The sequence below is a fragment of the Aristolochia californica genome, unplaced genomic scaffold (assembly GCF_029961685.1).
Source record: "Aristolochia californica isolate CCGP_79_NKW_82.1479 unplaced genomic scaffold, dmAriCali1.0.hap1 SCAF_1, whole genome shotgun sequence".
In the NCBI taxonomy this organism is placed as follows: Eukaryota; Viridiplantae; Streptophyta; class Magnoliopsida; order Piperales; family Aristolochiaceae; genus Aristolochia; species Aristolochia californica.
In genome coordinates, this window is record NW_027181770.1 from 8,059,283 (window position 1) to 8,197,410 (window position 138,128).

Sequence of the window (138,128 nt, forward strand, 5' to 3'; positions counted from 1 at the left end):
ATGCCTTAAGGTTTTGTTTGTATTTGTAGGAAAATATTTATAATAACTATAATGCCCTTAGGGTTATATGCTTCAAAAGAAAAAAAGACATAAGATGACATACACCAGTTTGTATAATTACAATTCTATGTCATTTCTATAGAACTTCTCCTTATTTACTAGTTATGCCACCCCTACATAAATGAATCTCTTTTATATGATAATTTATTTTAATATTTAAAATTTTTTACACTTTAGGAACATCGAGGTGAGGATCCACGACACCACCACCATCAATCGGGGAAAAGATTGGGTTTGAAAGATAGAAAAATGGGAGAAAGTGGGGTTGAAACTTTCTATTGGACGACTCGACTAGAAATAAAATTCAAAAAATAAATAAATAATTGGATTATAATATGTAATATTTATGTATAATTAATCAAATATTGTAATAATTGAGAGAAAAGAAGACAACTAAGAAAATCTCTTTCTCTCTTAGGCTAAATAGAAATTAGAAATTATTATTTTTATTTTAAAATAAAATAATTAAAAAGACAAAAAAGAGACGACAACACTCATCTTTCCATGGAACTTGTTGAAGCAAAGTTTTTTCTCTACCAATTCTTAGTAGTTCAAAAAAATCAACCTCGGATGATTCAACAATCAATTGACAAATTTAACTTACGAGGTGTATGGAATTTTATCTAATTTTAACTGTTATACTTAACCGGCCTTATTTCGAGTTTGAACTCAAGTGAAGTTCAATTCAAAACTAAATTAAGCTAAGCTTTTTTAGCCGAACTCAGTTTTGGCTCGGTGCCTAACTCTTTTGGGCCTTTGGGAATCCATTCAAGAGTGTCTAAAAATGCATCCAAGCGCCCAAACAATTGAATGCGTGTACTCTTAGGGGTACGGTCCAACTTCTATCAGACCTTGGATTCGCCCACCATCCCGGCCAATCATTGGTTGAGCAAGCGTAATCACGAGCCCAAGTTTTATTCACTCTAATTACGTGATTGGCTAGATATGTTTTTCTATTAGTGCACTAAGTCTGATATTTTTTTTATTTTCTCTCTTATTATCTATACGTAAATCTATGCGACAAAAATAAAAAAAATAAAAATTTGTATTTTTTTCCCTACCTCTAGTTTTTTCTCTCCGCTTTTATGTGTTCCAAACAAATTTATTTCTAATATAAACACTTAGGGGTACGGTCCAACTTCTATCAGACCTTGGATTCGCCCACCATCTACTACTTTCAAGATGACTTAATGACTTTAGCTATGGATCGTTGTTAAGTAAAGAGTTTGGTTTTTGGAATAGAAAGAGTACATTTATAATGGGGGATATTCTATATAGATGCTATAAATGAACGCAGTGGACATTTCAAAGTCATTGGCCCTTTGGTGTTTGCAAATAAATATTTGAGATAAGCCTCATCTTCAATCGCAGACTCGTCTTGCCAGCCTCCTTTGGCGGTGTTATATTCAGGGTGACTTCGACTTGAATGATCTCTTCTTTCCTGACATCATCTCCTCATTAAGGGCTAAAGGCAAAGTAAAAGTGAAAACTCCAGAATACGGTCCTACGACAAGGTAGCCCACTAAGCGTCCAGTTGCTCCTGCTTTTAAACGACTCGACTTCCATCAATCAAAATGGACGTCAAGTGCACGCCTGCTGTTTGTGCTTTTGCTCCGCTTCGGGTTTCTCACAGCTTTTCAGAATTTGGGATCATCACGCGCACGAGTTCCATCGGATTCCAACCTTTACTTCTCGGGGCTCGTGCGCCGATAAAACCAAATAACCAAAAGGCCAAACACGGTGGAGTTTCCGTCGTTCTCGTCTATACTTCAGGCCAACCTCTCGCCTCTAACAAACAAAAACCTTTTCGATGCCCACCGTTTCACGATTTCAAAAACCTTTTCCTCGCTCAAATGATTGTTGACGGCTTTTTCACATTAAAAAAAACAAAAAAAACCGATATTGGGAGTTGAAGAATAAAGACCAGCGTCTACAACGGTAATTTTTCACTGTCAGTCGCGCGGCTACCGTCGAACCAAAATGGAGAGTTGATTTTCCCGCGCAATTATTGATCGACAGTGATCGCACACGTGGGTAGGTGGTCTGTGCTTGTCTCGCTTTACGTCTACGTGGCCTCTAGTGGACTACGCACATGCACTACACCCTTCTCACGCTTCATTCCATTCCTTTGCATGACCATACATAGACACTGCATGAAGATATGAGCTGTCCAATCCCGGCGGGGCCTCCCACATGTCAAATCACCGGGAGAGGCCCCGGATGTGCACGGTGGATGACCGACCAATAACGCTCGAACGCACTGTGCACCACTCGGTTCGGCTTCTCTTCCCTCTTTGTCCTCTTCTTTCCTTTTTTCCTAATTAAACTTTGATTTATCACTAATCACGATTAAACTTTTTATTTCCTTAAAAACAAAAGTTGTTCGTACTCTCGCGAAGCGGGGCCAATCAACTTGGGTGGAGATAATGATGGCTTCTCGCGCGAAGCGGACCAACCCACACACTCCTCCTGAACCACATGTTAGTGTCACGGCTCTCCTCACGATTGATTCTAATGTGAATCTAATTTCGTGCCAGCTCTGCTTTTTCTTAATTTGGTGCATATATATAAAAAGACAAATGTAGACATGGCTCTGTCGGGGTCACGTGGTAGGGCCACCTACTGACGTCAATTCGTGATAGCTGTAAGGTTGCGAGTGGACACCCAGAAACCAATTATTCTAAGTTCCTGCCGTTTAGTCGGATTAAAATTTCTTTTTCATTAATGATTTGAATTAGACAGATATGAGAGGTGGCTAGGCTGGCGCACCGGCGAACCCCAGCTCAGAAGGGCTGCGGTGACGTGAAAAAAATGGTTTGAATTCGGTTTCATATCTGATTGACAGGCCAATAATGCGGTGAGTCTGCGACCCCCTAATAATGAAATATAATAAAAAATAAGACCAGCGAAGGAATATAGATTCGGGGATATTCCTTTTGCGCGAATGGAAAAAAGGAGATCTTTGCTTGTTCGTTTCTGGATGGATCGTGAGACATAAGAATTAAGATACGGAATCCTTTCTTGTTCTTAACCTGATTAGCACATCATTTACTTGTAAGTTAAGTAATGCTGATGTTTCTAGATTAGAAGAGGCACAGTGATTGGTCTTTGTCTTTGTTGCTTCGTGTCACCGTTTATTACAAGATTCATTAAAATGTCACGAATTAGGCATTATATTAAGTGGCAAAAGATAAATATATAATGAAAAAAGGGTGGCAACATGCAATCATTGAAGCCTTGCTTTAGTCATTAAGGCAAAATGTTTAAAAGTCCACCCGAAGTAGCCACGCAAGCCACCAAATGCTTGCTAATTGAGACTTAAGCTTGACTGAATCGAAGATGGATTGCCACCACATTGCATGCCGTGACTGCCAAGCACCATTATTCCTACGTCAACTCCTTTTTATCATATTTAATGATTTCCAAACCCGAAAAAGAAAGTTCTAATCACACTACTTCCCTACGATTAATGCCTTCCCCATCGCGGTCAACAATCTGATAATTACGTCGATTTCATGATTAATGAAGTCTGCACCTCCATTATTTAGGAAATATCTAGATTTTAATTACTCGTGTGCCCTTTTTACTGTCTCTTTTGTTAGGTCAAAACACAAATATTTCTGGTATATCCCCCCTTCGTTGCAAGAAATTCTAGGTGCCAAATATTTCAGGAGATGGGACCCACTTGTAGATGAGCTTTGACGAGGCAAAGTTGACTGGTGGACCCACTTGTCTTCCCCCCCTCCCCCTTGTTATAAGTAACATCGGTTTCAATTTCAATGTACGAAAGACGAAAGACAATATTCATTTACCTAAGATGTAGTGGCCGAGCACTGCTCTATTTTGGGACCGCACACTTTGGACCCAAGTAATGGAGGGATGCACTCTCCTACTCGCCGGCTCCACCATGTATTGGCCACTACTGACCATGGCTCCCACTCGGTTGTCCACAGTTTGACTGCGACCGCACCCCAACAAACACTGCCGTCCCGATCATCTTCACCATGATGTAATAACCAACCACATGAACCAGATAAGTGGGTTGTGGTCCAAGAGTGCAAACCCTTTTGCAGATTCCTTTGCCCAGGGTGCGTGGGCGTGAAACTTCAGCCTCAATCCATCACATTTTTATCCATGGACCACATTAGAAAACCAGGAATCGCAGTCGAATCTATTTCCCCAATGCCTGGTTCGAGCTCTCCTGCCCATTACAGATGCTTGAGGCCGCGTTTCTTTTGCCTTTTTTCTAGTTAGCTCTGACGGGTTTTTAAGAATAGAGAACCAGCTAATGACAGTTTGCAGAATCTCCACCGCAGATCCATTGGCTTTTTCATTTTTTACTTGCATATTTTAAAAGAGCTTCTTCTTCTATTCTTAGCCTAACACCATTAGGTTGGCACTGATTTGGATTTCCACCTACTGAGGGCGAGGATCTTCTCTGCCGTTTGATCAGGTTTCAGTGACGTAAATGTTACGACCAAGGGGCTGACGGTTGAGCTGATCGGCTTGGTTAGGCAAACGGCAAACCGGTTCACACCCCCAATGCCAACCTCCACTTTGACCGCACTTTGAACCTAACCTGATAAGGGGAAATGAGCTCCGTGCCTCGAGCTCATCACAACGAATAGATTTATCGGATAAAGGAATCAAATCCCGATTATCTCGGTAAAAAACGAAATAAAATAACAACTCAATTCAAAATAAAAGATAAAACGATAAAACGACACAATCCAGCATCTTCTTGAAGATTCGGACTAAACTGTTACAGCCAAAAATCAGCGTGGCCCAACCGTTGAAGATACCTCGAACCCAGATCTGAAATTGGTACCTGGCGCCGACTTCATTTTCATGCACGTGTGAACATGAGGACGTCACGTTATACACGAAACTAATTGCAATGGATGGTAAAGAAGTTAAAATGGTTCGCAGTAAAAGCGATCGGGCTACAAAATCGAGCGGCTTGGATCTTACCACGTGCCCCTCCTTTACTACCCTGAGGTCTTTTTCTAAAGTAGTCATCGTCAATGACCGCTGTAGGTGCTCTTTTCGTATACGCTAGGGCAGTACAAATCGGAAAGGATATTGGTCGATCTTATCATCGTAATAGAAAGACGTTATTACCCCTATCTGTTCACATTAATTCACTTAAGCAAGGGAAATAAGGATGGCATTTTCGTCATGACGATGAAGAAAGGCGTGCTCGGTTACGGGAATTACTCGGGTCGTCGTTATCCATATAACAGAGTCCGACGAGAAATTGGGTGCGAAAAACATATCTTAACCGCGAGTCTCACCTCACGGCAGGTAGGGCCCACCATGTACGCACTTTTTGTTACCCCATCTAATGTTGTCCCGCACTGGACACGTGGCTTTCTTTCACACAGTCCCTCTCAAGCAGGCTACGAGCTAGTACAGCTGTCAGTTATTCATGTGCAGGCATGACCATAGTCTCTGGCATACATGCCATGGATAGCATCCATGATGGCTGATGCCGCCTCCGTTTAAAAGCCCAAAGTTATACACAACTGCAGGCACAGCGCAGTACTGACGAAAGAGGAAAAGTAGGGGAAGTGAGAAACGGAAGTATGGGAAGCGTTTCTTCCGATTCAGAACCTGCCGTTTTTATGATAAATCCCGACTTTGGTCCGGATGAACGTCTAGAAAGCGTAGATTATGATCTGCGGAAGTATGAGAGAAAGAGTTTCACGAACAAAGATCCGTGGCTGAAGAAGAAGCGGAACCAGGTGTTTCTGGAGGGCTACGTCAAATCTGGCGAGGAGGATGATCAGGAGCAGGGTTTGAAGGGAGTAACGAGGACGAAAAGTTTGACGGACGATGATCTGGATGAGTTGAAGGGCTGCTTGGATCTAGGGTTTGGTTTTAGTTATGATGAGATTCCTGAACTCTGTAATACATTACCGGCGCTTGAGCTGTGCTATTCGATGAGTCAGAAGTTTCTGGACGAGCAGCAGAAGTCTCCGGAAGCTTCTGCAACTTCGTCGACTGCCAACGAGCTGAGTTCGTCGACTTCCAGCCCGATCGCCAACTGGAAGATTTCTAGCCCTGGTTTGTCCCTTTTCTCTAGTTGTTTTCGTTTTTTCTGTGTATGATTATGAATAATGTGCTTTACACCAATGCGTTGTTCTTTGATTTTCTGCGCTTCTTATCTTTTCGTTTTTCATTTTTAATTTTTAATTTTTATGGAGCCCGTGCTTTGTTTCGGGCAAGAAGTAGTTTGGGGCGTTTTTACCGATTGTAAATTGTAAAGTGACTTTGCAATATTTGAATTGTAACTATTAACAGAGTCGATGTAGTTCTTTATTCTCTTATTCTTCTTCGATTGATTGAGTTAACTATGATCTCTGATATAAAAGAAGGGTGATTAGTTCAATTTTTATTGCGGATCAGCAGAGTTCATTTCGATAGATAGTTTCCATTGTTAATAGTACCTTTGCTTACTCTTTTAACCCAACATTGCGTTAATTAGACTTATTTTTTAAAAATAATAATAAGAGATTTATGTTCAAATTTCTTTCTTTTTTAGTTTGTATGCTAGAAACCTTCGTCTTGCTTGTCAACCTTCTTTGTGGTCTTCTTTCTCAGAAGAGGATGGATCCCTTTTTCATGTGCTTTAATCTGTGGTTTATAATAACATTCTAAAGTGCTGTATTTAATTTCATGAGAAATTGGCTTTTGTGGTGATATCGTATTCGTTCTTGCAGAGTATTTGGAAATATGCCAACTTCTATAGCTCGAGGGAGAGTTCGAAGTTTGCCCTTTCCATGGGTGTAGTTGATGATTAACGAATACATGGATTGTACCCATATTATTTGATAGGGTCCTATCACTTCTTACAATGAAAAGATGGCATGGTGAAGTTTTGAGAACACCTGCCTTGTTTCATTGAGAACATCAACTCTCTATTTTCTATTGCCACTCGCAGTTATGCTGTGATTTCTTCCTCAATTATGTGTTATTTGTATTCTTCCTGTTTCGTCTTCTTACATCAGTCCATGACTATATAGTGTGTTGGGAGGAGTAGACCAATTACTGACATTTTACCGAGGATAGTTTTCTTAAAAGCTCCAATGGAACTGAAATCGTGTTACAAATATCACTATTTTTTTTATTATTTTACTTTTGTTCTGTTAGTTTACGTTTTTGTTTTTTTAATTTCTTGGTAGTAGCGTTCCTATTCTTGCTGGGAATTGCAATTCTGAACTGTCTATTGGGATTATCAGGTGACCATCCCGAAGATGTGAAAGCCAGACTGAAGTACTGGGCACAGGCGGTGGCATGCACGGTCAGATTATGCAGCTAGCATGGAGGCTAAAACCGTTGAGTTTATCCATTGAAGTGGATAATATTCTTATCTGATGATATCGATGACTCGGCGCTACTTGGATGTGATGTCCACATATTCTTTCGCTAGAACCCTGTTTTGATGGATGAAGCGGTTAATGATGATGCGAGAGCAACTGAAACGGCCAATAAGACCTGGCGAAAAGAAATTGAAGCTTAGAGGGACGAGCACAGAGAGGGGAAGAGCCCTGCTGCGCAACTTTGACGAAAGAGACCCGAAAGGGCAAATAAGTCTGACATTTGATTGCCTTATATGATGTATATGTATATGAATATTCAATGTATTCGATTGTTACATTATGCAAATAAAATATTTACAACTTTTTAAAATCAATTCGTTAACTGTGCATAATGTTTTGGTGACTCGGCGGGTCAACTTGTGACTTGGGTGTGTCAACCCAGATTTTGCCCATAGCCTTGAATGATGAGATTTGGGAGCGAGTTCCCGTTCGCTCAGTAAAATTTGCTAGGCGACTCGGTATGAGGATCGGGCAAGTGGCACATCATTGGTAGGCTCTAGGAGGAAACTGTTTTGCCAGGTTCGTCCTTTCGCGACAAAATGACAAATTCAGCAGACTGTTGTAATCCTATTGTTCCAACGGAGCCCTTCCAGTTTTGTAGTCGTGGCGAACGAGAGGATGAGGAGCCAGTCGACAGAAAGAGAGATGACGAAGAAGATTCCTCCTCATACGTGCCCTTTCCCCTGTATATTTGCATGCAAGGAAGGGCATCCCACATGCAAAAAGACCAGGTGGCTCCCTCTCTGTCTGCTCCTTCAAAGAGGGTGGGGAAAGACTGGTCCAGCTTTTTTGAGTCTTAAAATTTTAAACTCTGATACAAGCCCAACCAAGCTTTTGATGATATTTTTTTTTATCCACCACACAAAGTTCGTTCAGGTGGAATATACTTGAATATACCCGTGACCCGAACGCTTTTGAGCTAGCAAGCACCAGAATGGATTTGAAGTACTCCAAAAGCGTTCTCATCTTTAATATAAAGTTCAATATGTTGTTATGTGAACTGAAAAAGTTCCTTTTGGGGGGGGGGACGTCCTCGTGCTCGTCTCTAACAATTTTCTCACCGGGAAGCGACGAAAAACTTTTTGGGTGTCCTACAGCTCCCTTGGTTCTGGAATCTACTCGCGAGTGGAGCAGCAGCAGAGACTGTTTCTGAGTTATAAGGGTTTAGACTTGTGAGATATCCTATCTGTATTCATAGCAGTGCCGCATCAGTGAACACTCGGGACTTCCTCGCGGTCGGTATGGAGTCGAAGCAGCTGCGAGTGCTGTAAGAACACAAAATTTTTCACTCATAAATAAACGACCCAATGGAAGTCATACGCTTATTTTAGAATGTATATACTCAACTTTTATACTGTTGTATATCTTTTCTTACGTTACATGTGTTTTTTCACACACGTGACACGCACTTATGCACCTACGGGCAACACTTTATAACGTGATTCTCCAAATTATATCAATTTGGCCTTGTCAATTGTTGTGTGGTTCCCCTCCCATATGGAGGATGACCCATTTCGCTCCATTAAGCCCACTTAGAGAGAGGGTTTAGGCTTAGCTCATTTAGGTTTATTAAAACCTAAGTGTTGCTGTCATTAGGTGAAGAGAGCGTGAGAGAGAAGGAGAATACAAAGAGGTTGTCAAAATAGAGCAGGCTGTACAGTTTTCGTGAAACGTTCCAATCGATGTTATCTGTGGTCTAATTTCCGTCAAGGAATAATTAATCAGTTGGCTGGAATGGGTATCAAGTTCGATGATGAGGTACAAGGTTTGTGTTTGCTTGGTACATTGCCGGACTCTTGGGAGACATTCAGAATGTCATTATTTAACTCAACCCCAGATGGTGTAATCAATATGGATCTAGCTAAAAACAGTGTTTTGAATAAAGAGATGAGAAGAAAATCATAGGGTTCCTCTTCGTAGCCAGAGGTCTTTTTTACAGAAAAGAGGGGGAGGAGTAAAAACAGAGGTCCGAAGAACAGAGATAAAGGCAGAAGCAAGTCAAACAAGTTTGTTAATGTTGACTGCTATCATTGTGGCATGGGTACATCAAGAAATATTGTAGAAAATTGAAGAGAGAATAAAAAGAGAAAAGGAATAAGAAGAAGGATGATCAAGTTGTCACCACTACTACTGGAGACTTCTTCATTATTTGTGATGAAAATGATGTTGTAAACATTGTTTCTCATGAAACTAGCTTGGTGATTGATAGTGGTGCCTCAATTCATGCTACATCCAGAAAAAAAAATCTTCACAAATTATGTACCCGGTGATTTTGGCACAGTATAGATGGGCAAAGGTGGCTTGGCTAAAATTACTGGCATTGGAGATGTGTGTTTGGAAACTAATAACGGTACGGTGCTTGTTCGTGGAGATGTGAAGCACATTCCTGATATCCGTTTGAACTTGATTTCTAAAAATAAACTTGATGATGAAGGGTATTGTAACACCTTTTGTAATGGGCAATGGAAGCTTACAAGGGGTGCTATGGTTATAGCTAGAGGCAAGAAGTATTCAAACTTGTACATACTAAAAGCAAGACTCTCAAGTAACATTATTAATGTTATGGAGAATAAGCTCACTGTACAATTGTCGCATAATAGACTTGCCCACAAGAGTGAGAAAGGCTTGGCAATATTGGCTAAAAAGAACTTTCTTTTGGAATGAAGAGTGCATCTTTGAAAAAGTGTATTAACTGTTTAGCAGGGAAGCAAAATAGAGTCTCCTTCAAAAGTTCTCCACCTTCAAGAAAGTCAGGTATACTTAATCTAGTTCATTCAGATGTTTGTGGTCCTATGAAGACAAGAACACTTGGCGGTTCTATGTATTTTGTGACTTTCATAAATGATCGTTCAAGGAAGTCTTGAGTTTATACCTTGAAAAGAAAGGATCAATTATTGAAAATGTTTAAACAGTTTCAGGCCTTAGCTGAGAGGCAGACTGGAAAAAAGCTAAAGTGCGTCCGAGTTGTTAATGGGGGAGAGTATTCAGGCCCATTTGATGATTATTGCAGATAGCAAGGTATTCGGCATCAAAAGACACCTCCGAAGACTCCTCAGTTGATTGGCTTAGTTGAAAGGATGAATAGAACACTGATTGAGAGAATGAGATGTTTCCTTTCATAGGCACAATTGCTTGGATCTTTTTTGGGGTGAGACTTTAAATACAGTTGTACATGTTCTTAATATGACACCATGTGTTCCACTTCAGTTTGATGTACCAGACAGAATTTGGATTGGTAAGGATGTTACCTATGATCACTTACGTGTCTTTGGTTGTAAAGAATTTGTACATATTCCAAAGGATGAGAGGTCTAAGCTTGATGTGAAAACCCGACAGTGTATCTTTCTAGGTTATGCCCTGGATGAGTTTGGGTAAAAATTATATGATCCAATTGATAAGAAACTAGTAAAAAGTCGTGACGTTGTGTTTATTGAAGATCAAACCATACAAGATATTGAGAAGACAAATAAAGTAGTGATACAATGCAATGATAGTTTGATTGACTTGGAGCCGGTGCCATTGACCGATTTGCCAGCGTAGGTTGAACATGCTACTCAAGATGACCAACAGAGTCCAAGTGATGCAGATGCTCCCTTACAAAATGAAACCCCTTGATCAGTTGCCAGAATCAGAGATGCTACCAAATGTTCCACTCAGGAGGTCTATCAGAGACCGACATCCTTCCACTCGGTATTCTACAGACGAGTATGTGTTAATAACATATGGGGGTGAGCTTGAGTGTTATGCAGAAGCCATGGAAGGTGAACATAAGGCAGAATGAGTTGATGTCATGTAAGATGAGATGCAATCATTGCATGACAATCACACTTTTGAACTGGTAAAGTTGCCTAAAGGCAAAAAAGCTTTGAAGAACAAGTGGGTTTATAGATTAAAGTAAGATGAACACACTTTTTGACCACGATACAAAGCTAGACTGGTTGTTAAGGGATTTAGTCAATGAAAAGGTATCGACTTTGATGAGATCTTCTCTCTAGTTGTGAAGATGTCCTCCATCCGTGTGGTTCTTGGTTTAGCAGCTAACCTAGACTTAGAAATTGAACAGATGGATGTGAAAACTGCATTCCTACATGTGGTTTTCAGGAAGAGATTTTATATGGAGCAACCAGAGGGTTTAAGGGTGAAAGGAAAAGAAAATTGTGTGTGTCGTCTAAAAAAATTTTTATATGGTCTAAAGCAAGTGCTCAAACGATGGTATATGAAATTTGAGTCAGCTATGGAAGAGCAAGGTTACAAGAAGACCACCTCTTACCATTGTGTATTTGTACAGAAATTTTGTGATGATGACTTCATATATTACTGATTTATGTTGATAACATATTGATTGTTAGTAGAAATTCTTCAAGAATTGAAAATCTGAAGAAGCAGTTAAAACAGTCCTTCACTATGAAGGACTTGGGGCACAAGGCAAATTCTTGGTATCCGAATTTACCGAGATATGAAAAACAAGAAGTTGTGTGTGTCATAGGTGTGATATATTGAAAAAGTACTCAGCAGATTCAATATGAATAAAGCTAAGGCAATTAACTCTCCTCTTACTACTCATTTGAAGTTAAACACTAAGTAAAGTCCTTCTACAATTAGATAGAAGGAAGATATGGCAAGAGTTCCATATGCCTCAGCAGTGGGTAGTCTATTGTACGCAATGGTATGCAAGAGGCCAAATATAGCTCATGCAGTTGGTTTAATTAGTCGCTTCTTCTCAAATCCAGCAAAAGAGCATTGGAATGTTGTTCAGTGGATTTTGAGATACCTCAGAGGTATTTCCAATGTATGTTTGTGCTTTGGAAATGGTAAACCTATACTTGAAGGGTTTACAGATGCAAATATGGCTGGTGACATTGATTCTAGAAAGTCCACTTTAGAGTCCTTGATTACTTATTCAAGGGGAGCTGTTTCCTGGCAATCCAAACTATATAAATGTGTTGGTTTGTCTACTACGAAAGCTGAGTATATTGTCATAACTGAAGCAAGCAAAAAGTTGATATAGATGAAGAACCTCTTAGAAGAACTGGGTAAAAAACAAGAGAAGTATATTCTCTATTGAGACAGTCAAGAGTGTCATCCATCTTAGTAAGAACTTAACCTTTCATTCAAGATCCAAGCATATTGATGTGAGGTATCATTGGATTCGTAATGTATTGGATATAAAGTTGTTATAGATTGAAAAAATCCATACTGATGAGAATGGGTAAGATATGATGACAAAACCACTACCTATGCAAAAAAACTTGAAGTATGCAGAGCAAAAACAAGTATGGTGATTCCCCCCACTTAGTCGGGAAGGGGGAACTTTGTTGTGTGGGTTCCCTCTTATATGGAGGATGGCCCATGTGGGTCCATTAAGCCCACATGGAGAGAGGGTATAGGCCCAACTATTTAGGTTTACTAAAACCTAAGTGTTGTTGTCATTAGGTAAAGAGAGCGTGTGAGAGAAGGATAAGACAAAGAGGCTGTCAAAACAGAGTAGACCATACACTTTTCATCAAATGTTCCAATCGGCGTTGTCTGTGGTCTGATCCAGCTGAAATTTTGCAGACATGTTCATTACTCAAGACTCTACAATCTTTAGAGCAATTTTTTTGGTGTTTTTAGCCGTGAACAGGACCGAGTCTTCTTAGGTGAAGTCTCTTCTATCACATTGTTTGGTTGACAAGAAAGTGTTTTTCTTGAGATTATTATTGATTGTATGCCTCTAGTGTTATCTAGAGAGAAATTTTGTGTACACATCATTGTTGATAGTGGAAATTTTAGCTAGAATAGGTCCCTTGGTTTTTCCCTTTTCTTTGAAGGGTTTTCCATGTAAAATATTCTTGGCTCTTTGTGTGTGTTAGGTTTTTTTATTAAATTACTTCCCAACATATTCACACAAAGTGGGAGAGTATTATTTCCGTTGTTTGATAATTGATTTGGTTATTCCAATTCATTGTTAACATTTCTCCCAACATCAATATGCATCAATCATTTGAATCATTTGACTAGGAGACTCGATCTATATATTTGTTGACATACAACGTGATTTGGTCCTTTAATTCGATCTCCAAACACAAACTTGATTTGAACCTTACTTAATATGATAGATGTATTGGAACTCCCTTGGTTGACTAGCTAAAACTTGTTAGGAGAAGTTCTCCAAGTGAACAAGTTGTTGGCACGTTCCACTAGTAGAACTATTTGTTTGTCGAAATTGATTTTCTTGCATTACTCAACTAGGTGCTTGATGAAGGAATTTGGCCTTGTATTGCAACAACGAGTCAAAATGGTGGTAAAGTAGAGGCATAGGTGATTGTTTGACTTACAGTACAAATCCAACAAGGCTTCTGGTTAACTTCAGGTTTGAGGCATTGAGAGTGATGGCAGAATAGTAGCAAAAAGAAAAAAAGAAAGGAAACTTGGTAAAATCTATGCTTCTTCACATTAGAGAATGACACTTCAAGTTATCTATTTGAAATAGAGTTGATTTTTTCCCTTCACGGAGAACTTTCATACAACTCCATGTGTAATCCAGGTGGTGCCTCTATTATAATCCACCTCACCTTAATAGTTAATTACAATATAAATCTAAATAATTAATTTAGAGTTTGACCAAACCTCTGGGTTTCATAATTATTAACTAATTGCTTAACTAAACTACCATACTTTGATTGTCAAGAATTTTGACTTTGACCACCAGTCAATTGGTGATCAAGCTCCTTCAATCTTGGTCTTTAATTAATGTTGATGTTTTGAACCGTTGATTGGTGGGGTTCTAATTTTGATGATTAAATTTTATGTCTACAAATACCCTATTCAAGGCTTCATTCTTTGAGCAGTTAACCAATTAACCAATGCTTGAAACATCGTTTTTCTTATTTATTTATTTTAATTTACTTTGATGTCCTTTTATGGGACTAATTTGTATGCACTTCATCGTATTGATTGGGGGAAGTATGTGATTCTCTTCATTGACCAAATTCCATGCAAAATTGATACATCTAATTACTGAAAGCCATGCACCATGCAACAAGAAACTTTCAAATGTCTGTTTCAAATTCTTGGTTTTACCAAGTGTATTATCCTCTTTTGCCTCAAACTCTATCCTGTATCTAATTTTCAGAACACAAATATCATTCAAACTTGACCTTGACTTGTCATAATAAGTTAAATAAAATCAGATTAAGCAATACACGACGAAGATCATTCTGTTGCAATAGGGCTCTTTGTAAGCAAAATTTTTAAACATGTCATGAATTTTAGAAAAAATGAAAGTGGAAGTCCAGGAATACATACCTCCAGCCATAGCAGTCAGATTCTAAGAATTTCTAGAACATTTATATAGTCTATCCATAGTGCAATTGATGGAGAATTAGGGGTGGCATCGAACGAAGCCGGTTTGCCAGCGGCTCGAGCTTGACTCGGTTCCATTTGGTTTATTTGGATCTCGAACCGATTTCGAGATCCAGATCAGGCTCGTTTAAGTTAATGAGCCGATCTCGACTGAACCATGGTTCGGGTCGAAAGCTTGTGAGTTGGCTCATTAACTTAACTAGGATCGAGTGCGGAGGTGGGAGGTGTGTCTTTAACTCTTCGAGTTCGAGACTTCTTTGTCTTTTGTTCTTGACTTTTCGGGAATCAGGAGCGAAAATGGGGACTTGAGGGGGGGGGGGGGGGGGGGGGGGGGGTTTGGAGATTGATTTCGCCTATCTTATTTTTCATTCTTCCTCTCAGTCTCTTATTTCTTCCCCCTCCTCCCCCCCCCCCCCCCCCCCCCCCCCCCCCCCCCCCAAGTCCCCATTTTCGCTCCTGCCGATCCATATCATTGCCAAACCACAAACTTTCTGAAAAAAAATTTAAGTAGCAGAAGAAAGCCACAAACTTTCTGAATGATTTGTTACCAACATGACTGAGTATTGATGTAGAGAATTATATCTCAAAAGAAAGTTATATGAGTCTATTTCCTATCCCAATCAACTGTTTCCCAATCTGATTTTTCTAGAGAGAGATATCCACATTGGAAGAATCGAAGGTCATGTTGGTTTTTTTTAATGCAAAAATCCGAATCTAAACCAATTTTTTTGCTTCATTTTTTGAGTTGCTAATGTTGATTAAGTTTCCTATTTGTTTTCAAGGTCTAGTCAAGATTTTACCAACTTGAGTAATTTTCCTATTGAAAAGTTTTTTTCTTCTTTGATCTCACATTACATTAGTTTCCTTAAGTGAAGTCTTTCCCTATATGACATTAGGTCCCTTTTTTACAAAGTCTAAAAATTTTAAATTACAAAATCTTATTTTTCTTGTTTTAAATTCCATATATTAGTGAACTAAATCTCCCTTATTCTAGAATTTATTTATTGAATATTTTCTTTCCAAATTGGTCAAGTTATGTTAAAAGCAATTATTTTATGTGAGAAGTATATTTTAAAAAAGTTTCTATTATTATGTTCTATCTCGAAACTTTCTTATTGCATATTTTTTTTAGGTTTCTTCGATTATCATGTTTAGAGAGGATTTTTTTTACGTCCCTCTTGAGTCAAACTTGATCACTTTTTATCCATCTATTGGTCTAAAAACGCCTCCTTACTTGAAAGTGTAAAGAACTGCATTTTGCGCCTTCTTCCATTTGAAGTAAGAGAGTTGCTATTTTTTTATTCACACCCTTAATTTTTCAAAGTACTTTCTTCAATTTGTGTTTGTTAAATTCATTTCAGAGCAATGCCTATGGACCCACTACCTAAAAGTATAGGAGTGTGCCCAACATCCAACTTGAGTCAAATTTTTTTATTCTTCACCCCAAGATGTGTTTTTTGTTTGAGCTACCCTTAAAAGTGAGTAATCTCTTTGTTGTGCTCTAAAGTTGCGATGTTTTCCCACCATTAAAATTGAGTCAAGTATGTTTCAGACTATGACTATTTTGAATGGTTTATGGAGCTTTGTCGTATGGCTAGAAATGCTTTTTCTTCTCTCACCATTTTTTTTACAAGCTGGGTTTCCTGTTAAAGAACAAAGAGATCCCTAGCTTGAGGGGGAGAAGTAGAAAAAAAAGTACAAGAAAGAGATAACTAACTATGAAGAATTCTAGGTATTGTGGTAATCAAATTTTATGTGACTAGAATATCCAAAGGGGAGAATATGATGAAAGAAGATGAAATCTATAAGCAAAATATGAACAAAAGCATGATGAATCAAGGCAAGACAATCAAAATTTCTGTTTCAAGCCACACAATATTAGAATTTCTTTTTAAACACCCACGTTTCTTGAGCATTATTATTTGTAGAGTGAAGTTACAAATATCATCTTGAGAGGGAGTGTTAAAACACACCAACGTGTGTAGGAGTGGCATGAGTAGTAAATAAGGAGAACTTCCATAAAGGTAGCATAGAGTTGTAATTATGCAAACAAGTGTATGTCCTTTTTTTTTTTTTTTTCCTTTTGAAGAATGTAACCCTAAGGGCATTGTAGTTGTTATAAACACCTTCTCACAACTATAAATACAACCTCAAGGCATGGGGTAGAGCATTCAAGCCTCTTCCTCTTGGTTCAAATTCTCTTTACACTTCCCTCTCTCTTTTTCTTTTATTTCTCTCCCATGGTTTTTTTCTCTCCTCTCTCCCAAGAGATAGAATTTCTCTCTTCTCTCCTTCCCTTGTGATCCTTTGTGTTTCAAGTGTTCATGTGGAAGTAGGGCTATTTGTCGTGAATTTAAAACCATGGTCTTGTTGAATGAAGATGACAGGAAGGAGATCATGGAAAAGAAAGTACACACAGGAACTGTCATGTTGTGATGTTGTGCCAGATACAGGTGTAATAGGTTGTGATCTTGCTATACTTTCAGATTTCTTGACAATTAATCTGGCTATCCTTGGAGATAGTTGTTGTTGTTGTTGTTGTTGTTACATCAAGATATGTTGTTGTTGATGCAACTATTGCTATTGGCCTGCCTACTACTGATTTGCTTAGTGGGAGGGAGGTTGTTGAGCCAATACTTATTTGACTAGAGTTCCAAGTGTGCTCGTTGTCATCACTTCTGAGGTTGTTTGAAGTTCTTGAAGATGTTGGGTTTGTGTCTTACGAAGAACCACTAACTGCTATTGATAGTTCATTGTTGAGAGTTTAGTGCCCAAGCTTAGTTCGTTCCTATGGTTGCTTAAAGTTATTGTTCACCAAATGTGTTTGTGAGAAATTTTTGTACATTGATGCTGCTATGACTAGCCCCCTTGAAGTTGAGCAGAGTTGGGGAGGATTTTTATGACAGAAAGCTTCTCCAAGATTTGTCACAATAATTCTATTTTGCGCATGAGGTTTGCAATTTGTGTGTCTCTTGTCTTGATTTATTCGTCTTTTTCCTTGATTGCGTCTTATAGCTCTATTTCATACACCTCCAATGTTTTTGCTTGTACTATGATGATGGATACGCTGATTCTTGGATATGTTGGTTGTGGTAAGTTTGTTTCATTATGACTAGATTTTTTTTGCCTTTTTTATAAGAACTACTGCAATGTTCCTTATATTGCATATAAAAACTAAGCAATGTTGCTTTCCTGATAAATTAGCTCGACCTTTTTTTCTTTTTGGAAGAGCTATTGCAATATTTCTTTATTGTTAAAGAACTATGATGTATAAATTATGATTTTTTTATTTATTTTTTAAAATGATGATTCTTCTATCTTTTGATGGAAATGCCCTTATAGTCAAATACATAAAAGGTTACAATGGTTGGTTCTGATAGGTTCTCAATGTTGAAGCAGTTGACTTTAGGGACATTTTCCTTCCAAAATCAAAGAATCATCAAGTAGAAAAAGAAAATCAAGGAACCATAAAAAATTTGTATGGTTTTCTAACTTTCAATTTCATTTCATCTTAGGGAGGATGATGACTGAGAATGGCAAATACAGTGACAAAAAAACTTAAGAGATTAGTTCCACCTTAAGTGACTACAAGCTTAAGAGAAGTTCATTTAAATCGTCAATAGTTATTTGAAGCTTGGATTTGAAGGACAATAATTTCTACCACCAGATTTGCTAAAAGCTTGAAACTTTTTAGAGGAGACATGATCCTAACTTGAAGTTTGGGTTTTGGATTTTAAAGACAACTTTGTCCCCTGATTTCCTTGAAATGTGGAATTGGAGGACAACTTTTTGCTTCTAATTTGCTTGAAGCTTGACATTATGAAAGAGTCCCTCCCCAAGGTGTTCGAAGTTTGGGTTTCAAAAATGATTTTCTCCCATTAAGTATACTTTATTTTACACACCCAAGTTTATTGGTAGCTTGAAGTTTGAAGAATCGACTGAAGTTAAGAGTTTCATCTCTTTTTTTTTTCTACTTGGAGTTTTGAAGCAAACTTTTGTCCCTAACTTTGTTTGGGCCAGGAAGATGTGAATGAATGCTTCCTCCAAATAACTTGCACGAAAAGACTTCTTCTTTAGTGATTTTGGGTCATTTTTTCTTTTGTGTAATGCATTAATTAAATGTTTTAAACTCTTTTGGCATAAATTCTTCAAGAATTACCGATCATCACAAATACTTATTTCACACTTGCTTTTGTGGAAGCTTTTTATTCGGCTTTTGGTAGGGAAAATATTTATTTTATTGTTTACTTTCTATTTTGGATGAACTTAGTATACTTTGAAGTAAGTTGGAAAATTCCACAACTTTTTACTCAAATGTATCAAAGAGGATTTATAAGAGGCCATGTTTGGATTGTCTAAACTTGTTTTAGGGAAGTTCTTTGGCTATTGTTGGTATGCTTTGGGTAAGGACCAACTTCTTGGCATTTAAGTTTATGTTTTAGCTACTATTGTTTTGAACACTTGATTGTGGATATCGCAATTCGTTTATTCTTTGAATCAAGAACTATTTTCCATGTTCAACAGGTTTGAAGAATTTATCTTTCAAGGTGAAACATTTTTTTGTTGAATGTCAAATTATTTGATGATATTTACAATATTGTGGATCATTTGTCTTGTCTATTTTTTCTTGCCACTTTGGAGATGGAAAATTTATTAATTTTTGTTCAAAAAATTCTTTTAACATTTCTAGAACATGCTCATTTGGAAATGGGTATTTTTTTTCTTGTTTTTCCTTTACAGTGATATTGAATCCACCACAAACTTGCTTTATTATAAAAGAGTTTGCCTCTGACTTAGTTGTGATGCTAACCATATGTGAATCATAGATCTAAGTCTTCTGATGAGGTTTTGATTCTTTCTTTATTTTTTGAGGTTTAGATATTGGGGTGTTGTTGTTTTCTTTTGAAGCAATCAACATCTATATATTGTGGACTTATGTGGCAAACTTGTGGAAATCTTTTGGTTTATTACTTTAAAGAAAGTAGAACAAACCCCACTTAATTCCTTGGGTGCATATTTGGATTTCTGCTTGTGTCAAGAGGTTTATGCTATCTTTGTAGTTCAAACTCAAGTTCCTCTAGTGGTTGATGTAATCGATAATTTTTTCATCCATTTGCTAACTCCACTAGTATGACACTATGGTGAGTGCTATAAAACCGGCTTAGGAATTCATTTTTGAGTTACTACCAACTGTCAATGGACTTTGGAACTAGTTCAACAAAAAAAATTAAATTATTTCATCGTCAAGTCACTATCTGTTTTTGACATTATAGTAAGTTTTGATAAAGTGGGCAATATGTGATTTTGAGTTGTCATTTTCATCAAATAGTTGGAACTTGGCAGCTTGTGCTATAGTGATATTCTTTGAGCTTGGTTTGTTCTATGTCCATTAGTTGAAGGTCTTGAAGAACAATTTCAATGATCGACTCGAGAGCTTAAATTGACAAGGTGTCTTCTTCTGTATGTTGGAAAACTTGTTGACTTATTGTTAGAGCAAAAGATGTACCCTCTGTAATTGAGCAAGGAATGGGATGATTTTTGGGATTTGAAAGATTCTCTAAGATTTGCTACAATGACTCTATTTTGCACATAAGTTATGCAATTCGAGCATCTCTTGTCTTGAATTGTTTGCCGTTTACTTCATCATTTGTTGTAGCTCTACTACGTTCTCTTCCAATGTTTTTGCTTGTACTATCATGATGGATACACCGACTCTTAGATAAGTTGGTTGTAGCAAGTTTTTTTTTTTTTTTTTTATGACTAGAAACTTTTCACATTTTTTTTATATTAACTATTGTAACGTTCCTTGTATTGCTTATGAAAATCTATGCAACTTTTTTTTACGGTTAATCAACTCGACCTTGTTTCTTTTTTAGAAGAACTATCACAATGTTGTTTTCTTGATAAAGAACTATAATGCATAAATTATGATTCTTTGATTTTCTTTTTAAATTGATGATTCTTCTATCATTCCATGAAAATACCCCTATCGACTACATAAAAGATTGCCCATGATGGCTTCTTATACTATCTTATGTTAAAGTAATTGATAGTAGAGACATATTCATTTAAAAATCAAAGAATCATCGTTTCAAAAAGGAAAATCAAGAAATTGTAAATCTCATTTCCTCTTAGTGAGGATGCTGACTGAGAAAAGGCAAATACCAAGCTTCAGAGACTAGTTTCCTTGACCTATGTGGTTAGAAAATCAACCATTGCCATTTATTCGCTGCATTCACATCTCACATTTCGGAATAAATTTCAAGTTCCTTTAAAAAACTTTCACCTTCCCCTCCATCGGAGCACCTGAAATGATCGCTAGGAGAAACGCCTTTGGGGGATTCCTTCCCCTCGCTGGACAATTGTTCCATCACTGTAACGAGTATCTGTTCTCTCCGTTTTCCTCAAACTCTGGTTTTCAGAAGTCTAATTTTCAACGACGGAGAAATCCCAGAACTAATAACAAAACCTCTGGTCCTACGAATTTCAGGTACAATTCTGGTCTTTTATCGGCTGATGGCCCACCCTTTCCAGAAATTATATTGCCTGACGTAGAAAAGATCTTCTCCTTGTTCTCTTCTCCGGCTGATGGGACCAGAAATCTTGATGATTTATTAAAAGACTTCAAAAACAAGCTGAGCTCGGACCTTGTTTTACAAGTTCTGATGAACTACAGGCATTTAGGAAGACGCAACACCCTAGAATTCTTCTCTTGGGCTGGGATTCAGATAGATTTTAAGTTTGATGATATCATTGTGGAATACATGGCTGATTTTTTGGGTAGAAGAAAGCTGTTTGATGACATGAAATGGTTATTAAAGACTGTTTCTTCGCGAAAAGGTCGGATTTCGTGTCGAACTATTTCGATTTGCATCAGATTTTTGGGTCGGCAGGGACGAATCAAAGAAGCGCTCTGCCTCTTCCAAGAGATGGAATCTGGGTTCAATTGTGTGCCCAATAATCTTGTATTCAATAATATGCTTTATGTGCTTTGTAAGAAGGAAACGTCCTTTGAGTCGATTGACATAGCTTTGATGATCTTTCGGAAAATTGATTCTCCTGATTCTTACTCCTATAGTAATCTAGTAGTTGGTCTCTGCAAATGTCGACGGTTTGAGAACGCCCTCCATGTTTTCAATGAAATGTTTCGGAGAGATATGACCCCTACGAGGACTGCTGTCAATAACTTGATTGGGGGATTATGTGAATTAAGCAAGAAAGAGGGATGTGTTGAGGGAGTCAGAGTCAAAGAACATGGCAGAGCAGTTAACATCTTAGTCCCGAATGTGGCTCCGAAATATAGCATACAGCCTGCAATTGAGATTTTATGGGCCATACTGCATAGGGAAGTGTTGCCTAGTACTTTTGTTGTTACTCAACTTATCACAGAACTTTGCCGGTTGAGAAGAATAGAAGATGCGCTTGCGCTTTTGAAGGTTGTTGAGGGGAGAAAGCAGGGATCTCTTGATGAGTGCTACACATCTGTCATAAAGGTATTATGTGAAGTTCAACAAATAAGTGAAGCATGCAAGTGGTTTTCGAAGATGATTTCACTGGGCATGAAACCTAAGCTTGATGTTTATAATTCAATCATTGGCACCCTTTGTGAGGTGGGGAATGTATTGGAAGCTGAGAGGCACTTTAAAATAATGGGCAGAAAAAGATGCGCTCCTGATAATGTTACATATACAACTCTTATTCATGCTTACTGCGGGAATCAGAATTATGAGGCAGCCTATGAGATGTTGATGGAGATGATGGGATTGGGGTGGATTCCTCCTGTCCAGACATACAATTTGGTGGATGACCTCGTAAAGAAACAAGGCCGAGCTGAATTATCAGAAAAGTTGGAGAAGAATATGGAGACTCAACTGTTGCACAAATACTGCAAAACGGGAGATCTAGATGCTGCTTATGAAAAGCTTTGCTCAATGCTAGCCAAAGGATTTCACCCACCTATATACACTAGAGATGTTTTTGAACGTGCATTCAGAAAAGCAGGCAAGTGGAACTCAGTTAGGGATTTACTCGAAAACAATGAACGGTGATGTGATCAGGAATAGCTTGAGCAATTAAAGTGGTAAGACATCTGGAGTACATCAAATCTTCTTCTCCTTGTTCTTTTTCTTTCTTTTTGGAGTTTTACACTGGCTTGAAGGATAAATCTATGCAGAACATAGGCAACAGTTAGACATGAATTAATGTACATGTTGGAGCTCTTGGTTCATGCCTTACCACAAAAGAGTCTCCACTGTTCAGTTTCCTAATAACACTATTAAAGTAGAATATAGATCAATGATTCTAAACTTTGAAGCAAATATTATATTTTAGACAAATGGTGGTTTTGTATAATTGCGAATTAGTATTTTGTGTTTGACCTTCTCTTAATTATATTGACTTATTCTACCATAAATGGTACTTAGCAGTTTCATCTTTTGTCATGGTGTATCAAGGTGGTGTTTTTGGTCCCATGGTTGAGATGCAGAGAGTGTCGTTCAATGATCAAGAAGACAGAATAATTGAGCCTGCCCCCGCTTACATAGCTACTGAGCATACTTTTGAATGTATTTTCAGCCTAAGCTTCGTTTTTTCAGAAACAAAGGTTTGTTAAGTGTCTTTAGCAACTAACCAATCATCTCATTTGTATTCAGTTTTCTATTCTATGTTGTTATGACTCTTATTCTTTAGTTGCTAGTTGCTTGATCACATCATCCACAGTCTTGTGTTAACCACCATGAAGGGGAGCAACTGAGCTTCTGTCATCTGGAGTTATTGGAGGTAACCAAACTACAGCTGTGGAGCGACACTGCATTGTTCAATCTTTGTGTGATTATGAAAGGTAGTGACAATTTTTTATTTAAAAGTTTTATAGTAGTTCTTTAGTTGTTCAACTCTTTTAGTTACATAATCCAAAAATGTGGACAGGATCTGTGAACCATTTTAAGGCATGATACTGAGAACTGCAAAGCAATTGGTTTAAGGTGAAAATTGATGTGTTCGTCTTCTTGGTATGATCTTGTGGTAGTTCATGTACAACAAAGCCGTTGACACCATTTTTATGTACCTGTGATCTAGAAAAGAAAATATCTGCAAAAACCTGATTCTGAAGAGGATTGGAGTAGTCGATCGTTTCAAGTATCATTAGAATTCTACTAGTCTTATTTTTGTTGTTGATGTATACATCTACATGTATCCAAAGATATTCCTATTCTATTCTTGGATACTTTTCAGTGCTCTGCTACTGATGCTAAGGTTTAATACTAAATGGCCTAGAGAAACTAAAAAACTCTCGACTAAGCATCTGATCCATGTTTCCGTATATTTTGTTAGCCAATTCTAATGTTCTTTGTTCTGTTATCAAAATTACTGCTAAAGATGATGATGCTTAATGGTTCTTAGTCCCTCAAGTGTGAGAAACAGAAATGGCTGCGGGGAATTGATTCTCCTCCACCTTGTCCTTCATGTTAGACAGCAGGGAGTGGGGGAACATGTTCCATGTGCCGTCTCTCTCGAAAGATAAATGGCCAAAGACGCTACCATCGGCAGGGACACAAAGAAATCCGAAGCTCTCTCTAACAACACGTCCATTGATCTCTTTCACCCTATTCCCTAGTACCCTGCGCGAGTGTCATCAATGGAACGCGGACAAAGGGGAAGAGGAAAAGGTCAAGAGGACGGAGCTGTACGAGGACAAAGAGTCTCCACCTTTTTCTTTGTCCTCAAGCTAAATTAGGCATCTCTCATTCAATTCAAAGTCTCCACAGTCTTAAGCGCGTTTAGATTTAGAAGACGCCGCAGTGACGGAAAATTTCACGATTCCCAGCAGCACTTCATGACATCACTTCAACCTCTGGCCACAAAATTTCTATATATGGATTTGCTGGGGGGCAAAGATGGCTTATCTACTTTAAGTGGATGCCTTAGAACGTGCAAGGAAACCTGCTTTCTGTTACCTTGATTATTATTAATTGATGCTGCCCTTTGTCCCTCACTTTGAACAATCCATGGAGCATACGATGCTCTAATGGTTTTTTCAGCGGAGTCAACAGTCGAGAGCTGAATTCTGTCACATTAATCATTTGTTAGGACCGTCTTTCTGTAAAGAAAGCTGGATAAGAGAGGAGATTCTTCGTCCCAAGCAGCACACTCTCAAAACCTCCACAGCCTCATCCCTGGTATCTCGTGCTTCCATGGATTGGAAGGGGAACCCCATCAACAAGGAGAAACATGGCGGAAGCAAAGCTGCATGGTTCATCTACAGTGAGTCTCCTTCGCTTTCTTTTGCTTGAATCCGTAGTAGTAGTTCATTTGACCTTTATTTTACTTTCCTGTTTATCTTCGTTGCAGTCATGGTGGCGATGACGAGCGCGATATTTATGCCCAATGTGCTGGACTTGGTGTTATACCTGCGCAACAGCATGCACATGGGAATAGCGGCTTCCTCCACCGCTGTCACGAATCTGGTGAGCGGCACCTGCGCCTTCTCTCTCTTGGGCGGATTTCTCTCCGATTCCTACATCACCCGATTCAAAGCCATTCTCATCTTCGGCCCCTTCGAGTTCCTCGTAAGTACTAATCCTTACACATATACTTTCATCTTTCACTCTATAATTTCCTCTCCGCAATCGGCACGCGATTGTTCCGTCTCGTCATGAGTACTGGTGGGCACCTCCGCCGGAGAACGGATCCCCTGGCTGTGCAGCGTCCAGCCAGCAAGAGAAACGCCCACCTGGGTATCCACACAAGTGGATGGACACGAGTCTAAGACGTTCATAACAAAGCAAATGGATTAATACGAAACCAGAAAGAGACGTTACTTTTTTTCTTATTGCGCGGCTGCCCATCTTTAATCGGTTGAATATCTGAAAAAGTTGTTTTTAGTTTTTGCCACCCTTTCTGCAAGTTGGCGGGGCGGTTTAAATCCGTCTTTCAGTTTCATCTAGTCGCCATTTATCTTCTGCCGAGCCCTTCATTTTCATGTCGGCAGTGGACTGTCTTACGGTTTTTGTCGTTGCACTTGTCTCATCATTTTCAGCGCCGCTTTCATGGCGGACCCATTTCATCTGGGACTACTTGGACCCTTTTAGCTTACGTTCTAGATCAGGTTGTCGGATCTTTCTCCACTTTCAGCCGAAAGTTGGTCAGGTCAAGAATCAGATCGATTCAATAAGCAAAACTCTGCGTTGGTGTTACGTATTGGTCAAAGCAAGATAAATATAATATGATCCTAGTGATCTTATCCTGATTATGCTTATCTTTTATCAATGTCCTCGTCCCGTCCAACGACTCATCCGTAATCGTATTGGAATTGTACATAAATAAGAAAATTTGCTTTTAAAATAAATAAATAAACTACTTATAAAAAAAATTAAGCAGAAGCAGCTAAGGCGTTCTGTGTCACTGCAGGGATTTGGTTTGCTGGCCTTGCAAGCGCACTTCCCATCTCTTCACCCGCCTGAATGCAAGATAAGCGCTCAAGACAGTAACTGTCGTCAGATTCACGGCAACAATGCCGCTCTACTGTACATAGCCATGTACACTGTTGCCTTCGGGGAGGGATGTCTTCGTGCCAATCTCGCTTCCTTCGGCGGCGACCAGTTTGACGACGAGGACCCCATCGAGTCTCGCAAAAAATCGAGCTTCTTCAACTGGTTTGGAGTCAGCACCGCCGTTGGGAACGTTTCGGGGCTTATCTTGATTGTCTGGATTGAGAACAACAAGGGGTGGCCCTATGGCTTCTTACTCTCCGCCGTTCTGCTCCTTCTAGGTCTAACTGTTCTGGCATCTGGTTTCGCTTTCTACCGCAATCAGCGACCCAGAGGCAGCCCTATTACTCGGATGTTGCAGGTGTGCTCACAAAACTTTCCCTTGGACTTACGAGCCTCAATGTATCAAGACTCAATCGATTCCATAAGAAAGAGAGATCATATTATCGTCTGTAATGCACTTATGAGCCATTGCTGCTCAGATAATAGCTCTATAAGTCTCCTATATATGTATTGATTGCTGGAACGGTATCGAATCCATTTACTCAAACCTACGTGGTTGTTAATGGTTTTTCATCGTTTCCCACTCCTTCCAGGTATTTGTTGCTGCATTTAAAAAGGGAAAGCTTACCCTCCCTCCTACTGAAGAACTACTGCATCAAGAACTAGTGAAGGAAGAGATGGTAGCTGGAGAAGTTCTCCCACACACGGAAGGCCTCAAGTAAGTTCTATAATTGATCAAAGTCAAGGTTTTTACACCTGAATGCCACTTCATTCTGATAGTATTCAAGTCTGTGAGCCAGCTCGAACTTTCTGCCATAGCTGATTACTGAAATCAGGTTTCAATGCAACCATGCATCAGTTTCGTGTTCGCGGAATCTGACTTGCACTGGAATTTCGTCTGAGCTCAATTGAATCTTAGTTTCTATGGTAAAAAAGAAAATAGAAAAGATATACTTGTTTTCTTAAAATCAATCTAGTGGGCACCGGATCTCCATCTCAGACTGGGTTCAGTGTGAATTTACTTGAGTTTCACTGGATTCCCATAGTAATAATGCAGAACTCATTCTAGTAAATTTCGTTTTCTTTCAACAAACATTTTGTGAAGATCACCTTGAGATACAACCGCAGGCAAGCTGATCCGTCCTGGGGTTATAGAAGGATCCATTCTCCCCATTCTTCAAATTATCAGTTTCTAACGAAATTTCTAACACTCTGTTCGCAGGTGTCTGGATAAAGCTTCGATTGTTCGTGGCAATGCCGGTAAATGGTCCCTGTGCCCTGTGACGCAGGTGGAGGAGACAAAGGTCGTCGTCCGTATGCTGCCCATCTTCATATCAGCCGTGCTTGGCTACATACCCATACCTCTCCTCTTCACACTCACTGTCCAACAAGGCAGCACCATGGACACTAAACTAGGTGGCATCCAAATCGCCACACCAACTCTTCTTATAATCCCTTTGATTGTCCAGATGATTCTGCTTGTGCTATACGATCGATATCTCGTGCCATTTGCTCGGAAATTAACAGGATATAAAAGTGGAATCACCCAGTTACAGCGCATAGGTGTGGGCTTCTTATTCACTGCCCTGGCCACGTCTGTCGCAGCCCTGATAGAGATGAAGAGGAAGAAAATTGCAGAAGAACATGGACTGTTGAATACGACCCACGTACCCATGACCATCATGTGGGTGATACTCCAATTCCTAGCAGTGGGGATCACGGAGGTTTGTCAATTTGTTGGGTTGCTGGAGTTCTTCAATAGCGAAGTTTCCAGAGGTATGAAATCGTTAGGGACGGCCATCTTCTGGTGCATGGTTGGTTTGGCTTCCTTGATGGGATCTGTTCTGATTAATGTAGTCAACAGTGCCACCACGAATCTGCATAGTAGAATTGGATGGTTGGAAGGTAACAATTTGAACAAAAATTATCTGGATCGGTTCTACTGGTTGCTCTCTGTTCTTGAACTGCTAAGTTTCTTGAACTATCTTTTCTGGGCAAAGAGATATGTGTATCGGCGAGACCCTCGCGGTTGATCATTGATCAACACAAAATAATCTAAACAGCGCTTGCAACTCTCTTCCTTCTTCTTCGACTGTTGGGGATGTAACTCAGGTAACTTCCATCTTGCAAATCAATGCAATTTTCATACTCAATAGAAAGCTGAAAATGGTGTGTATACAGGGGATAATATGACTAATCACAATCATCGTCCTGATGCTCTAACGGGCACATCCGTTTTCGAAAGTAGTTTGGACTAAATTAAGAGTTAAACCGAAGAAATCACCAAGAATCTGATAACAAGGCTTCCAAAGACTACATATATTTTCTCGTGGAGACCGTTCTCCAAAGTAAATATGTTAATACAAAAAATGAAAAAATGGAAAAAAAAAATTGAACTTGGTTACGTTCTCTCCTCCGAGTCGGAGCGACCCAGATTGGCTGGTCGATCGCAATCGCCATTCAGGAGCAGTATTTTTCCGATCCTAAAATTAGTCGATGCCGTTCAATAGTCACCACGGTCTCCGGAAAAAGCTGCTGGGTACTGCTGCAAGACAAAACTTTTGTCTTGGAAAGACGGAAAACAAGAATCCGGAGGCAGTGAGGATGTCCCGGGGCTCCACAGAGCTTCCAAACCGACAAGAAGAAGATAAAGAAATGCCAGTACAGAGATGGCAAGAGCTAGATAGATCTCCTGGTCTGCAAGAAACGATGCCATTGAGATTGGAGAGGAGGAAGTTGGAGGATAAGAGAGTGGAAGGAGCGAATGCATTAAGAAGGGAGAGAAGACGGGTTGCGTTCACTGAATTTTGTAACGGGCTTTTTTGCGTTCAGCATCAGAAGTCTGCAGTGGGTGCGGCAACTGGCGGAGAATACATTGAACCGCTGCGGAAAGTTGGTAGGGATCGGACTGGTCTTCGTTGAAACGTTAATTGACGGGATTGAAAATTTCAAAGTTTCAGTAAAAAATCAATATCGAAATCCGAAATCCGAAATCCGAAATTGCAAAGCAATTTCGCGGTGGTGAATCATGAATCTTTACTAAAGCATTGGTTTTTGAGTGTCGGCGAGTTGGGGGAAGGGGAAAGACTCACGAAACCTCTTTCCTTTTCCTTTTCTCCCCACTGTTTTTGTTTGTTCCAAACACAACATTAATGATCTCACCTTTTCTCGTATATTTTTTATTTGCATAAAATATATTTAATTAGAGTATACTTGTAGAGGATAATAGAATACCTTATCCTGGAATTTGTTTCAGGTATAAAAGAACTCTATGTGCTGGCTCAATGTGTGGTGTACGTGGTTTTTCTATAAATTGGCTTAAAATATGGACGACATAAAACATATCTAGTTCAGTGATAGTCAAGTAGATCAATCTTCCCACACGACGCCTGTATGATGAAGGATCATTTAGGAGTTCACCATCAGATTGTATAAGAGTCAAGTTTTACTCTATTGGGAATTTCGTAGATTTTGCTCCTAGAAATCCAGTGTCTTCTAATATCTCCACAGCATATTTCCTTTGGAAAAGGGAAATCCCTTGTGAAGACCTTGCTACTTCTATGCCCAATAAGTATTTGAGTTGACCAAGATCCTTAAGTTTGAACTACTTGGATAATAGCTGTTTCACATCTTCAATATATTGCAGATTGTTACCTGCCAAAATCACGTCATCAACGTACACAAGTATTGCTGTAAAACTGCCTTTGTGAGATTGGACGAATAAAGAATAACCTATCTTTGATTGATGAAACCCAACAATCTTGAGGGTTGGGGAAAACTTCAAAAACCACTGTCTAGAAGCTTGTTTCAAGCCGTATAGGGACTTGTTTAGTTTGCACACTCGAGTCTCCCCCTTTCGTCCAAAACCAGGGGGTAGTGACATATAGACATCTTCATCAAGATCATCATGTAAGAACGCATTGTTGACATCAAGTTGGTGAAGATGTCATCCTTGAGTAGCAGAAACACTCAGTAGGACACATATAGTAACCAGCTTGCCATCTAAACGTGAACCACTTCACGGTCTTTATAAAACAGAGTTATGAATCATCAATCATGGTTCGGTGTTTGTAAACCAAGATAATAATGTTATTTGTAGGGATAGATTCATTGGCTCTTTGTCAATCTTGTAGTCTACTCAGTTCATCGACACCATCAAAGAACTGTAGTCATATATTAGACTAAACTTAGATGGGACCATTAGATTAACATATATTTTTAAAATGAAATTAAGAAAAATATAAGGAAATTTCCATTTTTTATCTAGTAGTATCCTACTAGAGAAATAGAAAAGACTAACCAATGAGAAATTTAACCTACAATTCAAAATAAAATGAAACTCATAATACATCCTTGCCAAAATAATATGAATATTGATTGAAACATAACATAGAAAAAAAAATCGAAATAAAATGATTATTTATGTCTTTTAGGAGACTTGTTTATGTTTCTATCTCTTCTCTTATTTCTGAAACAAAATTTGATTGTATCTCTAAACTCAGATATCATCGTGTTTTTGTTTGCTTATCACAAAAAGACATATATATGCCTTGGACTTTTCAAAGAGATTTCAAAAGAATCAAAGAAATACATCGAAGATTTTCTAACAAGTAAGTTAGTAGTTCTCTAATGAAATGAACATATCTTCCCTTACACATTCAAAGTTAACATCAACTACTTGAGAAACTTAGTTATTGTCATCAAGTACACCTAGGGGTGGCACCAAGCCAAACCGGCTATTGTGCGAGTGTGGCTAAAAAAAAACTCGACTCAGTTCAATTTCTACTTAAACTCAGCTTTGAACTTAAACTTAAAATAAGGATCATTAAGTATAACAAGCTAAACTCGAGATTTTCCAAGTTCGGCTTGTTAGTTCATGAGCTGACTCGTTAGCATAATTTTTTTTTAGAGAATACCTTTTCCTCTAATTGCTCTTGTCAATTCCCTTTTTAGTTGGTTGATAGTTACTCTTATTTACGTCAAACCTCAAAGACAATCGATTATTCAACCCTTTTAGGTCCCTCAACATTTAATGTTGTTGTTTGCCAATAGAATAAATACTATTGATAAAGGTGTTTACTCTTTCTTTTAGGTCTATTAAGCTGGTTATTATACATTAGTATGCTTTATTGCAAAGTCTTCGACTCCTTTGTGATAATTTGCAATTCAATGATACTAAGTTCATCACAATATTCTCTTTATTTATTTTTATAATTTTTTTTTAGTTTTAAATGAAGGTTAGAGTTTGAATCCGATTGGAACTCGACTTCAAACTCGGTTAAAATATTTGGATTTAAGCTCGATTCTAATTTTAGGCTTGAACTCGATTCAGATCAAGCTAAGCTAAAAAATATACAAATTTAAACTTGGTTCAAACATATACAAGTTTGAACTTGGCTCGACTGAATGCCACCCCAAAGTACTCCCTCATAGAACTAAGTGCCTCTTGAAGACTTGAAAGTGATACCTTAAGCATGTCTAAAGTAATAACTTATTGACAACATGACCATGTTCACCTTACCGGCTAACATTCAAAGCTCATCTTCTACACATCCAACAAGTTAATGGTTCTTAGTAGGATTAGAAATATCCAGATTTGGATTATTTTATCCAATTAATAAATGCCATAGTCGCTATTCTCCATTCTCTCCGGAGGTTTCTAGAAGCTATAATTAGGTGAAGAAATATAAACCGGCCTACCCTAAATTCCTATCCCTCCAACAACCCACCACCGCAGCTTTAATTTAATTTCCCACTTTCGTCACTTACGTGGAAATGGTCACACGTGTACAGTCATCAAAGTTGACTATGGTTTATTTTAGTTTGGACGGTTAAAGAGAAGAAGCCCAAATAAAAGCGTTTTCGTGGATTAATTAAACATGTTTTGTCGCACATTTGGTGGACTAATCACGTGTTTTCGCCTTTGTGTATCCAGTGTCAAGGGTCTAAGCTGCTAAGCCGTTCCACACGTCGGAGGTCGCTCCCTCGGCACCCCCCACCGCGGTAGAGGGTTCGCTCGTGCCAGTCGATGGGCCCGGGGGAAGAAAGCTCGGTTTTTTTTTTACCGCGAGTTTGACATGTCACGGCTTTTTAGTGGGACCCACATGGGGGGAGTTGTGCTCACGCGAATCCGATTTTCTGCCTGCCTCTGAAGAAAATGCGTGGGGGTTTAGTTGAGAGCCCATGCAGTTGGGGGAATTTGCGAAACGGCCATCGTGCGTGGACGTGCGTTGTCAAGACTGGAAGCGGTGCCACGAGAAATGTTTTGGGGGCATTATGGGAATAATGTGCCTTTTAAAAAAATGTCCGGCGTCGGGGCATCGACAGCGTAGATGGTTCCTTTCGCCTCCTATTCTTTCCCGTTCTTCACTCTTGTGGAGCAATTGTTTTTTGACTGCTTTAACGCAGATTGCATTCATGGCGGACTTAGGGCTTCTTCTATGAAGTTGCATTCCATTTTCGGCGCTCTGTTTTCTCATTTTATTGACGTCCTCTCCCCTTCGCCCTTCACTTTCGCCCCTGAGCTCGTTCCAGTTGGGTAGGTTTATGGATCCTTTCCTTGTTGCCTCTTTTGGATTCTTACCTTCCGTTTTTGTTTTGTATTTTTGCGATTTTTCCTGTGCTTTGTCTTCTTTTGGTTTCTAAAATGCGAGTTTTTTTTTTTTTTTTGTTATTTATCTTCTTGAGAATAAGGTTTGGTTTTTCTTTTTTATCTTTTTTTTTTGCTTTCTGCTTTTGGACTTTTCTGGTTTTTAGTCCTGATGTTCATACGCTTTCTCGATTTGTTGGTTTGAGGACTTTATGCTGGAAGTAGAATTGAATTAAAGAATTTAAGGATTTTCTGTTTTCGCTTGTAGGGGAAGGGGATTTAATGGCCTTTTTTTTGGGTTATTGCGGAGGATCTAGCTCTGTTTTTTTTTTTTTTTTGTGCACCCATTGTTTTGGTTTGTAGGTAGTGCATATAGATCATACGCAACTATATGAATATTTAACTAGTGTATTGATTTTCGAAAATGCGTGGTTGTTCGTCTTCATCTACGAGCTTTGGACCTTGATTGGTCGATTAATGATAGTTCCTAGTTCCAATTGCTCTAAGAGAGTTTGACATGTGGGGATGCCCTGATTTTGCATAAATTTTCAATATTACTTATGTGGGACTTTCTTTTGGGAGTCCAGCTGTTTGGAATTTAATTTCTTTTGGAATCGTCAATTTAATCAGTAATATAGGATATAAGGTGTCTCCTCCACTGACTACTTCATGGTGATTTTCTTTGTTTCGTGTGGATTTTGTTTTTTTAAATAATCATCTGCACTTTCTTTGGAGAAAATATGTCTTTGCGATCAAGTTACCTTCATACCATTAGCATGTTCAAAAGAAGTATTGGAGCTTTTTAGTATTTCCTTTGACAGATGTTGATCTCGAATTTGATAATTATGCAGTTGTCTGCTTTCATTGACGAGTAGAGAGGGCTAGCTTCCCTGTGCCAGAGATACAGGCAAAGATGCGGGCACCGTCTCTCCTAGCTCAATGCTTACCCGGGCTGCTACCCCATGACAGGGCAAATCAGGCCATTTCCACCATTTCTGAAAGGGATTTGCATCTTCCTTCCCCTGCTGTTGAGATACTACCTTCAAAGGTACTTTTGGTTTTTCTAATTATTGAGTTAGATGTTCTTGTTTAGCTGCATGATGATTTCCTCTATGGTGCAATGTTTATTAACATCTGTCAAGTGAGAGTAGGAGAATAGTGTCAATCTAACCTTGATGCCTAATTCAAGTTGTCCCTACTCCAACAACAGAATGCACATCTGTACAAATACGTTGGCGAAAATGTAGATTTGCAAGGAATCAACATCTTTAAGGTATATCATATCTCAGCTTTCTGCCCAATCAATCCAGGGGATTTATGTTATTTACTGATCCCACGTTTACCATGATCTACTATTTTCAAAACTGAAGCATTCTTTTTAATTTTCTTCGAGTCATTAAACAATGTTCTAGAGCCTAGGATTTATCGTGACTATGATAATGTTGAGTGCTCCCTTAACGGAACACAATTTTTTTTTTTTGTTCTGTTAAGGGTATTTTGCATAGGAGTCTGAACTTTTTCTTCTTTTCTAAGCTTGAAAGTAATGACACTTTATTCATGTTACAGGGAAGGGTTAGTGTGGCTGATATCATTGGGTTCACCAGTTCAGAGATTATATCGTCAAAATCTGAAGGTACGTGCATCATTCAAGATGTTTAGATATCAGATAAGTCTGACTATTGATACTGCTTAGTGTTAATCCAGAAAAAAACTATTTTGCTGCTGCAGGATCTCTGAAATCTTGGGAGAGTTCAATTGATCTTGTCAATGTTCTTAAGCTTGAGATACGTGATGGGCAACTAAGCTTTAGAGGCAAGAAAATTCTGGAGGTAATGAAATTAAATGAGAGTCAAAATATTTGTTACTCAAATGGTTCCAAAGCTTTATATTCTCGTGAATTCAGGAGCTTTGACTTCATAAGACTGATGATTCACAATCATGGTTCTACGGCAATTATTTTGATTTTCATTGGCATCTCTTACTCTGCTCTGGTTGTGATGATCCATAAATGATTCCATGTTCTTTTTGGCCTATTCAGCTTGGTTGCAATTATGGACTTCCTGGAATCTTTGCTTGCCTGAAGGTACTCATCTACCAACACCTGCTAACATTCTCTGTTTACTTCCAGATGTACCATTAGCATCAAAGGTAGATTAAAATTATAAATTAAAAGAGTTTCAAAAAAAAAAAAAAGAGTACAGCCTCTCTGCCTGCTGGTAATGGCTCAACGATTTGTCAAGAGTTTATAACAATATTTTGTTTTTGGTATTTTTCATTTTTATCTTATGCAAAAAACAATAAAAAATGGTTTTTTAACCATTCTTCCGACTTCTTAGAGGATTTTGACATAGTTTCATTAGATTACATTAACTCTTCTGTTCAAAAACAAAATGTTTGATTTGTTTTATGAAGCATTACCAGTTCTCTCGAATTTACTTCTGTAGCAGCGCCTATATCTGACAGTCTTGGTGAATCACAGGGTGCTTCAACAGTCCACTTTCAAGACATAAATGCAGAGACTCTGCGGTGCACAACAATACCCAATGTGCTAGCCAATCTCGAACAGGCCCGTGATAGGCAAAGCAGGCAAATTGAGAGCCCTCTGACCCCATCCAGGAACTCGTTGGCCCCAGAGGTCCACTTCTATGCTGGGGACTGGGAAGAGCTTCACACCGTCTTATCAGTTGTGAGAGATGGAAATGAGGTACTCCCTGGGGCAATGCGTCTCAGTTTCTCGGAAGAGGATTTCAATGATGGGTGTAGCAGCCAAGATGGAAGTGCCATTGGTCGTGAATCTGCTAGGCGGTCTAGGAAGCTTTCTGGGAGCCGTGCATGGGAGAGGGGAAGTGAAACGGACAGCGGGGAAGGTGGCTATGATGTGATTTTGATGACAGAGATTCCGTACTCAGTTAGCTCTCTGAAGAAACTTTATGCACTCATAAAAAAGGTTTGATTCTCTTTATGGATTACAACAAGGTTCCGCACTCATAATTATTGTTCTTCCTCAATGTTTTGTGGATTACAACAAGGTTCCTAACTATTAAGCTTACCTTTTTCTTTTCTTTAGTGCCTGCGACCCCCATATGGGGTAATGTACCTGGCCATGAAAAAGAATCTAGTTGGCCTTAACGGTGGAGCCAAGCAGCTAAGAGCAATGGTGGATGAGGAGGGGGTATTTGGTGCTCATGTAGTAACAGAGATGACTGACAGAGAAATTTGGAAGTTCTTCCTCAAGTGAAGAGAGAAATCAAGATCAGCGAAGGACTCATTGCCTCTGCAATCAAAGTTTCTATTATTTACCACTGCAATCTGTAAAGATATAGTGAATTTATGTTGATTAATTTTTTCATTTTGAGAACAAGTATGGAATCAGCAGAGTTCCGTAGAGCTTGTGCTTAGTTGACAAGCTACGTGTATAAAATTCTCTTTGTTTTCTTTGTTCCTTCCATAGATAAGTGTACAATCGGAAAGTTATTCCAATACTCAATTTATCGAATGAAATTTGATAGTAGACAAGCTTGACTTTTTTTATTCTGTGAATGAATGTAAACAGGTATGCGGGGTAAGAACCTGGTGTACTGTATCTGATCATGTTCGTCAATAGAATGCAGGGAAAGGAAACTTTGCACTTCTATCAAATTTGTGTCTCCATTAACCAAATTCATGCAAAAGATCTTCCGAATTCTGATTCCATAGTGGAACCTAAGGAGATGATGGGAGAAATCATAACAAACATACAGGAATTTTTTTATTTTTTATTTTTACAAATTAACCTATTTGCCTATTTACTTGTCTGTTCGCAGCTACTGTGATTCTTCTCGTTACCACTCTTCCACAATGCAGCAAAGTCAAAATAGTGATGATGTATAGGACTGGAACTCCAACGATGCAACCACCGGTTACAAGGTTGACCAGGGTCTGCAAAATGAAAATTATTTCGATCAGATTATTTTTTAGAAAGAGGTCTATGCTGACATGAAGCCATCCTAAAAAATGAGAAATGGTTATTGGATAAGGTTTTGTAACTCAAGAACACGAGATAAAATCGCCGAAAGTGAAGGATGATTAGAGGATGAAGGGTTTGTAACTATAGAACATGACACGGATCCATCCAAAGAAAAACTGACTTGTAAATTCTGTCTGATTAAAAACAGGAAAATGGAAAGAGTATCAGTGGACAAAAGTGACACTATGTTGCAGTAAGAAACTCACCACCAGAGAAGCAATGAGATGAACAACAGAAACGAATATTTGGTCTGTTGTCTTTCCCTCAGCATATCCATTGAAAGCAATGACCATTGAGGCAGTATGGATTGTCACAAATCCAAGAGCAATAATGGCTACCAGATAAAGGTGAAACATTTAAATAAACAGAAATATACAGAAATCAGAAGCATTAGTCAAGGAAAAATAATAAAAAATAATCAGAAGCTGTTCAATATCAACAACAAGAAAATTGTCAAATAACCAAAAAAAAGAACTATTGCTAATCGAGCTGTATATATTCTCACCATCATTAAGTTTTTAAGTTCTACAACTAATTATTTAGAATAAACACATTGAACAATTTGTTTGATTTTGGACCAACTGATGTGTTAAATTGGGTCAAAGGCTTATCCCAAAATGACTAGCCACTTAGGAAACCTCTTCTGCCAACTAATAAACTCAAGATCTTTGATCTCACTAATCCATGTGGGACTATTCCTTAACATTCCCCCTCACGTGTAGGCACGTGGATAATTTGGGTGGAATGTTCACATACGAATACTTGCTTTGATACCATGATAAATTGGGTCCAAAGCCTACCCCAAAATGACTAGCCACTTAGGAAACCTCTTCTGCCAACTAATAAATTCAAGATTTCTTATCTCACTAATCCATGTGGGACTATTCCTTAACATGATGAATACTAACAATAGGCAAAGAAATTAGCAGGTGATAAATTCCCTTTTGTTTCTGCTAGTCAGTTAATGATCCCATAATGACAAGTTCCAACAATTATACATATTAAGTTGGCATGGAGGGAGCTAGTCCTATCTGCATTTCTTTTTCCAGTTGAACCAATTAACTGTATGAACCAGAAAAGATAAGAATGACATACTGAAGAACAACGATGAAGCTTTGCTTCAATCGATTTTAAATTCTGACCATCCAACTAGAAGACAAGAGCAACACAGATAAAGATATATGAGAAAGCATGAAAGAGGTACCACAAATGAGGAAAAATGGAATCCGCGAGCATCTATCAACATAAAACGTTGCTGGACCAAATGCAGGTGTTAGGAGGCTAAGACAAAAAAAGACTGCATGAGCCACACCATGACCTAAACCAGCAGCTGCATAACCACATTAAGAGACGAAAATATCAGAAACATGAAAGATGCAATGGCTGCCAAAAGTTTACAAATGATTCATAAGCACTTCAAAATCTGCTCCTTTACCAATAAGCAATTTTGTGCTGTAACATGTTACTTCCTAACATATAGTAAAAGCAAATGGGGGAACAAGTTTTTGGTTGCTTGTATAATGTCTTTACCGAGTGCAATTAGCAACTTATCCGTAACAAAGAGACGAGGTTTTGAAACTCTATCAGCAAAAGCATCCAACATGTCTTCTAACCTCCTAAACAAAGTTAATCAAGGACATTAATTAAAAACAGAGAAAGTACACAAAATATCATAAAAAATTTCTAATGAACAGTAGAAAGTAAAGCTTTTCCCTTTCCAATGTAACAACAATCTGCTAAAATATGAAAGAATCCTTGATTACTATGGTCCACCAAACACAGTGGCACCAACATAATTCAATAGCTTAACTGCTTCATTCAAAAGCTGAGTGGTTGGTTCAATAACCAGTGCTAGCAATCATGAAACACTTATTAGCATCCACAAACAAGTAGGGTGGATAAGTTTCTTAATTTGAGAACTTGCTCAAAAGTTTCAAGAGTGTCTGGGGATCAAATGTTTCTGGTAACAATATCAAGAAAAAAAAATCAAGATAACGTAAATTTGAAGCTTTTCTTATGATAATTACAAGTGTGACTATTGGACTTACATATATGCCTTCCAGAACATGACCCTCAACCCTTCTTGGAGACCAACAGATGTGATAAGAAGAACTGCGTAGGGCCACCATACCATAGATTTTAGAGGAAGAAATCCCCTCCACAGTCCTGACAGCACAATCAAGCTCACCAGCCATAACAAAGTGCTGTACTCATCAAACAACTCGCACATATAAGCGTCTAAACACAAAAATATAAAGAAACAGAAGCCACTGATTTCATGTTCTCATCATCATAATGAGCTAAGGAATCATCCAGCTTCTTCAAGGGAAAACCAGCAGTGAAACAAAATAAGAAATTAACCCAGCTTGGTTTAAAATAATAATATGAGAGGAAGTCAATAAAATTCTTATTGCAAAATGTTTTACTCTTCTTAGAAATTTAGGACGACAACTAGACCATCATAACTGAAATTTCCGATAAGCCACATATAAGACATCTTAACCTGAAAAAGTGAAACAAAAATTAAGGAAGAAGAGATAAGAGCGAATGAAGTGATGGAACTACAAATTCACAAACAAAGCTAAAAACTTTATAAAATACAACGATCATCAGAGATGAAGGGTTAAAGGAAAATCCATAGGTGCTGCATTGTCGAATTAGTGAAAGAACACCAACATTGCCAAAGTGCGAAACCGGTTAACATCTAACAACGGTCACTGATCAGCCAGTACGTTCAAACGTTTTACTCGTAAATGAGAAAATTAGGAAAGGAAGACAAACAAGTTCGATTGAATCAGGTCTGACGCACCAGGAAGGCAACACAGTCAAAAGGGGAATTAAAAAGGAAATGACATTGCAGTTCAAACTTCACCTTGAGAGAGCGGTGAGGATAAAAAAGGGCTTCTTGGCGATTACCGAAACGAACAGAGAGAGGGAAGGACCCAGAGCTATCAAGGCGTACCCAATCCCGGCCGCTATCGTCATCGCTACCAAAAGAGACGCTGCAGTTGTTTCTGTCTTCCACTACCCTGCGAAAGGTATAATCAAAGCTACACGCAAAGAAAAGGGTATGTAGGTAATTTCCTACTTGGGCTTTTCCACTACAGTCCGCTTTTGATTTGTTCGCTGTAAATTCATTCCTCTAAAAAAACGCCGATAGCTATCCCAAAAGAAAAATCAAGAGTTCACTTCTGCGCAATCACTCAGTCGGAAACTCGCACATCAGCTCGCAGTCATGGATTCCGACGAAGATGAGAGAATACCTTTCAGCCGGAGGCCCGAGTGGTCAGACGTGACGCCGGTGCCGCAAGACGATGGCCCCAACCCGGTCGTCTCCATCGCCTACAAAGACGACTTCCGGGAAACCATGGATTATTTCCGTGCCGTTTATCTCTCCGACGAGAGAAGCCCTCGCGCACTTCAACTCACCACTGAAACCATCGAAATGAATCCGGGGAACTACACTGTGAGTCTTCTAAGTTCTTGTAACTTTTTGAGTTATGTCAGATTCTTAATTTCAATATCGGTCCAGCTTCTGCTTCAAAATCATTTGCTTTTCCTTATTGTTGGGTATTCTCTTGGATTTCTGTTAGATGGATCGTAGTGTAATAGCGATCAAATTGAAGCTTCGATATTTAAGTGGTCCAAGAAATAGTTGCTGCTGAATGCTGTGTTTTGTTTGGAGATCGCATCTAAGAAAAAAGACGATTTTGACTATTTAAGTATCAAATATGAAAGATGATAAGGATCTACTGCTAGATGAAAGACTAGGGTAAATTGTACTTGGTCCGTGTGACTAAGCTAGGATTGAACCGTAGAAACTGAATTGCGAAACATCTGTCCCGGAGTATATATCTTGTTTAATTTATCTGTATAAAGAAAAACCATTTTGTTCAGAAGTTTTGCACCACTATTTAGCAGGCATAAAGTGCAAGGTACACGGTGAAAGTTTCACCTTTATTTGACATCAGCATTGTAGGCCACACTTTTTTTTTTCTTTTTTTTTAAATGGCGGTATGATTTTATTAAGGGATGCGAATTAGCACGCAAAATAACAAGGAATGCTTATACAAGATATAGAATAAGCATCTCTTCAATTACAATGGCAGGGAGTTCCCAATTTGAAAGGACTGCCTAGATACTCCTTTTGCAAACTGCTCAGGCAGATAATTGGCTGATCTTGGGATATGGAACCAGCTGATTTGTCCATGAGGAGACAATTTCTGAGACCTCATCAAGAATGTATCAGACCCTCCATGGGAGCTCGAGGTACTTGGAGATTCAGGCACTGGGACTTGCTGAATCTCCCTCAATGTCTTGGGATTTGATAAACGGTGTAGAGCTTGACCTCAGTGAGGAGGACCCTTGTTTTTACTTCAGCTGCATCTGAGATGCCAATGGAACCAGAAAAGCAGAGGATGATAGAAGCATTGCGGTCTTTAATGGAGCCCCGATCCTCATCTGGCCCTGAGTTTCCAAGTGAAGATCAAAATTTAACTTTAAATGTCCACAAGGAGGAGGCTGCTATGGGGAGCAGTGGGAAGCTTCTCATTTTTGAAGAGGATAACTTGCTGCCAGAACTTTCTCATCTGAGATGAGAAAGGGAAGCATCTCATGAAGGGAGGAGGACCATTGAAAAATGACATGAGCTGTTCCCTTTATGACCGAGCAAAGTGAACCTGTTAAACACTTAAATGTTCTACTGTTTCTTCCCAGCCATAGATTCCATGGATTGCAGCCATTGAGGCTCTCACAATGACTTTCCATGCTTGGGGAGGGGGCAAGAATGGTGCATTGATATGAATTAAGAAAAGGAACTGGGGAACAGATAGAAATACCAAATATCATGAGAATTGCTCCCCACAGAGCATTGATGAATGTGCAGTGCAGTAAGATGTGATTTTTTTATTCTAATTTATATCCACAGAGTTTGCAAATACTGTTAGCATCTGCTTGGCCCCTTTTGATCAGCTGTGCTTTTTTTATTTTTTTTGAAATAGTGCTGATTTTATTAATAGAGAATGCTACAGCAGAGCTGAGTTACAGAGTTGGGGGACCATCCAAAACAATGAGAGATTGTAGGGAGGTCCCAAGTTTAGCTAATCTATCGGCCGAAGAGTTAACCTATCTAGGAACATGATGCCACAATCATGAAATGATAGATAAAATGTCTGAGATAGAGGATAGAATGAGCCAATGTCTCTATGAGGGGAGCTGGATCTCGAGCACCAGCTGATGACAACTCTGGAATCACCTTCAATAAAAAAAATTTCTTGAAGACGGTCCTTGAAAGCTTTAACACCATAATGGAGGGCAGACACCTCAGCGGTGGTCGAATCCACAACACCAACCGGACTAGCATAGGATAGGATAACTTCGCCTCGGTAATTTCTGAAGACGCCCCTGGCTCCTGCTGGACCTGGGCACCCCCAAGGCACTATTGTTGAAATTCATTTTGATGCAATCATTGGGTGGAGGGGTCCACTCGACCATGGCAGGAGGTTTATGAGGACCTGACATATGCGCCAGGAGACACCAATTCCATTGAAGAGATATTCCCACCTGGGGCCACAGTTCTAACCAGAGTTTACTTGTGATCTCCCTCTTGCATGGAGGTAGGCCACACTAATAACCCATAGACATCAGAGCAAGTTGTAAATGGCCCAGAGGTGACTTTAATTTAATTATGTGAATGCTCTCAGATCAGGTATCTGTTCATTTGGTTGAGCATATTGGTGCAAGCATTGTCATTCATTTTTCCTCCTTTATTCTCCCCAAGATGCATAAAGGAGAATTTTCACTTTTCTCAAAGATGTTGTGGCAGAGGAAACACATATCTTTTATGTGTTTAAGAAGCTTTAGGAAAAGAAATCAGTGACTATGAGAGAAGAAAAGGATTTGCAAGTCTATGGGACTAGTCCCTTCCAAATTCCAATCATATGGTGCGGGTGAATAGAACACATCATGTGATTGGAAGGGACTAGCATGAGAAATGTTCCCACTGACCACGTGGTGACTATGTGCTACATATTTAATAGAATGTTTCCATGGAAAAAAGCAAAGTGATTAGAAAAAGGTCTGATTTGTCACTAGGTAATACATATTTTGTATGGCACTGAACTCATCTCACTTGAAGAACAAGAATTGGAAAAGTGGTAACAGTATCATATGCCTAAACGAAGTATGTTATTTGGTTTTGATTTTTGTTTGGCATGTGATGTTGCTAGCCATCATCGCAAGCATTATGTTCATTTGAATATATAATAGCCTATCTTGTTACTGCATTCTGTTCATTTCAGTCAACAGCAGCATTATTTGGTTGTAATTGATGATTTTGATTTAAATTTTGCATTTTTCTTGTGTTTTTCTGTAATATGCTGCTTTGTGTCTAATCTGTCTTGCTCTCTACCTCTGAAAATACCAGCTGATTCGTGCAATATTTTCTTTACATTATGTATAGGTTTGGCATTTCAGACGTCTTGTATTGGAAGCACTTAATACTGATCTGCATGATGAAATGGATTTTGTTGCACATGTTGCTGAGAGAAACCCCAAAAACTATCAGATCTGGTGAGAGGAATAGGATATCATGGTCAGTCTGCAGTTAATGTTAGCCACATCTTTCATAGTCTTTTTTAGGCAATTCTGGGGATCAAACCTAGCCCTCTATTGTGCCGCATCATGCAAGAAACTTCAATGAGAAAAGTCCCTTGACCTTCTTCATTAGCAAATGCCTACAATTTTTTCTTCTTTACGATACTATTTGTATTGTTTTAAATTCAATGGTAGTGTAAAATAATATTCGGCTTCCATTTTAATGTCTTTAGCAAGGTATATTATCCTAAGAATGGATCTCTACAGGCATCACAGACGTTGGGTTGCAGAGAAACTAGGAACTGAAGCAGCCAGTCTGGAACTTCAATTCACAAAGAAGATTCTGGCCCTTGATTCTAAAAACTACCACGTTTGGTCGCATAGGCTGGTGAGTTTAGTTCAAGCATTAATAGCTGTGTTATCCTGAACCAGGTCATATTTTAGGTGGATTTTTAGACTGAAAGGTTTCTATCTACAGTGGGTTCTTGAGACATTGGGAGGCTGGGAGGATGAGCTCGAGTACTGTGAAAAATTGCTTGAGGATGACATTTTCAATAATTCTGTTTGGAATCAGGTCTGTAGTCCTGGAGGTATTTTTTTTTTTTCATTTTCTCCTTATTATCTTTTTTTTCTTTAAATCTAATCATCTAGTTGGTATTGAACAGAGGTATTTCATCATGACCCACTCTCCCCTCCTGGGTGGTCTGCAAGCTGTGAGAGAATCTGAAGTCAGCTTCACAGTGAAGGCCATTATGTCTAATCCAGCAAATGAAAGTCCTTGGAGGTACCTTAGAGGGTTGTACAAAGGTGACCATAAATTGTTAGTGAGAGATTCTCAGGTGTCTTCCTTATGTTTGGAGGTACTTAAGACGAATCCCAACTGTGTTTTTGCTTTGGGCCTGCTATTGGATCTTCTGTGCTATGGTTTCAAACCCAGTGGTGAATTCACTAGTGTCATTGAAAGCGTCAGGCATTCTGCAAGTGACACAAGTGACACATCTGATGTCAAGTTTGCTAACACCATTTGCTCTGTCTTGGAAAGAGTGGACCCAATTCGAGCAAACTACTGGGCTTGGCGAAAGAGTAAACTTCATCCTGAGGTTTACTAAATTTATCAAAAAAATTGTCTGTAATGGCAGAATTTGGGGTCCCATAAAGGATCTGGAAAACCTAGGGACCTTCGTAAGCTCACTTTCAAGGCAGGTCACTTAACAAATGATGTTGTAAGTTCCAGTTTGTTTATCCAAAATGGTTTGAGAACTGATTCATTAGAGTTTCACTTCCAGTTTTCTAACTTAAAAGGAGATTGTTATATGAAATTCTTTAGTTAGTCTTGATTGCGCTTCTTGTGTATGAACCAAGTCAGATTAGCCCTGCTCTGTGAGGACAGATATGATATAACTTGCAAAAGTTCAACATCTGATACAAGCAGACTTTCAGAATCATGATATCCATTCATATTAAGGGCAGATCATTAATGTAAAAAAATAAAACTCATGATCATCAATCAACTCTAATAACGGTGCCTCCAAATGTTAAGAGAAAATTAGGCTTTAATACTTATAGTCAATATCTAGACCCGTCAACGGTGTGGCGGCGAACACGTCACCGTCTTCTCTTGCGGTCCACTTCATCTGATGACCTCAAAAGTGCCTCTTCTTCCTCATTCGAATCCAGCATTTTCTTAGAGAAAGGGATTTAAAGTTTTTACATTGATTGAGAGTCAACTTTCAATTACTTGCATTCTCTTTTTGCAATAACCCTAGGGTTTGATGTTTCCTACTGCCTATTGAGCAGTTCTATGTCTAATTAGTGATCCAAGAGGGTCTTTTAACTTGGGATTGTTTCATCCACAGTGTGCGTAGACTTGATCGCCTATATCACCTCAAAGAAGGCTACATCAGCCTAGTTTTTGCCAAATTTTTGTAGATTTTTTTTATAAATTAAAATCATTCCAGGCTTCTTGTATGTCCTTGGCATATATTCGAATATTTGATCAAACCCTAATTATGTGAAGTGGGGCCTACATAGTCTACGCATGTATCTAAGTGTGGTAAAGCTATTAGTTGATTGTATTAGTAGTTATTTGTGCTTATGGTTGATTCTAGTGAAATAATCTCCTACAAGAGAATTTGGAGGCTCTGAAGGGAAATATATTATTTTGATCACTATAGAGAGGCTGAATGGGTAGAATTATGTTACTTGGTCTAAGTCAATTAGTAGGTCCAAGTCAACTAGTATCTACCATATAGAAGTCCAAATTTGTTAGAGATGATCCACTAATTCCTCTTACAAATGATTGGGAGATAGAGGATGACTAACTGATGACCCGGTTACTCAATAGTATGGATTGAAAAGTTGAGAAATCATATTATGAATCGTGATACAGCCAACAAAATGTGGGCGTTCTTGGAAAGGAAATGTAGGTGTCCTTGGAAGTGTTATATGCATAGGAAAACAATTTGAATATATGACTTATATATTAAACTTTTCAGCCTTAAGCGAAATGAAAGAGCAGTTACTAATTACTATAGTGAATTACAAGGTATCTTGCAAGAAATCATTTTGTTTCATCCTTCCATCACTGATGAAATGGAGCGAGCTTCGAAAATATCAGAGGCAAACACATGATTCTAAATTTTTGGATAGATTGGGACCAAACTTTGATGCACTCAAGGCTCGGTGGCTTGCCTCATATGATATTCCACCACTTTCTACTACCTTTAACAAAGTTATATGTAGAAACAACAATTATATCCATGGGAAGTAAATAAGTTAGAGGTCATGATCGAAGTGTCAGAGGCAGAGGTAGGTATAGCTCAAGTAGAGTTGAGGCTGAAGTGATGGTATAAGTGATAGAAAATGTGTCCACTATAGACTCATTTTTCCGATAAGTGCAAGAGTAATTTGGTAAACCCCATATAGGGGGGATTAGTCCAACATGAAGTGAGATGAATTACTCCCGCATTATATAGTCCATTAGATTAAAAGCTTAGTGTAGAATAAATTACACTTCAAGTGAATCATGTCAATTCATTCTCTCAGGCAAAAATCAGAGAATTTAGATTCAAACCTTTTTTCCAAATCATTCACATGAATCCGACGATTCTACATACGACCGAAAAGAGAGAGCTGTGTGATTGGGCTCTATAATTGAAATAACAGAAATGATCTGTCGTAGTGTAGAGCTTCGCTAGCAGTGTAAAGCGAAGCTCGCGATTCGACTGGAACGACAGACCATAATTGAATTTCAGAGCTCTCAATAGGGGTTAACCTCAATTTTAGGAACGGATAGAAAAAGGAACAAATAGCATCATTTTTATTTTCAATGTTGAATCCCATCCACATGACCAAGTAGTATATTTATGTGAAAAAATAAATGATAGTTATTTTAAATGATGTGGAAATAATCAATTAGAAAGATTTTATCAATGAAAGTAGATAGACCAAAAGAAAGAGAGAACCCCTAAAATGGGAAAAGTGGAACCAGTGAGAAATATTTGATGAAGGAAAAACCAGTGACTGAATTAGAAAATGATAAATTAAATTAGAGTTGGAGAATTCATGCACCCATCCCAAAGACTATGAAGATACTGATAAGATCATCTTTGTGTCTCTAATATAATAGCAACCCTTAGGAAGAATGAGACCAAAGTATCCTCCCATTGAAGCCGCTTGCCTAGCAGATGGCCGCGCAGGGTTGTGCTTCGTTGAAGAGAATCTTGATCCAAACAACCCTTACGGCGATCGGAAAAAGGGCAGTTGAGTACCCCTGTAACTCTAACAAGCAATACTACGGATGTGGGCTGCTGCAACTGAGATGGAACTACCACTACGGGGCTGCGGGAAGGAGCATTGGATTCGACGGCCTTGGAAATTCGGAGATTGTAGCATCTGATCCCGTTGTGTCATTCGAAGCAGCCCTCTGGTTCTGGACGAATAATGTCCACACCGCCATAACGTCCGGCCAAGGATTCAGAGCAACGATCAGAGCCATTAACAGTATCGAATGCGGCAGCTCCTCCAGTCATGCTGCTAGCCGCATTCAGTTGTTCCAGAAGTACTGTGGCCAACTGGGCGTCATCAGTCCAGGTGCTAACCTCCACGGTTAGAGCTAGTGCAATTACTTGTATAATAACATTCCTGGGGATTCCAGAAGAAACTTCTCCAACTATTGTCATTTTCCTATTTCATGTTGGTGATGTTCATGGTTTAAAGGAGGAACATGTGTCATATGCGAGGAAATTAATAGAACTTTTGTACTTCCCCTGTAGTACCTACACCATGCTTCCATTTGATTAAATGTTATTTGGACTCTTATACCTTTTCCATTTAATATCCCAAACCTTACTTCTTGTATTGATCAACACAATAATATCCATGAGAAATGATGTTGCATCATAGTGAATTAGTAATCAAGTAGGATTTGTCACTATGTTTGCCACTATCAAAACCCTAGTGAGAATCTTGTAGTAGGAAAAACCAACACTTACATGTCATGAAGCTCTGTTTTATAGTGGTCTTTGTTTATGTTATTGCTACTCTTGTGTTTCATCCTATTTCCTATTAGTGCAGATGGGATGAAATTGAAGGTTCATATGTGGGTTTTGCACTATCCACTCTATTAACATGCAATTGTAAATATAAAATCCTTGGTGACAAAGATAAATAACTTTTTTTACCACATAGAGATTATTTGTAAAGGTACTTAAACATGCAACTTGTTGAGAAGGCATTACAAGTAGTTCTTACATTAGATGTATTTGGTCTTGTCTTAGCATTGAGAGAATATTAATCTTAAAATTAAAAAATACCTTTCATAACTTTTCTTCCACTATTGTATGCCTAAAACAAAAACTAGACATCAAATTTTATGAACAAATTGAGTAAATTGGGTAGATGGAAGTCTGTGCACGATATGAATGCTCATAGGAAATGCTTTTACTCAACAAATTTTTAAAAAAGGATTTTACTATGAAATAGAAGATCTATCTCAGTAATGTGTATACTAGGTCCTATTAGTGCACGTTGAGGGAAAGTGAAAGTGAAATTTGAGGGTTCACCATCTGAATTCACTTTCACTGGCTCTCTCGATGCTCTCTGCATCCCTCTCTCTCGACGATCTCTACATCCCTCTCTCTCGACGTTGTCTACATCCCTCTTTCTTGATGCTCTCCGCTCTCTCCTTCCGAACCCCCGTCTCTCTTGATGCTCTTCTCTTTGCTTCCCTCTCAACTCTCATCTCTCTAGACGATCCTCTTGCCGACGACTGGTTGCTTCCTCTCACCGTGTTGTCATGTCACTTCCATCTCGCTCATTCGCTACCCCCCTGTCATCTCTACTTGGCCTCACCCAAGCCCACGACGCCTTCCTCTCCGCCGTCCTCTCTTCCTCTCAACCCTAAGCCTTCATCCTTCTTATCCGTTCCCCTCTATTTATCCTCTCGCTGCCCACTCTCTCAAAACCGAACCCTATCCTCTAGCAGTCTCTCTTTTCTCCAAACACCTTTTCTCAGGTCCTCTCTTTCTACGATTTCCCTTTTTTTATTGGCTTCTTTGTCTCTCACCACCCACTCTTTGACCCTAAACCCAAAAATTTCTCTCATTCTGATCCTCTCGCCGCCCCTCTCTCATACCTCAAACCCTAAAATTTTTATTTTGAACCGCAATCAGTCAAATTTTTGTCTAACCCCTATTCTATAAATGTTTTTAGGGGTTTTGTGATTGAATGGTATTGAATGTTTGATTTTTGTGTTTGATTGAAATTGAAGTGAGGATTGAATGTCTATATTGATACAATTTAAGTGAACTTTAATTTATTATTGAATATCTTTGATGATTTAATATAAATAAAAATTCACTTAATGATTTATTAAAGTTATTTTTTGTGTTTAATTGAAATCTAATTGAATTATAATGTTTGTGTTTATTTGAAATTGCAATTTCTATGTGTTGGCTTTTCAATTGTTAGGGTTTAGGGTTAATAAAGTTACAATTTCATTGTGTTTATGGTTTATGCTTTTAAATTGTTAGGGTTTAAGGTTTAATTTATGTATTTAGGGTTTAGGGTTAATAAAGTTACAATTTCAGTGTGTTTAGGGTTTATGCTTTTCAATTGTTATGGTTTAGGGTTTAGGGTTAATTGAAATTAAAATTCCTGTGTTTAATTTTTATTGCTTATGATTTAATTTCATACCATGTGAAGTAGGTCCTGGTAGATAGTTAATTTTCTTGAAAGTTATTTTATGTTTGAATCTTTCTCATCAAAGCCTATCGGTATGTTCATTTGCTAATTTCATGCTTAGGGTTTAGTTAGTTATTTTTTTACATAGATCTCCATTGTTATTAAATGGTCCCCTTAGCACATTGCTTTTTATGGAGAAAGTAGTTTCTTTCTCCCCGCTTAGCCTCCCCGATCCCCTTCCTTCCCCCTTTCTCTTTGTTTTTAAACAACCCAAATAAGTATTTATAATCATTTTAGATGGCTGGAGGAAGAAAAGGAAAGGGTGTCATGGACAAATCTTATAGGAGGTCATACAACACGTAGACCTTTTCTTGAAGACAACAAGATGTTTGATCTCTTGATTTAGCAGGTCACAATTGTTTTTGGAAACAAGAGGTTTTTGCCGATTGCGTCAATAAATTCAACTAAGACATAGCGAACAAAAAAATGCGAGCAGTTGAAAAACAATACAAGGACATGGAAAAAAACTTACCAAACAGTGATGAGTTGTCTCAATACTAGTGGTTTTGGTTAGGATCTGACAACACACAGAGTTACTGCAATTAATTCACTCTGGCAAGAGTATATCGAGGTAAGTAAATCTTATATAAGAATTTTTTTTTTTTTTTTGCATTACTAAGCACCGTTCCAAGATTTCTAAAAGATTTTTTTTTTTCATGTAGGAACACAAGGACGTTGATAAATATAGACGGGAAGAGTGGCCACTGTACAACAAATTGGCTTTGGTTGCGAGAAAGTCCATAGCCATGGGGACAACTAGTCAAACGTATGTGGAATTGAGTGATGACCTCCCTCATGGGCTAGAAGGGACATTGAACAATGAGATAGATGAGTTTGATGCAATTAGGGAGATCCCTTCGCCATTCTCTAGCAATAATGAATCTGCACATGAGCAGCAACGAAGAGGCTAGCCATCATCGCAATCCAAGTCTATATCATCTTCTACTCATAGTAGGAAGAGGTACCAAATGTCCCCTAATGACATTGGAAGACTCTTTGATGTGATGACCAATATTGCAGAATCATGAATGGATGTCTTCCAAACTAAATATGTCAATACAAGATTTCTATGGTGCAAAACCCTCTTAGAAATCCCTGACCTACCGAGAGAATTTAAATATCGAGTTCCTCAGTGGTTGGACACTGTAGATAATAAGGACATGTTCGTTAGGATGACGGTGGAAGAATAACAAGATTGACTTTATTTTAACTAGCATGAATTGCAATCATCGATGTTGTACTATTTTTTTATGGTTGTATTGACTTTGGGATATCTGATCTTCATTAATTATGTTTTTGTTAGTTATGACATTGTAAGACTTGGATGAAATTATTATCAATCTCATTATGTTTTTAAATTATTATATGTTTTTAATTACTATGTTAGTAGATGAATATGTGTTCTGATTGAGGTTGTGTATGAATACATATGGATGTGGTTGTAGATATGGATATGGTTGTGGTTAAGATAGAGATGTGTTTGTGGTGAAGATAGGGATGTGTTTGTGTTTAGGTTTCTACATTGAAAGAAGTTGTGTTTCAAATAACGATATGAATGTGTTGGTACATGGTCTGTTTATTTTTTTGACACAAGTTGTGTTTCAAATAACGATATGAGTGTGTCGGTACATAGTTTGTTTTTGTCTTGATACAGGTGTTTTTGCATTGATACATGCTGTATTTCAGTTAATGATATGAATGTTTTGATATATGTTGTGTTTTTTCATTGATACATATTTTGTTTTTGTGGCTTAAACATTAATGGTGAAGATAGTGATTTGTTTTTGCACCTTTCTTTCAATTATTAAATGTGTACCTCTACAGGTATTCATGGATAAGGACAAATAAAATATTAGCATTATGTTTGACTTCACCACTATTATGTTATCTATGTCAATATATTATCAAAACTCACACCCCGTTTGATCAACAAGCAAGATTTTGTAAGATGAAGGGTTTTTATCTCATAGAATGTAATGGCAACATGTACATTTGACACGATATTCAGTTACGCACTTGCTGGATGGGAGGGATCAACAACTGATTCACGTGTATTGAAGTCAACATTGACGAGATGAGATAAAATCCGAGTACCTGAAGGTAAATAACATTTCTTTACATAGTATTTTTTACGCATTATTAATTTTCAATTAATTCAAGTGGAAAATATCTTCTATTGTAGATAAATATTATTCAGTGGATGATGGTTATGAAATTTTTTCAGGATTCTTGGCACCCTATCGAGGTACTCGTTATCATTTGTAAGAATTTGGAGATAATCCTCCTAAAAATGAGAAAGAATTGTTCAACTGAAGACGCTCATCCTCTCATCCTAGAGGATTACTATTGAGAGTACCTTTGGTGACTAAAAAGCTCGATTTGTGAATATTGGAAGACGCTCCTCCATTACTTTTGATATCTAGATAAAATTTGCAATTGATCGTTGTGTATTACATAATAATATATGCACAAAGGACTACATAGATATTTTGAAAATAAAGAGGATGATTTAAGTGATGAGTCTGATTTTTTTTTGTAATATGTTGCATTGTGTCTAATCTTTCTTGCTCTCTTTCTCTGAAAGTATCACCTAATTCGTGCAATATTTTCTTTTCTTTACATTATGTATAGGTTTGGCATTTCAGACGTCTTGTATTGGAAGGACTTAATGCTGATCTGCATGATGAAATGGATTTTGTTGCACATGTTGCTGAGAGAAACCCCAAAAAACTATCAGATCTGGTGAGAGGAATAGGATATCATGATCAGTCTGCAGTTAATTTTAGGCACATCTTTCATGGTACTTGCTATAGGTTTAGGCAATTATGGGGATCAAACCTAGCCCTCTATTGTGCCGCATCATGCACGAAACTTCAATCATTAGCAAATGCCTTCAATTTTCTTCATCTTTACGATACTATTTTTGTATTTTTTTAAATTCAATGGTAGTGTAAAATAATATTTGGCTTCCATTTTAATGTCTTTAGCAGGGTATACTATCCTAAGAATGGATCTCTACAGGCATCACAGACGTTGGGTTTGCAGAGAAACTAGGAACTGAAGCAGCCAGTCTGGAACTTCAATTCACAAAGAAAATTCTAGCCCTTTGATGCTAAAAACTACCACGTTTGGTCGCATAGGCTGGTGAGCTTAGTTTTAAGCATTAATAGCTGTGGGTTTTTAGGTCATATTTTAGGTGGATTTTTAGACTGAAAGGTTTCTATCTGCAGTGGGTTCTTGAGACATTGGGAGGCTGGGAGGAAAGAATTGTTCAATCGAAGACACTCATCCTTGAGAACTACTATTGAGTGTATTTTTGGGGCCTTAAAAGCTCGATTTGTGAATACTGATAGATTTTCCTCCCTCCATTACTTTTGATATCCAGATAAAATTTGTAATTGCTTGATGTGTATTACATAATTATATATATATATATATATATGTGCACAAAGGATTACATAGATATTTTGAAAATGAAGAGGATGATTTAAGTGATGAGGTTGGTGGAGAAGTTGATGAGGGTGATGGTATAGATGACGATGAAAATAGCGATGAGAGTGATGATTTTGTGGATGATAACAACCAACAAATGAACATTCGAAGGGACCATGCAATACCATCAACAAGAGCATCATATTTCTGAAATGTGTTAGCAACTCAGATGTGACATAGTTATCGATTATTGTATTTTAATGAATATGAACATTTAGGTTATATTTCATAGGTACTAACTTGATGTTTTTAATATTAGACATTTAAACTTGTTGTATTTGTGTTGTACTTGTGTTACTTGATCATGAATTGATTTTTTTGTATTAAATATTTGAACATGTTATTATTTAAACGTTTACTTTTACACTAGAAATTGTGCACTTTTAAAAATCTATCAATTCATGATTAAGTATTTTTACAAATAAATTATTTTTTCATGGCTTTAAAATTATTAAAATAAATTACCCTCTATCAAAGTTTTTATAATAAAGTATCCTATTTATTTATTTATATAAATTCATGATTTTTAATAATATATTTAATTACTAATTTAAGAGTGATAATGTAAAAGTAAGGATTTGATCAAGCGTCTGAAAATTATAAATTAACCAAATGTTTGTAGGTATTTTAATTTTTATTTGTTATAATTAATTAAATTAATAATTTTATTTTACTTTATAATTATTTTATTAATTTATACCACACAAAAATCTATCTTATTTTATTAATAAAATACTATATTTATTTATTTATTATATCCATGAGTTTTAATGTTATAATAAAATACTAATTTAAGAGTCATAATTAAGATATTGTAAAGGTAAGAATTTGATCAAGTATGTAGAGATTAATAAAAGTAAACATTTTTGTTAAAGCATTCAATTTTTTAAAAATAATTAAATTAATAATTTTTTTAACTTGTGATTATTGTATTAATTTAGAGTAAACTAAAATATATCTTAAGTTATTAATAATATACACTATTTAATTATTTATTATATTAATGACTTTAATACTATGTCAAATTACTAATTTAAGAGTGATAATTATGATATTGTAAAAGTCAAAATTTGATTAAATACCCTATTTGATTAAGCATCTATACGTTATAAAAGGTATATTATTTATTATATTTATTTAAACTAAAATTAAATTTTATTCTGAAAGTTTAATTTTATTTTGTTAATTAAAAAGTAAAATACAATTACCTTCAAAATTAAAATTATGAAAGTATTCTTTTAATAAACTCATTGTCGTGTTTCCTGTACATTTTTTTATTGTACACACTAACACAAGAAAATACTTTTTACATCACTTTCTATTGAGCACGCTAACACGAAAAAGTAATTCATTTTCACTTTCACCGATAAAAGCTCTCTGAAGCCCCGATTGAGATTCCAAAGCCAAATGAAGTGTTATAAAAAATCAACTTAAGCAAACAGAGTCGAAAGAAAGACATTCACCGAAAATATCAATGTTATAAGCTCTCCATCTGCTTTTAGTAACCAGGCAACTAAGTAGTTACATTAATTTGCATTGAAGGTAAAAAGTTAAGGAATGATACATTATTTTCTTTCTTTTTTCTCTTTTATTTTTGTTTTTCTGTTTTTCCATATTTTTCTGTTAGCCTTTCTATTTTAATTTTAATTTTTATTATTTATTTCCTCTATATTTCTCCTCGATTTTCTCTTCCTTATCTACATTATATTTTTTTTCTCTTTTTAACTACTAAAATATGCACATATAAAAAAAATTTAATGTAACTGTAATAATTTTTTAATAGGATTAATTATTTAATAATTATAATTAATTAACCGTTTAGAATAACGTGCGTTGAGTCCACTCCAATGGCTCAGTTAGAAAACCATTCTTATCTTAAAAGAGAAAAGAGTCTTTGTTAACACGGACTAAGTAGTGCATTGAGTCAACTCCAATGGCTCAGTCGAGTCTCTTGACACCAGGTTAACACCGATTAGGTAACACGGTTTTTTCCCCCTTGTTATATAGCTGTAAAGCTTAGCATATCCCAACGGAAATCTCATTTTCTTTCTTATGCGCCAAGTTTTGGCGCCAGAGGAGAGCGGAGCAGAGCAGCGCGAGAGCAACAGAAGCGAGCGAAAGAAAGGCAATGGGGAAGAGGAAGGTGGAGATGAAGAAGATCGAGGATCGACAAGCTCTGCAAGTCACCTTCTCCAAGCGGAAGAAGGGACTGTTCAAGAAAGCTCATGAACTCTCCATTCTTACCGGCGTTAACCTCGTCGTCGTTGCCTTCTCTCCCGCCGGCAGGCCCTTTTGCTTCGGAGACGAGGGTTTGATCCACCTCTACCACCAATGCGAGACGAACATGATTCCGAAGACGGTGGAAGACGAACATTTCTGCCTCGACAAGATCCACTTGGAGCAATGCAGCGTCGTCGCCAATCGGGAGGAACAAGAAGCCAATGCGGCAAAGGCGGCCTCTGAGGAGCAGTTGACGGAGTGTCACCAGACACAACAATTGCTTCATGATATTGAGACTCTGATGGCCAACGATCAAGAAGGAATTTCGCCAGAATCGGAAGTCGACGGAGTTGCACTTACACAAAGAGTTCATGAGCTTGAGAGGTCTCTGATAGCGCCCGATCAAGAAGGGGTTTCGCCAGCATCCGAATTTGACGGAATGTCCTCGTCCGAACCTTCGGCTTCATCGGAAGATTTCTTTGATGACCTGCCGCCGTTGGATGTCCCCGACTACTGCCTTGGCTTCCAGACCTGATCTTGGAATCATCCCGCGTTGAGGTTCAGTTCTTTAATTCTTTACACTGTTTGAGTTCGGAAACAGTGTTTCTGTATTTATTGTCTTCACAGGGTGTGTTTCTGTAATTTGACGGAGTGTTTCATATTGTCTTCAGGGTGTGGTAGTTATTAAACACAATGCACACATCATATTGTCTTCACTTCAACAGTTTCAACAGTGTCATTTGTTTCTGTAATTTGACGGAGTGTTTCATATTCTCTTCCGGGTGTGCTAGTTACTAAACACAATGCACACATCATATTGTCTTCACTTCAACAGTGTCATTTATCAATGAACTTGCTATCTGCTCTCTGTTCTTCTAAATTGTCAATGATGATATTATTGGGCAGAGCATTATGCCTCAAGATTGCAAGTCCTATGTAGTCTGATTGAATGTTCCTTGGGTTTTTCGCGACTGTCATTTTTACTGACTTTCCTAATTCCTTAGCACCAGGGGAACAAAATTGTAGAGCTGAGTTTCCATCTTTCATCTCAGTCAAGTCATGGGCAATACAACTTGTTTAATTTATCTGTAGAAAGAAAAAACCATGTTGTTCAGAAGTTTTGCGCCTTTATTTGACATCAGCATTGTAGGCCACACTTTTTTTTCTTCTTTTTTTAAATGGCGGTATGATTTTATTAAGGGATGCAAATTAGCACCCAAAATAACAAGGAATGCTTATACAAGATATAGAATAAGCATCTCATGAATTAAAGTGGGAGGGAGTTCCCAATCTGCCTAGATACTCCTTTTGCAAACTGCTCAGGCAGATAATTGGCTGATCTTAGGATATGGAACCAGTTGATTTGTCCATGAGGAGACAATTTCTGAGACCTCATCCAGAATGTATCTGACCCTCCATGGGACTTGCTGAATCTCCCTCAATGTGTTTTCACATTGACTTTCCATGATTGGGGAGGGGGCAGGAATGGTGCATTGATATGAATTAAGAAAAAGGAACGGGAGAAACAGATGGAAATACCAAATATCTTGATAATTGCTACCCACAGAGCATTGATGAATGTGCAGTGCAATAGGATGTGATTTTTTTATTCTAATTTATATCCACATAGTTTGCAAATACTTTTAGCATCTGCTTGGCCCTTTTTGATCAGCTGTGCTTATTTCTGGGTCCCTTGCAACGATCAAAAGGGCCAGAAAAGCTTGTGACAGTGCCTTCTTTCCAAACCACACTTCTAACCAGAGTTTAATTGCGATCTCCCTCTTGCATGGAGTTAGGCCACACTAATAACCCATAGACATCAGAGCAAGGACTTTAATTTAATTTATGTGATTACTCTAAGACAAAGTATCTGTTCATTTGGTTGAGCATATTGGTACAAGCATTGTCATTCATCTTTCCTCCTTTATTCTCCCCAAGATGCATAAAGGTGAATTTTCACTTTTCTCAAAGATGTTGTGGCAGAGGAAACACATATCTTTTATGGGGTTTAAGAAGCTTTAAGAAAAGAAATCAGTGATTTTGAGAGAAGAGAAGGGATTTGCAAGTCTATGGACTAGCATCAATACTAGTCCATTTCAAATTCCAATCATACGGTGCGGGTGAGTAGAACACAACTATGTGATTGGAAGGGACTAGCATGAGAAATGTTCCCACTGACCGTGTAGTAACTATGTGCTACATATTTAATAGAATGCTTCCATGGAAAAAAACCAAAGTGATTAGAAAGGGTCTGATTTGTCACCAGGTAATACATATTTCATATGGCACCAAACTCATCTCACTTGAACATGAACTGGAAAAGTGGTAACACTATCATATGCCTAAACAAAGTATGCTATTTGGTTTTGATTTTTTTTTTTTGGTTGCTCGACATCATCGCAGGCACTATCTTTATTCGATTATATAATAGCCTATCGTATTACTACATTCTATTTATTTCAGTCAACAGCAGCATTATTTGGTTATAAGTGGTGATTTTGATTTATTTTTTGCATTTTTCTTGTGTTTTTCTGTAATATGCTGCATTGTGTCTAATCTTTCTTGCTCTCTTTCTCTTAAAGTATCACCTAATTCGTGCAATATTTTCTTTTCTTTACATTATGTATAGGTTTGGCATTTCAGACGTCTTGTAGTGGAAGGACTTAATGCTGATCTGCATGATTAAATGGATTTCGTTGCACATGTTGCTGAAAGATGTAAATCTCCCTAATTTCAGAGAGGTTTTTCTGTATATTCAAAACTCTCACTACCGATTTACAGTTTCCGTCGGGTTTTAGAAACCCTATTCGAAAAGGAAGAGGAAGACTGAAATTACAAGTATGCCCTTGGGCCAGAATTTACAAGTATGCCCTTGGACCAAAGAAAAAGACAAATATGCCCATTTACATATACATATTTACATTAACACCCCCCCTCAAACTTATGAAGGGGCAAGTAACATAAGTTTGCCTATGAGACGATGAAAACGAGCAGTTGGATGCGATTTTGTGAAGACGTCCGCAAGTTGAGAAGTGGAGGAAACATGGGGCAAGGTGAGAGAGCCTTGTAAGTAGTGATGCCGCATAAAGTGACAATCAATCTCAATATATTTCGTACGCTCATGAAAAACCGGATTCTTGGCAATTTGAATGGCACTTTGATTATCACAAAACATAGGGGTAGCAGACAGTTGAGGAAAGCCAAGTTCTTCAAGTAAGCGGCGAAACCAAATTAACTCAGCAGCAGTGGTGGCCATAGCCCGATATTCTGCCTCGGCAGAAGAGAAAGAGACTACAGATTGTTTCTTACTTTTCCAAGACACTAAAGAATTCCCAAGAAAGATACAATACCCAGTAGTAGATTTGTGATCTATCGCATCACTAGCCCAATCAGTATCAGAATAACCAGGGAGAACCAAATCAAAGGTGGAAGACAAAAGTAAGCCATGATGCACAGTGCCACATAAGTAGCGTAAGATACGGAGAACTGCTGTCTAATGAGTGGTACGGGGGGCAGAAGTAAACTGACTAACCACATGAACAACATAGGTAATATCAGGACGGGTTACCGTCAAGTAAACTAGGGACCCAACTACCTCTCTGTATCGGGTAACATCTGACAACAAGTCACCATCTGTAGGGCTAAGGCGATGATTGAGTTCAATGGGAGAATCCACAATCCGATCATCTGTCAATCCTGCTCGACTGATCACTTCAGAGATGTATTTGGATTGAGACCAAATATAACCTTCAGGAGAATAGGCAACCTCAATACCCAAAAAATACCGTAAATACCCAAGATCCTTCATTTCAAAGAGAGAGTGAAGGTGTCATTTAAGGTCAGCAATGCCAGCTTCATCATCACCAGTCACAATCATATCATCAACATATAGAAGGACCACAATATGCCCCACAACAGTTTTACGAATGAACATGGCGGAATCATAGTTGGAAGCAGCAAAGCCAAGGCGGATCAAAGAGGAACTGAATTTCGCAAACCAAGCACGGGGAGCTTGTTTGAGACCATATAAAGCCCGTCGAAGGCGGCAAACATAACCAGCAGGATGAGGAAGACCTGGTGGTGGCCGCATATATACCTCCTCGGTCAAATCACCATTTAAAAAAGTATTTTTAACATCCATTTGATGAAGATGCCATTTGTGAACCGCTGCAATAGAAATCAAGGTGTGAATCGTCTTCATTTGAGCAACTGGAGCAAAAGTCTCATCATAATCAAGTCCTTCTGTTTGGGAGAATCCTTTTGCAACTAACCGAGCTTTGTAGCGCTCAAGTGCACCATCAGATTGAGTTTTGATTTTGAAAATCCATTTACAACCAATAACATGCTTACCGGGAGGAAGTTGAACCAACTCCCAGGTACCTGTTTGGTGCAGGGCGGTGAGCTCATCATTAATAGCTTGTCGCCAATTTGCATCGGATACAGCTTCCTTGTATGACTTAGGCTCAATAAAAGAATGAATCTTAGACAAAAAGGTTAGATAGGGGGAAGAGAGCACATAGGAAGATGGACTATACCTCTGAGGGGGACGGCGAACACAAGTGGAAACGTGAGGGGTGGCAAGATGCGGATCACCAGAGTCCAGAGAGTCGAGAGGGAGAGGCGCCATAGGAGAAGGTAAGTCAGTACCTGCATGTGACTGTTGTGAAGGCATAGTAGAGGAGACCTCCGGATGGAGGGGTGAGTCAATGGACGGATGGTGAATGAGTAACTGGTCATCATGGGGCTCATCAGGCACAAATGGATCAATGTGTAACAATTATGTGTCATGCAAACCAAGAGTAGACAATGGAATCCGAAAGTAACAGAACTGTTCCAAAAACTTAACATTGCGAGAAACAAAAAGTCTACCAGACTCAGGATGATAACATCGGTATCCTTTTTTACCAAAACCATAACCTAGAAACACACACAATGCAGATTTGGCAGACAATTTAGTGCGACAGGAAGGGGGTAATAAAACAAAGCAGGCACAACCAAAGACTCGCAAGTAATCATAGGTAGGACGAACACCATACAACCATTTAAAAGGAGAGATACTGCCAGAAACAAATGACGGAATTCGATTTATCAAATAAGTGGCAATATGAAGGGCTTCCCCCCAAAATTCAGAAGGGACAGAGGCATGGAGTAGTAAAGAGCGAGCAGTTTCAATAAGATGACGATGTTTACGTTCTGCAACACCATTCTGTTGAGGTGTATAAGGACAAGACAACTGATGAATAGTGCCCTCGGACTTCAGAAAACCATTCAATAAAGATGACATATATTCACCACCCGAATCAGAGCGAAATTTTTTTATGTGAGTGGAAAAATGGGTTCGCACCATAGCACAAAATTGAACATAAATAGAATAGAAGTCTGATTTCAGATGCATAAGAAATATCCAAGAGAAATGAGTAAAATCATTGACAAGCAATGCATAATAGCGAACCCCACCTTTTGTGGATACAGGTGCGGGTCCCCAAACATCAGAGTGAACAAGATCAAAGGGAGAGGAGGTAACTGAGTGACTCAATGTAAAGGGTAAATGACATTGTTTGCCAAGATTACAACCAACATAATCACGAAGAGGGGAAGATTTAATAGTAGAGTCTAACATATTGTGTTTGATCATAAACTGTAAACGAGAAGCAGAGACATGTCCTAAACGAGTATGCCATAAGTAAAAAGAGTTATCTACAAAAATTAAATCTTGCAACATGGATTGAACAGAAAAACTAGACACCTGCAGAGATACTGGCAATTTCAAATCATCAAGCAAGTAAAGACCACCTTCTCTATGGCCTATCCCAATCTGCCTCCCGGACTGGCGATCCTGTATAAGACAATGATCAGAAGCAAAGGTAATGGTGAGACCCAAATCTGTAAGTTTTCCAATTGAAAGAAGGTTAACAGCTAGATAGGGAACATAGAAAACATTAGATAAAGACCAAGTAGGGTGAGTGACGGTTCCAACCGAGGCTAGTGGCATGGGAGAGCCATTAGCCGCTTGGATGTTAACAGGGTGAGAAGGCTTAACACAATCATGTAAAAGAGACAAGTGGGGTGTCATATGGTGTGTGGCTCCAGAATCTAAGATCCATTTATGAGTGTCACTGGAGCCAGCCAAACAAGACATACCTGTATGAGATGCAAATTGAGTACTGAGAGCAGACAACTTGCCAAGAATGCGAGTGAGCTCGACAGCTAATGATGAGAGATCAGACGTAGAATCACTGCTGGTGGGAGCTGGGGCAGAAGAGGCATCTGAACTATCCAAAGATCCAATGGCAGCAGATGGACGAAAACCTTTATGCGGAGGTGGACGACTGAAGGCATGATGTGGTGCAGATTTGAAATGGCCTTGATTGTGATGACTAGAGGCATGATGTTGTGAAGGTTTGACATTGCCTTGAATTTTATTGTTGCTTTGCAGTGAGGGACACTGGTGTTTCCAATGACCTTTACCATGACAGTAGGAACATTCATCTTGTGGAACTGGCACTTTTGTCTTTCCTGATGACTGATGAGTATGAAAGTGTGTTCCAGAACCAAGTATGCCCCCTGATGACTGAGTATGAGAGTGCGTTCCAGAGACCAGTACATGTGACATCTGGTGATGATGTCTTACTGGAAGAAATCCTACCTAAAGACCTTAATCGTGTTTCTTCAGCCAACAATTCAGATACAGCTGCAGACAAGGTGGGTAGCGGAGCTCTATGGATCATAGATCCTCGTATCAGTTCAAAATCATTGCGAAGAGCTATAAGAAAGTCGATAAGTTTGCGATCATCACATGCTCGGGTATATTCAGGGAGCTTCCGAAAGGAGGGTGGATCCATCATATATAGTTGATCCCACAGAGGTGTCATAAACGAGTAGAATTCTTGAATTGTACGATCACCTTGCTTAGCAAACCGAAGTTCTGTCTCAATTTGATACCTTTTGGCAAAGTTTGTCTGTTCATACAGAGTTTCCAAATAGTCCCATATTTCTTTTGCAGTCTCATACTTCAACAATTGCAAACTGATAGACTGATCCACTGAGTTGTCGATCCAAGTGATGATCTTTGCATTATCAGTCAACCACTTCTTATTTTCTTTGATGAAGTCAATGGATGTAGGTTCTGGAGCAGTAATACTTCCATCAATGTAATCCCATAGGTCTTTTCCAACTAGAAAATCTCGCATCACAAACTTCCAGAGTGAGTAATTACTCCCATTTAACCGGACATAAATGACCTTCATATCCTGACTAATTGAATCCATATATAGGTAATTCCAAATTGAAACCAGCTCTCAGCCCAGCCACTATATGCAACTTCCCTCACAAACACAAATCTATATCACAGTTTCTCAAAAATTAATATTACTAGGACTTCAAGCAACCACCAATAGAGGTATGTCCGAAACCCACTCTAAGACCCCAAAATCAACCAATTTCAATGTTAACCCTACTGCAGGAATTTTTTAAAATTCCATGAGTCCGTAATGCCTTCCACGGACAGAAATCGCACAGGTGAATACTAGAAGTCGACGAGACAGAGCAAACAAGCTGCAAATATCCGAGAAATGGAGAGGAACCAACCTTTGAGGGCGCCGAAACGAGGATTCAACCCAGACAGAGCTTGTTTGGGGCGGCGAGACGTCTTTAAGCACCAGGGATCACCGGGTGAGGAGCAGACGACTGGCGCGAAAGCATCAAACGAACAGAACGAGCACAAACTGAGCAAAATAAAAAAAATTCGAGTGCGAGAGCAACCAAACCACCTTAGACTGGAAAATCGAAGCAAAATCGTGCGATTTCCTGCTCTGATACCATGTAAATCTCCCTGATTTCAGAGAGGTTTTTCTGTATATTCAAAACTCTCACTACCGATTTATAGTTTCCGTCAGGTTTTAGAAACCCTATTCAAAAAGGAAGAGGAAGACAAAAATTACAAGTATGCCCTTGGACCAAAGAAAAAGACAAATATACCCCTTTACATATACATATTTACATTACCAAGAGAAACCCCAAAAAACTATCAGATCTGGTGAGAGGAATAGGATATCATGATCAGTCTGCAGTTAATTTTAGGCACATCTTTCATGGTACTTGCTATAGGTATAGGCAATTATGGGGATCAAACCTAGCCCTCTATTGTGCTGCATCATGCACAAAACTTCAATCATTAGCAAATGCCTTCAATTTTCTTCTTCTTTACGATACTATTTTTGTATTGTTTTAAATTCAATGGTAGTGTAAAATAATATTTGGCTTCCATTTTGTATTACATAATTTTATATATATATGCACAAAGGATTACATAGATATTTTGAAAATGAAGAGGATGATTTAAGTGATGAGGTTGGTGGAGAAGTTGATGAGGGTGATGGTATAGATGAAGATGAAAATAGCGATGAGAGTGATGATTTTGTGGATGATGACAACCAACAAATAAACATTCGAAGGGACCATGCAATACCATCAACAAGAGCATCATATTTCTGAAATGTGTTAGCAACTCAGATGTGACATAGTTATCGATTATTGTATTTTAATGAATATGAACATTTAGGTTATATTTCATAGGTACTAACTTGATGTTTTTAATATTAGACATTTAAACTTGTTGTATTTGTGTTGTACTTGTGTTACTTGATCATGAATTGATTTTTTTGTATTAAATATTTGAACATGTTATTATTTAAACGTTTACTTTTACACTAGAAATTGTGCACTTTTAAAAATCTATCAATTCATGATTAAGTATTTTTACAAATAAATTATTTTTTCATGGCTTTAAAATTATTAAAATAAATTACCCTCTATCAAAGTTTTTATAATAAAGTATCCTATTTATTTATTTATATAAATTCATGATTTTTAATAATATATTTAATTACTAATTTAAGAGTGATAATTAAGATATTGTAAAGGTAAGAATTTGATCAAGTATGTAGAGATTAATAAAAGTAAACATTTTTGTTTAAGCATTCAATTTTTTAAAAATAATTAAATTAATAATTTTTTTAACTTGTGATTATTGTATTAATTTAGAGTAAACTAAAATATATCTTAAGTTATTAATAATATACACTATTTAATTATTTATTATATTAATGACTTTAATACTATGTCAAATTACTAATTTAAGAGTGATAATTATGATATTGTAAAAGTCAAAATTTGATTAAATACCCTATTTGATTAAGCATCTATACGTTATAAAAGGTATATTATTTTTTATATTTATTTAAACTAAAATTAAATTTTATTCTGAAAGTTTAATTTTATTTTGTTAATTAAAAAGTAAAATACAATTACCTTCAAAATTAAAATTATGAAAGTATTCTTTTAATAAACTCATTGTCGTGTTTCCTGTACATTTTTTTATTGTACACACTAACACAAGAAAATACTTTTTACATCACTTTCTATTGAGCACGCTAACACGAAAAAGTAATTCATTTTCACTTTCACCGATAAAAGCTCTCTGAAGCCCCGATTGAGATTCCAAAGCCAAATGAAGTGTTATAAAAAATCAACTTAAGCAAACAGAGTCGAAAGAAAGACATTCACCGAAAATATCAATGTTATAAGCTCTCCATCTGCTTTTAGTAACCAGGCAACTAAGTAGTTACATTAATTTGCATTGAAGGTAAAAAGTTAAGGAATGATACATTATTTTCTTTCTTTTTTGTCTTTTATTTTTGTTTTTTGTTTTTCCATATTTTTCTGTTAGCCTTTCTATTTTAATTATAATTTTTATTATTTATTTCCTCTATATTTCTCCTCGATTTTCTCTTCCTTATCTACATTATATTTTTTTTTCTCTTTTTAACTACTAAAATATGCACATATAAAAAACATTTAATGTAACTGTAATAATTTTTTAATAGGATTAATTATTTAATAATTATAATTAATTAACCGTTTAGAATAACGTGCGTTGAGTCCCCTCCAATGGCTCAGTCGAGTCTGTGTTAACACGGACTAAGTAGTGCATTGAGTCAACTCCAATGGCTCAGTCGAGTCTCTTGACACCAGGTTAACACCGATTAGGTAACACGGTTTTTTCCCCCTTGTTATATAGCTGTAAAGCTTAGCATATCCCAACGGAAATCTCATTTTCTTTCTTATGCGCCAAGTTTTGGCGCCAGAGCAGAGCAGCGCGAGAGCAACAGAAGCGAGCGAAAGAAAGGCAATGGGGAAGAGGAAGGTGGAGATGAAGAAGATCGAGGATCGACAAGCTCTGCAAGTCACCTTCTCCAAGCGGAAGAAGGGACTGTTCAAGAAAGCTCATGAACTCTCCATTCTTACCGGCGTTAACCTCGTCGTCGTTGCCTTCTCTCCCGCCGGCAGGCCCTTTTGCTTCGGAGACGAGGGTTTGATCCACCTCTACCACCAATGCGAGACGAACATGATTCCGAAGACGGTGGAAGACGAACATTTCTGCCTCGACAAGATCCACTTGGAGCAATGCAGCGTCGTCGCCAATCGGGAGGAACAAGAAGCCAATGCGGCAAAGGCGGCCTCTGAGGAGCAGTTGACGGAGTGTCACCAGACACAACAATTACTTCATGATATTGAGACTCTGATGGCCAACGATCAAGAAGGAATTTCGCCAGAATCGGAAGTCGACGGAGTTGCACTTACACAAAGAGTTCATGAGCTTGAGAGGTCTCTGATAGCGACCGATCAAGAAGGGGTTTCGCCAGCATCCGAATTTGACGGAATGTCCTCGTCCGAACCTTCGGCTTCATCGGAAGATTTCTTTGATGACCTGCCGCCGTTGGATGTCCCCGACTACTGCCTTGGCTTCCAGACCTGATCTTGGAATCATCCCGCGTTGAGGTTCAGTTCTTTAATTCTTTACACTGTTTGAGTTCGGAAACAGTGTTTCTGTATTTATTGTCTTCACAGGGTGTGTTTCTGTAATTTGACGGAGTGTTTCATATTGTCTTCAGGGTGTGGTAGTTATTAAACACAATGCACACATCATATTGTCTTCACTTCAACAGTGTCATTTGTTTCTGTAATTTGACGGAGTGTTTCATATTCTCTTCCGGGTGTGCTAGTTACTAAACACAATGCACACATCATATTGTCTTCACTTCAACAGTGTCATTTATCAATGAACTTGCTATCTGCTCTCTGTTCTTCTAAATTGTCAGTGATGATATTATTGGGCAGAGCATTATGCCTCAAGATTGCAAGTCCTATGTAGTCTGATTGAATGTTCCTTGGGTTTTTCACGACTGTCATTTTTACTGACTTTCCTAATTCCTTAGCATCAGGGGAACAAAATTGTAGAGCTGAGTTTCCATCTTTCATCTCAGTCAAGTCATGGGCAATACAACTTGTTTAATTTATCTGTAGAAAGAAAAAACCATGTTGTTCAGAAGTTTTGCGCCTTTATTTGACATCAGCATTGTAGGCCACACTTTTTTTTCTTCTTTTTTTAAATGGCGGTATGATTTTATTAAGGGATGCAAATTAGCACCCAAAATAACAAGGAATGCTTATACAAGATATAGAATAAGCATCTCATGAATTAAAGTGGGAGGGAGTTCCCAATCTGCCTAGATACTCCTTTTGCAAACTGCTCAGGCAGATAATTGGCTGATCTTTGGATATGGAACCAGTTGATTTGTCCATGAGGAGACAATTTCTGAGACCTCATCCAGAATGTATCTGACCCTCCATGGGAACAGCTCGAGGTGCTTGGACATCCAGGCACGGGGACTTGCTGAATCTCCCTCAATGTGTTTTCACATTGACTTTCCATGATTGGGGAGGGGGCAGGAATGGTGCATTGATATGAATTAAGAAAAAGGAACGGGAGAAACAGATGGAAATACCAAATATCTTGATAATTGCTACCCACAGAGCATTGATGAATGTGCAGTGCAATAGGATGTGATTTTTTTATTCTAATTTATATCCACATAGTTTGCAAATACTTTTAGCATCTGCTTGGCCCTTTTTGATCAGCTGTGCTTATTTCTGGGTCCCTTGCAACGATCAAAAGGGCCAGAAAAGCTTGTGACAGTGCCTTCTTTCCAAACCACAGTTCAAACCAGAGTTTAATTGCAATCTCCCTCTTGCATGGAGGTAGGCCACACTAATAACCCATAGACATCAAAGCAAGGACTTTAATTTAATTTGAGTGATTGCTCTCAGACAAGGTATCTGTTCATTTGGTTGAGCATATTGGTACAAGCATTGTCATTCATTTTTCCTCCTTTATTCTCTCCAAGATGCATAAAGATGAATTTTCACTTTTCTCAAAGATGTTGTGGCAGAAGAAACACATATGTTTTATGGGTTTAAGAAGCTTTAAGAAAAGAAATCAGTGATTATGAGAGAAGAAAAGGGATTTGCAAGTCTATGGACTAGCATCAAGACTAGTCCCTTCCAAATTCCAATCATATGGTGCGGGTGAATAGAGCACATCTATGTGATTGGAATGGACTAGCATCAGAAATGTTCCCACTGATCGTGTGGTAACTATGTGCTACATATTTAATAGAATGCTTCCATGGAAAAAACAGCAAGAGATTAGAAATGGTCTGATTTGTCACCAGGTCATACATATTTCATATGACACCAAACTCATCTCACTTGAACATGAACTGGAAAGTGGCAATAGGATCATATGCCTAAACGAAGTATGCTATTTGGTTTTGATTTTTGTTTGGCATGTCATGTTGCTGGAGATCATCGCAGGCATTATCTTCATTCGATTATATAATAGCCTACCTTATGACTACATTCTTTTTATTCTAGTTAACAACAACATTATTTGGTTGTAATTGATGACTTTGATTTAAATTTTTCATTTTTCTTGTGTTTTTCTGTAATATGTTGCATTGTGTCTAATCTTTCTTGCTCTCTATCTCTGAAAGTATCACTTAATTAGTGCAATATTTTCTTTTCTTTACATTATGTATAGGTTTGGCATTTCAGATGTCTTGTATTGGAAGGACTGAATGCTGATCTGCATGAAGAAATGGATTTTGTTGCACATGTTGCTGAGAGAAACCCCAAAAACTATTAGATCTGGTGAGAGGAATAGGATATCATGATCAGTCTGCAGTTAATTTTAGGCACATCTTTCATGGTCCTTGCAATAGGTTTAGGCAATTCTGGGGATCAAACCTAGGCCCTCTATTGTGCCGCATCATGCACGAAACTTCAATGATAAAAAGTCCCTTGACTTTCTTCATTAGCAAATGCCTTCAATTTTCTTCTTCTTTACGATACTATTTTTGTATTGTTTTAAATTCAATGGTAGTGTAAAATAATATTTGGCTTCCATTTTAATGTCTTTAGCAAGGTATACTATCCAAAGAATGGATCTCTACAGGCATCACAGACGTTGGGTTTGCAGCGAAACTAGAAACTGAAGCAACCAATCCGGAACTTCAATTCACAAAGAAAATTCTGGCCCTTTGATGCTAAAAACTACCACGTTTGGTGGCGTAGGCTGGTGAGCTTAGTTTTAAGCATTAATAGCTATGGGTTTTTAGGTCATATTTTAGGTGGATTTTTAGACTGAAAGGTTTCTATCTACAGTTCAGTCCTTGAGATAAATTGAGGCAAGCAACATCAATGCCTGAATCTTCCAATTCATAATTTAGTTGCAAAATAATTTTCTACTTAATGTCTAATATTTGAATGTGGGTTCTCTTACATCTATTTTGTATGAAAAAGAGAATATGTAGTAGTATTGGAACTGAATTGTTTCTAACTTGTATTTCGTATAATGGTCAGTTACCGGTACAACTTTGATTCCAACTACAGGAACATATTCCAACTTTGATTCCAGTTACTGGTACAACTTAATGTCTAATAATTTAGATGTAACGATATGTATTTCTACTATTTTGAGGGTAGTGCAATTTGTTAGTTTTCTTTTCTCCATGTAAAATTTTCCTTCTCTTTCCCTAGAGAAAGTTCGTAACTTACAATAATATAGAATGCAAGATAAGCATCTCTAATAGGAAACTGAGATGACATTTGAACAACAGTCATATTTGACACATTTATAAATAATCTTTGTAGGTTAATTTACATAATATTGTTCCTTGTATCATTGTCGTGTAGAATTTCGAGCACGCTTGGCCACTAAATCACTAGTTGAATGGACACCAAAAAGAAACTTTTGAGGCTCTTTAAGAACCCAATGCAGTAGTGGCACATTCATATGGGGCTTATGAATTAGGACATGAACAAAAGAAACTTATCATGGAGAAGTTTTCATCTACCTTGAGGCAGCAAGCAACCCATCAAAATCTTGGGTAGTTGCAATGAACGTCTTTCTTGATTGTTTGAGTTTTTTATCACTTGTAATGGCCGTCTATTAAATTTGAGATTTGTGCATGCTTAGGAGGAGTTGGTGCACATTGAAAGTGAAAGTGAGAGTGAAAGTGAAAAGGAAAGTAAAAATGAATTACATTTTTTGTATTAGTGTGCTCAGTAGAAAGTGGTGTAAATAACTTTTTTGTGTTAGTGTGTACAATGAAAAATTTAGTGGAAAGTGCAGAATGAGTCTATTAATAAAATACTCTGATAGATTTAACTTTATTAAGATATTTTTATTTAACCTTTTAATTAACAAAACAATATAAATAATATATTTTTTAAATAAATATATTAAATAAAATAAAAATAATAATATACCTAAATAAGCATGCTTACTTTTATTTTGCCTACATACTTGATTGAATTCTTACTATTACATTATCTAAATTATCACTCCTAAATTAGTAATTTAATATATTATTAAAAGTCATGAATATAAAAAATAAATAAAATAGGATATTTTATTAATAAAATAACATAATTTTTTAGTCTAAATTAATAAAATAATTACAATGAAAAATTAAAAAAATTAATTAATTATAAAAATTGAATATTCAAACAAAAATGTTTACTCTTAAATTTAGAGGAATGTAATAACTATTCTTACATTCTTAAATTCTTACTTTTACGATCTTAATTATCATTCTTAAATAAGTAATTTAATTTAGTATTAAAAGTAATGAAAATAATAAATAAATAAGGTATTTTATTAATAAAATAATACAAGTATTTCCATTAAAATCCAACTGAATTAGTTTAGTCTCAGTGTAAAGCTACGAGTGAAATGATAAGTGTAAGTAAATTCATTGGTCTCATGGAGTGAATTCACTGGTTTTTTCACTTAAACGAGTGAAAGTGAATTACCTGTGTGCACACACACTTTTGGAGCCAGTTTTCCTAGTAAAAGTAAATTTTCTTTTTACTTACACAATGAACTAACAAGCCCTTCACTAGTTCATTCACTTCACTTGTACTTTCACTTTAAAGGTGCAACACATTTTCTTTTAGCTATGGCATTCAGAAAATATTAAAATGATTTGAAATCATCACTATCGCTTTGTAAAACTTTATTTTGGTGTTACATTGTAATTCAGCCATTGACATAAAACGAGTAAAAAAAAATCCCATAAAAGAATGTTTAATGATCTGTAAAGACAATTAATGAGAGTTTGGAGGAGGTAGTTCTTATGAAACGCACTTGGAAGCTTTGATTGCTTCCCCATTTTACAATTAACAATGAACTATGCATATGAGTCTTATGGCATGACAAAAATTTATTGGCATTTAAATAAGAATAACGTAGAACAAGAGGAATATGAGCCTAGAGAGTTTTTGGTGGAAGCCTGAGTTTAAGAGGAGGACATTGGGTGGGAGGAGAGAGTGAGGAAGATTGTTTGGACAAAAATGAGTTTGCCCTGCTTTTTGGCCTTTTGATGCTAACTGAAAAAAGATGCATTAACAAAAGAAGTAGTTGTTGGTAGCCCCAGTTCGTGGTTGAAACTAGCTATTGTGTCAAAGAAGTACATAAAATGGGAAATATAATAAAAAATGGAGAGATCACCAATCTCCTATAAAGTTCACGAAACTTTGATTGATGCAGCACAAAATCCTAGGCACAATTTATTTCAAAATCCCTATGAAAGAATCTTGATCTCAGCTTGTAGATGCATCAGGCCTAACCTTTCTAGGAGGAACTACCTTATATGTTCAAACTTCCAATTGTCAATTCTAATGGACCAATAACAAAATACATCAGTAAGCAAATTTATGAACACAAAAAATAACAATTGAACACTTCTTGTTGTGCAGTTCATGTGAGAGAAGATAAACATTAAGCTCTTCTCACCCCTCAACAAACCACTGAATAGCCCCATCTTATGAGGATTATCAAGTTGCTAAATTCTTAAATAATTGAATCGGATAAAGAGTCTAGTCATTCATTTTCTTTACCACAATTTTACAACATCTTTTCTTTCATTTTTTTTTCTCTGGTAGATTTATATGAGCTCCATACTCCACAGCCAAGGGAATTTCCCGAAAACAAAGACATGCCTCTCACATAATCATCAAACATTGGAAACAAATGCTGCACATCACTGGGTAAATAGGGTTCGGAAAAATCAGTCTCGTCCAATCAACAACAAACTATTAAAATTTTGTCACCAAAATAAGTCACTTACATGTATCCACCCAACAAGATTCATGCAGGGAAAGCACTCATAGCATTACTAAATAAAAGTTATCACCATTCTCAAAGAAAAAATGAATCATACAAGAAAAGTTAACAAAAACATACCTTATGCTCTCTTTTTGCTCTCCATGATCATCAAGCAAAACTAATTGATATTCAACCATGCTAAATGGGAATTGGTCCTTCTATTCCTCAATGAAGCCAACAAGTTTAGGATAGAACACAAGTTTCCTCATGCATACCATATAATTGCACTAACATAACTAATTGCAGTGTCATGTACAATTGACCGTGTTCATCAACCCTTACGATACCATATGAAGTGCATTCAATTTATCAGAGTGTACATCTAAAAAGATTAGATACAATGTTTAACCCCCACCCCTTCGGCCTCCCTCTCCTTTCCCTCTTGACCTCCGTCGCAGAGCACGGGAGGCCGAGCCTCTGTCATAGAGCCTCTCGGCCTCCCTCTTTTCTCCCTCTCGGCGTACCGTCGGAGCTTCACCGTTGCCCACTAGCACACCGTTGAGGAAGACGACGCACACTAAGGAAGACTATGTTTAAGCACCCCCCCCCCCCCCCCCCCCCCCCCCTCTGTCGGCCTCCCTCTCGACCTCTATCGTAGAGCACGGGAGGCCGAGCCTCTCGGTCTCCCGGCTACTCTTCTCTCTAGGCCTCCCTCTTTTCTCCCTCTCGGCATACCGTTGGAGAGTCGCCTCCATCGCTGTTGCCCACTGGCCCGCCGCTAAGGAAGATGACGCGTGCTAAGGAAGACTATGTTTACATAATTGGTTTAATTATCCAATTAATTAAACTATTAGTTTTTCATTTTTTTAATATATTATTAATTTATAATATGTAAAATATATATTATGTTATTGATAAATTAATATATTTATTTATTTTTTAATAAAATAGTGAGTTTTAATGTTAAACTATCTCTTATGTTATTACAAAATAATTTATTTATTTATTATATTCACTTGTGTTATTTTTAAATTTTTTATTTATTTTAAATAATTTATTCTTGTCACATGTAATTATTGTTTTAATTTATAATAAACTATAATCATTAAGTAATATAATATAGTTTTTCATCAATTAGGATATTAATATATTCTAATACTACACGTTAAATCACTTATAAGTGTAGTAACCATGTTTATTTTGGTTAATTATTTGTTTAGGTATATATTCTATTTAAGTATATTATAAAAGATTACTCATTCTCTTCTTTATATCATACTTTTCATTTGGGGGTACTAACACTAGAATCTGTTTTCTAGTGCACTTGAACTCGTCTACACTAACACCCAAAGATGAGTTGAAGTTGAATCAATTCATTTAAGTTCAATTTAATTTTTCCCTTCAATTCAAGTTCTTTGTGGACTAACCCCCCATGATGTGATTGAAGATAAGTTATAATTGAAAATAAGGGCGTGATTGAAAATAGGTTATGATTGAAGATAGGGGTGTGTTTGTATTTATGACATTTAGGAAGATACATGAATTATTATTGTAGTTGTGATTGTGTTTGTGGCGATTATGTTTGCATGTATCTATGGAAAATATTACAAACAAACAAAAGATTACATATATGTTTGCCTTCACAAGTATTATGTTCACCATAGGAACATACTATCTATTCCATTGCTATAAACATGTATCACGTTTTTTTGGGATTGGTGGTCCATTGTATTTGCAAAAGGCACTAGAAAAATCACCTGTTAAATTTTGAAAAGTTTACAAGATGAATCAAACTGTATTTCACTAATTGACTGAAGTGTTATATTCCAAACCTGATAATATTCCATTGTTTAAAATTTTTCTTTTGGTTGTTGATGTGTTGTCACGTAAGCAAGCTGATATGTAATCTAGGACTATACACACCGTTAAAGTTTGGTATTTTTAATATTAAGTTTGGAAGTTGATTATTTTTGTTAATATTGTTTAAAAAATGGGTAATTTAGTAAAATTCCCTTCACTATATAAGACTATATTTTAATTTTAACAGCTTGACATTAATAGGAGCTTGACTTTACGAATGAAAACAGGGAAGGGAGACTCTAGACTCTGCTTCAATTTTGATCTTACTGAGTATGTGCACTCTTGACTCGTTCAATTTATTCGGCTGCCGCCCAAGTCAAAGTCTTGGTCTTCCACTGTTCTCGTCTTTCTCTGTTTCAGCTGCTATAAGTAGAGGTGATCTCTTTGTGTACAACTCGCCCATCCTTCCTTTTCTCTTCATGTTACTGTTAGCACCCAGAATGAGAGCCATCTTTCTCGCCGTCGCTTTGGTCGGATTTCTCGGCGGGTTCTTGCCGGAGTCAGTCCTGAGCCAGAACTGTGGCTGCGCTGCGAACCTCTGTTGCAGCAAGTACGGTTACTGTGGAACGGGCGACGCCTACTGTGGTGAAGGATGCCAGCAGGGCCCGTGCACCCGTCCAGGCGGCGGCGGCGTCTCTGTCTCTTCTGTAGTCACTGAAGGGTTCTTCAATGGGATAAAAAATGAAGCATCTGGTAACTGTCCCGGCCGCAGCTTCTACACCCGGGCAGCCTTTCTCAATGCACTCAATTCGTATCTCGACTTCGGTCGTACGGGTTCGGTCGACGTCGCCAAGCGCGAGATTGCCGCGTTCTTCGCTCACGTTTCCCATGAAACTGGAAGTAAGCGTTCCATCTTGTCGCCGCATCTTTAGATAGAAGAGGTATATAGTTGAAAGTAGCTCAAACAAGCAATCTTACTTACTCTTCTTTCTGTATCTACAGGGATGTGCTACATCGAAGAAAATGGAGGCCCCTCCAGGGATTACTGCGACGAGAGCAACAGAGAGTACCCATGCGTACCGGGAAAGGGCTATTACGGCCGTGGGCCGCTTCAGTTGTCGTGGAACTACAACTACGGGCCTGCGGGAAGGAGCAACGGGTTCAACGGACTAAGTGCTCCCGAGACTGTGGCCAGAGACCCCGTTATTTCGTTCAAGACCGCGCTCTGGTTCTGGATGAATAGAGTCCATTCCCGAATAGGCGAGGGTTTCGGAGCTACCATCAGAGCCATCAATGGCGGGGAGTGCGGAGGTGGGAACACGGGCGCTGTGAATAGTCGAGTTCAGTTGTTCACTCGCTACTGTAACCAGTTGGGTGTGAGCACTGGTCCGAACCTGCGGTGCTAGAGGATGTCCCAATCCCACCCATCCTTTTTCATTCCACTGCTTACCTGTAAGCTAAATAAAGCAGATGAAATAAACTGAGCTGCTTCTATGGTAGCTTCAAGAGATTAATCACTCTCGGTCACAGTGGAACTTCTCTCACATAAAATTTTCCACGAAATTGAAGAATCACCAAGGAAAATAGAAAACCTATAGTATAGTGTCGATCAATGATATTGCCGGACCAATCAGCATCAGAGTATGTACGAAGAACAAGTTTAACAGAGCTAACGTCTAGTGGTTCAATCTCAAATAAACAAGACTACCAATCACCAACCAATGTAAAATGTAATTAGAAAGGGGTTCACCATATGTAAACAGAGTTTAACATTGAGTTCAATAGGAGTTTCCGGGATATAATTATCAGAGAGCTCTATCTTTTTATTTTAAATGAAAGGTATCTTTCTCTTATGACACAAATAACCCTAGTGACAAAGAGTGAACTTTCGGGCCCCAAAAAATAGGTCAACAAGTCCAAATTCTTCATTTAGAAAAAGGATGTAACATGAACTTTTTAACTCTTGAATAATAATTGTATCAACAATAGTAATAACAATATCATCAACATCAAACGACATCATGACAATTTATTCTACATAGTCAAAATAACACATATGTGTTGAGAGCGAGTGAAGCATTAGTTGAATCCCTCATTTACATGATGTTGCATAGATTCATATTTTGTCTAGATGTATATTTTTGTAAGTTTCAATTTGTTAACAAGCATATTTTATAATAGTTTTTTAACTACACTGAGTATATGTAATTTCATTAATTTATTTGACGTGTTCTTTATTTATTATTTTTTATTAGTATATTTTTCATTATCTATTAATATAAATTTTTTAAGGGAAAAAATAATTATTTTTTAAAATTAAAATTCTCCTCACTAAATTTCAAATTTCATGGACAAAGAGGTAAGTCTTTTTTTTCACAAATGAAATTTCTACATGTGAAAATAAATATTTGCAAGTAGAACTGCAATCTTTACCTGCAAAAATTAGACTTCATGGGCAAAGACTTTGAATCACTTCCCAAAGATTTTGAATCTCCGCCCTCAATAAATTCATTTAGCAACTAAATATGTTATATTTGACTCAAAATACTTTTTTTTGCAAGTATAACATGTAGCAACGCAAATCCGACAATGAAATCATTGGTGGAAGAAGGCTCAAAATTTCTATAATTGTTCTAATTTTGATGATAACAAACTTAGACATTTAATCATGCTATATGAGGAAAATTTGTAGAAAACAAGGGCAAATAAGTCACTCTAGAGAAGTTGAGTCACTACAGAGGAGTTCAGTCCAACAACATCGAAAGAAGGAAAGAAGCGATGAGCCCATGAAATAGAAGGTTTGAAAAATAAAAAAGGAGTTGACTCCATCATGCAAGCATGAAAAAAATGGTGTCAATCCTTTGAAAGAAAAAGAGTTGACCCCTATACTGAAGAGCATACAACAGGAATTGACTACGTGAGAGCAGTTGAACCCATCTAAGTAAGAAGTAGTAAAAAGGAGTTGACCCCTCAAAACAATGAGTTTTGAGAAGGAAGAAGGGGTCAACCCTAGTTTTCAAAGGAGTAGAAGGAGTCAATCCCTGTAGTGGAGTCGAATACAAACTCAAGGCATTTGTACAAAAAGGAGTCGTAAGAGTCGACCCCTTGCAACAAAAATTCAATTGTTTGGAATACCAAACCAGATCTAAGAGTTGTAGATCCCCAAAACTTGTTAAGTGACATGTTCAACAAAAAAAAAAAAATTATTTTTTCACAATTTTTGGTCCTAGTTTTGTCTATTTTTACAAAATACAAAAATAACATTATCCACTTGTAACAAGTAGTTTTTGAATGTTGATATTCATGCTATATAAACCAAACGCACCCCAAATATTTTGATACCCATGCCTCGATGAATTTCAAAACCCCCAAATGCCTCCATTGAGATTTTTCAAGTTATAGCCCTCTCAAAAGCTAAAAAAGTTATTTTTCAAAAAAAATTAGTCAAAGCTAAGTGTTTCAGTGTTTGGATTTTGAAATTGGTTTTCGGTAAATGGTTTATTGATTATTAAGTATTTGTCATTTGATTTTCATATCAAATTAGGCTCAACATCTTCTTATTGATTGATTAATTAGTAGACTTCCTTATATTACCACCTTTCCAGTGTTTTGAGTGCCTTTTATTTTAAACATAATCCATTAAAGTGGTGAATTGCAAGTAGATTCACCTTAGGATTGGGTATAATCTTGTCTTTTGAGTTTGAATGTAACATTTGCTTATCAAGAGGCGTAATTGTGTTTTGACTAGATAAACTAATAACCCTTGCATTTGCAAACCAATCTAGACTGGATCAAGCTAATTGATAGTTGCTCAAAATCCCTTAAGTCTTAAGTGTTGACCAGGTGCAATAATTGAACCCATAGTGGGTTTTTGCTGTAGATGTTGTTGATTTTTTGGACTCCATAATTACATCTTGGGTAAAGAAGAAAAAGAAGAAGAAGATAGAAGAATAGACAAGTTGGGGAGAAAAGAGGAGCAAGAATAGGGTTATGACTTAGTCTAAACCCTCTCCTGTAAGCTCTATTTATAGATGCTAAAAGTACCAATATTATAATTATACCCTTCACCCTAGTAAGAGTGAAGAAGAGATAAAAAAACATAAACTAATTACATTAATGATACTCCAACTTATTCATATCTTCCAACACTCCCCCTCAAGCTGGGAGGTAATAATAATGATCCCAACTTAAAACAAATAACATAGATGTAGTAGTAATCTCCTCCATCACAGTGTCCCAAGGATAAGTACGAAATCAGGCACAAATAACATAGATGTAGTAGTAATCTCCTCCATCCTAAAAAATCATAGCTCCGAGTCCTAAAAATCAATCACTGCTCCAATACCATGTTGATTTTCAGGACTCCATATATTACATCTTGGGTAAATAAGAGAAGGAAGAAGAAGAGAGACGTCCACGCATTGGGAAGAAAAGAGGAGAAAGAATTGGGTTATGGACTTAGTACAAAATCTTCCCTTTAAGCTCTATTTATAGATGCTAAAAGTGCTAATATTACAATTATAATCTTCACCTTAGTAAGAGTGAAGAAGAGACCAAAAACATAAACTAATTATATCAATGATACTCCAACTTATTCATATATTCCAACATATGTCATTTAGCTAATCTTAGTACATGGATGCTTTAATTCTAGGGCAAGGGCTCCCTAAGAGTGGATTAGCAATATGAAATATTTGATGTGAACAATTGTAAAAAATTGAGGTGAGTGGTTAATTAATTATTTCTTGTTTAAATTGCTCATTGGTATTGCTTTAGTTTTGAAACTGTCGTCCAGATCCCCTCTAGGTTCATCTTTGTGAGACCTTACAAGTAGTATTAGAATAAGTATATTCTTGAAGTTTGGTTAAAACTATAGGTTGAATATCAAAGATAACTCTTCCCCTATATTTGTCACTAGCATATCTGTAATGAAACCATCTTTTTTTATAGAAACAATTATTCTTATTGGAAATATAGAATAAGATATGACTTAATGGAAACAAATATTCTCATTGGCATTTGCCACTTTCTTTTAGAATGATATACTACTCAAGGAAGCTGATAAATCCCCAAGGAGAGTATACTAATGTGGATTAAAAGAAAGTGTCCATAAATCACAAAGCATTCAACTAGTTCTTATGTTCTCTATATTCTATGTAGAACTCAAGACTTATTGGCTCATCTAGTGCCAAAGAACTATGGCCAAACTTCTTAAGTGAAAGAAGCAAGAATGAATATATTTATAAATGTATATGAAAAACTTTAAAATGGAGCCCTAGGAAGCAATTGAGAGGATGAGTGAAAGATTGAATGGAATCTCAAGCAAACTAGCACTATTAGACACTACCTTCACTAACAAACAAAAGGTGAAAGTGAATAAAATCTTTAGGCGTCTACCCAAGCAGTGGATGCTTAAGGTTACAACCATGAAAGAAACTAGACTTATAAACCCAGTGACAATTGATGAGTTAATGGGAGAATCTTCTAACATATTAAATGAGCCTTAAAGAATTTGAGAACAAATGCTTTGTTGGTAAATGCTAGTGATGACTTTAATGTGAATCTGAATCTGATATGGATGATGATGGCATAGCCTTGTTTGGTAGAAAATTCAAAAGGTTTTCTACCCAATAAGAAGATGATAAACGAGCCAAAAGTTCAAAAAAGTGAACAACAAGTGCTTCAAATGTGGAAGCAAATATAACTTTATTGCCAATGGGCCACTCAAGAAGAAAGAAGAGACAAAGCTAAAGAAGAAATAAGCTAAGAAACCCAAAAAGAAGTCATTGAAAGCTAAGATATGACACAAAAAAATTTCTTGTTCAAAAAATGAAAGTGAAGCCTCTGAAGAAGAAACGGTGAACTAAGCTCTTATGGTCTTGGAAAATGAGGTATGGTTTGAAATTGAAAACGATGAATTTGATGTGGATAAGCTAATTGTCAAATGTTAATCCCTAGTAAAAAAACTAGAAGTTGATTAAGCTATTCATTGGTGAAAATATTTAGAAAGATAAATTAAATGCAATTGGCAATGAGAATCTCTCTAAACTAGACACATTAAGTGATGAGCATGAGATATCGATTAAATTGCACAATTGTTGTGTTAAGGGTGTTGAATTTAGGACCCCATGCTTGAATCCTCGAGCAAGATGAGAGAGGGAGAAGAGAAGAAAAGAGTAAAGAGAGAGAGCTCGGGTAGAGATGAGAGAAGAGAAAAGGGATAAGAGAGACTTTAAGCTAGGAGAGATATTCTTCCACGAATTTGAGAAGAGGAGAGCTTGATTGAAGACTTCAACCAAGACTCATATTTATACCATTTCCATTACATATTTAAGGAAACAATTCATGAAGATTTAGGATCCATAATTACATCAATCATGATTAACTAAATTAAATCAATCAAAGGAAGATTAATCAATTACATTAATCAATGAAGATTACCAAATCTTCCACTCTCCATCTCGTGTGATGACTCATCATGCCACCTCGTGTGAGCATGGTGGGGTTGGTCCCATCTTCAAACAAAAGGAAAAGGTGCACATAGATGTAGAACAGTTGCAAGATGTATGTATTAACTATTGAAGAACAAATATGGAATATTAAGGTTTGGGTTTTTGAGTTTTTTCGGGAGGGGGTTTTGGATTCAAGTTTTGGATTCAGATTTTAAAAAACCTAAACTCTGGTCTGAATCCATGCTCACCCCTATTCTCAATACACATGTATCATAAATGGGGTTGAACCCACTACTACTAACCGATAGCACACAAGAGTCGCTTAGTTCCAATTGAGGGTTAAATGGAGTAGGAGATGAGTTCTAATTGAGGGTTTAATGAAAGTAAGAGATGACTGTTCCCCACCAATTACAGAGATAACACGAATGAAGCGAGTCCAGAATGAAAATAGACATGAACTGAATTACCGAAGAAAAGTACCTCCAGGATAAAGTTAGGTAATAAGCATTATGAACAAAAAGGAGGACAATTCCTGGTTTTCGATGTCAATGTCCAAGGACCTTTCCTGTGACTAAAAAAGTTAGTTCCCTGACCTAACATGTTTTCACTTCCAATTTCGTACATCTGTTGCCAAATTCATGCAAGATGAACGAAAACTCTGAAAAGATTGATCATTCAGCAAAGAACAAAAGGTCCCAAATTTTTTTGAAAAATATTTACTTTTCTTTTTGGACAACACAGTGCCGACTCACCCGGGAGATTTGACTGGAAATTAATGAATTCGGCTTCTTGCTACATCAGAGGGAAACACTGTTCATCCAGTTCATCAAGTTGCCTGTGTACCCGCCGTTGGTATTTTCTCTGTTCACGGCTGCTTCTTACTTAGTCAAGGTCAAAGTCTGTACTGTTCATCAAGTTCATCAAGTTGTCTGCGTACCTGCCGTTGGTATTTCCTCTGTTCATGGCTGCTTCTTACTTAGTCAAGGTCAAGTCTGTGATCCTATCGCCTGCGTCCATGGCCCCGGAGTCTAGACCGATCGGACTACGAGGGCTCCACAATGTGCTGGCATCTTCTCCATTTCGTTTCGTACCTGAACTTGCCTTCTGCGAGTCAAGATTCAAGCCTGTGAACCGTTTCTCTCACCGCAATCTCGTTCTGTCTATAAATACCTCAACGCAACGGAATCTCAAATGACAGGAAACTTCAAACTTGGCTTAGTTTCATTTTGCTATTCCCTTGCTCTAACCATGGCCTCCGTGAAGCTCAGTGGCACCTTTTTGGTTATAGTTCTCACCGGAATTCTAATAGGATTCCTATCGGACTCCGTGTTGGGACAGAATTGCGGGTGTGCGCCGGACTTATGCTGCAGCGAGCACGGGTATTGTGGGAAGGGCACGGCGTACTGCGGGCTAGGATGTAGAGAAGGCCCATGCGATGCGCCATCCGGTGGCAATGGGGTGTCAGTCCCTGACCTTGTTACTCAGGCGTTCTTCGACGGAATTAAAAACGAAGCCACCGGTGACTGTCCTGCTCGGGGCTTCTACACCCGGGCCGCGTTTCTAGAGGCCCTCAAGTCTTACACCGGCTTCGGAACTGCGGGGTCGGCCGACGACTCCAAGCGCGAGATTGCCGCTTTCTTCGCTCACGTCTCACACGAGAGTGGACGTTGGTTTCTTCTCTACCATACATTTCTTTCCATGATGTCGTCTGTCCTTGAAAAGAAGACAGCTTTACAATTAATTTGTTCTCGTCTTGTTGCGTAGGATTGTGCTTCGTTGAAGAGAATCTTGATCCAAACAACCCTTACTGCGACCGGGAAAGAGCAGCTGAGTACCCGTGTAACCCCAACAAGAGATACTACGGACGTGGGCCTCTGCAACTGACATGGAACTATAACTACGGGGCTGCCGGAAGGAGCATTGGATTCGACGGCCTAGGAAATCCGGAGATTGTGGCATCTGATCCGGTCGTGTCATTCAAATCGGCCCTCTGGTTCTGGATGAACAATGTCCACGCCGCCATAACGTCCGGCCGGGGTTTCGGAGCAACGATCAGAGCCATCAACAGTATCGAATGCGGCGGCTCCTCCGGTCAAGCTGCTAGCCGCATTCAGTTGTTCCAGAAGTACTGTGGCCAACTGGGAGTCAGTCCAGGTGGTAACCTCAACTGTTAGAGCTAGAGCAATTACTTGTATAATAACATTCCAGGGGATTCCACCGTATATGGTACCTCTTTCTTCTTTCTGCCACTGTATGAGATTATAGTGAATCAAAGAGAAGAAATAAAGGGACGTAGTTTCCCAAATTCCACTTTTCACTATCGTCTCCATCCCAAACTCAAATCCAAGTCCAATGGCACCAAATTAATAGAAATAGGGTGCATTCAGAGGTAGGAGAAGTGAATAAAGAGGAGTTGCCATTGCTTTGGCGAGACTCAAATTTGAGTAAAAACATAGAACCGATTTGGGGCCTATCTTTAGAGCATGTGCTCCTAGTAGGGGGATGATGGAGTAAGAGTATGTAGAACAATTTCAATATGAGGGCTGGGGATGTCCTAGAATGGAGGGTTGTGGACTAGGGTTAGTAAGTTCAATAAGTGATGGGGGGAAGATAATGGAGTGATAGGGAAATAATGATTTTTTTAGGGATAGTAACAATGATAATCTTTGTAGATATCATTGTAGACTCAAAAAATCCTATGAAAGGGCTAGATTCAAGTATATTTGTACTAAGGTAGGAGTAAGAGAGACAAGCACAAATACGAAGCTCGGTAGTTTACTCAAATGTTATGAAAAAGTTTAGTAAATTGGGTAGATGGAAGTTTGTGCATGATATGAATGCTCTTAGGAAATGCTTTTAATCGACAAGATTAAAACAAAAGGATTTTTCTATGAAACAAAAGGTCCATCTCAGTAATGTGACTACGGTCCTATTAGTGCATGCTGAGGGAAAGTGAAAGTGAAACTCGAGGGTTCACCCTTTCAATTCACTTTCACTCGCTCTCTCGTAGCTCTATGCTTCCCTCTCTCTTGACTCTCTCTCAGCATCCCTCTCTCTCAACGCTCTCTACATCCCTCTCTCTCGACGCTCTCTGTATCCTTTCTCTTGATGCTCTTTGCATCCCTCTCTCTCGACGCTCTCTGCATCCTTTCTCTTGATGCTCTTTGCATCCCTCTCTCGACACTCTCTACGCTCTCTGCATCCATCTCTCTTGACTCTTTGCTATCTTTGTTAGGAATTAAATACCCTAATTCAAAACTAACGAGAAAAATAATAATAATCACAAAGAACACATGATTTATACATGTTCACCTCAAGGTGAGACTACATCCTGTCTTCCACCGTTGTTGTAGTTTACCAAGAAGATAAAATAGTTTACAATAAAAATCGGACACACTTAAAGAGTTTTTCCCTAACCTCTCTCAGCCACAACTGATGATCCTCCTCCAGGTGATAACCCTAACAACGATGCCCCAAAATTTAAAGAGAAAACTACGATAACCATAATACAACTGTAAAATCTCCAAACTACCCTTAATAAAATAGTAGTCAATATATCGTGTACCAACTCAGTGTAAGGCATTAATTAAACTCCACAACTTAACAATCTCCCACTAGGAGACTAATCCATCATCAATGTCTCCTTTGCTACGGAAACAACTTCTCAACCTTTAGATAGAAGTCCAACTGAAGTTGCACAAAACTTCAGTTTCTCAATCATAAGAGTCTTTGTCAACATATCAGTCGGATTCTGACTCTCTTGAATCTTCTCAAGTGCTAATACTCCATCTTCAATGGCCAATCTGATGAAATGATAATGCACCTGTATGTGCTTTATTTTGGAATGATAAACAAAGTTCTTTGCCAAATGAATAGAACTCTGACTTTCAAAATACAACACATTATTTGCATGCTTGAGACCTAATTCTTCCAAGAAATACTAAAACCATACCATCTCTTTGCTAGCTTTGGTCATGGTGACATATTCTGCTCAATAGCTGAAAGACCAACTATCTTATGCAACATAAAGATCCAACTAACTTCTTTACCTTCCAATGTGTATAAATATCCAGTGGTACTCTTCCTGCCATCAATGTTTCCAGCCATGTCAGCATCTGCATAACCTTGTAATCCCAAGTTTGACTTTCTCAAATGTAAGGCCGAGTCCAGATTGCCTCTCAAATACCTAAGAATCCACTTTGCTGCTTCCAAATATTATTTACCTGGATTACTCAGTTATCTACTCACAACTCCCACTGCAAGAGCTATTTCTGGTCTAGTGTACACCATGGCATACATGAGACTGCCAATAGCAGAAACATAATGCACATTGGCCATGTAGGCTCTCTCCTGCTATGTAGAAGGTGATTGCTCCTTATATAGCATACAGTGACTAGTCAAAGGAGTACTCATTGGTTTTGCATCATTCATGTTGAATCTGCTCGGCACCTTCTTCACATATTCTTTTTGTAACAGTTTCAAGACATCAGTATCCCTAGTAATCCCCATCCTAAGGAATTGTTTTGCAGCACCCAAATTCTTCATAGCAAACTTCTTGGACAACTCCCTTTTTAACTTATCTATTTCTTGTTTGCAAGCACCTGCTACCAACATGTCATCAACATATAGCAGTAGAATAATGTAGGAGTCATCAAGTTTCTTCACATAACATCAATGATCTGCCTGACACCTCAATAAACCAATACTACTCATGAAGATGTCAAACTTCTTATACCACTGTCTTGGAACCTATTTACACACCATTTTCTCCTTTCTTTGTGTTTTGAAGCCATGTGGCGACCTCATGTAAATTTCTTCCTCCAAATCACCATGAATAAAAGTTGTTTTTACATCCAACTGTTCTAAGTTCAAATCTTCATATGCCACTAGTTCAAACACTATTTTAATAGTAGTCAATTTCACTACTAGAGAGAAAATCTCAGTGTAGTCAATGCCTTCTTTTTATTCAAAGCCCTTTATAACCAGTCTTGCCTTATACTGCTTGTTGCCATCATGTTTATCTTTTATTCGATAAACCCATTTACTCTAGAAAGCCTTCTTCCCTTTTGGTAAATTAGACAACTGCCATGTCTGATTAGATAATAGTGAATCCAAATCATCCTTCGTGGCCAACTCCAACTTGGTTGATTCATCAACTTGCATGACTTCCTCATGTCTCACTGGCTCACCTTTATCTATCAACAAAATATAATTCAATGCAAGGGGGTATCTTTATGGTGGTCTGCTAATTCTGGCAGATCTCTTGAGTTCATTCACAGGAATGTTCTGATTTACTTATGGGGGTATGTTTTCCTTATCAATATTCTCATTTACTTTTGGGGGTTTGTTTTCCTTGTCTTCTTGAGAAATATTCTTCATCTCAATACCTAGAAGATCTCTCAACTAAATCGCTTCAAACTTCTTTGCTTCATTACTTGTGCTCTCAGAATCTGTTCCCAACCTATCTTTATAAAGGGCACCTTCATTGAAGATCGCATCTTGTCTCCTGATAACCTTTCGACTTTGGTCATCCCGTAAGTGATAGCCAAACTTGGTACCACTATAGCCAACAAATAAACATATCTTGGATTTAGCATAAAGTTTACTTGTAAATAGCATAATCAATGTGAATATAAGAAACACAACCAAACACTTTCAAGAAAGAAAGGTTTACCTCTTTTTCACTCCAAACATCTTTTGGTATTTTGCAATCCAATGGTATTGAAAGACCTCTTTTGATCAAATAGGCAGCGGTGATAATAGCCTCAGACCAGAACATCTTTGGAAATCCCGCATGTAATCTTATGCTCCCAACACTCTCATTAAAAGTCTTGTTCATCCTCTCAACCATACCATTTTGTTAAGGTTTTCCAGGAATTATCTTCTTCATCTTGATTCCATTATTAGCACAATACTGTTTGAAATCATCATCTATGTATTCTATTATCTGATTGCAGGCACTTCACCTTCAAATATATCTCTTTCTCAACCATTGTTCTCCATCTCTTGAATGTATCAAAAACATCATATTTCTTTTTTAGAAAATAAACCCATACCTTTCTACTTGCATCATCAATAAATATCACATAGTAATTAGAACCACCAAAGGAGGTAATAGTTGAAGGTCCCCACACATCTATATGAACCAACTCCAATTTTGCTTTCTTTTACTCCTTTCTAGCCTTAGAAAAGCTAACCCTTTTCTGTATGCCACAAATACAACCTTCACACAAACAGTTGTTTACAGATTTCAACCTTGGTAGCTTCCCTTTGGACTATAGTACTTTCATTTCTTTCTCACTCATGTGACCGACCCTATAGTGCCACAAATTAGAATCAGTATCAAGAGCAGCAATTGCAACCGTGTCTCTGCAATTGGAAATGATGTAAAAAGTTCTAGTTTTAACTCCACGTGCAACAACCATGGCTCCCTTAGTGACTTTGCAGGCAACATTATTAAAAGTCACATTATGATCTTCATCATCAAGTTGCCCTACTGAGATCAGATTACGCATTAGTTTTGGCACATTTCTCACCATGTGAAGTTTCCACATTGACTCCTTTGACATCCTCAAACTGACATCACCAATACAAACAATATCCAAAGGTTCTCCATCAGCACGATACACCTTCCCATGATATCCAGCAACATAATTCTCCATGATCTTGTGGTGCGTAATAGTGTGAAAAGAAGCTCTTGAATCTAACATCCAAGAGCCAATAGGGCTATCAACCAACTAGAGTAAATCATCATGTACTTCTTCAATCACCGCATTTGTAGCATCACTTTTGTTTTCATCCTTCTTCGGTGCTCCACACTTCTTCTTTATATGACAAGACTTGCCACAATTCTAACAGTCCACATTCCTTCCGAATTTGGACTTGCTCCTTCCGTTCCTTGACTTTCATCTATTGTTGCCCTTGGTGGAATTCCTCTCAAAATTCCTGCCCCTAGTATCAATATTTAGGGCAGAATTAGATGTCGACGATTCTCCGGAGTTTTTTCTAAAAACTTCCTCATGAAGAATAGTATCCCGAACATCATTAAAGATCAACTTCTCGTTGCCTATAGAATTGTTGACTGCATCCCTCATAGGCACCCAACAATTTTGCAGAAATGCCAAAAGAATTAAAGGACAAGCCTCATTGTCAAATTTGATTTGAACGGAGGTCAATTGATTGACAATCATGCTAAACTCATTCGAATGCATTGTCACTGATGTATTTTCTGTCATCTTTAAATTAAATATTTTTTTCATGAGATGTATCTTATTATTTGTGGAAGGCTGCTCATACATATTAAACATAATCTTCATCATTCTCGTTTTGGTTTTCTCCAATGCCACATTATGAGCGATGTTCTTCGATAGTGTCAACCGGACCACTCCCAACACTTGTCTATCAAGGAGATTTCACTCATCATCTTTCATACATTCTAGTTTCATACCCAAAAGTTGTGAGTGCATCTTTTTATTATACAGATAATCTTCAATTTGCATCCTCTAGAATGCAAAATCCATACCATTAAACTTGTTGATTCCAAGTGTAGATCCTTCTCTGCCAGCCATTGCTCTCAATCACAAACCAAGCTCTAATACCACTTGTTAGGAATTAGATGCCCTTATTCAAAACTAATAAGAGCAATAATAATAATCACAGAAAAAGAAGAAAAAACAAGCACAAAGAACACAAAATTTTTGCAGGTTCGCCTCAAGGTGAGACTACGTCCTGTCTTTCGCCACTGCAGTAATTAACTATGAAGATGAAATAGTTTACAAGGGAAATCATACACACTCAAATATTTGTTTGTAACCTCTCTTAGCCACAACTGATGATCCTCCTCTGGGTGATAACCCTAACAACGATGCCCCCAAATATAAAGAGAAAAATAGGGCAACCGTAATACAAGTGTGAAATCCCCAAACTAACCTTAATGAAACAACAGTAAATATATCGTAGACCTGACAGGGACTCCACCCCTGAACCCCCTAGGGAGGGTGGCTCCCCACCCCCACGGTGACCATACCTCGAAGTTTGATCCGCATACCGGCTCTGCTTGAGGAGTTAATTAGACTCCATAACTTAATATTTTCCTTCCCAACCCTCATCTCGCTCAATGTTCCTCTCTCTACTTCCCTCTCAACTCTCATCTCTCTCTACGCTCCTCTCACCGCCGACTGGTTGCTTCCTCTCATCGTGTTGTCGTGTTGCTTCCCTCTCGGTTGGCCGCTACCCCCCTATCGCCTTTGCTTGGCCTTGCCCTAGCCCGTAATGCCTTCCTCTCAATCCTAAAAGCCTCATCCTTCTTATTCATTCCCCTCTGTTCATCCTCTCGCCACCCACTCTCTCAAAACCGTACCCTTTCCTCTCACAATCTTTCTATTCCCCAAACTCCTCTCAGCTCCTCTCTTTCTTTGATTTCCCTCTTTTTTCCTCGACTTCCCTGTCTCTCACCACCTCCTCTCTCGGACCCTAAACCCAAAAATTTTTGTCATTCTCATCCTCTCGTCACCCCTCTCTCATAGCCCAAGCCCTAAAACATTTCTCTCAACCACACTTAGTCGAATTTTAATCTAACCCCCATTCTATAAATGTTCGATATTCTTTTTTTTTATTTATGAGTGATTAGATGGTATTGAATGCTTGATTTTTGTGTTTAATTGAAATTAAAGTGATGAATGAATATCTATATTTATACAATTTAAGTGAAATTTAATTGGTTATTGAAAATCTTTGATGATTTAATATAAATAAAATTCAATTAATGATTTATTAAAATTATTTTTTGTGTTTAATTGAAATCTAATTGAATCTTAATGTCTGTGTTTAATTGAAATTGCAATTTCTATATGTTGGCTTTTCAATTGTTAGGGTTTAGGGTTTAGGGTTTAGGCTTTTCAATTGTTAGGGTTTAGGGTTAATTGAATTTAAAATTCTTGTGTTTAATTTTAATTGGTTATGGTTTTAATTTCAGACCGTGTGAAATAGGTCTTGGTAGATAGTTAATTTTCATAAAAGTTATTTTATCTTTGAATCTTTCTCATCAAAGCCTATCGGTATGTTCATTTGCTAACTTCTTGTTTAGGGTTTAGTTAGTTATTTTTTACATATATCTCCATTGTTATTAAATGGTCCACTTAGCACATTGCTTTTTAAGGTGAAAGTAATTTCTTTCTCCTTGTTCGACGAGATAGACGAGTTTGATGCAATTAGGGAGATCCCTTCACCATTCTCTAGCGGTAATGAATATGCACATGAGCAGCAACAAAGAGGCTAGCCATCATAACAATCCAAGTCTGCATCATCTTCTACTCGTTATAGGAAGAGGTACTAAATATCCCCTAATGACACTGGCAGATTCATTGATGCGATGACCAGTGTTGCAAAATCATGTATGGATGTCTTCCAAACTAAATATGACAATACAAGACTTCCATGGTACGAAACCCTTTTAGAAATCCCTGGCCTATAGAGAGAAGTGAAAGATTGAGTTCCTCAGTGGTTGAACACTGTAGATAAGAAGGACATGTTCATTAGAATGACAGTGGAGAACATCGTGATTGGCTTTATTTTAACTACCGTGAATGGTAATCATCAATGTTGTACTGAGATTTTTATGGTTGTATTGACTTTGGGACGTCTGATATTCATTAATTATTTTTTTGTTAGGTATGACATTGTAAGACTTGGATGAAATTGTTATCAATCTCATTATATTTTTGAATTATTATGTTTTTGTTAATTACTATGTTTGTGGATGAATATGTGTTGTGATTGTGGATGTGTATGAATACATATGGATGTGATTGTAGTTATGGATGTGGTTGTAGATATATATGGTTGTGGTTAAGATAGATATGTGTTTGTAGTGAAGATAGGGATGTGTTTGTGTTTAGGTTTCTGCATTAATATAAGTTGCGTTTCAAATAACGATATGAATGTGTTGGTACATGGTTTATTTTTTTTGTGTTTATAGGTTGTGTTTCAAATAACAATATGAGTGAGTTGGTACATAGTTTTTTTGTGTGTTGATACAAGGTTTTTTTTGCGTTGATACATGTTGTATTTCAATTAACGATATGAATGTTTTGGTATATGTTGTGCTTTTTCATTGATACAGATTCTGTGTTTTTGGTTCTAACATTAGTATGCGTCTTTCTTTCTATTAATAAATGTGTAACTTTGCAGGTATTCATGGATAATTTGTCGGACAAACAAAAGATTGGCATTATGTTTGTCGTCACCACAATTATGTTATCTATGGCAAAATATTATCTATTTCATTGTAATACGCATGTACAACGTTCTTATGGGTTTGGGCTTCCATTGTATTTGAAAAAGGCATAAGAAAAATCACTTGTTAAATTTTAAAAAATTTACAGGATGAATCAAAATGTGTTTCTCAAATTGGCTGGGATATTAAAGAGTGCAAAATTCTTATTAGATATAAAGACTATCTTAGTGGAAGAATAACTTGCATATTTTTTCCTCACTGTTGGTCAACAACAATCGTACAGTGTCACATCATAGATGATAGATAAATTGGACCATAAGCAAATATTTTAATAAGGTGTTGGATGCTATTATCAAATTACACTCTTATTATATCAAATGACCTTACTTTAAGGTAACAACAAAGCCATTTGATGAATAATTTTAGGTTAATATCAAATGTATGTTTGTATTAATTGAAATTATGTCATTAGGATTGTATTGGGTTATTGATGGAACTCATATCAAAGCTCACACCCCGTTTGATCAACAACCAAGATTATGGAACAGGAAGGGTTTTTCTCTCACAGAATGTAATGGCAACATTATATTTGACATACAATTCACTTACGTACTTGCAGGATAGGAGGGATTAGCAACTGATTTACGTTTGACGAGATGAAATAAACTGTGGCTACCTAAAGGTAAATAACATTTCTTTACATATTATTTTTTATCTATTATTATTTTCAATTAATTCATGTGGAATATATCTTTTATTGTAGATAAATATTATTTAGTGGATGATGGTGATGCAAATCTTCCATGATTTTTGGCTCCCTATTGAGGCACTCGTTATCATTTACAAGAATTTGGAGATAATCCTCCTAAAAACAGAAAGAATTATTCAACCAAAGACACTCATCCTTGAGGACTACTATTAAGTGTACTTTATGGGCGTTAAAAGCTCGGTTTGTGAATACCGAAAGATGCTCCTCCATTGGTTTTGATATCCAGAAAAAAAATTGTAATTGCTTGTTGTGAATTACATAATTATATACATACAAACGATTACATAGATATTTTGAAAATGAAGAACATGATTTAAGTGATGAGTCTGGTGGAGAAGATGAACAGGGCGATGGTGTAAATGATGATGAAAATAGCAATGATAGTAATGATTTTTTGGATGATGACAACTAACAAATAAATATTCGAAGTGACCATGATGTACCATTTGCAAGAGTATCATATTTCTTAGATGTGTTAGCTACTCATATGTGACGTAGTTATTGATTATTGTATTTTAATGAATATGAACATTTAGGTTATATTTCATAGGTACTAACTTGATGTTTTTAATATTAAATATTTAAACGTGTTATATTAGTGTTGTACTTGTGTTACTTGATCATGAATTGATTTTTTATATTAAATATTTAAACATGTTGTTATTTAAACGTTTACTTTTATACTAAAGATTGTGCACTTTTACAAATCTATCAATTCATGATTAAGTATTTTTAGAAAGAAATTATTTTATCATAGCATTAACATAAATTATACTCTATCAAAGTTTTTATAATAAAGTATCCTATTTATTTATTTATATAATGCATGATTTTTAATCATATATTTAATTATAATTTTAGAGTGATAATGTAGATATTGTAAAAGTAATTATTTGATCAAACATCCGAAAATTATAAAAGAAACCATTTTTTTAGGTTTTTTTGTTATAATTAATTAAAAAATATTTTACTTTCTAAGTAGTTTATTAATTTATACTACTCTAAAATCTATTTCATTTTTTAATAAAATACAATATTTATTTATTTATTTATTTATTTATTATATTCATGACTTTTAAAACTATATTAAATTACTAATTTAAGATTGATAATTAGGATATTGTAAAAGTAAGACTTTGATCAAGTATCTAGACATTAATAAAAGTAAATATTTTTGTTTAAGCATTCTATATTTTAAAATTGATTAAATTAATAATTTTATTTTAACTTGTAATTATTTTATTAATTTTGACTAAACTAAAATCTATCTTAATTTATTAATAAAATACCCAATTTAAATATTTATTATATTAATGATTTTTTATATTATGTTAAATTACTAATTTAAGAGTGATAAATAAGATATTTAAAGGTCAAAATTTGATTAAAATGTCCTAGTTGATTAATTATCTATACATGATAAAAGTAACTATGTTTATTTGTTATATTTAATTAAACTAATATTTATTTTTAATTTTGAAAATTTTTAGCTTATTTTGTTAATTAAAAAGTTAAATACTTCAAAATTAAAACTATCAAATAAATTTATTCTCTTGTTTCCACTATATTTTTTATTGTGCACATTAACACAAGAAAATACTTGCTACTGCACTTTCCATTGAGCACACTAACATGAAAAAATAATTCATTTTCACTTTCACCAATAAAAGCTCTCTTATGCCCCTACTGAGATTCCAAAGCCAAAGGAAGTGTTATCAAATATCAATTTAAGAAAAAGAGTTGCAGGAAGGACATTCACCGAAAACATCAATGTTATAAGCTCTCCATCTGGTTTTAGTAATCAGGCAACTAAGAAGTGACATTAATTTGCATTGAAGGGAAAAGTTTAGGAATGCTACATTAATATTTTTATTATTTTCCTTTTTCCATATTTTTTCTGATTCTGTTAGCCTTTCAATTTAAATTTAAATTTTTTATTATTTATTTCCACTATATTTGTCCTCAATTTTCACTTCCATATCTTCATAATATATATTTTTTTCTCTTTTTAACTACCAAGATTGAACAATATTAGCTAAAAAAAAATTTGATTCTCCTAGATAACTTTTTTCCTATTAACAAAAGCAGGAAAACCCTCCGAGGGAAAAAAACTCTCTTTTAAAAAGAATAATAGTAAAAAATATAATATCTAATAATTTTAAATATATACTAAAATTAAATTATGATTAAGCATTTCATAAGTCTAAAATATTGTATACTTTAAATATTATAAAAATATTTAATGTAACTAATAATTATTTAATAGAATATTTAATTAACCAATTCACATGTTGAAGTCTAATTAAATAGTTAATTAAATAACACTTGGATTAATCAACCAATTAACCCATTTAATGTAATAAATAATTATTTAATTAATCATTGTAATCAATATAGAATACATAAAGGAAAATATCAAGTGCAAAACAATCAATTATTTACTAATTTTCAATATAACTATTTTAAACTTGTGTTTTTGTGTTGATACAGGTGTTGTTTCAAATAATGATATGAGTGTGTTAGTACAAAGTTTGTTTTTGTGTTGATACAAGTGTTTTTGCATTGATACATGTTGTATTTCAATTAATGATATGGATGTTTTGGTATATGTTGTGTTTTTTTGTCAATACAAATTTTATTTTTGTGGTTCAAACATTAGTGGTGAAGTGAGTGATTTGTTTTTATGCCTTTCTTTCAATTATTAAATGTGTACCTTTGCAGGTATTCATAGATAATTTATTGGACAAACAAAAGATTGGCATTATGTTTGCCTTCACCACAATTATGTTATCTATGACAAGATATTATCTTGGTACTTGAAAGTAAATAATATATTTTTATACAGTAGTTTTTTATCTATTATTATCTTCAATTATTTTATGTGGAATATATCTTCTATTTTAGGTAAATATTATTTAGTAAATGCTAGTTATGCAAATCTTCCAGGATTTTTGGCTCCATATCGAGGAACTCTTTATCTTTTGCAAGAATTTTGAAACAATCATCCTAGAAATGATAAAGAATTATTTAACCGAAGTTACTCATCTTTGAGGAATACTATTGAGGGAACTTTTGGTGCTTCCATCTTCTTTTGAGATCCAAATAAAAAAATTGTAATTACTCTTTGCATATTACATAATTATATACGTAGAGAGGATTACAACAATATGTTTGAAACGAAAGAGGATGATTTGGGTGGTGAGCCTAGTGGAGGAGATGATGAGGTCGAATTAGGTGTAAATAGTGTTGAAGATAGTGATGATAGATATGGTCTTGTGGATGAAGACAACATTTATTATTATATTAAATTAGAGATTTAAGAGTGCTAATTAAAATATTATTAAAGTAATCATTTGATCAATTATTTTTATTTAATTATTAATTTTTTATTAAAATATATCTTTTGTTATTAATAAAATAATATATTTATTTATTATATTCATTTATTTATTTTTTAATTTTTATTTATCTATTTTTTATAATTAAGTTGTGCATAGTTAATTGTCACTCATAAATATTGTATTAAATTAAAATAAAGCAGGTGTATATGGGCAAGAAATTTGATGATGAATTCCACAGGTACGAAGATGAGTCTGGAAGCAAGTACTAGAAAATTCTCCTCCACCATCAATTAGAAAATTTTTAATATGTGTTGAATATTGATTTACCACAAGTTTTTGAAATTGGGTAAAATATCATAAAAAATTGATTTGAATTTAAAAGGATAAAGCCAAGTGAATCAAGAAAAATCATCAATGAAGATAATATAATATGCATATCCTAAATGGGATTTGACAGGTGAAGGTCCCTATATGTCACAATGAATAAGATCTAACACATAAGATGATTTAAGTTCATGACGTGGATAAGGTATAGGATGATTTTTTGCAAGTTGATATGAACTACGTGAGTATGGGGAAGGCAATAAAGAGGTAAGATAGAGATGTCCTTGTTTTTGTAAAGAAGAAATAACATAATGATGTATATTAGGTGAGCATGCCATAAATCATAGGAAGCATGAATTTTTTTTTTTAAGGATATAAAGAAGGGCAGGGTTGCCACGCTCCAGCACATATAAGCCTTCATCTCTTTTACCAGTTGCCACTACCTTTCCTGTGAGACGATTCTAAATTGTGAAAAGATTGTTAGTAAATGTAACAATTAAAGGAAAATCATACGTTAATTTATTGATGGAGAGAAGATTTTTAGTGAGATGTCGAACAACTGAATATTTGGGGTAGGAGAGAGAATACCAGTATGTGACACAGGTAAGGAGGCATCATTTCCCACAATTACAAAGTCCTTACCCGTGTACGGAGCGAACTGATCCAGGATGGATGTGTTATTGGACATATGAGTGGATGCCCCAGTGTCCAAGAACTAGTCGGAGGGTGCTGATCCAGTGAGAGTACACGATCATGTGAACGCCTCGGTAAGATGGGCAGGAGACTCGTTGGACTCACTGCGGGCGTAACGTTGGTTGCATCAATCAGCATAGTGACCATCAAGACGACATATCTGACAGCGAGGAGGGCGACACCCTTATGTTAAATGAGGTCGGCCTCGATTGACACAATGGTGGCCATAACCATTTGTTCGGCCATGGGTTTGACCAGAGCCGCAACGGATCAACCGATCTATCCTCAGGGTGCGGCAATGAAAGCAACAACGTGAGACACAGAGCTTTCTAATGATTTTTGAAAGACCTTAAAGCTCTCTACTCTGGAGATGAGGTCAGAGAAGCAAGGGAGAGGCGTGAGGACCATTTGTGTGACAGAGAAGGTGGAAATTCGAAGCCAAGTCCACAAAGAAACCAATGGAGTTTGTTGGTGTTGTCGATAGGTTTGTCGGTCGCGTGAAGTTGACCGCAGAGACCCTTGAAAGTGCGGGTATAAGCGACAATGAATTGATTTCCGCGCTTTAAATACTGGAGATTGTCTTTAAATTGGGTTTTTCGAGCCTTTGACCGATGATTGAAGGCATTTTCCAATGCGAGCCAAACCTCGCATGCAGTGGAAGGGCCAATGACTTTGGCCATTGCCTCCTTGGTGAGGGAGGAAATGAGGAGGCTGAGAAGGAGTTGATCCATTGCTCTCCATTGCAAATATTCAGCAGTAGGGATGATAGAATCTATAACAGTAAACTGAGGTGGTGGCGTGAGGGTTCCATCCCTATAGGTACGAAAATTATTACTTTCCAAAAGAGGAAGAAGTTGGCATTTCCACAAGAGATATGTTGTAGAAGAAAGTTTAAAGGTAATCATATGGATGAGGGTATGAAAAGGGAGAATATGGGAAAAGGAGGTGGTATATGATAGAGATAAAGATAAGAGTTAGTTCGAGATAACTCCAACTATAAATATTGTATCTAGTTACAACACGTATCATTTATTAATGTAATATCTTATTTAATTAATTACTATATTAATATATTTTAATTCTAAATAAAATTACTTATTAGTGTAGTAACCATATTTGTTTTGGTTAATTATCTGTTTAGGTATATTATAAAAAATTGCTTATTCTCTTGTTTACATCATATTTTTTATTTTGGGCTATAATACTGGAAACTGTTTTCCAGTGCACTTGAACTCATCTACACTTACACCAACAAGTAATTCACTTTCACTTGAACTTGAGCCCAAAGTGCACTAACCCCTCCTAATCTAATCAATAGCTTGCTAGTTTTCTACTTTTCTGATGGAAAGCTACTTGTTCATATAGATAGGTAAAAGTTCATACAGTTCAATAGCATGCTACTACTTTTTATTCAATAGACAAAAGGGATTTGGGGAGTTTTCCCCTAATACGCAGGAAGGACTGAGAAAAAGGGCAAAATGAATAACATGAAGGAACAAAAATATATTTATGTGAATATTGAAATTTGCTACTACTTTTTATTCAATAGACAAAAGGGATTTGGGGAGTTCTCCCCTAATATGCAGGAAGGACTGAGAAAAAGGGCAGAGTGAATAACATGAAGGAACAAAAATATATTTATGTGAATAATGAAATGAGACTAAGATGAAAGCAGAGGCAAAAAGTCTTGCCCTCCCACCCGGGGGCTCCACCATCTATGCATGAAGGGTGCTTGGTTGCAGATGATGTCTGGCATCATCTTAGACTGAATGGAGGTGACTGATCTCTGTTTCAGCTGCTATGAGTAGAGGTGACTGATCTCTCTGCTTACAACTCACCCATCCTTCCTATTCTCTTCATGTTACTGTTTGCACCCAGAATGAGAGTCATCTTTCGCGCTGTCGCTTTGGTTGGATTCCTCGGCGGGTTCTTGCCGGAGTCAGTCGTGGGCCAGAACTGCAGTTGCGTTGGAAAATAAACAAGACTACCGATCACCAACCAATATAAATTGTAATTAGAGAGGGGTTCACCATATGTAAATAGAGTTTAACATTGAGTTCAATAGGAGTTTCAGGGATATAATTATCGGAGAGCCCTATATTTTTATATTTGTTGGAAGATATACCCAAGCCCACACTTCCAAGGAAGACCCACATATCCAAGAGTATTATAAGAGGGGCCACACAACCAAGGAAGGTATTTTTATATTAAATGAAAGGTATATTTCTCTTATGACACAAATAACCCTAGTGACAAAGAGTGATCTTCCAGGCCCCAAAAAATAGGTTAACAAGTCCAAATTCTTCATTTAGAAAAAAGATGTAACATGAACTTTTTAACTCTTGAATAATAATTGTATAAACACTAGTAATAACAATATCATCAACATCAAGCACCATCATGACAAGTTATTCTACATAGTCAAAATAACACATATGCGTTGAGAGTGAGTGAAGCATTTGTTGAATCCCTCATTTACATGATGTAGCATAGATTCATATTTTGTCGAGATGTATATTTTTGTATGTTTCAATTTGTTAACAAGCATATTTTATAATAGCTTTTTAACTACATTGAGTATATGTAATTTCGTTAATTTATTTGATGCGTTCTTTATTTATTATTATTTATTATATTAATGACTTTAATATTATGTCAAATTACTAATTTAAAAGTGATAATTATGATGTTGTAAAAGTCAAAATTTGATTAAATACCCTATTTGATTAAGCATCTATACATATAAAAGGTATATTATTTTTTATATTTAATTAAACTAAAATTAAATTTTATTCTGAAAATTTTAGCTTATTTTGTTAATTAAAAAGTAAAATACAATTACCTTCAAAATTAAAATTATGAAAGTATTTTTTTAATAAACTCATTGTTGTGTTTCCAGTACATTTTTTTATTGTACACACTAACACAAGAAAATACTTTTTACATCACTTTCTATTGAGCACACTAACACGAAAAAGTAATTCATTTTCACTTTCACCGATAAAAGCTCCCTCAAGCCCCAATAGAGATTCCAAAGCAAAATGAAGTGTTATAAAAAATCAACTTAAGCAAACAGAGTCGGAAGAAAGACATTCACCGAAAATATCAATGTTATAAGCTCTCCATCTAGTTTTAGTAACCAGGCAACTAAGTAGTTATATTAATTTGCATTGAAGGTAAAAAGTTAAGGAATGATACATTATTTTTTTTCTTTTTTCTCTTTTATTTTTTTTTTTGTTTTTCCATATTTTTCTGTTAGCCTTTCTATTTTAATTTTAATTTTTATTATTTATTTCCTCTATATTTCTCCTCGATTTTCTCTTCCTTATCTACATTATATATATTTTTTCTCTTTTTAACTACTAGGATTGAAAAATATTAGCTATGAAATTTTTTTATTATCCTAGATAACTTTTTCCTATTAACAAAAGCGGGAAAACCCTCCAATGGAAAAAAAAACTGTCCCTTTTAAAAAGAATAATAGTAGAAAATATAAATATCTAATAATATTAAAAATTAAAATATATTTACTAAAATTAAATGATGATTAAAAAAATTGTATAATTTAAATATTATAAATAAATATGCCCATATAAAAAACATTTAATGTAACTGTAATAATTTTTTAATAGGATTAATTATTTAATAATTATAATTAATTAACCGTTTAGAATAACGTGCGTTGAGTCCACTCCAATGGCTCAGTCAAGTCTGTGTTAACACGGACTAAGTAGTGCATTGAGTCAACTCCAATGGCTCAGTCGAGTCTCTTGACACCAGGTTAACACCGATTAGGTAACACGGTTTTTTCCCCCTTGTTATATAGCTGTAAAGCTTAGCATATCCCAACGGAAATCTCATTTTCTTTCTTATGCGCCAAGTTTTGGCGCCAGAGCAGAGCAGCGCGAGAGCAACAGAAGCGAGCGAAAGAAAGGCAATGGGGAAGAGGAAGGTGGAGATGAAGAAGATCGAGGATCGACAAGCTCTGCAAGTCACCTTCTCCAAGCGGAAGAAGGGACTGTTCAAGAAAGCTCATGAACTCTCCATTCTTACCGGCGTTAACCTCGTCGTCGTTGCCTTCTCTCCCGCCGGCAGGCCCTTTTGCTTCGGAGACGAGGGTTTGATCCACCTCTACCACCAATGCTAGACGAACATGATTCCGAAGACGGTGGAAGACGAACATTTCTGCCTCGACAAGATCCACTTGAAGCAATGCAGCGTCGTCGCCAATCGGGAGGAACAAGAAGCCAATGCGGCAAAGGCGGCCTCTGAGGAGCAGTTGACGGAGTGTCACCAGACACAACAATTGCTTCATGATATTGAGACTCTGATGGCCAACGATCAAGAAGGAATTTCGCCAGAATCGGAAGTCGACGGAGTTGCACTTACACAAAGAGTTCATGAGCTTGAGAGGTCTCTGATAGCGACCGATCAAGAAGGGGTTTCGCCAGCATCCGAATTTGACGGAATGTCCTCGTCCGAACCTTCGGCTTCATCGGAAGATTTCTTTGATGACCTGCCGCCGTTGGATGTCCCCGACTACTGCCTTGGCTTCCAGACCTGATCTTGGAATCATCCCGCGTTGAGGTTCAGTTCTTTAATTCTTTACACTGTTTGAGTTCGGAAACAGTGTTTCTGTATTTATTGTCTTCACAGGGTGTGTTTCTGTAATTTGACGGAGTGTTTCATATTGTCTTCAGGGTGTGGTAGTTATTAAACACAATGCACACATCATATTGTCTTCACTTCAACAGTGTCATTTGTTTCTGTAATTTGACGGAGTGTTTCATATTCTCTTCCGGGTGTGCTAGTTACTAAACACAATGCACACATCATATTGTCTTCACTTCAACGGTGTCATTTATCAATGAACTTGCTATCTGCTCTCTGTTCTTCTCAATTCTCAGTGATGAAATTATTGGGCAGAGCATTATGCCTCAAGATTGCAAGTCCTATGTAGTCTGATTGAATGTTCCTTGGGTTTTTCACGACTGTCATTTTTACTGACTTTCCTAATTCCTTAGCATCAGGGGAACAAAATTGTAGAGCTGAGTTTCCATCTTTCATCTCAGTCAAGTCATGGGCAATACAACTTGTTTAATTTATCTGTAGAAAGAAAAAACCATGTTGTTCAGAAGTTTTGCGCCTTTATTTGACATCAGCATTGTAGGCCACACTTTTTTTTCTTCTTTTTTTAAATGGCGGTATGATTTTATTAAGGGATGCAAATTACCACCCAAAATAACAAGGAATGCTTATACAAGATATAGAATAAGCATCTCATGAATTACAGTGGGAGGGAGTTCCCAATCTGCCTAGATACTCCTTTTGCAAATTGCTCAGGCAGTAAATTGGCTGATCTTAGGATATGGAACCAGTTGATTTGTCCATGAGGAGACAATTTCTGAGACCTCATCAAGAATGTATCTGACCCTCCATGGGAACAGCTTGAGGTGCTTGGACATCCAGGCACTGGGACTTGCTCAATCTTCCTCAATGTGTTTTCACATTGACTTTCCATGATTGGGGAGGGGGCAGGAATGGTGCATTGATATGAATTAAGAAAAAGGAACGAGAGAAACAGATGGAAATACCAAATATCCTGAGAATTGCTCCCCACAGAGTAGGAAGTGATTTTTTTATTCTAATTTATATCCACACAGTTTGCAAATACTTTCAGCATCTGCTTGGCCCTTTTTTATCAGCTGTGCCTATTTTTGGGTCCCTTGCTACGATCAAAAGGGCCATAAAAGCTTGTGACAATGTCTTCTTTCCAAACCACACTTCTAACCAGAGTTTAATTGCGATCTCCCTCTTGCATGGAGGTAGGCCACACTAATAACCCATAGACATCAGAGCAAGGACTTTAATTTAATTTATGTGATTACTCTAAGACAAAGTATCTGTTCATTTGGTTGAGCATATTGGTACAAGCATTGTCATTCATCTTTCCTCCTTTATTCTCCCCAAGATGCATAAAGGTGAATTTTCACTTTTCTCAAAGATGTTGTGGCAGAGGAAACACATATCTTTTATGGGTTTAAGAAGCTTTAAGAAAAGAAATCAGTGATTATGTGAGAAGAGAAGGGATTTGCAAGTCTATGGACTAGCATCAATACTAGTCCATTTCAAATTCAAATCATACGGTGCGGGTGAGTAGAACACAACTATGTGATTGGAAGGGAGTAGCATGAGAAATGTTTCCACTGACCGTGTAGTAACTATGTGCTACATATTTAATAGAATGCTTCCATGGAAAAAAACCAAAGTGATTAGAAAGGGTCTGATTTGTCACCAGGTAATACATATTTATTTAATATAAATAAAAATTCACTTAATGATTTATTAAAGTTATTTTTTGTGTTTAATTGAAATCTAATTGAATTATAATGTTTGTGTTTATTTGAAATTGCAATTTCTATGTGTTGGCTTTTCAATTGTTAGGGTTTAGGGTTAATAAAGTTACAATTTCACTGTGTTTATGGTTTATGCTTTTAAATTGTTAGGGTTTAAGGTTTAATTTATGTATTTAGGGTTTAGGGTTAATAAAGTTACAATTTCAATGTGTTCAGGGTTTATGCTTTTCAATTGTTAGGGTTTAGGGTTTAGGGTTAATTGAAATTAAAATTCCTGTGTTTAATTTTAATTGCTTATGATTTAATTTCATACCATGTGAAGTAGGTCCTGGTAGATAGTTAATTTTTTGAAAGTTATTTTATGTTTGAATCTTTCTCATCAAAGCTTATCGGTATGTTCATTTGCTAATTTCATGCTTAGGGTTTAGTTAGTTATTTTTTTACATAGATCTCCATTGTTATTAAATGGTCCCCTTATCACATTGGTTTTTATGGAGAAAGTAGTTTCTTTCTCCCCGCTTAGCCTCCCCACTCCCCTTCCTTCCCCCTTTCTCTTTGTTTTTAAACAACCCAAATAAGTATTTATAATCATTTTAGATGGCTGGAGGAAGAAAAGGGAACGGGGTCGTGGACAAATCTTATAGGAGGTCATACAACACGTAGACCTTTTCTTGAAGACAGCAAGATGTTTGATCTCTTGATTTTGCAGGTCACAATTGTTTTTGGAAACAAGAGGTTTTTGCCGATTGCGTCAATAAATTCAACTAAGACATAGCGAACAAAAAAATGCGAGCAGTTGAAAAACAATACAAGGACATGGAAAAAAACTTACCAAACAGTGATGAGTTGTCCCAATAGTAGTGGTTTTGGTTAGGATCTAACAACACACAGAGTTAGTGCAATTAATTTAGTCTGGCAAGAGTATATCGAGGTAAGTAAATCTTATATAAGAATTTTTATTTTTTTTTACATTACTAAGCACCGTTCAAAGATTTCTAAAAGATTTTTTTTTTCATGTAGGAACACAAGGACGTTGATAAATATAGACGGGAAGAGTGGCCACTATACAACGGATTGGCTTTGGTTGCGAGAAAGTCCATAGCCATGGGGACAACTAGTCAAACGTATGTGGAATTGAGTGATGACCTCCCTCATGGGCTAGAAGGGACATTGAACAATGAGATAGATGAGTTTGATGCAATTAGGGAGATCCCTTCGCCATTCTCTAGCAATAATGAATCTGCACATGAGCAGCAACGAAGAGGCTAGCCATCATCGCAATCCAAGTCTACATCATCTTCTACTCATAGTAGGAAGAGGTACCAAATGTCCCCTAATGACATTGGAAGACTCTTTGATGTGATGACCAATATTGCAAAATCATGAATGGATGTCTTCCAAACTAAATATGTCAATACAAGACTTCCATGGTGCAAAGCCCTCTTAGAAATCCCTGACCTACCGAGAGAATTTAAATATCGAGTTCCTCAGTGGTTGGACACTGTAGATAATAAGGACATGTTCGTTAGGATGATAGTGGAAGAATAACATGATTGACTTTATTTTAACTAGCATGAATTGCAATCATCGATGTTGTACTATTTTTTTATGGTTGTATTGACTTTGGGATATCTGATCTTCATTAATTATGTTTTTGTTAGTTATGACATTGTAAGACTTGGATGAAATTATTATCAATCTCATTATGTTTTTAAATTATTATATGTTTTTAATTACTATGTTAGTAGATGAATATGTGTTCTGATTAAGGTTGTGTATGAATACATATGGATGTGGTTGTAGATATGGATATGGTTGTGGTTAAGATAGAGATGTGTTTGTGGTGAAGATAGGGATGTGTTTGTGTTTAGGTTTCTACATTGAAAGAAGTTGTGTTTCAAATAACGATATGAATGTGTTGGTACATGGTCTGTTTATTTTTTTGACACAAGTTGTGTTTCAAATAACGATATGAGTGTGTCGGTACATAGTTTATTTTTGTCTTGATACAGGTGTTTTTGCATTGATACATGCTATATTTCAGTTAATGATATGAATGTTTTGATATATGTTGTGTTTTTTCTTTGATACATATTTTGTTTTTGTGGCTTAAACATTAATGGTGAAGATAGTGATTTGTTTTTGCACCTTTCTTTCAATTATTAAATGTGTACCTCTACAGGTATTCATGGATAAGGACAAATAAAATATTAGCATTATGTTTGACTTCACCACTATTATGTTATCTATGTCAATATATTATCAAAACTCACACCCCGTTTGATCAACAAGCAAGATTTTGTAAGATGAAGGGTTTTTATCTCATAGAATGTAATGGTTATGAAAATTTTTCAGGATTCTTGGCACCCTATCGAGGTACTCGTTATCATTTGTAAGAATTTGGAGATAATCCTCCTAAAAATGAGAAAGAATTGTTCAACTGAAGACGCTCATCCTCTCATCCTAGAGGATTACTATTGAGAGTACCTTTGGTGACTAAAAAGCTCGATTTGTGAATATTGGAAGACGCTCCTCCATTACTTTTGATATCTAGATAAAATTTGCAATTGATCGTTGTGTATTACATAATAATATATGCACAAAGGACTACATAGATATTTTGAAAATAAAGAGGATGATTTAAGTGATGAGTCTGATGTTTTTTTGTAATATGTTGCATTGTGTCTAATCTTTCTTGCTCTCTTTCTCTGAAAGTATCACCTAATTCGTGCAATATTTTCTTTTCTTTACATTATGTATAGGTTTGGCATTTCAGACGTCTTGTATTGGAAGGACTTAATGCTGATCTGCATGATGAAATGGATTTTGTTGCACATGTTGCTGAGAGAAACCCCAAAAAACTATCAGATCTGGTGAGAGGAATAGGATATCATGATCAGTCTGCAGTTAATTTTAGGCACATCTTTCATGGTACTTGCTATAGGTTTAGGCAATTATGGGGATCAAACCTAGCCCTCTATTGTGCCGCATCATGCACGAAACTTCAATCATTAGCAAATGCCTTCAATTTTCTTCATCTTTACGATACTATTTTTGTATTTTTTAAAATTCAATGGTAGTGTAAAATAATATTTGGCTTCCATTTTAATGTCTTTAGTAGGGTATACTATCCTAAGAATGGATCTCTACAGGCATCACAGACGTTGGGTTTGCAGAGAAACTAGGAACTGAAGCAGCCAGTCTGGAACTTCAATTCACAAAGAAAATTCTAGCCCTTTGATGCTAAAAACTACCACGTTTGGTCGCATAGGCTGGTGAGCTTAGTTTTAAGCATTAATAGCTGTGGGTTTTTAGGTCATATTTTAGGTGGATTTTTAGACTGAAAGGTTTCTATCTGCAGTGCGTTCTAGAGACATTGGGAGGCTGGGAGGAAAGAATTGTTCAATCGAAGACACTCATCCTTGAGAACTACTATTGAGTGTATTTTTGGGGCCTTAAAAGCTCGATTTGTGAATACTGATAGATTTTCCTCCCTCCATTACTTTTGATATCCAGATAAAATTTGTAATTGCTTGATGTGTATTACATAATTATATATATATATATATATATATATATATATATATATATATATATATATATATATATATATATGCACAAAGGATTACATAGATATTTTGAAAATGAAGAGGATGATTTAAGTGATGAGGTTGGTGGAGAAGTTGATGAGGGTGATGGTATAGATGACAATGAAAATAGCGATGAGAGTGATGATTTTGTGGATGATGACAACCAACAAATGAACATTCGAAGGGACCATGCAATACCATCAACAAGAGCATCATATTTCTGAAATGTGTTAGCAACTCAGATGTGACATAGTTATCGATTATTGTATTTTAATGAATATGAACATTTAGGTTATATTTCATAGGTACTAACTTGATGTTTTTAATATTAAACATTTAAACTACTTGTATTTGTGTTGTACTTGTGTTACTTGATCATGAATTGATTTTTTTGTATTAAATATTTGAACATGTTATTATTTAAACGTTTACTTTTACACTAGAAATTGTGCACTTTTAAAAATCTATCAATTCATGATTAAGTATTTTTACAAATAAATTATTTTTTCATGGCTTTAAAATTATTAAAATAAATTACCCTCTATCAAAGTTTTTATAATAAAGTATCCTATTTATTTATTTATTTATATAAATTCATGATTTTAATAATATATTTAATTACTAATTTAAGAGTGATAATGTAAAAGTAAGGATTTGATCAAGCGTCTGAAAATTATAAATTAACCAAATGTTTTTAGGTATTTTAATTTTTATTTTTTATAATTAATTAAATTAATAATTTTATTTTACTTTATAATTATTTTATTAATTTATACCACACAAAAATCTATCTTATTTTATTAATAAAATACTATATTTATTTATTTATTATATTCATGACTTTTAATGCTATAATAAAATACTAATTTAAGAGTGATAATTAAGATATTGTAAAGGTAAGAATTTGATCAAGTATGTAGAGATTAATAAAAGTAAACATTTTTGTTTAAGCATTCAATTTTTTAAAAATAATTAAATTAATAATTTTTTTAACTTGTGATTATTGTATTAATTTAGAGTAAACTAAAATATATCTTAATTTATTAATAATATACCCTATTTAATTATTTATTATATTAATGACTTTAATATTATGTCAAATTACTAATTTAAGAGTGATAATTATGATATTGTAAAAGTCAAAATTTGATTAAATACCCTATTTGATTAAGCATCTATACGTTATAAAAGGTATATTATTTTTTATATTTAATTAAACTAAAATTAAATTTTATTCTGAAAATTTTAGCTTATTTTGTTAATTAAAAAGTAAAATACAATTACCTTCAAAATTAAAATTATGAAAGTATTTTTTTAATAAACTCATTGTCGTGTTTCTTGTACATTTTTTATTGTACACACTAATACAAGAAAATACTTTTTACATCACTTTCTATTGAGCACACTAACACGAAAAAGTAATTCATGTTCACATTCACCGATAAAAGCTCCCTTAAGCCCCGATTGAGATTCCAAAGCCAAATGAAGAGTTATAAAAAATCAACTTAAGCAAACAGAGTCGGAAGAAAGACATTCACCGAAAATATCAATGTTATAAGCTCTCCATCTGGTTTTAGTAACCAGGCAACTAAGTAGTTACATTAATTTGCATTGAAGGTAAAAAGTTAAGGAATGATACATTATTTTTTTTCTTTTTTCCCTTTTATTTTTGTTTTTTTGTTTTTCCATATTTTTCTGTTAGCCTTTCTATTTTAATTTTAATTTTTATTATTTATTTCCTCTATATTTCTCCTCGATTTTCTCTTCCTTATCTACATTATATATATTTTTTCTCTTTTTAACTACTAAGATTGAAAAATATTAGCTATGAAATTTTTTTATTATCCTAGATAACTTTTTCCTATTAACAAAAGCGGGAAAACCCTCCAATGGAAAAAAAACTGTCCCTTTTAAAAAGAATAATAGTAGAAAATATAAATATCTAATAATATTAAAAATTAAAATATATTTACTAAAATTAAATGATGATTAAAAAAATTGTATAATTTAAATATTATAAATAAATATGCACATATAAAAAACATTTAATGTAACTGTAATAATTTTTTAAAAGGATTAATTATTTAATAATTATAATTAATTAACCGTTTAGAATAACGTGCGTTGAGTCCACTCCAATGGCTCAGTCGAGTCTGTGTTAACACGGACTAAGTAGTGCATTGAGTCAACTCCAATGGCTCAGTCGAGTCTCTTGACACCAGGTTAACACCGATTAGGTAACACGGTTTTTTCCCCCTTGTTATATATAGCTGTAAAGCTTAGCATATCCCAACGGAAATCTCATTTTCTTTCTTATGCGCCAACTTTTGGCGCCAGAGGAGAGCGGAGCAGAGCAGCGCGAGAGCAACAGAAGCGAGCGAAAGAAAGGCAATGGGGAAGAGGAAGGTGGAGATGAAGAAGATCGAGGATCGACAAGCTCTGCAAGTCACCTTCTCCAAGCGGAAGAAGGGACTGTTCAAGAAAGCTCATGAACTCTCCATTCTTACCGGCGTTAACCTCGTCGTCGTTGCCTTCTCTCCCGCCGGCAGGCCCTTTTGCTTCGGAGACGAGGGTTTGATCCACCTCTACCACCAATGCTAGACGAACATGATTCCGAAGACGGTGGAAGACGAACATTTCTGCCTCGACAAGATCCACTTGAAGCAATGCAGCGTCGTCGCCAATCGGGAGGAACAAGAAGCCAATGCGGCAAAGGCGGCCTCTGAGGAGCAGTTGACGGAGTGTCACCAGACACAACAATTGCTTCATGATATTGAGACTCTGATGGCCAACGATCAAGAAGGAATTTCGCCAGAATCGGAAGTCGACGGAGTTGCACTTACACAAAGAGTTCATGAGCTTGAGAGGTCTCTGATAGCGACCGATCAAGAAGGGGTTTCGCCAGCATCCGAATTTGACGGAATGTCCTCGTCCGAACCTTCGGCTTCATCGGAAGATTTCTTTGATGACCTGCCGCCGTTGGATGTCCCCGACTACTGCCTTGGCTTCCAGACCTGATCTTGGAATCATCCCGCGTTGAGGTTCAGTTCTTTAATTCTTTACACTGTTTGAGTTCGGAAACAGTGTTTCTGTATTTATTGTCTTCACAGGGTGTGTTTCTGTAATTTGACGGAGTGTTTCATATTGTCTTCAGGGTGTGGTAGTTATTAAACACAATGCACACATCATATTGTCTTCACTTCAACAGTGTCATTTGTTTCTGTAATTTGACGGAGTGTTTCATATTCTCTTCCGGGTGTGCTAGTTACTAAACACAATGCACACATCATATTGTCTTCACTTCAACGGTGTCATTTATCAATGAACTTGCTATCTGCTCTCTGTTCTTCTCAATTCTCAGTGATGAAATTATTGGGCAGAGCATTATGCCTCAAGATTGCAAGTCCTATGTAGTCTGATTGAATGTTCCTTGGGTTTTTCACGACTGTCATTTTTACTGACTTTCCTAATTCCTTAGCATCAGGGGAACAAAATTGTAGAGCTGAGTTTCCATCTTTCATCTCAGTCAAGTCATGGGCAATACAACTTGTTTAATTTATCTGTAGAAAGAAAAAACCATGTTGTTCAGAAGTTTTGCGCCTTTATTTGACATCAGCATTGTAGGCCACACTTTTTTTTCTTCTTTTTTTAAATGGCGGTATGATTTTATTAAGGGATGCAAATTACCACCCAAAATAACAAGGAATGCTTATACAAGATATAGAATAAGCATCTCATGAATTACAGTGGGAGGGAGTTCCCAATCTGCCTAGATACTCCTTTTGCAAATTGCTCAGGCAGTAAATTGGCTGATCTTAGGATATGGAACCAGTTGATTTGTCCATGAGGAGACAATTTCTGAGACCTCATCAAGAATGTATCTGACCCTCCGTGGGAACAGCTCGAGGTGCTTGGACATCCAGGTACTGGGACTTGCTCAATCTTCCTCAATGTGTTTTCACATTGACTTTCCATGATTGGGGAGGGGGCAGGAATGGTGCATTGATATGAATTAAGAAAAAGGAACGGGAGAAACAGATGGAAATACCAAATATCCTGAGAATTGCTCCCCACAGAGTAGGAAGTGATTTTTTTATTCTAATAGAATCCGGACTGGATCACCGGTGATAGTTTAACACCACAGTAACAATCTTGGGTATGGCAATTAGGTCAGACTAGATTTTTTTTCCCAACTCTCTATAACTAAATTGAATTTTTAAGCCACTCAAAAAAATATTCTTATAGACATCGGTAGTACCCTTGGTTTGAAATTTAATCCCAAGGAAAAGCTAAAAATATTTTTTCTAGGATATATATATCCAAAAAACCTTTAAATAAAATCTTATTAGTACCTTATTAAGAAATTACAGAGAAATTTTTATTTTTAATAAAATTTAAATGAACCTATTAGTGCCTTTTTCAAGGAAATAAATATAAATTAATAATCAGTCTCATATATTACCATACTTATTTAATAAAATTTTAATAAAATAAAATATTAAATATAAAATTTAAAACTTTTTATCTAAAAACAAATTGGCCATGTTAAATCAACTATTGTACTCTAAACATAAAACTATTGATCTTGTTCAAATTTTACATCATCCTCAATAACTTTTATTGGTTCCTCTCTTTCAATCCCTTTATCATTGCAATCTAATATCTGTATAAAATTGTGAATAATACAAAATGCAATGACAATTTTCAATTGAGTTTTATACAAGTATGGAAATGTTCGATCCAAAATTATAAACCGTTGCTTCCATATACCAAAAGTACTCTCCATTGTGCTTTTAATTATGAATGTAGATGGTTGAATAACTCATTATATTAATTTAAATAATATCTAGTTAAACTAGAAGCCAAAAATCAGGCAAGTTAGCATACCCAATATTACCAAGTAGTATTTTCCTACGATATGAAACAACAATAATGACTAATATGACTAAAACTGACATGTACAAAAATAAATAAATAAATAAATAAATAAAACAAGCATATTACCCCTTGGGATGACAGGCTTGATTGGTACATCAAAATGCGAGCATCAACTTTTGATCCTTCCCACCTAGCTACTATAAAAGTAAACTTCATATTAAAATTATACGTTGATATCACATTTTTTATGAGTATTATTTCCGATTCCACAACCTTGTAGTGTCCTTGCTAATAATATGAGTCATTATGTAAGTCACATCATTTGCTCCAATGCAATTATGTATTTTGGACAGTAGAAGTCAATATAATTTTTTTTAAATAAATAAATACATAAATAATAGTTGCAACAATTGTTTACCTTGAGATAGAGATAATACTTATCATTACCCACTATTTTTGGATGAACATTTTTAGTCGGAGGAGGACGTATGTAGTTATTTTTCAATTTGAGTATTGCCCTTAATACTCTATTAAAATTTGTAGTAATAGTACAAACTGAGCATATGAAGCATTCTATGGACACAGGAAAACTTTGGCCCTCACTTATGGTAACTATGAATATAACAATTTATTCTTCAAATTTAATACTTTTGGTGTCCACAAGAAGTTTCCTACTTCTTAGCAAATTACAGAGATAGGTAAAAATATGGTGTCCCATCTTATAAACATGTCTATACAGATGTTCATAATGCTCCAGCATCAAGCTTATAAAAGTTCCTCCACCCAATCCAATTTTTTGAGGCTCAAATACATTTTCAAACTAAAATGATACAATAACTAGGGAAGTTGCTATTGTTCCTAAAGCAACAACAACACTCTCATTGATAACAATCATGGTAATCTTAATACCTATGTAATAATAAAATATCAATACCAAACTATATAACAAACACATAAAAATTAAGAAATCATCTATACCACCATGAAAAGTCACATATATATCTAAAAATTTATATATAGCACTATTATTCTCATTGTCAAATGAGAAATTAAAACATAAATGATAATTACTCAAATTCATAATATAATTATTATAATACGAACACATTAACATGGTTTCTTCCTATTACATCCTCCTATCCTCCTATTAAATCATCCCATTACATCTTCCTATTGTTAAGTTGAGGAGCTTAATCAACACCCTACATTGAGTCGGTACACGGATCATTAAGGGTAGTTTTGGAAATTTCACTCTTGTATCACAGTTGCCCTAATTTTCTATTTATATTTGGGGAGCCGTTACGAGGGTTTAACTATTATCATCCGAGGAGCATCAGTTGCGGCTGAGAAAGGTTAAAGAAAAAGAACACTTGTAAGTGTGTGAGATCTCTCTTGTAAACTATTTCATCTTCATAGTTGATTACTGCAGCAACGGTCTTACCTTTAGGCAAACCTATATAAATATTGTTGTATTTTGGGTGTTTGTTTTTTCTTTCTTCCACAATTATTATTATTGTTCTCGTTAGTTTGGAATTAGGCCGTCTAATTCCTAACACCTATTTCTACGTTCTTCATAGAGGAACTTCAAAAACTTCTTCCTTTTTCCAATAATATAACAAACAAATAAAACTTTTTTTTTTCATTTGTTTCCAACAAAGAATGAGCATGATGGCAAAGATTTGCATCCAAAATAAGAATTTCTTGAATAACATCAATCCATCTTTTTTGCTTCAAAACTATTTCCAACCTCTGCTAATTTTGAGTAGCAAATGAAAGTTGTTCAATGCAAGTCACCATTGTTTTGTCTTCTCCCCCATTACTCAGAGTTCAATGTTTACATTTACTCAACAAAGGAGTTCAACAACCTCAGCTATGGCTACTAGTTTAGCCAACTCCATCACTTGATCCAAGCTTTTGTTCAATCCCTGAATCCATTACACCGTCATATCCTATTTACTCTTCATGTTGCTCATTATGACTAACTTTTGTTGCTTTATTTGTTTCACTTTCACTACCTACCATAACAACAAAACTTCCACTTGCTAAATTTTCTCCAACCATGGCATAGAGGAGTTCATAGTTGTGACAACTTTGATACCTAAAGTGCTCAACATTTTTGTTTTTCTATGGAAATAGAAAGTATAAATATAAAATTTGTGGAATTTAGGATCATTCAAAAGTTACTAAAAAATATTCAAAAGTTGGAAATATACTGAATTTGATTTGAAATGATATGACAATTGGGTTATTGCTGTGGTTGCCTTAGTTATTAGTATTTGAAATTTCTGAGCTATAAACTGTTTGTAGGGGGAGAAAAAGTGAAGTTGAGGTTGAAGCATGTAACCACACTTGCTTGAAAGACTCTTCACAATGTCAAGCTGCCACACATGAAGGTACCCGACAGCAGCACTCAACTCAGCAGTCCAAGAGGAAGAAATTATCTGAGCTTTCCTTACCTTAAGAATCCTTGTCAGACAAGTTTAGTGTTTCTGCTCTTTTTTGCTGTTACCAACTGGAATGTTTGTCCTTCTTAGCATACACTTTACTAGTGAGTTCTTGATGTGGAAGTGTCATGTTGTTCAATTAACTTCACTTGGCTATTAAAGTACTTCCATCAAGGAGGATTTAAATAATCTGCTTCAATCCTCACGAGACTGATCCATTGAGTTTAGATGACAATTTTTATGGTTCAAGATTTGTGTTCCTGCACTTCATAGAAGAGCATCATAGCCGCTGCAGAGACTACAGATTAGATGCAGATTTGTCAAACACGGCACAAGTAAATTTCTGCTGGCAGCTGGAATTTTAACTTTCAGAGACTCGAGCATGAAGAAAAAGAATAATAGGAGCTACTTAATTAGATGACAACCAGTTGAAAGAAATCATAATGAAAAAAAAGGGTGAAAAGGGGATTACAAATATCCCATTTCCTCGATAAATTTTAACAAAAACTTCAAAACCCATGACTTCCAATCTCCTTCGTTCTCTATTTCAAAAACTCCTCGCATAATCCTTGTGTACAGCCTCTCCAATTGTGGCACACCAAACCCTTCAGTTCGTTCTAGCAACTGCTGCTTCACAGATTTGACCTCGGCAGCAATCTCTTCATCCCCCACCACCTCCTCTTGTGACCTGTCATCTACAATTCCCTGGGATGTTTCGTTTGACTCATCATCAATATTAACACTTTCTGGCTCTTTTGTTGTAGCATTTGTGTTGCTGTCATGGTGTGGTGATGACTGGGATGTAGATTTTGGCTCTGAATCAGCTGGTCGTGGTCTGTCCTCTGGATTGACTGAAGCAGTACTCATCCCTATAGTACAAGGAACCAAAACCATAAATCATCTTTGGCAATCATTTCTTTCTCACAGGTGAAGCAAATTGTTAAGACTGATGAAACTTAATCACCTGCTTGGTCTGTCTCAGTGTTCCTCTTTTGTCGTTTCAATGCTTCATAACTTTGAGACATATTCACCTCTGGCTGCACATTACAAAGCCAGGCACTTGCTCTAGTAACCGTTGCCAGTTGAACAACTGGGATTGCTGGGAGACACAAGTCCCCCATGTCAGGTCCTCCTTGTGCTGCAATCTTCTCACAAAATGTTACTACAGCTGGATCCATCTGTGAAAGCATTCCCTGCACCTGGAAAGGAGAGAAGCTTCCAAAGAATGAGAAAAAGTGAATGCTGAAATAAATGATGACCAGCCAGGCAAGAACAGAAAATGGAGGAGCATACAGCATCTTGAAGCTCATGAGCTCTACTGACAATCCTAGCACCATTATAGTCATCACCATTATAAGCCTGTGGACAAGAGAAGCACTTGTGAGGATGGATCCTCTCTGATCCAGCTTTAACATTAAAAAGAATGAAAGAGGTGGAGAGAAGAAAAGTAATGTTACCTTAGCATTGGCAACAATGAGATCAATGTCCTGCAGAAAAGCAGAAATGGTAAGGTAATGTCCAGAATCTACTTGCTGCAACACAGTAGCCATGTCCATGGGATTTTGGACAATGGAATGATAATTAGGCACATCTTCATCTGAAACTGGATAGTGAAACACAGTGAAACGTTTATCATACAGGATCCTGCAGAAAAAAAAAAACAACTTAGTCTTTCGCGTAACTAGATCTAGCCTTTTTAGATCGACAAAATAACTTTCCCCAAGACAGATAAGATTTGAGGCTTTGTGCCATTTCGTGCCACTCTGCCTCCTAACTCCATGCTGATGCAAGTAAACAGAGAGCCACTTAATGCACTGTTTATTTATCAAAATGGACTGCAGAGTTATTGAAGACTTCTTCCTGCTCCTGATCTTCTGGCTTCCACTAAAAGAAAAGGCTGCTAAGCACAACTTTGCACAAGAAGGCTGACTAACCGATTGCAAACATCCCGAAGACACATCCTAAGTCTGCGAAGAGTGTGCTGCTCAGCTTCTGCCTTGGCCTTCAACTCTGATGCTTTTAGACCACTTGTGGCCTTAGGTGCCTTGGGAAGTTCAGGAAGAGCTTGTTTTGCTTTAGGTTTAACAGTTGTTCCTTCAGATGGAACAGAAAAAACAGCTTCAATCAACCTCTCAACAAACAGTGACCTGTACTCGCTAATTGGTTTCTCCACTTGATACCTGATGGATATGATATAATATAAAATATTAAACCGTATAAACTCTCAAGTCTGTAGCTCAAGTCACAGATACAAATAACTGTTTATGAGGAATGAGTGGTTTTGCTGAGAAGTTATTTGTTTTTTTTTCTGGAATAATTACAAGCTCTAAACATTTTTTAATTCCCAAAATACTCACTACTTTTGTAGTAGCTATTGGAAACTCCTATTTATTCATTATCTATGTTAATCCAGAAGTTCTATGGATCCAAGCTTTTCAATGTACAAACTCTTATTTTTTGGACTCTGGACCAGAAACTTTTCTATGATTACTATGTCAAGAAATAAGTGAACTCTTCAAACGATGGACATATTTGAGAAAAATCTCTTGAGAATGAGGCATATAAGAGCACTTTGCTTGAAGTGGCAGTGCAACTGGAAACAAATAAAAACAGAACTGGGTGGTACAATAGCAAGCCGAGGGACATCTAGATTTTCTCAACTTGTTTCTTCCATTTTAGTTCCTTACATGTGGCACTAGAACTACAGTTCTGGTTCTTTCTAACTTCTGTATGCTCATGCAGGTTCAGCCAAATTTCTGCCATTTCCCCAGAAATCGTACTTTTATATTGAACAAAACAACCAGGAGGCAGGTTCTACATCAGTTAGTCGTGTCCAGTAACACACAGGCTATGAAAATGAGTTCCACATGGAGACTCAGTGCTCAAGATCAATTAGCAAGATATCCCAAGATGGGAGCTCAAATCAGTGGCTAGAAAAAAGGATTGGCATATGAACATGAAACACCAATTTACATCACTTAGTAATGGTCTTCTGGTTCCTTAGAGTTAAGATGGAATCATTCCTCACAGAATCAGTTAATGTCTCATTGATAGTCCCATGGTTGCAAAGGGTGGGTTTTTTTTTGCAAAACTGACCTACCAAATTAATCTTAAGATGTTTTTTTGTGAAAGTCATGAGAATTCAGATAAGAAAGGAAAAAAGGGAGAAAAATCCAAATTTTAGCCTTTGTTCAGGGCAACTATTTCACTTGAAACAGACTTATGAGTAGGAGAACAAGCAACATTGTCAGAACATGTCAGACAGAGAACTGCTTAGCAAGAGCTGCCAGTGTTTTAGCAAGTCCTCCCTCATACAATGGGATCTTAGCACAAGAAGCTAATGATATTATGAAGTAAAAGATTTGGGAACTGGAGATATGCACTGGATACTTGACTAGCAGCACAAAGCAACAGGAAATGAAAAGAATATCAATAAGAATACTTGGGATATCAGGGCATACAAAAGTGTCATACCCAAAAAAACAGAACAAGCTACTCCTGCTAAATAAAACCAGGTGACACAAATATAAATTAAAATGGTAAAGCATACACATTACGGTGGGCAAATATTGAAGAGGCCTCTTCTTCTAGTTCGGAAAATGGCACCGTGGATGTTCCAAGAAGTAGTATGGGAAACTCTGATGGCAGCTCCTCCAAAAGAATCAGAAGCACTGCCTTGAGCTGCTCATGAGCCTGTTTTTATAACAAAGTACACAAAAAACTAATAATCATTTGTTGAATTAACCTCGTACACATGAATTGCTACACAAAATCCAAGTGCAACTCACAGTTTCCCACCAAAGCTGAAATTGAGGTAAATAAAGTACTGAAGGAGTGGTTCTCTTAGCTTCACCAAATATATGCAGCAATGCCTCCTCTGGAGTTTTAGCACTTGGATCAGAAAGTAGTGATGGAAGCCCAAGAGAATGCACAGGAAATTTCTCCAGTTCATGCAAAACTGCAGGTCCCAAATGATCCTGTTATCCTAAAGTGGTAAGTAAAATCTTAGATGGCGGTTCCCATTAGTAATATGAGTTTCTCAGAACAAAATGTTTTAGGGCAATTACCAAGCCAGTGCCTTCAGCACCACATATCAATAGCTGAGGCCTATATACAAGAGGAGCTACAGTACCATAAGAAAACATCTGCAACTTGGCATAATCTGATGCTGCAAGGGAAGTGAAAATTTCAGATATGTGGTCCATGATCTTCTTTAGGTGTGCCCCTAAACATGGAGCAACCACTGAAGATAGTGGTCTTGAATGCACTAACGAACCCCTATGAGCAGCAGGAGTAATTGTAGACATAGCTTCAAGGAAGTGATACTTTTCAATCTTAACTGAATCAACATCTATAACAAACTTGTCATCACTAGTGTACACTTGAGGGTATTTTTCACGAAAAGCTCGTATGGCAGCTTCTGTGCAAAGGGCTTTTAGATCAGCCCCACAATATCCAACACATCTGGCTGCAAGTTCCATTTTTAGCTCCTCTGAGGGGGGTTCCTTCCATTTCCGTGTATGAATATCTAATATTTCAGCACGTGCATCACAACCAGGTAAAGCAAAAACAAATTCACGATCAAAACGACCTGGACGCCGCAGGGCTCCATCTATGGCATCAATCCTATTAGTTGCCCCAATTAGTACAACTTGTCCACGGGAATCAAGACCATCCATTAAAGCTAATAAAGTCGATACAATTGAATTGTGAATCTGTTCTTGTTTGCTCGATCTAACAGGAGCAAGGCCATCTATTTCATCAAAGAAAATAATGGATGGTTGGTTTCTTTGAGCTTCTTCAAACAGAAGTTTCAGTTGTCTTTCTGCTTCACCAACCCATTTGCTGAGCACATCAGCTCCCTTGCACATGTAAAAACTGACCTTCTGACCAGCTTTTGATGCAGCACAGGCCAGTGCTCTGGCAATGAGCGTTTTTCCTGTACCAGGGGGGCCACAGAGCAACACACCCCTTGGAGGAGTTATATGATAGTTTGTGAAGAAATCTGGGTAAAGTAAAGGGAAGAACACCATTTCCTTTAAGGCATCAATGTATTCTGAAAGTCCTCCAATGTCCTCAAAACTGACACTCTCATCTACCTGTACAGGTTGAATATCTGCCCCACCCTTGGAACTGGGTCCAGCAGTCTGAACGCCAGTAGTAGGAGAAGCAAATGAATCACCTTGGTGACCCCATCCAGATGCAGCAACATTCAATCCCCATGCTGTGCTTCCATGTATGTCCAACTCACCAAAAAGCCATGGTGCCCCAGTTCTACTCCCACCACGTCCCCAAGGAATACTAGGAGCTTGATCAAACTCATCCACAAGAAGTGAATCATCGGAATCATCGGCTCTTGTCAAGTGATGGCGCTTATGAACACGAGAGCTACCCTTCCGTACATCTCTACCACCCTTTGCACCCATTCCTTGCTGTAGTATCGTGTGTGGAGATAGTTGGATCTGCTTTCCCTCTTTCTCTGGATAAAATCTACGGACTTCTGAGCGATTACGCAGGTCATATCGCCTCCTTCCTTCCTGTTCTTCCTCCTCACCATCTTCATCATCCCCATGTTCCTCTCCCTCATCCTCACCTTCAGCCTCTGCTTCACCCTCATCTCCACCATCACCATCTTCGACCTCATTACCAGTTCCTTCTTCATCTTGACCAACTTGCTCCTCAGATGTGTCCTGGTCGTCATCAGATTCTTGAAATGATTGTGCTCTTACCAGAGTAGTTGATTGCCTTGGCCGAAGTCCTACACGTCGAGGAAGAGATTTGTTCTTCTGAGAGATCTTTCTACCCCTAGGACGGGTCACAAATGAATCATCCTGACTAGCACTATTGTCAAATTTGGCTTTCGCAGAACGGTGATATCTAGGTCTCTGAAACAAAAAAATAAAAAATCTACGCTTATTTGAATCAAACACCATATGGTAATAGTTAAGCTTCAAACTATTTAACAAACCAAATTACATCCAGTCACCATTCCATTATGAAAAAAAAGAAGGAAATCTCACCATTAGGTCATCGTCAGTCCCTGGAGTGTCTGTATCATAATCTTCCAGATTGAAAGAAATCTTCCTCTTCCTTGTAGAGCGGCGAAGACTTGCCACTGACTGCACAAATAGATCACATGTATAACAAGGAGCTAATATATTCTTTTCATATATAGATAACTAAACCTTCCTTCAGCCCAATGTTGTAAGACTGAGAAGACATTAAACCAGAAAGACTGTGACTAATCAACCTGGTCCAGCCATGGTTTGTTCCTTTTACTTTTTTTTGAAAATGCTTTTACTTATTTATTTACTTTTACTATTTTGAGAAGACAACGTTTATGAATATTAGATGCAAAAAGAACAAATGGAAACAATAGTAAGCAAAGAGAATTAAATAAATAAGCTAAATATTACAGAATAAGAGTTTCAAAACAGATGTTGAAAGATTTTCACCAATGAAATGATAGCCAATCAATGAACATGCAGTCATCAATTCATCTACCAAAATCTACATCAGTTCAAAATTTTCTGTTTGCAAGTCTCTCATTATCATTTATTAAAACTATGTACTCCTCAAACATAGGGAACTTACCAACAATACCCTGAAAGTTCAAAAAATACCAACATACCCTTGTAATGTAACAAAAAAGGCCTAAAAATCCTGATATTAATCCATTATTAGAAAGTGAAATTTCGCCACATGTTTGTTTGTCAGAAGATAGACATTAAGAGAAGTAGTTATATGTTCTCAAGTGGCAATCTTACACCTTAATTTGCCTATATCATCACAATGTTTAAAATTTCATCAAATTAGATTCCCTAATCAGTCACAATTCTGTTCTTTTTTTTATTTTTTGAAGAGTTTTATTATGACACCAAAAGCCAAGACAAAAAAATTTAAGAGGGAGGTCCCCTTAACAACAAGAAAATAGAGGGACACTCCTTGCTAAGCTAATGAGTCAGCCACGTGATTGGCTGATCTTGGAAAATTACTCCAAAAATACGTAAAATCTGAAGACAAATTCATGATTTCATGGAAAAGCTTGCCTGTGCCTCCAAGGAGCCTCAGTCACCTAGGAGCACCAGCTAATGACCGCACTTGAATCCCTTCAATCCAAATCTAACCACCCATCAAACTCATGAAAATAAACAATCCTTGCCGAAGCCTATGGAGCTCCATAGTGGTGGAGATTGGAGATTCCAATTGGATCTGAGTAGGAGGCAATGGAGACTCTCTCACAAGTTCGAAAGACTCTGCCAGTCCCTGCCGGCCCCAGATTACCAAGAGCATTCCATTCAGCAATCTGAATTATCCAAGGTTTAAACATTTGACTGATTAGCCCCTAGTTCCTTCTAATTACTCCTGTAATACTCTAAAACTTTTTCAGGGTACTGATCTATGCAGGCATTTTTTCAAAAACGAAAACAATCTTCTTGCCTTTTTTTTGTTGTTGTGAGAAAACATTTAGATACAGGCTGAGTTGTTTGTTTTGTTTTAAGGGCTGCTTGATGCCCTCCTCTTGTATCTTTACAATTCTTTCTCAAATGGAGTTTCTCACTTTACTTAAAAAAATTCTTGCCTTTTCTCCTTTTATTTAACAAAAGGATAACAGGTTAGGTAGAGAAGAATATGTTATGTAGGTCTTCTTTTGTAGCATTACAGAGGTTAGTAGGTACTTTCCATGTCTTTGGAGTATGTAGGTAGCTCTGCAATATTGACCAGACTGATTAAATAAATTGCATGGCTTCAACTTGCATAAAAGTTCAACCTTACAGCTCTAGATTTGAAGTTCTAGGAAGCTGCTACACAAACAAGCTAGTGAAATTAGGGAGAATTTTTTTTTTTTTTGAAATGGTGAATAATGCTAGGAAAGAAAATATAAGACAATAGTACAACGAAGAAGCAATGTGAAAGGAGTTCCCAACCAAGAGAGGGGTGGGAAACTCCTTCCTTTCCTGGAACAATGGAAACATTATTAGCAGTCCTCAAAAAAAATGCTGCCAGGATACAACTGGAGCCAAATTATTACCAAGTAAACTACAGTCAAATTAGTAAGACAGCTTTAAAAGAATAAGGCAAAAGTCCTTTTTTTTTTCCCTTGAAGAGAACTTAATGGTACTTCTAAATCACAAGCACTAAATAATTCTTAAAACACTTCCAGACAAATATATATGTAGTGCTTCTAGTAAAAATGTTAAATGCCAGATTCATCAAAAAACGTCTTCACATGTGATTCTTGTATAGAACTCTCTTGCAAATTAACTCCTCTAGTGCAGCAGTATGGATCGCTTCTCTCCCCTTTCCAAATACAATTATAAGACCTCACCTTATTCTCCTCAAATGTTCATCTCCATGCTGGTTCCTGCTCCACCATACATTTTTGGTCTGACCACTGGCTTTTAGACTCTCCTCTTAACCCCAAATATCCTAAACTATTCTGCCATGACAGATATCAGAATGCAAAAGTCAGAGAATTCCTTGTGAAGAGATCTTTTAAGAAGGTTGTGAAGAGATCTTTTAAGAAGGTTGATTGGAGGCAGCATTTCTGGTGTGACTTGAATGATGTTGAAGCATTGGAAATCAGGTATCTTATTCACAAGCTGGACAGCATTATATCAAAGACTCTCATCCTGATAAAATCATTTGGTGCCCTGATTCAGACGGTGTGTTCTGTGTCTCCTCTTCTTACGACTTGCCTGTTTCCAGTACACCTTCCCAACGTCCAGCAGCTGCTGCCTGGTCTCCATTGGGGCCTCCAAAATCTCAATTCTTCTTATGGAGTGCCATGCATGGAAGATACTCACTCGTGATAATCTGATTCGCTGTGGTTCCTATATTTCAAGCACCTTATGCCTTCTAAGTGAGATTGAGGAGTCCATTGATCATTTGCTTTTGCACTACAGATACTCAAGGTGCATCTGGAACAACTTCTTTAATTTGTTCGATATGCCTTTTTGCCTTCTGGCTTCCATTTCAGATATTATTTCCATTTGCATTGGGACCCACCTGCCTATGCTTGGGAAAGTAATGCTCCAAGCCTGACTTTATTCCTTGGCATATCTGGAATGAGATGAACCTTAGGCATTTCCAGCAAGTGTCATCTCCCAAGAGATATTTGGCAAAAAAGGTTATTTCCAAGATTGTTTCTTGGCTAAAGTGGTTGGAATTGTTTAGTGAGATTTCTTGCAATATGTTGAGGAGTAGCTGGGCTCAGGTGGCCATGCTACACTCAGTTAACCCTCCCAAGTTGGTCAAATGATTGCCCCTGAAACTGTCTATCATCAAGCTTAGCTTTGATGCCTCCTCCTTGGGGAACCTTGGGCCCTCAGCTATTCGTGGCATTTTCAGGAACTATTCAGGCATGATTCTGGCCTTTTTTTCCGGGTCCTCTTGGTACTCCGGATTATACTTTAGATGAGCTATATGCGCTTAGACAAGGCCTTAAAATATTTCATGATAAATTTCAGGGTTGACTCGATGTTGAAGGATTCAAAGAGTGTGATTAGCTGGTTTGAAAGCAAGAAAGCTCCTCCTTGGTGGCATTGGCACTGTTTTATGAGATCCAGGACCTGTCTTGTCCTTTGATTTGTAAACGGTATCTTGTTCCTAGATCAGCTAATAGCTTAGCTGGCTCTCTTGCTAAAGAGGGGTCTCCCTTCAATCTCTCATTATTAGGGATTCCCCTCTTGACGTATTGTTTTGTTGCTTGCCTTAGGGCTTTATAAAATTGTGCTCTTTCTCAACAAAAAAAAAAAAAAAACTCTAGTAACTTCTTACATATGTTGAAGGTTTTCACCTTTCAAGTTCAAGTTCACCTCTAGTTACTAGGAAATCATAGAACAGTGTATGTGCTTCTTCCAAATTTGAGTATGAATGTTTCTCCTTTTTAACACCAAGATGAACAAAATTTGAACATGGCATTAGCAGAAGTTAGAACTTTAACATAATTTTAGTTTTCTAGCAGTCATTTCCTCATGTTCATTTTTCTTCAGTTTATGTATAAGATTTTGCTTGAGATGAATCTCGGTCTTCAATTAACAACTTTACATGTGCCACATTGTGATGGTTTAAACTAAGCATACATACAATTACCCCATAAAAATGATAGTACAAAAATCCAGTACAATATCACAAACATTTCAAAGCTTTCCACAAATAGAAAATAATTAGCACCAAAAAGAAAGCAACCATATCAATAACAAACAATGAGGAAGATTAACAAGGGCATACCTCTGAAGCCTTTGCTCTAACAGGGAGGCGTCCAGGACGCAACATTTTGGCAATTTGAGAGGCTGCAGTACGTTTTTTAGATTTTGGCTTTTTCCGGATAGTTGGATAATAAAGATATGGACGGCCAAAGATGGTTGGGCGACGCCGGAGCCTATCACTTGTCCGCACAGGCCTGGTTCCAGGCCCATCTCCTTGGACTGATGGCTTTGAATCCATTATAGCCGTTATCTTTTCCTACTGAATCCCATCATTAGAAACTTGAAAAGTACTCCGCTGCCAAAAGAATCATGAAATCATTTAAAAAACAGTGACCACCCTAACAAAAAAAATTTAAAGGCCAAAGCAAAAATAACAATTATCAGGTGTATAATCTTGGTGATAAATCAACCTGTTCAAATTCAGCTTAACTAAAGAATTCATATCATCGTAACGAGCTAGTTTAGTGTAATGTTCACTTTCTAATGCGCACGAGTGCTACATATGTATGTATAATATCTATGATACAATTTTGCTAATTACATTTTTCTTATGAATGTTGATTACACACGTACACAATCCCCTTATCCCCTGGTGAGACTTGAACTCAAGACCTCCAAGTTCAAAGCCCCCATTTGACTATTGAGTCAAAGGCCCAAGTCACTAGTTGCTACATCATTAACTTGGAGACATCATCACCCAGAAATTTTTATTGATTTCATTCTAATCATTTATAAAAATCTATCTCAGCCAAAATGGTGTACTTCGTGCAAAATCCACCCTTCAGACAAAGCCTCATTGTTACTCCCCCATGTACCCAAAGATAAACATCCGGGATAATAAGGCCACAATAAGAGCCCCTTTGAGACACATGGGAAAACAGAAGAACTGAATGTACAATGCAACTTAAAAAACCAGAGAAAAAATCAGAAGCGTGTGAAAGTTTGTACTCCAATTTTAAAGAAAGTGTATTTGTTTAGATGTTCTCATTTTAGGGAGTGATGGTTTCAGCCTCTTTATATTAATCTAAAATTTCTACTTTTATTGCACAGCATAAAAAACTTTTGTTCGAAGTCCCAAATGAAATACAAAGTACACTTTCAGACCCTAAACATAGCGATAAATTTGTTTCTTAAACAGGCTGAAAACCAAAACAAAACTCAAAAAATGCAATTTTCTTAAAAATTAAGCGGAACACCATCAATCAGTGAAAGTTTCACTTACCAGAGCGAGGTGAGCATTTGATGAAACCAAAATATTCGCATGCAAAGCTCACATAACTATTAGATAACTACCAGCCCGCATGAATGGCGTATATACTGAGTCCGGAACAACATTTCCAGGAGTTTGCGAAAAATCGAAAAGCAGACAAAGTTTTGTCACAAGTGATCGGGCATCATAAGGAAACGAGGCGAGTTCGCCCGGCTTCCCGCGTTAAGAAACTCAAACAGAGTGAAACTTTAAACGACATATAAATTATTTGATTGAAGAAACAGTTACTTAGTGGACTTTCACCTGCACAGAAAAAAAACCAAACAAAAGGAGAGAAACAACAGTTGGCATACGCCACAAGGGGTGGATATTGAGAGTCGAGAGAATAACCTGACCTCAACAGGCATGAAAGACTGCGATTTGCTGCTTCTGTGAGGCGTGGGGAAGAGAGAGAAGGAGCTTGTCTGGGAACAAAGGCAAAATGGCGTTTTACAGGGGATTTCTTTGCTCCGGGGAAGAGAACCAAAAACCAGTATCCACGACACAAGTGTCAAGAAGATGGCACGTGAGCCGCAACGCGAGTTTACTCAGGCTGATCCAGCAGTTTCTTGTTCCTGCTCGACCAAACGGGCCCACAGGATTGCTCATCTGCTACAAATCGGAAAGGCTGGTCTTAAAATCAAATTTCCTACTCTCCTCTCTTTGGGCTCTTTCAGTGGGTTCCACAAAGCTACAAGACGCGGGAAATTCTGTTGGTTGGTAGGTATTAAAGGAGTGGAATAGTAACAGAAGCAGCCTCTAACCAGGCACAAAGAGCGCAGTTAATAAATAAGATGATCAAGCTGGAATTGTGCAGGACAAAATTAAAAGAAATCAGTCTTCGTCTAGAATGCAATGTTAGGACGAGTGAACCTGTGGACTGTAAAAAAATTAACATGGAGAAGGCAAATGACATGAAAGATAGGAACCCTACGATAGAGGAGGAAAAGAAAAAATGGTATTAAAAGATATCAATGCCATTATAGCATTAATATTAAGCATAAAACATGAAATCATTTCATTTTAAGGATTATGTTATTTTTCCCCTTTTTTTTATGCTTAACCCTTTCAACCAAACAACCCCAAGAAAAGATAATCTTAAATCAAGCAGATATTTTACTGGCTGTAATAAAACTTTCACGACTTCTAACATGAAGCACTTTCATGTGAATAAGAAGACTAAAAGTGTACTATAATTGTTGGTCATTTGATATTTGGAACTTATTGTTAGCGATTTTCCTCTTTCTAGGTCCGGCCCATTATTTCCTTAGATGTAGTAATAGTGATTTGATATTTGGAACTTATTGTTAGCCATTTCCCTCTTTTTAGGTCTGACCCATTATTCCCTTAGATATAGTCATAATGGGCAGTTGTAACAACTCCATCTTTTCATGGAAAATAGACGAACGACGGATCTGGTCTAGCAGATGTAGTTTGTGACCTCTCCATCGAGGAGCTTCTGAATAGATGAGACAATCCTCTGTAATTGGAATTTGATAGTCATGGTTGGAGGTAAGCGTTCGTTCACGCTTCCGTTAAATTCTATTTATGAATTTCATAATGATGTAGAAATTCTTTTTATGTTTACATTTGGTATCAGAGTGATACCTCTATCCTACTTTCAATTCCATTGGAGAAGTGAGCGAGCTCTCTATGTGCGAGGCTCAAGCTCATAAAACAAAACAAAAAAATGATGTATCCCGTCATGATGCCTCGGCACTGCATGAGGCTGGTTTGCATAACTAGCCACCTGACAATGAAATGCCAAGGGAGCCTCCTAGTGCCGATGTCGAATTTTTTACAAATACAGACCGACGTTTGTTGTGTGAACCAAATTTGCGTATCAGAAGATGTGCGTCGGCATCGACCTCTCGACAGAATCAGCTTACCAGCATAGCCGATTCGTCAATTTCCCCTACCCAAACCAGCGCCAAAGGGAAAACAAAGTGCCCTGTAAGAAATTATGGGCATGCTTAAGGCTGGTTTGCATAGCAAGTCGACCCTCGACAGTGAGATGTTGAGGGAGACGCTGAGAGCGCTAGCAGTGGTTGCTCACCAGACGCATCGTCGGTACACGCCATGCGCAAATGTCAATTTTTTTATGAATGCACGCACATATTTCTTACTCTCGTAAAAATAGAAATGTTGAGCAGCATTGAGTATGTCACCAATGAGTGCCTTTACGTCATACATCGAAGGAAACCGTTGCATCGGTGTCGATTATGACGGTGGTTGGTGCAGGGGCGTAGCTGCGGGATAGCTGAGACCGGCGCTAATTGCAACAACATTCGTTGTGCTCTCGACGGAGTGCTGCCAATGCGGGGTGCACCGGTGATGATTACAACATTGGCCGATGCATGGGCTCTCTCCCTTTTGCGCTTGACTGGAAGTTGAAGATGACCTCCAATGCACAGAAACAAAAAAAAAATAAAGGATCATATAGTTAAACCCGACATTTAAATACCGAGTTGGTTCAAACAGGTTGAATTGCGACTCACGCGTTCCAACCCGTTCAACCTAGTCATCTGAGTGAAGATCAAGCCGACTCGGTGCACATAATTTTTTTTTTGTTGGGGACGTGATTTGAACCCACGACCTCAACTTTAAAGTTTAAGCGACCATTTCACCTATATGTGTTATCATTACATACAATTAATAGATATTTAAATCACGAAAAATCAATATTTTTATGTCATTTCTCATTTAATTCATATGAATTAAATTATTTACATGCATATTTATGGTAATTTTCTCTTGTGAAAATTTGTGTTTAAGTTTTATGCATACTTAATTTTCTATGCATATTATAGTTTAACCTAAATATAAGAAATTAATAATTGGCATCAATTTTAGTCAATTATTTTGATGTCATATTTTTTGTTTACATTTGAATAATTGAGTAATTGTCATTGCATTCTTAATTATGAATAACTGTTTAGTGGCATTAAGCTTAGTCACATAAAGTTAATTACGTAAAAAATTGTGATTAATCATGAAGATATAATAATTTAACCCCACATGATAAATGTTATATTTAAGTGATTAATAAGGATGAGATAGAAATATTTAAAAAAATTATAATTGCCCACAAACCTAGAATATTTACAAACAAATTTTAAACCCATAATAGTGACATAAATCGCTTGTGTTATAATCTAAGCTCACATGAGAGATTATAATGACACGTTGATTTATTTGTTTGAATTTATTGACATGAGTAAATATTCAATATTTGGCTTCATTGCATGTTTTAGTAAGCTTAATGTTTATTTTGCAGTCATTCAATTTTTATCTGTCCCAAATTTTAATTCCTCTATTATTCCTCTTAATGAAGAAAATTATATTGAGTGGAAGGAGAAAATTCTTCTATCATTGGGGTGCATGGACCTTGACTTGGCACTTCAAGTGGATTAACCTCCAAGGCCTACGAAATCCAATACCCAAATTGAAAAAACATCATTTGATCTTTGAGGGCGATCTAATTGCTTAAGTTTATTAAGTCTCAAATTGGAAAGAGTATCTATGCATCCATTCCTGATTATGCCAAAACATAGGAATATCTTCAAGCTATTTAGGATTAGTTTAAGATTTCTGACACGACATTAGTGAGCACCTTGATGACCAAAATGTGTTCCATGAAATTTACTGGCACCAAGGGTGTGCATGAGTACATCATGCAAATGTGGGATATAGCCACAAGACTGAAATCGAAGGAGATTGAGATGTCCAAGTCATTTTCGGTTCACTTCATCCTTAGCTCGCTTCCGTTTGAATACAAACCCTTCAAGATCTATTGTAATACATGTAAGGAAAATGGTCGATTAATGAACTTTTGACTATGTGTGTACAAGAGGAAGGAAGGTTGAATCAGGAAAGGATTGAAAGTACAAAGTTGACGACTCGCGACAAGAAACCACTTAAGAAAGGGAATGGAAAACACCTCTTACTCAAGTTAATAAGAGCGATGTCAAATGCTTCTTTTGCAAGAAGAAATGACATAGAAGAAGACTTGTCCCAAATTCTCCCAAATTCAAGCAATGACTTGAAAAGAAAGGTAATCTCATCTCTCTACTGTGTTTTGAATCTAATATGATTAATGTTCCTCATATCTTGGTGGATTGATTCTGGTACTACAATTCATGTTGCCAATACCATGCATGACTTTTTAAACTAATGAAAATTGATGAAAAGTGAATCTTCCATCTATTCAGGAAACAAGATGGGTTCACATGTGGAGGCAATTGGAACTTACAGACTTGTCCTCAATATTTGTTTTGTTTTAGACCTTGAATGATCTTTTATGTTCCATCCTTTTTTCATAAACCTTATCTCAATTTCTAGACTTTCACCTTTTGGAGTTAGTTTCAATTTCCTTGGTAATTCCCTTAATTTGTATAAAGACAATATTCTTGTCAGAAATGGCATTTTGGATGATGTATTGTTTAAACTCCTTTTATCTTCTACCCTTGGTCGGCATTAAGCATGGTGTTATAAATGAGAAATCCTCCATGTTGCGGCACATGAGATTAGGTCATATCTCCATTGATAGAATTAAAAGATTAGTAAATGATGGAGTCCTTGAGGCTCTAGATTTTACTAATTTTGGTATTTGTGCGGATTGCATTAAAGGAAAACAAACTAACAAGTACAAGTGTTGAAACCATTGGGCTAAAAGGCTCGAACCTATTAGGAAGGCAACCCCACGAATCTTATACAAGGACTGGCCCGGTCGATACAAACACAAATTCTAACACTCCCCCGCACGTATGTACTCATATGTGGGCCTACACCTAAACTATCTACATGTAGAGCCACAAAAGATGACCTACACCTAAACTGCCTACTCCTAAATTATCCACTTGTAGAACTACAAAAAGAGGGTCTACACGTGAGGGGGAGTGTTAAGGAATAGTCCCACATGGATTAGTGAGTACAAATATCTTGAGTTTATTAGTTGAGAAAGAGGCTTCCTAAAGTGGCTAGTCATTTTGGGATAGGCCTTGGACCCAACTTAACATGGTATCAGAGCCAGGTTGGTCCCGAGTTCGAGTCCCGCTCCCATCGAATTTTGTCCCAGGTATTTCTGGTGAATTTGTCTTGGGTTTTTCCAGGAGTTTGTCCCGGGTTTTTTCGATGAATTTGTCCACGGGTTTTCCCGTGCGGGGGAGTGTTGGAATTTGTGTTTATATCGATTGGGCCATCCTTGTATAAGATCTGTGGGGTTGTTTTCCTAAAAGGTTCGAGCCTTTTAGCCCAATGGTTTCAACAACAAGAAAGGTGCCAGGACGACTTTTGATGTTTTAGAAATTATACACATTGATATTTTAGGTCCTTATGATGCATATTTTAATGGTAAAAAATATTTCATTACATTTATTGATGACTATACATGATATATGTATCTCTATTTGCTTTATGATCAAAGTGAAACACTAGATGCTTTTAAGGTCTATAAAGCAGAAGTAGAAAAACAATTAGGCACATATATTAAGATTGTGAAGTCATATTGGGGTGGTGAATATTATGGTAGGTACACAAAAAAAGGACAATTTCCAAATCCATTTGTAAGGTTTCTTGAGAAACAAGGTATTTTGGCACAATACAGAATGTTGGGCTCACATATCAAAATAGTGTGGCTGAAAGGCGAAATAGAATATTAATGGACATGGTCAAAAGTATCATAAGTAAATCTGATCTCCCATTATCTTTGTGGAGTGAAGCTCTAAAAAACTACAACCTAAATACTAAATAGGGTTCCAACTGTTATAATGTGGGACCCACCATGGCCCTACAAGCTGGTGGGACCCACAATGAGCTCGAGAGGTGTCAACTTGAGTCCTCATACAAAGTGGCTCTAGTTAAGAGATAAGGAACATGTGTTGGAATTAAATAGAAGATTTGAAGATCAAGTAGGACCCACAAAGATACCATGAGCTGGTATCTCTAGCTGGGACCCACAAGATAAGACCATGAGCTGGCTCTCTAGCTTGATTCACGTCCTTAAAGGTGTTTGTAGTTGAGTTAAATTAGTCTCTTAAATAGATAATGTAATCTTATCATAATAGGCTTATCTTAGCGAGTTCTAGTTGGAATGCAATCAGGAGTCCTAAGGTTAGTTGTACATGGACTCTATCACCTCCTATACTATAAATAGAGGTAATTGTAACTCGGAATTATTCAAGCAAGTTACTTCTTTTTTTCTCCTCTCTTGTGTGAAGTTCTCTCTCTCAAATCTCTCTTATTTTCCTTCTCTTCTCTCTCTACCCGAGAGCTTTTCTCTTTTTCTCTTTTTCTCTTTCTTATTTCTCTCTCCCCTTGCTCGAGGTATTATTCACGGGGTCCTAAATTCAACACGGTATCAGAGCTACCAATTCAGGATCCCCATTATGCTGTATAAAGATATGATTAACAACTGCTCATAGAAGGCTCCTTATGAAGCAAGATTGAAGCTCATGAGATAAATATTTATTTCTCATATTATTAAATTTATGCTACTGGTTTTCTGTAATAAGAGGTGGTTTATAGATGTCTTTATTCATGTTTTCATCTTATGAAATTATGAGAATATATGCATCTTGGATTATCTTTGATTAGAAGAGATTATCAAGGTAGTTTTTGTCGGTTTGCACATAACTGTGATCGAGACCAGGGCATATTGAATTTTTTTTATAAATCTGAGGCAACAAGATTCCTGAATAAAGAAGGATGGTATTGAGCCTTTTATGAGTCACTATCCATTAAAATTATTTACTTAGCTTTTATGCTAATCGTCTCCATTAACCTAGTTGGTTAAAGCCTTCCACTTGGTCATATTTTGATTACTTGATTGGAGAATTATTTTACTTGATTTGCCTACTATGGCTGAAGATAATATGAGTCACAAGAGTGACATACTTAGAATCACCATTCTACCCTTACGAGGGGTATCAAATTTTATGAACTGGTTCACATCGGTTCGTCGGTTTCTTATCACAAAGGACCTAGTTGGTCATCTCACCAACCGTGGACCACATATTGATGAAGATGACATATTCTACACCAAATGATTAAAGGATGATACATTGGTTATTAGTTGGCTTATTAACAGTATGGAAGAGCATGTCTCCAATAATGTTATTCATCTAGAGACGGCTAAAAAAATTTGGGAGACATGCGCCAAGTTGTAATCAAGCTCCGACAACTTACAAAAGTCATATGATATTTTACAATGGATGCTTACCACCAAACAAGGAGACAATATACATGAATATTTGGCCCGCTTTCGAGGCTTTCTTCAAGAATAGAAACTTGCCCAGCCAACCTCTGTAGATATCTCTATCCAAGATAAACAGAAAGAGGTCTTGATAACTGCCATATGCCTTGCTAACATTAAACTGCATCTTGAAGTTGCTAAGACTCACCTTATTAGCACTTCTGCAGTTCCCACTTTTGATAATGTATGTGCTACAGTTCTTTGTTTTCCAGATGCTTCTCCCTCTACTACTGAAATACCATCCGCTATGTACTCTGGACATAAGGGAACACCATCTGACCAAGGCCAAGGCCGAGGCCGAGGTAGATTTTATAGAGGAAGAAGAGGAAGAGGTAGAAGGACTGTTTTGATCAAACAGATGGGAATGAATGCACCCATTGTAAGGGATATGGCCACACTAGAGACACGTGCTTTCATCTGAAAGAATGCTCTATATGTGGTAGATTGGGCCACTCTCGTGAAAGACGTTATAAAGCTAATGAGAATAAGGCTACCCAAGCCTTAGTGAGTGATAAAAAAGGAGAGCAGTCTACCACAACAATTGCAAAGCATACTTTTACTGATGAAGACCATGATGGGGTCCTCACCAAGTACTTCTTCTTCAACCGCTGCCACCACCACTTCAGGTATGTAATCTGCCTCCTCTTCATCCTGGATAATTGACTCAGGAGCCTCCGAGCATCTTACAGGTAACAGACATCTACTATACTCAGTTTCTCCATGTCTTTTACATAAATTTGTTACCATTGTTGATGGTTTACAAACTAAAGTTCAAGGAAAAGGATCTACTTCTGTTACACTATCACTTCCGCTCATTGATATCCTTTTTGTTCCTACTTTCCCTTTGAATCTTTTATAGGTTAGTCAGCTCACCAAACATTTTAATTGTTCTATCACTTTCTCACCCACTTCATGTGTGTTTCAGGATCTTACAACGAAGCGGGTGATTGGTGAAGGTCGTGAACAAGGGGGGCTCTACTACCTGGATGTGCCACAAATAAATATTGCATCCACCTGAGACACTGAAACCAGGTTATGGCACAACCGGTTGGAACATCCGGCCCGTTCGTCCAATTTCTTCATCATATTTTTCCTAAAGTGCAGTCGGACCTTCATTGTGAAACAAGTCAAATGAGTAAACATCAGAGGTCTACATACTCACCTTGTCCAAAAATTAAAAGTGTCTCTCCTTTTTCGTTAATTCATACTGTTGTCTGGGGACCCTTGAGTGTCTCCAACATTTCTCAAGTGAAATATTTTATTACATTCATTGATGACTTCACTCGTACCACTTGGTTATTTTTGTTTAAAGAGTGTTCTGAAATACCATTGATATTTAAATCTTTTCATGCAGTGATACTCACTCAGTTTGGGCAGAAAAGTAAAGTTCTTCGGTCGGATAATGCCCAAGAATACACATCCAAAGATCTTGACTCGTTTTGTCAAGAAAATGGCATTATTCACCAGACATCATGTGCCTACATCCTTCAACCAAATGGTGTAGCCGAATGGAAGAACCGTCATATTCTTGAGGTAGCTCTCGGTTTACTATATGCCATGCAAGTTCCATACTTTTATTGGCCGCATGCAGTTCTTACCGCATGTTTTCTTATAAACCGGTTACCCTCTTCCATTATTGGAAAAAAATCTCCCTAATCTCTATTATTACCTAATGATGATCCTTTTTCACTGCCCTTGAGAGTCTTCTGTTGTCAATGTTTTGTCCATATTTTCTCCCCAAAGCACAGTAAACTTGATCCCAAATCTGTGAAGTGTATCTTCTTAGGATACTCTCGCACACAAAAGGATTATGTTTGCTATAATCCCTCTCTTCAGCGTTTACTTGTGTCTAGGGATGTCACATTTTTTGAAAAATCTCCATATTATTCTGATAATGCTCCTCCAGGTTTATCTTCAGTACCAGGTTCTCCTCGACCGGTTGTGCCCCATGCTGCAGAAACTACTCAGCCCCCAAAAACACTGGCTGACACCACACATGCTAAGTTCTCGGATCCTAATGAGGTAAGTCCATCTTCTCCGATTATTTTTGGCCCATAATATGATACACGTCCTATTGCTATTAGGAAAGAGCCCAGATCATGCACCATGCCTTCTACTTCTCATCCCATAATAAACTTTGTGTCCCATCATCGTCTATCCCCTATTTGTTGTCAATTTTTATCGCCTATTTCCTCCATACCTATACCACAATCCTATTAGGAGGTTCTCAAACATCCAGGGTGGAAGGCGGCTATGGATGAAAAAATTCATGCCCTTTATGAAAATCAGACATGGGCTCTAGTCCCACTTCCTTCAGATAAGAAACCTGTTGGTTGCAAATGGGTATTTACAGTGAAACACAATCCGAATGGGTCCATGGCTCGATTGAAAGCTCACCTTATTGCTAAAGGCTATACACAATGTTATGGCATTGATTATGAAGAAACCTTCTCTCCAGTGGCTAAATTAAACTTAGTACGTTTGTTATGATCTCTGATAGCTAACTCTTCCTGGCAGGTCTATCAACTTGACGTCAAAAATGCTTTTCTGAATGGGGATATAAAGGAGAAAATTTATATGCAACAACCACCTGGGTACGTGGTTGAGGGGGAGTCCGTATGTCGACTACAAAAATCTATGGTCCCAAACAGTCGCCTCGTGCATGGTTTGAAAATTTTAGCTAAGCACTCATACGGGCCAAATTTCACAGATGCTCTGGGGATCACTCTGTCTTTATTAAAGACACACCGAAGGGCAAGTTAATTCTAGCTGTATATGTTGATGACATTATTATAACTGGTAGTGATCCCGAGGGCATCCAAAAGACAAAAGAAAGGATATGTACTGAATTCAAGACAAAGGATCTTAGACTGCTCAAATATTTTTTGGGTATTGAAGTACTACAATTCAGACATGGAATTATATTATCTCAAAGGAAGTATGTCCTTGACCTACTGGAGGAGACCGATATGCTGGGATGTAGACCAACAGAAACTCCTATGGACTCGAATACAAAGTTATGTGCAGGGACAGGAGAAGAAGTAGATGTCGAAAAATATCAAAGATTGGTGGGAAGACTTATCTATCTCTGCATAACGAGGCCAGATATTTCATATGTAGTCAGTGTGGTAAGTCAATATATGCACAAACCACAACTAACTCATTGGCAAGCACTAGAACGGATATTATGATATCTGAAAGGAGCAACAGGAAGAGAGCTCCTCTATAAAAATCATGGACACTTCAACATTGAAGGATTCTCAGATGCAGACTGGGCCGGATCCTCGGATGACAGAAAATCTACTTTGGGATATTGTACGATGGTTGGAGGAAACTTTGTTACATGGAGGAGCACGAAACAAAATGTAGTTGCAAGGTCTGGTACAAAAGCAGAGTACAGAGCCATGACACACACAGTCAATGAACTCATATGGATCAGATCTCTCCTTATTGAATTGGGTTTTTAAAAAGAAGCTCCTATGAATCTATATTGCGATAATCAGGCTACAATTCACATCACATCAAATCCAGTCTTCCATGAGAGAACAAAACATATAGAAATAGATTGCCACTTCATACGAGAAAAATTCACTGCCGACATCTTATCTCTCCAGCTTGTATCTTCACATAACCAGGTTGCAGACATTCTCACCAAACCAATCATTCACATAATTTTGTCCATCATTTGCAGCAAGCTCAGCATCTACAATGTTTTCTCACCCCCAACTTGAGTGGGAGTGTTACAATGTGGGACCCACCATGGCCCCACAAGCTGGTGGGACCCACCATGAGCTCGAGAGGTGTCAACTAGAGTCCTTATACAAAGTGGCTCTGGTTAAGAGATAAAGAAAATTAGCTGGAATTAAATAGAAGATTTGAAGATCAAGTAGGATCCACAAAGATACCATGAGTTGGAAGATCATGTGGGACCCACAAGATAAGACCAAGAGCTGGCTCTCTAGCATGATTCACGTCCTTAAAGAAGGTGTTTGTAGTTGAGTTAAATTAGTCTCTTAAATAGATAATGTAATCTTATCATAATAGGCTTATCTTAGAGAGTTCTAGTTGGAATGCAATTAGGAGTCCTAAGGTTAGTTGTACATGGACTCTATCACCTCCTCAACTATAAATAGAGGTGATTGTAACTCGGAATTATTCAAGCAAGTTACTTGTTTTTTCCCCTCTCTAGTGTGAAGTTCTCTCTCTCTAATCTCTCTTATTTTCCTTCTCATCTATCTCTACCCGAGAGCTTCTCTTTTTTCTTTCTCTCTCCCCCTTGCTCGAGGAATTATTCATGGGGTCCTAAATTCAACACCAACCAAGGCAGTTCACAAAATATCATTTGAGTTATGGAAAGGATGGAAACCTAGTTTAAGGCATGTACATGTTTGGGGTTGCCTAGTTAAAGTTAGAATGTAAAATCCTAATGAGACAAGTTAGACTCTAAAACAGTCAGTGGAAATTTCATTGGCTATGCAGAAAAGTGTAAGGGAAATAAATTTTACTGTCCATCTCATGTGACAAGAATTGCGGAATCTAAGAATTTCAGGTTCCTTGAGAATGATGATGTTAGTGGGAGTAGGCAACCTCAAAACTTAGTTTTTGAGGAGCATAACAGTTATCAACCCGATCCTATATTTTCACATAGATTGGTTGTGTTTCAAAATAATCATCAAAACTTGATTCCTCAAGAACAACCAATAGTTGAAGAACCATATCATCATGAGGATATTCATATAGATTAAGTTATTCAACATTCTCAACCTAAATAAGTTAAGTACCATTAAAAAGATCTTAGAGTTAGGAAACTTGTAGTTTCTTCAGAGTATGAAGAATACCTTCAAGAATCTGACATGGACATTGCTGTTGAAGATGATCCTATTATGTTTTCACATATCGTGAGAGGAAATAAATCCACATTATGAAATGATGCCATGAAGGAAAAATTAGATTCAATGGCTAAAACCCAGCAAGACTTGTAGCCAAAGGATTTAATCAACAAGAAGGGATTGATTATCACGATACCTTATCTCTTGTTTCAAAAAAGGATTCATTTTGAATAATCATGGCATTTTTTATATGGAGTTACATCAAATGGATGTGAAAACAACTTTCCTCAATGGAGACCTAGAAGAAGAGGTTTACATGAAACAACCTAAAGGTTTCCTTTTAGAGGGGAATTATCACTTGGTTTGTAGGCTTAAGAAATATATATATACATATATATATATATATGGACTGAAACAGGCCTCCCTTCAGTGGTATTTAAAATTCTATGATGTTATTTTTCATTTGGTTTTACGAAGAATACCATGGATCAATGTATATACCATAAAGTGAGTGGGAACAAAATAATTTTCTTAGTCATATATGTAGATAATTTTCTACTTGCTTCAAGTGATTTAAGACTACTTCATGAGGTTAAGCGATTTTCTTTTAATGCAATTTGATATGAAAGATATGGGCAAAAATTCTTGTGTCATAAGCATAAAGATTGAGAGAGAGATTCTGAAGGACCTCAACCTCTCCTTATTGGGGCATACAAGGGGGGGGGGGGGGGGGGGGGGGGGGGGGGGGGGGTCGTTGGTCTCCTCTCCTCTTCCTAATCCTCTCTTTGGTTCTCCTTTGCGTCCTTGTCCCACCTCAACTTTTCCTTATTGGGGCATTGGTCTCCTCTCCTCTTCCTAATCCTCTCTTTGGTTCTCCTTTGCGTCCTTGTCCCACCTCAACTTTTCCTTATTGGGGCATACACAGGGGGGGGGTATTTTTTTGAAAATTGTATGATTCTTTTATTTATGCATGATTAGTTGGGTATAAAGTTTGGATTGCTGAAATTGAGGGTTTGATCTAGACTAGGTGGTTTAAATTCTGAAATTTCATATATCCTTTAAGATTATGCTTGATACATTGAATACTTTTTATGGATTTTAGATGGATGGAGGGAGAAAAGGTAAATGCATAATTGACGAAGCATCTAGGAGAACATATGAGTCAAGGATTTTTTAGGAAGACAATAAAATGGTTGATTTGCTCATCAACCAAATTAATTTGGGCAATAAATTTCCAAATAGAGTATGAAAACATGAAGCTTTTAATGAGTGTGTCAATAAGTTTAATGAAGACACAGTAAACAAAAGCACATGTGAACAATTGAAAAATCGCACAAGGACTTGGAAGAAAACCTACTAGATTATGACAACTTGCCTCAACATTAGTGGCTTTGGGTGGCATCCAACAATAGAGAGAGTCACTACAAGTAATACAGTGTGGCAAGAATACATCGAGGTTAGTAAATGTAATATAAGGAGTTATGTTTGTATTATCAATTAGGATTTTGAGTTTTCTAAAAGATAACTTTTCTTGTAAGAACACAAAGAAGCTGGTAAATATTGGCAACAACGGTGCCCAATATATAAAAAGTTGTCTTTAGTTATTAGAAATTTAATTATCATGGGAACAGTAAGTCAAACATGTGTCGACCTTGATGAAGACCTTCCTTATACAGTGGAAGGGGCAATGATTGGAGAGATAAATGAAGATGATGCAATTAGGGTGATCCTTGAGAGGTACGGAGTATGCAAATGAGGCTCATAAAAGAGACAACGC

At 36.9% G+C, this 138,128-nt stretch overlaps 11 protein-coding genes across 13 annotated transcripts; 9 read left to right on the forward strand and 2 right to left on the reverse strand.

The window, feature by feature from the left end:
- Window positions 1–5,604: 5,604 nt before the first annotated feature.
- LOC137958353 (uncharacterized) lies at window positions 5,605–7,752 on the forward strand. Of its 2 annotated transcripts, XR_011113973.1 has the most exons (3): window positions 5,605–6,126; window positions 6,783–6,932; window positions 7,302–7,391. XR_011113973.1 is itself a non-coding variant. In XM_068805324.1 (2 exons), the coding sequence occupies exons 1-2, from the start codon at window positions 5,646–5,648 to the stop codon at window positions 7,379–7,381; spliced, it is 561 nt and encodes a 186-aa protein (XP_068661425.1). In that variant the 5' UTR covers window positions 5,605–5,645; the 3' UTR covers window positions 7,382–7,752. The 2 variants fall into 2 exon arrangements, 1 of the variants encoding a protein (XP_068661425.1); XM_068805324.1 differs by lacking the exon at window positions 6,783–6,932 and having other exon boundaries at window positions 7,302–7,752.
- Window positions 7,753–21,071: 13,319 nt separating this feature from the next.
- LOC137958365 (pentatricopeptide repeat-containing protein At5g65560-like) lies at window positions 21,072–23,912 on the forward strand. Of its 2 annotated transcripts, XM_068805347.1 has the most exons (5): window positions 21,072–21,168; window positions 21,277–22,866; window positions 23,240–23,388; window positions 23,475–23,625; window positions 23,712–23,912. In XM_068805347.1, the coding sequence occupies exons 1-2, from the start codon at window positions 21,098–21,100 to the stop codon at window positions 22,832–22,834; spliced, it is 1,629 nt and encodes a 542-aa protein (XP_068661448.1). In that variant the 5' UTR covers window positions 21,072–21,097; the 3' UTR covers window positions 22,835–22,866; window positions 23,240–23,388; window positions 23,475–23,625; window positions 23,712–23,912. The 2 variants fall into 2 exon arrangements, with proteins under 2 accessions (XP_068661448.1, XP_068661441.1); XM_068805340.1 differs by having other exon boundaries at window positions 21,072–22,866.
- A 923-nt stretch (window positions 23,913–24,835) lies between these two features.
- LOC137960099 (protein NRT1/ PTR FAMILY 4.5-like) lies at window positions 24,836–28,370 on the forward strand. Its single transcript, XM_068807583.1, has 5 exons — window positions 24,836–25,046; window positions 25,134–25,351; window positions 26,193–26,633; window positions 26,869–26,993; window positions 27,498–28,370. The coding sequence occupies exons 1-5, from the start codon at window positions 24,977–24,979 to the stop codon at window positions 28,306–28,308; spliced, it is 1,665 nt and encodes a 554-aa protein (XP_068663684.1). The 5' UTR covers window positions 24,836–24,976; the 3' UTR covers window positions 28,309–28,370.
- A 4,246-nt stretch (window positions 28,371–32,616) lies between these two features.
- On the forward strand, window positions 32,617–36,375 carry LOC137958377 (uncharacterized). The gene is made up of 8 exons (XM_068805360.1): window positions 32,617–32,813; window positions 33,716–33,912; window positions 34,075–34,137; window positions 34,431–34,497; window positions 34,593–34,693; window positions 34,903–34,947; window positions 35,344–35,811; window positions 35,932–36,375. The coding sequence occupies exons 2-8, from the start codon at window positions 33,778–33,780 to the stop codon at window positions 36,100–36,102; spliced, it is 1,050 nt and encodes a 349-aa protein (XP_068661461.1). The 5' UTR covers window positions 32,617–32,813; window positions 33,716–33,777; the 3' UTR covers window positions 36,103–36,375.
- A 45-nt stretch (window positions 36,376–36,420) lies between these two features.
- LOC137958386 (gamma-secretase subunit APH1-like) lies at window positions 36,421–39,864 on the reverse strand. Its single transcript, XM_068805371.1, has 6 exons — window positions 39,743–39,864; window positions 38,919–39,074; window positions 38,401–38,486; window positions 38,075–38,200; window positions 37,077–37,204; window positions 36,421–36,782 (listed from the first exon to the last, which is right to left on the reverse strand). Exons 1-6 carry the CDS (start codon window positions 39,853–39,855, stop codon window positions 36,633–36,635), a joined length of 759 nt encoding a protein of 252 aa, XP_068661472.1. The 5' UTR covers window positions 39,856–39,864; the 3' UTR covers window positions 36,421–36,632.
- A 157-nt stretch (window positions 39,865–40,021) lies between these two features.
- Window positions 40,022–44,801, forward strand: LOC137958391 (protein farnesyltransferase/geranylgeranyltransferase type-1 subunit alpha). The gene is made up of 5 exons (XM_068805383.1): window positions 40,022–40,336; window positions 43,331–43,440; window positions 43,732–43,852; window positions 43,943–44,038; window positions 44,130–44,801. Exons 1-5 carry the CDS (start codon window positions 40,106–40,108, stop codon window positions 44,571–44,573), a joined length of 1,002 nt encoding a protein of 333 aa, XP_068661484.1. The 5' UTR covers window positions 40,022–40,105; the 3' UTR covers window positions 44,574–44,801.
- A 10,526-nt stretch (window positions 44,802–55,327) lies between these two features.
- On the forward strand, window positions 55,328–55,954 carry LOC137945611 (MADS-box protein EJ2-like). The gene has a single exon (XM_068791559.1). The coding sequence runs from the start codon at window positions 55,328–55,330 to the stop codon at window positions 55,952–55,954; it is 627 nt and encodes a 208-aa protein (XP_068647660.1).
- A 9,654-nt stretch (window positions 55,955–65,608) lies between these two features.
- Window positions 65,609–66,235, forward strand: LOC137945638 (MADS-box transcription factor 23-like). Its single transcript, XM_068791596.1, has one exon. The coding sequence runs from the start codon at window positions 65,609–65,611 to the stop codon at window positions 66,233–66,235; it is 627 nt and encodes a 208-aa protein (XP_068647697.1).
- Window positions 66,236–74,208: 7,973 nt separating this feature from the next.
- Window positions 74,209–75,199, forward strand: LOC137958407 (endochitinase EP3-like). The gene is made up of 2 exons (XM_068805408.1): window positions 74,209–74,629; window positions 74,732–75,199. The coding sequence occupies exons 1-2, from the start codon at window positions 74,209–74,211 to the stop codon at window positions 75,133–75,135; spliced, it is 825 nt and encodes a 274-aa protein (XP_068661509.1). The 3' UTR covers window positions 75,136–75,199.
- A 6,230-nt stretch (window positions 75,200–81,429) lies between these two features.
- LOC137958400 (endochitinase EP3-like) lies at window positions 81,430–82,423 on the forward strand. Its single transcript, XM_068805395.1, has 2 exons — window positions 81,430–81,847; window positions 81,946–82,423. Exons 1-2 carry the CDS (start codon window positions 81,430–81,432, stop codon window positions 82,353–82,355), a joined length of 828 nt encoding a protein of 275 aa, XP_068661496.1. The 3' UTR covers window positions 82,356–82,423.
- Window positions 82,424–113,278: 30,855 nt separating this feature from the next.
- On the reverse strand, window positions 113,279–124,722 carry LOC137945644 (ATPase family AAA domain-containing protein At1g05910-like). The gene is made up of 11 exons (XM_068791605.1): window positions 124,627–124,722; window positions 123,044–123,316; window positions 118,831–118,929; window positions 116,878–118,695; window positions 116,599–116,787; window positions 116,361–116,503; window positions 114,745–114,990; window positions 114,268–114,454; window positions 114,104–114,169; window positions 113,775–114,009; window positions 113,279–113,679 (listed from the first exon to the last, which is right to left on the reverse strand). The coding sequence occupies exons 2-11, from the start codon at window positions 123,257–123,259 to the stop codon at window positions 113,279–113,281; spliced, it is 3,600 nt and encodes a 1,199-aa protein (XP_068647706.1). The 5' UTR covers window positions 123,260–123,316; window positions 124,627–124,722.
- Window positions 124,723–138,128: the final 13,406 nt, after the last annotated feature.

What these genes read in the sequence shown, in the direction of transcription:
- LOC137958353 (XM_068805324.1), top strand. Translation starts at nt 5,646, where the DNA reads ATGGGAAGCGTTTCTTCCGATTCAGAACCTGCCGTTTTTATGATAAAT. An exon ending in CTGGAAGATTTCTAGCCCTG is followed by an intron (nt 6,127 to 7,301) that starts GTTTGTCCCTTT and finishes TGGGATTATCAG; the next exon opens with GTGACCATCCCGAAGATGTG.
- LOC137958365 (XM_068805340.1), top strand. Translation starts at nt 21,098, where the DNA reads ATGATCGCTAGGAGAAACGCCTTTGGGGGATTCCTTCCCCTCGCTGGA.
- LOC137960099 (XM_068807583.1), top strand. Translation starts at nt 24,977, where the DNA reads ATGGATTGGAAGGGGAACCCCATCAACAAGGAGAAACATGGCGGAAGC. An exon ending in AGCTGCATGGTTCATCTACA is followed by an intron (nt 25,047 to 25,133) that starts GTGAGTCTCCTT and finishes TCTTCGTTGCAG; the next exon opens with TCATGGTGGCGATGACGAGC. An exon ending in TCGGCCCCTTCGAGTTCCTC is followed by an intron (nt 25,352 to 26,192) that starts GTAAGTACTAAT and finishes GTGTCACTGCAG; the next exon opens with GGATTTGGTTTGCTGGCCTT.
- LOC137958377 (XM_068805360.1), top strand. Translation starts at nt 33,778, where the DNA reads ATGCGGGCACCGTCTCTCCTAGCTCAATGCTTACCCGGGCTGCTACCC. An exon ending in AAGGAATCAACATCTTTAAG is followed by an intron (nt 34,138 to 34,430) that starts GTATATCATATC and finishes TTCATGTTACAG; the next exon opens with GGAAGGGTTAGTGTGGCTGA. An exon ending in TATATCGTCAAAATCTGAAG is followed by an intron (nt 34,498 to 34,592) that starts GTACGTGCATCA and finishes TTGCTGCTGCAG; the next exon opens with GATCTCTGAAATCTTGGGAG.
- LOC137958386 (XM_068805371.1), bottom strand. Translation starts at nt 39,855, where the DNA reads ATGACGATAGCGGCCGGGATTGGGTACGCCTTGATAGCTCTGGGTCCT. An exon ending in ATGTTCTGGAAGGCATATAT is followed by an intron (nt 38,487 to 38,918) that starts GTAAGTCCAATA and finishes AACTTTGTTTAG; the next exon opens with GAGGTTAGAAGACATGTTGG. An exon ending in ATCTCATTGCTTCTCTGGTG is followed by an intron (nt 36,783 to 37,076) that starts GTGAGTTTCTTA and finishes TTCATTTTGCAG; the next exon opens with ACCCTGGTCAACCTTGTAAC.
- LOC137958391 (XM_068805383.1), top strand. Translation starts at nt 40,106, where the DNA reads ATGGATTCCGACGAAGATGAGAGAATACCTTTCAGCCGGAGGCCCGAG. An exon ending in TGAATCCGGGGAACTACACT is followed by an intron (nt 40,337 to 43,330) that starts GTGAGTCTTCTA and finishes CATTATGTATAG; the next exon opens with GTTTGGCATTTCAGACGTCT. An exon ending in ATAATTCTGTTTGGAATCAG is followed by an intron (nt 44,039 to 44,129) that starts GTCTGTAGTCCT and finishes GGTATTGAACAG; the next exon opens with AGGTATTTCATCATGACCCA.
- LOC137945611 (XM_068791559.1), top strand. Translation starts at nt 55,328, where the DNA reads ATGGGGAAGAGGAAGGTGGAGATGAAGAAGATCGAGGATCGACAAGCT.
- LOC137945638 (XM_068791596.1), top strand. Translation starts at nt 65,609, where the DNA reads ATGGGGAAGAGGAAGGTGGAGATGAAGAAGATCGAGGATCGACAAGCT.
- LOC137958407 (XM_068805408.1), top strand. Translation starts at nt 74,209, where the DNA reads ATGTTACTGTTAGCACCCAGAATGAGAGCCATCTTTCTCGCCGTCGCT. An exon ending in CGTTTCCCATGAAACTGGAA is followed by an intron (nt 74,630 to 74,731) that starts GTAAGCGTTCCA and finishes CTGTATCTACAG; the next exon opens with GGATGTGCTACATCGAAGAA.
- LOC137958400 (XM_068805395.1), top strand. Translation starts at nt 81,430, where the DNA reads ATGGCCTCCGTGAAGCTCAGTGGCACCTTTTTGGTTATAGTTCTCACC. An exon ending in CGTCTCACACGAGAGTGGAC is followed by an intron (nt 81,848 to 81,945) that starts GTTGGTTTCTTC and finishes CTTGTTGCGTAG; the next exon opens with GATTGTGCTTCGTTGAAGAG.
- LOC137945644 (XM_068791605.1), bottom strand. Translation starts at nt 123,259, where the DNA reads ATGGATTCAAAGCCATCAGTCCAAGGAGATGGGCCTGGAACCAGGCCT. An exon ending in TTCAGCTTTGGTGGGAAACT is followed by an intron (nt 116,504 to 116,598) that starts GTGAGTTGCACT and finishes TTATAAAAACAG; the next exon opens with GCTCATGAGCAGCTCAAGGC. An exon ending in CTTCGGGATGTTTGCAATCG is followed by an intron (nt 114,455 to 114,744) that starts GTTAGTCAGCCT and finishes TTTTTTCTGCAG; the next exon opens with GATCCTGTATGATAAACGTT.